General features: G+C 49.0%; 3 protein-coding genes and 6 long non-coding RNA genes across 22 annotated transcripts; 3 read left to right on the forward strand and 6 right to left on the reverse strand.

Annotated features, from left to right (window-relative positions):
- Positions 1 to 28052: 28052 nt before the first annotated feature.
- LOC136569843 (uncharacterized) lies at positions 28053 to 32244 on the reverse strand. Of its 2 annotated transcripts, XR_010785468.1 has the most exons (4): positions 32213 to 32244; positions 30135 to 31903; positions 29021 to 29217; positions 28053 to 28685 (listed from the first exon to the last, which is right to left on the reverse strand). It is a non-coding gene; the product is annotated as an uncharacterized lncRNA (long non-coding RNA). The 2 variants fall into 2 exon arrangements; XR_010785467.1 differs by lacking the exon at positions 29021 to 29217.
- Positions 32245 to 32283: 39 nt separating this feature from the next.
- Positions 32284 to 34360, reverse strand: LOC136569848 (uncharacterized). The gene is made up of 3 exons (XR_010785469.1): positions 33953 to 34360; positions 33678 to 33744; positions 32284 to 32627 (listed from the first exon to the last, which is right to left on the reverse strand). It is a non-coding gene; the product is annotated as an uncharacterized lncRNA (long non-coding RNA).
- Positions 34361 to 42081: 7721 nt separating this feature from the next.
- LOC136569849 (uncharacterized) lies at positions 42082 to 46029 on the forward strand. Of its 2 annotated transcripts, XR_010785471.1 has the most exons (3): positions 42082 to 42113; positions 42201 to 42244; positions 43985 to 46029. It is a non-coding gene; the product is annotated as an uncharacterized lncRNA (long non-coding RNA). The 2 variants fall into 2 exon arrangements; XR_010785470.1 differs by lacking the exon at positions 42082 to 42113 and having other exon boundaries at positions 42159 to 42244.
- An 8363-nt stretch (positions 46030 to 54392) lies between these two features.
- Positions 54393 to 57584, reverse strand: LOC136569844 (toll-like receptor 13). Its single transcript, XM_066570207.1, has one exon. It carries the CDS (start codon positions 57582 to 57584, stop codon positions 54393 to 54395), a length of 3192 nt encoding a protein of 1063 aa, XP_066426304.1.
- A 7484-nt stretch (positions 57585 to 65068) lies between these two features.
- LOC136569845 (histone H3-like centromeric protein A) lies at positions 65069 to 68368 on the reverse strand. The gene is made up of 4 exons (XM_066570208.1): positions 68299 to 68368; positions 67583 to 67674; positions 65929 to 66006; positions 65069 to 65284 (listed from the first exon to the last, which is right to left on the reverse strand). Exons 1-4 carry the CDS (start codon positions 68366 to 68368, stop codon positions 65069 to 65071), a joined length of 456 nt encoding a protein of 151 aa, XP_066426305.1.
- Positions 68369 to 70239: 1871 nt separating this feature from the next.
- Positions 70240 to 77023, reverse strand: LOC136569850 (uncharacterized). 7 transcript variants are annotated; one of them, XR_010785475.1, is made up of 7 exons: positions 76655 to 77023; positions 75076 to 75227; positions 73664 to 74265; positions 73229 to 73401; positions 72238 to 72317; positions 71260 to 71394; positions 70240 to 70709 (listed from the first exon to the last, which is right to left on the reverse strand). It is a non-coding gene; the product is annotated as an uncharacterized lncRNA (long non-coding RNA). The 7 variants fall into 7 exon arrangements; XR_010785474.1 differs by having other exon boundaries at positions 73229 to 73715; positions 74131 to 74265; positions 76655 to 77017; XR_010785473.1 differs by having other exon boundaries at positions 73229 to 74265; positions 76634 to 77021.
- LOC136569851 (uncharacterized) lies at positions 76826 to 93342 on the forward strand. 6 transcript variants are annotated; one of them, XR_010785484.1, is made up of 7 exons: positions 78235 to 78586; positions 82118 to 82162; positions 85353 to 87441; positions 87651 to 89182; positions 89492 to 91260; positions 92178 to 92374; positions 92710 to 93342. It is a non-coding gene; the product is annotated as an uncharacterized lncRNA (long non-coding RNA). The 6 variants fall into 6 exon arrangements; XR_010785482.1 differs by lacking the exon at positions 92178 to 92374 and having other exon boundaries at positions 87651 to 87717; positions 88768 to 89182; XR_010785481.1 differs by lacking the exon at positions 92178 to 92374 and having other exon boundaries at positions 85353 to 86155; positions 87110 to 87441.
- Positions 77535 to 79209, reverse strand: LOC136569852 (uncharacterized). The gene is made up of 3 exons (XR_010785485.1): positions 78068 to 79209; positions 77705 to 77771; positions 77535 to 77612 (listed from the first exon to the last, which is right to left on the reverse strand). It is a non-coding gene; the product is annotated as an uncharacterized lncRNA (long non-coding RNA).
- A 585-nt stretch (positions 93343 to 93927) lies between the features above and the next one.
- LOC136569846 (sushi, nidogen and EGF-like domain-containing protein 1) lies at positions 93928 to 102255 on the forward strand. Its single transcript, XM_066570209.1, has 8 exons — positions 93928 to 93942; positions 96743 to 96847; positions 97342 to 97460; positions 99935 to 100038; positions 100319 to 100509; positions 100979 to 101266; positions 101414 to 101551; positions 101974 to 102255. Exons 1-8 carry the CDS (start codon positions 93928 to 93930, stop codon positions 102253 to 102255), a joined length of 1242 nt encoding a protein of 413 aa, XP_066426306.1.
- Positions 102256 to 131000: the final 28745 nt, after the last annotated feature.

Raw genomic sequence — 131000 nt, forward strand, 5'->3', positions numbered from 1 at the left:
TGTGCTCAGCCTGCACAGGAGGAGCCCAAGGGATGGGCCTGGCCCTGCAGCTGGAACTGCTATTCCAGAGAGCCCCTCAGCAATGCCAGCAGCACCTAGGCAAGGCAAGGGGAGAGAGAGCCGGGCCTGAGGAAAAGCCTTTCCCTGCCCAGCCCTGCCCAGCCCCTGCCAGGCAGCAGCAGGGCAGGACAGTGGCCCTCAGGCCCTGGTCAGCAGGGAATGGGCACATGGCCGGAGAGATGCCCTTCATCTCTGGGGCTGCTCTGCCGGCCCAGGAGGGACTGAGGGCCCCGAGCCCCCAGGCTGAGGGCTGTGCTGGCTGCGAGGGGACACAAGAGCTCTGCTGCTCAGGGCAGTGTCTGCCCTGCAGGGCAGGCCCGGCAGGTGCCACATCTGCCCTGCAGCAGGGTTGCCCTCAGCACTGCCTCCCTCCCTCCCTGCCCACGGCTCTGCTACTGGAGCTGTCCCAGCCCGAGCTGCTCCTGTGGCCCCGGGCTCCTTCCCTGCCAGAGCTGCCAGAGCCCAGCCCAGCCCCTGGGCCAGCCCTGCCCTGCAGCTGCTCGGCCCTGCAGGGATTAAACAGCTCCCCCAGCCTGGGCACCATGGAAAGGTGATGCTGCATGGATCTGGAGGCTGGGCAGGTGCAGGCACTTGCTGAGGTGCCCAGGAATCCTCAGGGTGATGGTTTAAGAGTCCCAGCCCCTGCTCTCCTGTGCACAGCTGAGGTTGCATTGCCACCCAGCTGAGCCAGGGAAAAGTGGGAGCACAGATTCAGGAAAGCAGAGACCCAAGCAGGAAACTCCTGCCCTGAATGAGCTCATGACAAGTCCCTTCAGAAATGAGCTGGGCATGAGCTGGAGCTCTGAGCAGCCCTGGCTGCAGCCCCAGCTTCAGCCCCTGCAGCCACCGTCCTTCTGACGGTGCCCAGGGCAGCCCCGCTCTGCAGCACATCCTCCTCCTCCTCCTCCTCCTCCTTCTCCCCCCCCTTCCCCGCCCCCCCCCCCCCTCCCTTCCAGCACAGAGAAACTGGGAGAGTTCTCCTGAGACATCCCCCAGGCTCTGAGGTGTGCTGGCTTCAGGAGATCCCTCCAGGAGCACAGGGGACATTGCCCTGCACCCACACACTCACCATGCACAGGGCTGTGAAGATCTTTCCCCAAGTGAAGTCTCAGCTCAATGCCTTCCCAATCCTGATTGCCTTCAGCCTCTCTCTGCCTGGCAACACAGACACAGCACAAGGACTTTAATGAGCCTCTTGGGGCTTTGGTGTTGTTTATATCTGACTCAGTCCCTGAGAGTGTCTTCAAAAAACTTCTCGAGAACCCAAAATTAAATTGAAACTCTGAAGTTTCTTGGAAGTTTTAATGGGTCCCGCTGAGGGAAAAGACTGAGAAAGTGTCCCCAGGTTCCAGTTAGAGCAGAACACTGCAGGCAGTGATGACAGCTGGGGACAAAGAAGGCCAAGGTGTCTCTGGTACTGAGCAAAGCTGGATGTGTTTGAGGAATGCAAAGGGCCAAGGCCTGAGCCCCAGGGCCTGGCCAGGCAGATCCTGTCCCTCCCTCCTTGCTCAGGGCTCTTGCCGGGATGGGCACTGGCACGTGGGGATGGGCAATGCCAAGGGCAGGAGCATGGGGCGGCCCCTGCCAGGCTGCTGAGCAGGGACAAGGAGGCCATGAGGCCCCAGGCCTGCAAGGGTCACTTGTCTCCTGCTCCTGCCTCAGGCCCAGGCCCAGCAGCCATGGCCAAAATGCTGCCCAAGTTGGCTCTGCCAGGGCCTTGCAGCTGCTGCACAGCCCTGGTGCTTCTGAGGCAGATGAGATGTGACCACCAGAGGCCAAGGCCAGGCAGAGCTGGCAGGTTTTTCTTCTGGGAGATACCCTTGCATACAGGATATTTTTAGGGGGGAGTACCAATTTTCTCCATGGGTGTCTGAAAAGAGAGACAGTTCTTTCAAGATGAAGGAAAGTATGGAGCCCCAGTGGTTCCTGGGCAGATGAGAAGCAGTGTAGCATGCTCTGGGCCTTCTAGGCCTCTGTGGAGGGAAGAGGCTTAAAGATAGGAAATGCCATGTCACAGTGAAATAGCAAAAGCCCCTCTCTTCCACCTTTCAGACCTGTACTTATCTCTCTGAAACCCCATCGGTCTCTTTCCCTTAACCCCTGCTATTGGACAATTTTGGATCTCCCTATACCCTATATAAAAGGCTGGTTTAGCCCATTCTGGTTAGAAGAGCCGTGGCTGGAACCCTTCACAGACCCCAAATAAAGCCATTGCTGTGGAACTCCAGAGCAGCCTTCTGTCTCTCTCTGTGTCTGCTGGCTGGCCAGCAGTGCCTTGGCAAGCAAAAGAGCTGAACTCACAAAGAGCTGATAATCACTAAAGAGCTGACAATCACTGAAGAGCTAATATCCCTTATGCTTGCTAAAGGTTGCCAGCAGCTGAGAGCTGATTGGGTTTTCGGACACTCTGTCCCCGTAAAGGACTGAGCTATCCATCCCGTGCTCCCTGCTTGGGGGCAAACCTGCACTCGGCAGGAGGCCGGGACATGTGGAGCACCAAACAGAAGGAGACAACTCAAGAGCAGCATTTTCTTTGGAAATTGTAACTGCCTTTTGGAACGCAGTGGCCCTTGTGCAGAGAGAATTTGTTCTAGCAGGACTTCTCTGCAGGAGGGTGTCAGATTGACCCTCAGAAATTTACATCTGAATGAAATTGTTTGAGGAGACTGACAAGGCAGATCACCTTCCGCAGACCTTGACCCACAGCTGAAGAACTGTAAGTTTTAAAACAGCCTCTATTGCGCACGGGTTTTTTTGAGCCCAAATTACCTTTTTGGTTTTTTTCTTTTCTTTTTTTTTTTTTTTTTTTTTTTTTTTTTTTTTTTTTTTTGTTTTTGACTGCTGGAAGGGACAGGATAAAATGGGGTCAAAACTTAGTACTTTGGAACAAGCCCAGAACGAGAGAGATTTATATTTACTAATCCTAGAAATCTTATCTTCTAACAACTTTTCTTTCTCTAAAGGTAAACTTTCAAAACCCATCCAAAAAAAATTTATAAAATGGATTCTTTCTCAGTTTCCTGATACTAACACAGACATTATCACTAAAGACTTCTTTTGGGACAAAGTTGGGACTACAATACATAATTTGCAAACTAACCAAGACTTCTCTGTGTTATAAATGATCAAATCGTGAGCCAAAATTATCAAAAATTTAGCAAAGATTTATTAATTTGTCTGCGAGACCGAAGTTCGGTCTTCGAAACCACCACAGCCAAAGAGACAGCATCGAGCCCGGGGTTGACGCTGGGTAAACCTGGATCTGACCTCCAGAGTGTCAGAGTCTCCCCCTCAGTTCACGAATACTGCTTCTTGCAGTGGGGTTTTATACAGTTTATTCTGCCCAAGTCAAAGATGGCCAAATTTCCTTTGTAACTCTTCACACTCATCGCCGTTTCTTTCCATGTGCAGAGCTTGATAAAAGCCCAGTCCAGGTGTGCCATTGGTGTCAATCGGCTCCGGAGAAGCCGTGTATTCAGATGTGTCAGGTTGGCACCACTGACTATCTTGAGAGATGCAATCAGCAAGGCGATAATCGCACTCGGGTGGCTCTCTGCAACTTGGGAAACCCCGTGATCATTGTCCTGGAAGCTTCTATTCTTATGTTAAGGTGTCAATCATTATCTTAATGTGTGTCCCTGTGTCCGGGAATTTGTTGAATCTAAGTAGACAGCTGCTCCCGACCAGGATGGTCAAAAGACATGGTTTGGATTTCACAATATTTTATACCATACATTAATAGCATGAATTATCCTTACCATATATTACAATCCCTCCCCATTTATATCACTAATTTAATTCATGCTTCTTTTATAACCCAAATTGCTAAATTCTTTTATTTCTACTTCTACCCACCACCATTAAGGGTCTTTCACAAAGAGAGCAACTTTTATCAAACTATCCTGTACTCTCCTTGTGGAACACCCTGATACTCAGTATTATTTACATTTGTTTTCACTCGTTTCTCAAATTTTGTCAATACTTTGGCAGTGTTTCTGGCATACTTCTTTTCTCCCAGACTCATGATCTTAGGTGTGTTGCCTCTGGAAGCCAACTCTGGGTCCACGGGCACTATTGCTATCTGCATCCCCTGTACCACAGAGTGAATCACTCTAATAAAACAAGGAATTAGACATGGCAGGAATAGGATTCTGGCTACTGAACACAGCACAAAAAACATAATTTGGTTCCACCAGGCCCCATCAAACAATCTGTCCCACCATGAAGATTGCAAAATCGAATTCCATTTTTGAACAGGGACATGGGCCACTTTCTTGATCTCGGCTGCCAATCCTCTTATGGTCTCCCCATAATTGTCAATCTCAATACAGCATTCTGATTCATTGAACTTTCCACACACTCCCCCTTCTTCGGCCAGCAAATAGTCTAAAGCTATTCGATTTTGGTACACAAATGCCCATACCTGCGTGTGCTGCTGACTAAGTAAATCCAGGGCCTCAGAGGTGTGATTTGATACAATTTCCACCACTGCCTGCAGCCTAATCAGTATGTTCAGCAGATAAATCAGAGTCCTGTACCCGTAGCTTTCATCCTGAGCCCATGTGGCGGTCCATAATAATTAATTATTCTTGCCGCCGGCCACTCTTCCTCCCCCCAGGTTTATTTGCCACTTATCACAGGTATCATCTTTTTCAAACTTCTCCTCTTCCTCCTCAGGGTCTCATACAGAAGAGCCCCTAACAGGTTACTTTTTGTTCAAGGGAGAGTAAAGAAAACTGGCCAGATCATGCCCAAAGTGCATGATCCTTTCCACCTTGGGGGTAACTTGCTGTATGCCTTTTCCCACAAATCCAATAAATTCCATCCGGGGCTTTCCATCTGATATTTATGCTCCCTGGGTCTCCCCAGTATTCTCTCAGGCCCTCCAAGGATTGGAAAGGGTTGGCTCAAGGATTTTTGAACCAGCACAGTCCTATCCTTTTGTTCCATTCACAATTGGTCCCATTCTTCCAGCTCCAGTATCCCGTAGGGGGTTCTGGTTGCGAGACCTTGCCCTTGTTGTTTGAATTTACCGTCAGGGTAGTTACACACGGAGTGTATCCCACCATCTCGGTATATTCCTTTCCTTCCCGACTCATGCAAATGATTCAAATCACCGTCTGGTCCAAAATCTACTCCTCAGGCCTCTGTGCCAACTTTGAGACTCTTGGATTGTCCCATTTCAGAAGCTGTTCTGGAGTCAAACCTTCCCCTTTCCATGGCCATTTCTCTGCTGACTTCAGCCCCCCACAAAGCCAGCAATTTGACAATCCCAGTTCAGTTGCAATTTCTTGCATCAAATCAATAAATATATTTCTGTCCAGGGAAGGTAATTCCCCATCAGCGTATTGGTTCTCCAGTAATTCATACTGTTCTCCCAGACTTTTTAATCTCTCCTGTTCAACTCACTTTCTCCTCAGTTCTGACTCCCTTCTCTTTAATTCCTGAGTTATCTCCCTCATTCTTCCCTCAGGATCCTCACCGTCTTTATTTTTCGCAAAGCAGACAACTCTGTAATATTGCAGGCACACCCTATCATCTCATTTGCCTGTGCCAAATCCAGTATGATTGGTTCCCTGCTTAGGGTAAATTTGATATCAAATTTAACAATTCTTCCCATCCAATACATTTTCCCGTTCATCGTGCATATCCCCAGCCTCGCATTGTCATAACACAATGGGTTCACCTGGTGATACGCGACAAAAATCAATTCCGTTTTTCCCCCAACCCACATTGTTCGATTACATTGGTTACAAATGGGGATTGATGTTATTTCTGCATTCCTCCTCCGTATCTGATGCTGGTGCTTGCCTGACTGCCCGTTCCTTGACCCTGCCTCAGGATTGATACACCAAATCCCTTTGTCCAATTTACATAATTTGACCCTTGTGCCATTTCTCCAACAGTACCTGCCAGGCTCCTTGATGCACTCCTCCAGGGCTTGGTATGCTGAGGGTTTCCCATCCCCTTGCACAACTGGGACCACCTGAGTGCAACTTCCGCACTCATCTGCAGAGCTCTCGTTTCCGCCTCTCATCGGGACCTCAATGTGCAGACTGTGTCCCGCACATGGCTAGGCTCAGGCCAATCAGGATTCCTACCAGGCGTACTCCTCTGCCTTTGCCTCCACCCCCTGGGGTGCTACCAGCAGCGAGGAAGACCATCTTCACAGCAGCAGGAGTATTCTTCAGGGAACACATTTTCTGACCTAGCCACATACCTCCTTTTAAAGGCGCCCCACCATGAAATTCTGACGGCATCTGAGCTGCACGGTACCTTGATTGACTTCCGGCACTCCACATCCAGAATCTCTGCCTTTGATCTAAGCTTTCCACGCACCCCATTCTGAAAAATGTGAATTAGATTCACTCCTGTGAATCTAATTCAGTGATTCCTAGATTTGTGGCTAGGGTTAGGATTCGGTCAGTCAGCTCAAGCTCCTCCTCCAGACACTGAGTGCACAGCCCCTTCGGCCTCTTCCCCTTCTAAAGTGTACAACAAACAACCCCTGTCAATATTCACACTTGAAATGTATAAACGGATAGCATACACAGTCAGACAGTATACAACTTATCCGCTCGCTGTCGGTCATTTACAAGGATGTTGGAGTTTGATTTTCAAGTTGCCTGGGGAAGAAGTGACCCTCCACTCAGGCACTTCCTCCTGATGTTTGACTTTCTTCACCCTAGATGCATGTGTCCAGCCTTTCTCCACTGTCCGAATGGCCGTGTCTGTTGTCAGGAGCACAAAAAAGAGACCTTCCCAGTGAGGAGAGAGGGGTACATCTTTCCACACTTTCACAAACACTCTGTCACCTGGTTGAATTTTGTGGATAGTGAGTCCCAGAGAGCACTCTGAGATACTATCCCTTGTTTCCTAAGTTCCTGTAAATTTTTGTTGATCGCAACCAGATATGGTTGAATCTGACTGTCCTCAAGCCTGGGGTGTCCCACCGGCATCCCATGCCTATATGGCATCCCATATAGCATTTCAAATGGTGAGAGCCCCGTCTCTGAATGAGGCATCGTCCTGATATTAACCAAGGCTAAGGGTAGGCATTTCAGCCAAGACATCTGAGTTTCTAAAATTAATTTAGATAACTGTGCTTTCAAAGTCTGATTCATCCTTTCCACTTGTCCTGAACTCTGGGGATGCCACGGAGTGTGGTATTCCCACCGAATGCCCAGTGCCTCAGCCATCTGCTTAACAATTTTTGACATAAAATGAGTTCCTTGGTCTGAATCGATGTAATTCCCACCCCGTATCGGGGCACAATTTCCTCCAGTAATTTTCTGGACGCTGTCTGAGCCATTGCCCGTGGACTGGGGAAAGCCTGCACCCAATGGGTCAATTTGTCCACGATCACAAGCACAAATCTCCCCACTTTGGGCAGCTTTGGTTGGTATGCAATGGAGCAATCGCTTTGGTCGGTATGCAATGGAGTGACTCCCCAGAATGGCCTTAGTCTTGTTAATTTTCTGACAAATCAGGCATCCTTGTACCTCTTGTTTGGCCAATTTGTAAATTTCCCTGCACCCAAAAAATTTCAAAAATTCTTCTGCCAGGGCCTGTGCCCCCCAATGTGTTTGCTGGTGCAGTTTCCTCAAAATCCTCCTGGTAAAACCTTTAGAGACTAGTTCTCTCCCATCTGGCAATTTCCACTTACCTTCTTCCAGTTTCCCCCCAGTCTTCTCATAACTTTCATTCTCCTTTTGGGAGGGTTGAGGAGGGTCATCTGGGACCTCGATCCCTTCAATCTCTGGGGTACTTACCGTCATCAGTGCCATGGTCTTGGCTTCCTGGTCTGCCAAATTGTTCCCCCAGGTTCGGAACTGAATCCCTGCCTGGTGTCCCTTCACATGGACCACCGCAATTTCCTCTGGCCCCCTTAGAGCTTCTAAGATTTGCCAGATCAATTCCCCATGCATCAGTCCCTTTCCCCTGGTGTTGATCCCCAGAGTTCAGGACAAGTGGAAAGGATGAATCAGACTTTGAAAGCACAGTTATCTAAATTAATTTTAGAAACTCAGATGTCTTGGCTGAAATGCCTACCCTTAGCCTTGGTTAATATCAGGACGATGCCTCATTCAGGACGGTTTCTGGTTTGGCCACCTTTCATCCCCGCTTTCCCCATTGGGGTTTCTCTTTTCCCAATCTTTGATCGTGGCTTGTCTGATCATGTCCCTCTCCTCATTATTGAACAGCAATCTCAGGATCGCTTGGAGATCCTCATAGGTGTAGGTGCTGGTCCCTAGAAATTCGTCTTGCCTTTCCGCCACTCCCAAAGGATCATCCATTAATTTTCCCATCTCTTTCTTGTATGCCCTCACATCATTGGTGTCGATCAGCGTGTGTACAAAGCCGATAACTCCAGGAGCCTTCAGCACCTCCTGTCAAGGGAAGGAGCCGGGCTTCTCTTCCCCATCCCCACTGTCTCCTGTGGTTGCCCTCCTTGTTTGCCGCCTTGTTCAATGGGCCAGGTAGAGCTGTCTTTGGGGAGAGTTACCTGTTTTTCTTCAGTTTTGGGAAGGGTCAGCAGCAGCGGCTGCTCACATGGGAGCAGAGTTGCCGCCGCTTGTTCACGTGGAGGGGAAGGCGCCACAGCCAGCTCCGGTGGGAGTGGCGGTGCTGAGACCTGACCCAGAGGGTTCACCGCCTCGAGAGGCAATGCGGGCACCGGTGGTGCCTGAGCCAGTCTGGGCTGGGGCGGAGGAACAAGGTAGGGAGGTGGAAGATTGTCCAAGGGTTCCCATTCCTTTCCCCTGTTTGCCACATGTCAGAGGGCTCGTACCGGGTATAAACTTGTACCTCCACATTTTGGCGTACCCAATTTCCTCAAAATCCTATGGGCGGCAGTCAAATATGTGATCATACAAGAACTTGCAAGTCCATGCCTCGAAAGTGCCAAACACCGGCCAGACCACGTATTTTGCGATCTCCTTCCCTCCCCATTTCTCCATACAAAAATGGAGCATTTTCTCCTTGGACCTGCCCGCTCTCCTGGGGTTTTCGTCCCAATGTTCTAGCATCCACCCCAAGAGACTATCTCTTGGGATTTCTGACAGAACTTTCCCAGGACCCTGGGGAGATTTTTCCTGGAGTTTTCTCTGGAACCTACTCTTTCCCAACCCCATTTTTCCAAAAATCCCTCCTGCAAATTTCCTCACCTTGTCTCCTCCGTCTGGGATGCTTGTCGTGAGTCCCAACTCTTTGTCCGATGTCGATTTCCTGAGCTTGCGAAACACTGCCAGTCTTACTCAGTCAAACGGAGAACCATTCCACTGACTTTTCGACTGATCTCCGGTTTTCTTACCTGTTTTCTCTGGATCAGAAGGCAGACGGACTCCTAGAATTTTCCAGGACCATCTTTTTCCCCTTCCTGACCCAACCGTGACCAATTTTCCCCCTCGAACTCCCTGCGAGTCTCGGGTCCCATGTGTGTTAAGCAAAAGTGTCCGCTTCCCCCTTGACCGACCACATCCCTCGCAGGATGCTGGAACTGCGATTGTGGGGTCCACACTCACTTCATGACAGAGTCACATCTCACACACACGTTCGGTCACACCCCACTCAACCATGCGATACTCACGGTTCCTTTTCCCGCATGGATTCTTCATGCACGTCGATTTTTGAGTGGAAAAACAAAAGCACCTTGGACTCAGAGATCGCTTGGATCTTGACGAGTCTCTGAGAGCTGGGCCCGTTTTATCCCTCTTTGGCTGTGGCTCCGGTTTTGGTTTGGTGATTTTTGATTGGTCTCGCGGACTCCAATCCCGCTCAGACCGCTGAAATCAGTGGGGCACCTTCCAGGAGGGAAGGAGTCCCGAACTCCAAATTCAAATCACGTTGGGTTGTCACCAGATTGTTATAAATGATCAAATCGTAAGCCAAAATTATCAAAAAATTAGCAAAGATTTATTAATTTGTCTGCGAGACCGAAGTTCAGTCTTCAAAACCACCACAGCCAAAGAGACAGCAGCAAGCCTGGGTTCGGCACCAGGTGAACACAGATCTGACCTCCCGAGTGTCAGAGTCCCCCCATTCACGCTCGCAGCTTTGTGTGGTGGGTTTTTATACAGTTTATTCTGCCCAAGTCAAAGATGGCCAAATTTCCTTTGTAACTCTTCACACTCATCGCCGTTTCTTTCCATGCACAGAGCTTGACAAAAGCCCAGTTCAGGTGTGTCATCCACTCTGGGGAAGCCGTGTATTCAGATGTATCAGGTTGGCACCACCGACTATCTTGATAGATGCAATCGGCAAGGTGAGAATTGCACTTGGCAAGGTGAGAATTGCACTCGGGTGGCCCCTGACAACTCGGGAAACCGACGATCATCATCCGGGAAGCTTCTATTCTTACATTAAGGCATCGATTGTTATCTTAACTTGCATCTGGGAACAGGTTGAATCTGAATAAGACAGCTGCTCCCGGCTGGGATGGTCAAAAGACATGGTTTGGTTTTCACAATATTTTATACCATACATCAATAGCATGAATTATCCCTACCATATATTACACTAAGTTTTGAACTCATTTTATCCTGTCCCTTCCAGCAGACAAAAATGAGGAAAAAAAAAACCAAACAAAACCAAAAAGATAATTAGGACCCAAAGAGAAAAGCGCGCAATAGAGGCTGTTTTAAAACTTAGACTTCTTCAGTTGTTGGTCAAGGTCTGCGGAAGGTGGTCTGCCTTGTCAGTCTCTTTGAACAATTTCGTTCAGATGTAAATTTCTGAGGGTCAATCTGACACCCTCCTGCAGAGAAGTCCTGCTAGAACAAATTCTCTCTGCACAAGGGCCACTGCGTTCCAAAAGGCAGTTACAATTTCCAAAGAAAATGCTGCTCTTGAGTTGTCTCCTTCTGTTTGGTGCTCCACATGTCCCGGCCTCCTGCCGAGTGCAGGTTTGCCCCCAAGCAGGGAGCACGGGATGGATAGCTCAGTCCTTTACGGGGACAGAGTGTCCGAAAACCCAATCAGCTCTCAGCTGCTGGCAACCTTTAGCAAGCATAAGGGATATTAGCTCTTCAGTGATTGTCAGCTCTTTAGTGATTATCAGCTCTTTGTGAGTTCAGCTCTTTTGCTTGCCAAGGCACTGCTGGCCAGCCAGCAGACACAGAGAGAGACAGAAGGCTGCTCTGGAGTTCCACAGCAATGGCTTTATTTGGGGTCTGTGAAGGGTTCCAGCCACGGCTCTTCTAACCAGAATGGGCTAAACCAGCCTTTTATATAGGGTATAGGGAGATCCAAAATTGTCCAATAGCAGGGGTTAAGGGAAAGAGACCGATGGGGTTTCAGAGAGATAAGTACAGGTCTGAAAGGTGGAAGAGAGGGGCTTTTGCTATTTCACTGTGACATGGCATTTCCTATCTTTAAGCCTCTTCCCTCCACAGAGGCCTAGAAGGCCCAGAGCATGCTACACTGCTTCTCATCTGCCCAGGAACCACTGGGGCTCCATACTTTCCTTCATCTTGAAAGAACTGTCTCTCTTTTCAGACACCCATGGAGAAAATTGGTACTCCCCCCTAAAAATATCCTGTATGCAAGGGTATCTCCCAGAAGAAAAACCTGCCAGCTCTGCCTGGCCTTGGCCTCTGGTGGTCACATCTCATCTGCCTCAGAAGCACCAGGGCTGTGCAGCAGCTGCAAGGCCCTGGCAGAGCCAACTTGGGCAGCATTTTGGCCATGGCTGCTGGGCCTGGGCCTGAGGCAGGAGCAGGAGACAAGTGACCCTTGCAGGCCTGGGGCCTCATGGCCTCCTTGTCCCTGCTCAGCAGCCTGGCAGGGGCCGCCCCATGCTCCTGCCCTTGGCATTGCCCATCCCCACGTGCCAGTGCCCATCCCGGCAAGAGCCCTGAGCAAGGAGGGAGGGACAGGATCTGCCTGGCCAGGCCCTGGGGCTCAGGCCTTGGCCCTTTGCATTCCTCAAACACATCCAGCTTTGCTCAGCACCAGAGACACCTTGGCCTTCTTTGTCCCCAGCTGTCATCACTGCCTCCAGGGTTCTGCTCTAACTGGAACCTGGGGACACTTTCTCAGTCTTTTCCCTCAGCGGGACCCATTAAAACTTCCAAGAAACTTCAGAGTTTCAATTTACCTTTGAGTTCTTGAGAAGTTTTTTGAATACTCTCTCAGGGACTGAGTCAGATATAAACAACACCAAAGCCCCAAGAGGCTCATCAAAGTCCTTGTGCTGTGACTGTGCTGCTGAGATTTAAAGGAACAGCTCTTCCCAGGGCCAGCTCCTCTCCCAGCCCAGCAGGGCTGAGGGCTCTGCCTGCAGGCACTGAGGGGACAGGAGCCAGGCAGAGACAGGCTGAAGGCAATCAGGATTGGGAAGGCATTGAGCTGAGACTTCACTTGGGGAAAGATCTTCACAGCCCTGTGCATGGTGAGTGTGTGGGTGCAGGGCAATGTCCCCTGTGCTCCTGGAGGGATCTCCTGAAGCCAGCACACCCCAGAGAGGAGGAAGAGGAGGAGGAGGAGCAGGAGGAAGAGCAGGAGGAGCAGGAGGAGGAGGAGGAGCAGGAGCAGGAGCAGGGGGAAGAGGATGTGGTGTAGAGCGGGGCTGCCCTGGGCACCGTCGGAGGGACAGGACAGGGCAGGACGGCCCCTGCTGCCAGGGACGGCTGCAGGGGCTGAAGCTGGGGCTGCAGCCAGGGCTGCCCAGGGCTGTCCTGCAGAGCAGCTCCTGAAGCCCTCAGGGCTCTTGGCCAGCCCAGGGCATGTGCCACCTGCCAGGGGCAGCTCTCAGCCTGCCTGGCAGCTCCCCATGGACGCTGCAGGGGAGAAGTTCCAGGTGCAAGGAGCCGCCCCCATCAGGGCAGATTCCTCCTGCTCTGGAGATGGTGCTGCATGGCCAGGGCTGCTCTCAGCTTTCTCCTAAAGGGAAGGGAAAGGGGCTGTCAGCTTTGGCTGTGTCACTGAGCCTCCTGCATTGTCAGCCTGGGCATCAGCAGATGGGCCCCAGATCTCCCTCAGAAAGTGCCTCCTCAGCCTCCTCTCCCTACAGACAGCAGCAGCAGCACCTTGGCTTGCAGCATCTCTGTTTGTATGGCCTGCCCTTAAGGCCCTGCTGCCAGGGAGATGCCCCTGGGCAGTGCCCTGTGCTGGGAGGGGTCTGCAGGGCAGAGCTGAGCCCCCAGGGCTGGGCTGGGCTCTGGCAGCACTGGCAGGGATAATGCTTGGATAGAGAGAAACAGCTCCCAGCAGGCACAACTCCAGGCAGCAAAGAGCCAGACCAACCCTCAATATCCCTTCCTGTTGACCTGCACAGGGAAAGAGAAAAGGGCTTAGAGAAACTGACTTTGAAACTGGAGTCTTTAAAAAGGCCACTCTATTTTTCAAGTACAGTTTTAAGTAACAGTTACAGTTTTAAGCGATCACCCTGAACTAGAGGGAGGTGAAATGAGCAAAGGGCCCTGCTGTGGGACCAGCAGGTCTGACTGCACTGGGGCACAGGGAGCAATGTTTTCCCTCTGGGCTCCCCAGTATTCAGGCTGAGAGCAATGCTGAAGATGAGGCAGTAATTCAGCAGCACAAAGTCGAACTCAAAAATAAAAATGTTTAGTGAAGTTTCCCCACAGAAAGATAAGAAGTTTTGAGGGAATTCCTAAAAAATCCCCATAGGATTGACTCAAAGAAGTTGTGCCCAGCTTGTCAATGTCTTGTTTCAACAGTCCACCATGGCCAGAGTGAAGGAATGTCCAACAGCAGCTCCATCAGGCACTTCCTCCTGCTGGCATTGGCAGACACGCGGCAGCTGCAGCTCCTGCACTTCTGCCTCTTGCTGGGCATCTCCCTGGCTGCCCTCCTGGGCAACGGCCTCATCATCAGCGCCGTAGCCTGCGGCCACCACCTGCACACGCCCATGTTCTTCTTCCTGCTCAACCTGGCCCTCAGCGACCTGGGCTCCATCTGCACCACTGTCCCCAAAGCCATGCACAATTCCCTCTGGGACACCAGCACCATCTCCTACTCAGGATGTGCTGCTCAGCTCTTTTTTTGTGTGTTATTCGTGTCATTAGAGGTTTCTCTCCTGACCATCATGTGCTACAACCACTTTGTGTCCATCTGCAAACCCCTGCACTACGGGACCCTCCTGGGCAGCAGAGCTTGTGCCCACATGGCAGCAGCTGCCTGGGCCAGTGCCTTTCTCAATGCTCTGCTGCACACAGCCAATGCATTTTCCCTGCCCCTGTGCCATGGCAATGCCCTGGGCCAGTTCTTCTGGGAAATCCCACACAACCTCAAGCTCTCCTGCTCACACTCCAAACTCAGAGAACTTGGGCTTATTGTGCTTGGTGCCTGTTTAAGTTTTGGCTGTTTTGTGTTCATTGTTTTCTCCTATGTGCAGATCTTCAGGGCTGTGCTGAGGATCCCCTCTGAGCAGGGACGGCACAAAGCCTTTTCCACCTACCTCCCTCACCTGGCCGTGGTCTTCCTGTTTGTCAGTACCTCATTTTTTGCCTGCCTGAAACTCCTCTCCATCTCCTCCCCATCCCTTGATCTGGTGGTATCAGTTCTATACTCAGTGGTGCCTCCAGCCCTGAACCCCTTCATCTACAGTCTTTTTCCTTCTTACCATCCAATATTCTGACACTTCAGTGGACAAGGATGGATCCAGTATATTACTAGTGTGAAGATTACTTTCATATACCGGAATTATGGAGTCACAATCTGGCCAGAAATAGGTATGAGGATGGTACTCATCCCCTTTCCCCTCTTTTATTTATCCAGTCTCCTGTCATCTTTGGGCTTTCAACCTGTGACCACTGGTGGTCCTGGGAGAGTCTGATAGACTCTGCCAAATTTGTGGTGAGGGGCACCCCTTTTGAAAACTCTTAGTGCCACTGGGGCGGGGTATAAATCCTGGACACATCCCCACTATGAGAAATGATGCTCATTTCTAAAAAATTTTAGAAATGAGGCACCAGGAACAAAGGATTTTTTCCCACCACATGCTCATCCACACATTGGATATTTTGCCTTTTATCCCTTTATCTCCTCCCAAAGTTCATCCTCCCAAATGTCCTGACTGCCCAGGTCACCCGGTGATAACAATGTGGGGGGGGGGGATGTCGGTAGGTATAAAACATAATTATAAATCTATAAAACTTCTCTTAACATATACATAATATTTGCCTTTTAATTGTGAGAGTCAACCATCACATTACTCATCTATCACAAGGGGGAATGAGGGACACAGGGAACAGGGGACACCAGTATTACCAAAAATATACAACAAAATAAAAAACCTCCTTAACACCAATGTAGCATTAAGAAACAGCATTCTTTATTTGTCCAGATGCATGAAGAGATAGCTCCTCCATGCATGCCTTCTTCTCTCCGTGGTATTATTTTGCAAAACAAATTGTCTGTTTTTCAACAATTGATTTATTATTTTTTGTCATTTTTGCACTTACTATATTCCTTTGTAAACGAATCACCATATTCTCTCATTCCTAATGTGTTTCCTGATGTTTTAGTTCCATTATCTTATACATTAATTGTGGAGGTACAATTACCAGCCCACAAGATTCTATCAATCACCTGCTGGGATTTTCCTAATGGTAGGACTAACTGCCTGTCCTGATTACAATAATTTGGGGTTTTTTCCAGGACATTAAACTTTTTCCTAGGCATTAGCACAAGGATACCTTTTTTAGCACCCTCTTTAGCTGTTTTGTCAGCTAATTGATTCCCTGTATGAACTGGGGAGTGTCCAAACTGGTGGGCTTTACAAGAGTATCATGGCCACTTCTTTTGGCTTTTGCACACACTATAGTAGTTGACTGATTTCTTCTTTGTACTTAATAGGAGACCTCTGCCAATAACATCCCCTTTCCTTCCATATGGCTCCATGGGCATGTATTATTTTAAAAGCATATTTTAAATCAGTCAATATGTTTACCCTTTTTCCCTCACAGATTCCTAGATAAAGTCATTAATTCTGCTTTTAATGCTGGTGTGTTAAAAGATAAAGTCTGGTCTTCTATTCCCTGGGTCAAGATTCCTGCTGCACACCCAGCTGCCTGTTTTCTGTTTCTTATCATGCTGCTCCCACCATTGCACAGGTCCTGTTCTGGGTCCTGGATAAAATCACTCTCAAGATCCCATCTGCCAGAACAAACTTGTTCAGTGGTTACCAGGTAGTCGTTGCACAAAGGGCTCCGGGCTTCTTTTGAAGACCAGAGAAACATGGCCAGGGTATAAAACACGGGTTACCTTAAGCACTGTCATTACCTTACCTTTTACCTTACCTTACCTTTTACCTTACCTTACCTTGCCTTGCCTTGCCTTGCCTTGCCTTGCCTTGCCTTGCCTTAACCTTACCTTACCTTACCTTAACCTTACCTTACCTTACCTTACCCTTACCTTACCTTACCTTACGTTACCTGTCCTGCTCCTGTAGGGCAACCTGCTACTTCAGCATCCTGCTGGCAATATCCAATGTCCTCCTTTTTGTTCCAAACCAGCTGTTCCCATGTGGGGTACACATATTTTAATCTTTTGTCACAATATCCACTTTTGTGCTTCCTGCATTAAGAGCTCTGCAGTGACTGCTGCTCTCAAAAATTGAGGTCATCCTGTTCTGTCATTGTCCAGTTGTTTGGAAAAGTACCTCACAGGCTGCTTCCATGACCCCAAATGCTGTGCCAACATCCTTAAGGCCAGGAACACCTTTCGTGCACAAATATCTCCAATGGTTTAGTTAAGATTGGGAGTCCCAATGGAGGGGTTGGCATTAAGTCTCTTTCTAGGGCTTTAAAGGCCCTCTGACTCTCAAGGAGGTCCTGTGATCCCTCTGATCCATTGAATTTCAGGATTGTGTTCCACCTGGGCCACCACAACTTTTGCCAATAATTGGTAAAAATAAAAAGCTCCTTAACACCAAGGTAGCATTAAGAGGTAGCATTCTTTGTTCAGTCAGATGCATGAGGGCTTAGCTCCTCCAAAATATCATGTACAGGAGTGCTGACTACAGGAAAGTTCCTGTTTTTAGACTGTATTTTGCATACATATTCATTATCCCAGAATAAACATACTGATGATAATCATTTCCCCAAAATCATTAACATATTTCCCCTCCCCTTTATGTATGTGTTCTTTTGTCCTGGGCATCTCTGGTGGTCCTTGGTGTTTGGAGACGCCAATATTCCAGTTGACCTGGCTGAGTTGGCAGGACACTAGGGCTGGTGAACTTCCAGTTGTCCTTCTTACACAAGGGGCATTGTGCAGTTCATGGGCCAGTCTGTTTTGAAGAATGAGCATGTGTGTGAGCTCACCAAGTGTGAACAATTTATCATCTGGAACGGGCAATGGCCTTGAAGTGGGAAGGGCTGGGGGGTGAACTCAGGGACCATTGTCCCAAAAGACACCACACCACTGTTTTCACCGGCAGGCAAAGGTCACCTGGGGGCCACCTACCATGGTGGCACCAACCACAGTTACCCCCCACAGTGGTCCCAGGTACAGTATCTCCAGTCATGGGGGTCCCAGCTATGGTGACCCCTGTCATGGTGGCCTTAACCATGATGGCACCAACCACCATGACCCCCAATCTCCAGTCTGTCACCCCAGAACCTCCCAGTGTGGGCCTGGGAATTCCAATATAGGTCAGGGACCCTCAGTGTCACCCTAAAACCTCCCACTGTGCACCTAGGGCCTGCTGGTAGTGGACTGTGGTAGAGTCCCTGTTGTTATGAACTGGTGTCTTAGGTTGGAAGATTTAACTGGGGGTGTGTGTATTCTATCACCATCTATTAAAAGTAGAGCAGTTATCTTCTGTTAATTGAGCAGTTTTCTTGATCTCTTCCACAACCAATCTTCCCTCCAGACAGACATCTTCTCTTAATGGGCCAGTGAGCCTCACTGCATGACTGATAAAATTACATCATCCCATTGTGAGATGCTCCACCCAGAAGAGCCAAGCATTCCTACATGGATATAATCTGAGATTTAGAACACCACAGTTGAGCTTTTCCCACTAAATTTCCAAAAGAGCAGCTTTCTTCTCCACTGGATTCCCAGAGGAAGACCAGGCCCATCTACACCACCCCTGGGCCTTCAGAAGAAAACTCCACCCTTCTACAGGATCACTGCTCCAACAGAACCACACCAGTCACTACAGGAGGACTGCAGCCACCATTTAATGGGACTGCTACCAGCACTCTGACCCACAGGATGTTGGGTCGTATTCTGACTCTCTCAGTGCTGTTTTATATTATTATTACATTTTTTATTTTATTTTTATTTTCTTTCCTAATAAAGAACTGTTATTCCTACTCCCAGATTTTTGCCTGAGAGCCCCTTAATTTCAAAATTATAATAATTCAGAGAGAGGGGGTTTACATTTTCCACTTCAAAAGCGGCTCCTGCCTTCCTTAACAGACAGCTGTCTTTTAAACCAAGACAACTGGTTTAAACACAGAAGACCCAAGAAAATGAAGTCTCTAAATGTTGCCTTCTTGTGAAGGCCGCGATGACCTGGTATCGGAGTCCAGCACGGCGATCTCTTCCTTGGGATCCTTCGGGGCCAATAACGGACGCTAACACCAATGTGGTGGACGGTTAAAGGCATTTATTGAGGGGTCTCAAGGGTATTTATGGACTAAGGGGTTTCTCTACGTCAGAAAGGGGTTTGGCTATACTTTCTAGGGTTAGTATGGAGTGGAAAGTTACTGGCATCCATAGGTTAGGGGGGCTACACGTTTGGCTACATTCCAAGGGTGATCCTTATCTATGGGGAGGGGGGCAGAAGGATTCCTGTAATTTTCCGTCACAGCCCGAAATCTTCCAAACGCCTGTCCCTTTCCTATCACATCTAAATAAAATAGATCAAACCCAGAAATGTTCAAAATACCTAAAAAACATGATTAAAACCAAATGAGGTTAGGTGTTTGTCCCAAAAATGTGATATATTTTATTTAATAGTAAAAGAGGCAAAGATAAAGAGAGAAAGAAAGAGAGAAAAGGAGAGAAAGAGAGAGAGAAAAAGAGAGAGAGAGAGAGAGAGAAAGAAAGAAAGAAAGAAAGAGAGAAAGAGAGAAAGAGAGAAAGAGAGAGAGAAAGAGAGAAAGAAAGAAAGAAAGAAAGAAAGAAAGAAAGAAAGAAAGAAAGAAAGAAAGAAAGAAAGAAAGAAAGAAAGAAAGAAAGAAAGAAAGAAAGAAAGAAAGAAAGAAAGAAAGAAAGAAAGAAAGAAAGAGAGAAAGAGAGAAAGAGAGAAAGAGAGAAAGAGAGAGAGAGAGAGAGAGAGAGAGAGAGAGAGAGAGAGAGAAAGAGAGAAAGAGAGAAAGAGAGAAAGAGAGAAAGAGAGAAAGAAAGAAAGAAAGAAAGAAAGAAAGAAAGAAAGAAAGAAAGAAAGAAAGAAAGAAAGAAAGAAAGAAAGAAAGAAAGAAAGAAAGAAAGAAAGAAAGAAAGAAAGAAAGAAAGAAAGAAAGAAAGAAAGAAAGAAAGAAAAAGAAAGAAAGAAAGGAGGGTGGAGGCACAGGAGAGAGCGAGAGTGGTTAGGTAGAAATATATCACCCTTCCAGGGGTCCCAATGACATCTTGTTGTTCCCCTTCATCTGGTCTTCTTGGTGGTAAGAGTCCCCCACCACTAGCACTGAAAAGTACAGAGTCCAATGATTAATTGTAAGATATATTAATTATGAGAATATTATATGTTTTATGAGATTAATATACATTTTGGGCAGGTGGGAATGCCCATGTGCCTCCCTTGCAGGGGGCCAGTTTGACACTGTCCATTGCAATACTGTGGATCTGTTGCATCATGCTGCAGTGCTCTGGTGCAGGGACTGGGGCCTTTTAGGGGGCACCTTTGATGGGCCATGACACCCCTCTGCTGTCCTACAAGAGGATCAGCTTTTCCCTGTGTAATATATGTTATAAAGTAATTCATGCTTAAGGGGAGAATGTATAAAATAAAAATTGTAAAAAAAATCTAACATCCAATGAGCGTCTGACTACAAGCAATCTGGAGACAGATTACCACATTGGAATTAGGAAACTCCTGGTGGCAGCAGGAGAACAATGCCTCGTTTACTAATGAAAGAACGTGGCCAGCGTGGAGATGGGCTTCCTCTGGAGCCCAAGGGTGATCATCACTTTATAGATATCATCAATCAAGATAACCGAAGTCGGGCCAAGGAACATACCTCTGAATACGCAACTTCCCCTGACATGATCCGCGCCTGCCACTACTCAGGAAACAGTGATTGTCCAGCCCTGCACAGTGAAAGAAACCTTCATACATATGTGGGGTTACAAAAGAAATCGGGGTACCTCTGCCTCAGGCATAAAAAACTGTATAAAACAGCCCTGCTGGAAATGGCATGCGTAAACACAGGGAGATCTGATGCAATAGAGGTCAGATCTAGGTTTACTCAGTGCTGATCCCGGGCTCGATGCTGCCTCTTTGACTGTGGTTTTTGAGGACCATATTTTGGTCGCAAAAATAAAATCTTTCACATTTCTTAATTTGGATTTCTGGCTGATCATTTATAACACATGGGTGAAGGGGCCTCTCAGTTGGGCTGGTCTGCACAGTGGGGGGTGGGTGGTCACTGTGTGAGATGCAAAGCTGTGTTTCGTGTCAGGTACAAACAGGCGAAGTGTGTACTTGCAAATGCGAAATGTGTGGACATCGACAATGGGATAGTTGCGAATTCTAATAATAACTGATGAAAATAAAGCATGGAAAAAGGCCTTTGAACCTATCTTTTGTTTGCAATTAACCCTGGTTGATTTAGGAGCATTGGAATTAAGGTGTTAAGCATGTTGCTTTTTGCTTGCATTTAATCCATAAAAAAGCTCTGCAATAATAACCTTTTGAAGTATAATTTTAGAGTATTACTTGTATCCTTGAAACTATAGCTTTAGAATATATATATATAGGAAATATGCTTATCTCACGCCTTATTGAAGCAGAGAAAAACAGTTTGAGAAAGGAAGATGAACATCACCTCAAGGATTTATGGTTTCGACCAAAGGGAAGCTAGACATCACTGTTATGATGTCTCTGCAATTAAAAGGCGGACACATCTGGGGAGCTGGACTCCACCAGATGGGATTCGTCTTTCTTCTTTTGGAAACTGGACCATCACCATCTGAGGATACTCCTTTGAAAATACATCCTGAAAAATTAAAATCACAATAGTGTATAGAATTGTGATGTAATAATTTGGAATAAAAATTGCTGATGAGTAAAAATTGGAAATAGAAACTGTTGAAAAAAACTGATGAGTACCCCTATAAATACCTGTAACCCTCAATTATCGGTGTGCAGTTGGAGGGAAAACTTCCCCCACTGTACCCAGCGCTGTATTGCTCATACTTTACCATATTAAATAATAAATTGATTGCTGCTTGAATATTGGCCTAGTCAAGCTTCTTATTCACAACAACTGTACTTCTGATCAGAGGTTTTTCCACTACACACCCAAAACCGCTTTCCATCCCACCCTTTGGTTCGAGGGTGTGTTCGAGCCTGGCAGCTAATAGCTCTGGGGCTGTGATCTCCACCCACAGAAGGTACTAAGCTTGATCCCTCTGTGAATGTATTGTTCTCCATCAGCCCAGACCTGAGTTACTTTTATCTTATCTCCAGGGCCTTAGACAGGAGGCCTATTCAGGGTGTAGTAGTCTTCTGAGCAGCTTTTATACAGATTTCCTATAATAGAAAAAAGTCCTTGATGAAGGAGTTTAAACTGTAACTTAAAACATTTCAATCTCCAACACCAGTATGGAGCTGGGACATCCCAGTATGCTGTCACTGGAGCCACTTTATGCCCAGGGAGGGGACAGGCTGGGGGTGGGGGATGACATGGGACACCCCCAGGTGGCACCACCCAGGGCCCCAGGCAGTTCCGTCTCTGCCCAGACTGCAACTGGGGGGGACTGGAATGGACTGGGATGGACTGGGGAGGACACTGAGGTGGGGGCTGGGATGTGCTGGGGGACACTGGGAAGGCTGGAGGGGACACTGGCGGGGGGCATTGAGTGTGACAAGGATTCATTGGGAGGCACTGGGGGCTACAGGAACATACTGGAAGACACTGAGAATGTTGGAGGGGCACTGGGGAGGGAAACTGGGAGGGACTGAGATGCACTGGGAGGCACTGGGGGATGCTGGGACACACTGGGGGGGGAACTGCAAGGCTTAAGAGGGCACTGGGGGGACACTGAGTGACACTGGGATGCAGGAGGAGTGACCAGGAGGGACTGGGACAAACTGGAAGGGACAGTCAACCCAGGACAGGGGAGTAGGGGGCTTTTATACTGGGAGCGACTGGGGATACCGGGTGGCACATGGGGGGACTGCGGGGTGGGTATTGGCATGTACTGGGAGGAACTGGGGATACTGGTGAGGGGTCGCCTCCAGGTGTGCCGCAGCACACACCTCCCCTGTGGACTCGGATGTCCGGGAACCCCCTCCCCTCCCCCTCCCCGGCACCAAACATCCGGGTGCCCCGCCGCCCTTCCCTCCCCGTGGGACTCCGGCGTTGGGAAATATTGACCGACGGGGGGCGGGGGAAGGGGGGACACGGAACCGCCCGCGGCAGAACAGGGTGGGACCAGCCCCCCCCCTCCCCCCACTGCCCCCCAGCATATTCCCACACTCCTGTTTTCCCAGAATTCCCAAGATTTTATCCCGCATCACCCAAACGCAAACGGCGTTTTCTGTCAGGTTTTATTTTGAGGGCGAAAGCATAGATCTGGGACTTCTAAAATTCCGGGTTTTCCGGCTCTGAGGCTGTTTGAGGCTGACGTCAGTGATAGGGCGCAGCTACCCAGGTGAAATGTCAATTTTCCACATCACTGGATGGGAAGAAAGGCAAAATCCAGGGGGACTTTTTGGCAGTCTCCCCCAATTTAGGGGTATTTCCCCCCATTTCTGGACTTGTTATGCCCATTTTTGAACTCTTTCCCCCTGTTGTTGGTCTCTTTCCCCAGTTTGAGAGGCTCTTCCCCCTTTTTTAGTCACTTTTCCCCTGTTTTGGACTCTTTTCCCCCCACCTTGTCTTGTGCTTCTCTGCCAGTCCTCTTTCCCCCTTTGTGGGGGGCTCTTTCCCCCGTTTCTGGTGTCTCTCTTTTTTGTCTTTTTCCCTGTTTTTTGTGCTCTTGCTCACTTTTTAATATTCCTTTCCCCCATTTTGGGGTCCTTCACCCATTTTTGGTTTCTGTTCCCATCCCTTTGAGTTTTTATTCTAATTTGGGGGGTTCTTTTCCTCTATTGGCTCCTTTCCTCATTTACAGGTCTCTTTTCCCATCTTTTGGGGTTATTTCCTGCCCCCCCCCCCCGCTCTTGCTCCATTTTTTGGTCTCTTTTCCTGAATTTTGGGGTCCTTTCCCCAGTTTTGCCTCTTTCCCTTCTTTTTGGTCTCCTTTCCCATCTTTTTGGGGCTTTTTTCTCCCTTTTGGGGAACTCCTTTCCCCCTTTTTGTTCTCTTTTCCATCTTTTGAGCCTTCTTTCCCTTTTTTAGGGGAGATTCTTTCCCTCTTTTTTAGGCTATTTTCTCCCCTTTTTTGGCACTGTTCCCCTAGTGCCACCCCAAGACACCCAAATCCCCCCAGTCCCGGTTCCCCAGCGTCCCTCTGGTGTCACCTACCTGGGTGATTGTGGATGTGACAGCCTGGTCACATCCAGATAGAGAGAAAACTAGATAAGTTTTCCCAGAACTGGTCTGTGGAGCTGTAGGGAGCTGGAGACAAACAATGATAGCCAAATATTAAAACAGCCTGCAGGTGGGTTTTTTCTGTTTTTCTCATAAGATTGTTTACAAATGGATGTCTTGTTAATTATCCAATTAGGTGAAATGTATTGATTAAGTGACCAATCAGGTGCCCACGTCACCCCTGCGGCGCCCAGTTCCACCAGAAATCCCGGGGTTCGGCTGATCCGGAGGGTTGTGTGCATCTCCGTGATGGTCAACAGTCCCGGGAACTCCGTGGGCAGGGGCTGGGGACCCTGTTGAGCTGGAGAACACCGAATTAAGGGAAAAAAGGGGATTTGGGGTGATACAGGGGTGAAGGGTAGTTGGAGGAATCTGGGTGGAAAAGAGGGAGTTTGTGGAAAAATTATGGGATGCATCAAGGCATGGTGGGGGTAGGATGAGGGACAATCCATGGTGGTGCTTCTCTGACATGAAATTGGGAGAATAAAAAGCTATTTTGGTCAAAATTATGGGGTGGGTCAATCTATGGATCTTTCTTAGCAAAGCACACAGGCTTCACTGGCAGGAAACTGGGAGCAGAATAGAACAATCTGGGGCAAAATTAAGGTAAGAACATCCTGTGGTGCTGGTGGGATGGGACAACCCATGTGGACTCTTACCTGGTCTGAAATTAGGGAAAAAATATTGGGTTTTTTTAAATTAAAATGAAGGTCAGAAGGACATTTAGGGTGACAACATGCAGTGGTGACAACATCTTTGGGTGCCAGCCAGGATGGTGACAACTTACCCAGACCTTCCTGTTCTTCCGCATGGTGATGAGGCCGTGGGGGGTGAAGAGGTGAAGTGCCACCACTGCCAGCTGGTCCCCAGCATCCCTGATCTCCCTCAGCAACTGGAACCACACAGGGTCCCAGGGGTCACACGCTGGCCACCACATAGATGCCGGTGGCTAGGGTGGCCCTGATGATGCTGTCAAAGGTGATGAAGCGAGTGGCAGGGACAGGGTGCAGTGCCCCAGGTGTGCGATGCAGGTGTGGGTGCTGTCATGGAGGCTGCAGGTGTGGCTGAAGGGACAAGTGAAGGGGTGGCAGTGGAAGCCCCCAGGCCCCCAGCAGGTGGAGGACTGGGAGCAGTCAGAGGTCAGGATGGTCTCAGTGATCTGTTTTCCATGGATAAAATGTGGAAAGTGAGGAAAAGTGGCCTAAAATGACCAAAAAATGGGGATGAGGTCTCATGGGAGGGAGGGAGGGAGGGAGGGAGGGAGGGAGGGATGGGGCCCATGGCTCCCATATCCCCTATGTGTCTTCATATCCTCAATGGGTGCCCATGGGGATCACTAACATGTCCCCAGCATGTGGCCATATCCCCACACACCCCCATGTCCCCCATGGGGGAACTGGGACCTGCCGGGTGACACTGGGAACACTGGTGAAGACAGAGGGAGACACTGGGAAGGACACTAATTCCCCCACTAAGAAGCATTGGGAGGCACTGTGGGGGGAACAGAGACAAATTTGGAGGGATTGGGAATGCTGTGGGGGAAATTTGGGGAGGACTCGAATACCTTGGGAGGGACTGTGGACAATACAGGGAATACTGGGGGAGACTGGAGGGGAGGACAGACCCGGAGCTCTCTCACCCCTGGGCTAAAGCAGGATCCACTGGGGGATGTGTTTGGGGAAAGTGGGACGCACGGGGAGAAATGGTGATGTGGGGGATGCTGTACTGTACTGGGAGGGACTGGGGACACTATGGGAGGCTCACTGAAGGCACAGGAACAGACTGTCCCTGTGTGCCGAAAGATGAGTCGACGAGGCAAACAGCCAGTCTGGATGAGCAACAAGGTTTTGAAGGAACTTAGAAATAAAAAAAAGATGTATCATCTTTTAAAGGAGGGACTGATTTCCCAGGAAGTATTTAAGGGAGCTGCTGGGGCATGTAGAAAAAAAATCAGGGAGGCCAAAGCTCAGTTTGAACTTAACTTGGCAACTTCTGTTAAAAATAATAAAAAAAGTTTTTACAAATATATTAATAGTAAAAGGAAGGGTACAACTGACCTCTGTTCCTTATTGGATGAGGCAGGCAGCCTAGTAACTAAAGATGAGGAAAAGGCAGAAATGCTTAATCCCTTCTTCGCCTCAGTCTTTAGTGGTAAGACAGCTTGTCCTCAAGACAAGTGTCCTCAGGGCTTGGTAGGTGGTACCAGGGAGCAAAATGGTCCTCTTGTTATCCAAGAAGAGGCAGTCAGAGAACTGCTGGGACACTTGGATATATATAAATCAATGGTACCAGATGGGATCCATCCTAGGGTGATGAGGGAGCTGGCAGATGAGCTTGCAAAGCTGCGCTCCATCATTTATCAAGACTTGTGGTTTGCTGATGAGGTTCTAGATGATTGGAAACTGGCCAATGTGACACCTATTTACAAAAAAAGGTAGGAAGGATTGATCCTTGTAATTACAGGCCAGTTAGCCTGACCTCAGTACCAGGTGAGATAATGGAGCAGTTCATACTGAGTACTATCACACAGCACTTACAGGATGGCCAGGTGTCACGTTTTGAGGCTGGTGCAATGCCAGTGCCCCCCTGAAAATACATTCTCCCTGGTGTCTGCTGTGAGATGTGACCAGGAATAGAGCAAAGCGGGCTCCAACTTAGGAATAAAGAAGAGAAAACTTTATTAACCTACAACTATATGTAAAAAGAAACACACAGAAAGAATGAAAACCTTCCAAAAACATTCCTCCTACCCCCACCAAATTTCCAATACATCCATACCTCAGATCACCAACTCTCAGTCCATCACCACCCTTTAGATAATCAATTCTCAGTTCATCAAGGAGTGAAGAGTCCCTCTTGTGCCATAGGCTTCCCCTGGAAACACAGTGGAGACCTCTTGTGTTTCCTGTCACACGTGGCACCGCCCGGAGATCATTTGCCATCGTGACCTCTTCCATGTACAGTGCTCTCAGAGCTGCTTCTAGGGTTTTTCCTTTTAAGGGTGCTTTGTCCAGTTCGAAAAAAAGTGCACAGTCTCTCACTTTCGGGACACCAGTCCCCTCCAAATTTCACCCCCTGTGGCCGAGGGGTCTCAAGAACAGAGATCTTCTCCTCCACTGAAGATCGAGGGCATCACTACCCTCCTCACCCGTTGCCTCTGTTCACACACTCCTTCACATAACAACACTGAGCTCTCTTGGCTCCGAGCCATTGCCTCCCCCTAGATGCAGTCTCTGTGTCACAGGAAAAATGGTTCTGTCCATGGCTATACAAGAAAAGTCCAGCCAAAGACCACTCCAGCATCTCCTCCCACCTAAGATTCTTCTCCACTTGTCTCACGGCCCATTTCCTCTTTTCTCATCTCTATCCCTCTTCTCATTCAGCTCCAGGAGGATTGGCATTTGTAAGGTTTCCATCATCCAAGAAAAGGGTTAAAAATCTCAGGCTCTGCCTGTCCAGAACTCCCACACTGCCCTGCCAAGCGCACCCCCCCCCCCGCTCCCCCCCCCCCCCCCCCCCCCCCCCCGCTTCTCCTTCTCAGCCGGCCTGCTATCAAATTTCAAGGTGGTACAAACACAGAGACCGACTCTCCCCCTCTCTCTCCCTCTCCTGGGGGGGGGGGGGGGGGGTGGCTGCCCGATGACTCTCCAGTGTTCCTCCTTCCATCCTCAAGGGCCTCTTCACCTCCCTTCTCTGTCCAAGGCCCTGGCCTACCTCACCCGGCCGCATAGCTTCCCCTCCCCCGCCCAGCCACAGCAGCTGGGCAAGGGAGGTATGAACCTTTCCCTGACCGGAACCAAGAGAAGGTTTTCCTGGGAGTTCTCTGCTTTTAAGCCCCTGTGTTCTCAGAGGCGTATCCATGTCCTCCCTGGCCACACCAGGTGTCAATATTCAAATCTGAGCACCTATTGGTTTGACCACAGCATCCCAAAAAACCCACTTCTTCTCAAACCATGACACCAGGGTATCAGACCCAGTCAGCATGGGTTTACAAAGGGTAGGTCATGTCTGATCAACCTGGTGTCCTTCTGTGACCAGGTGACCCGCCTGGTGGATGCAGAAAGGCTGTGGATGTTGTGTATCTGGACTCCAGCAAAGCCTTTGACACTGTCTCCCACAGCACACTCCTGGAGAAGCTGGCAGCCCATGGCTTGGACAGGAGCACTCTTTGATGGGCTAGGAACTGGCTGGATGGCTGGCCTAGAGAGGGGTGGTGAACGGTGCTGCATCCAGCTGAGAGCCAATCACCAGTGGTGTCCCTCAGGGGTTTGTACTGGGATCAGTTCTATTTAATATTGTTATAGACGACATGGATGAGGGGATTTAATCTTTAATTAGTAAATTTGTAGACGACACTAAGCTGGGAGCTTGTGTTGATCTATTGGAAGGAAGGATGGCTCTGCAGAGAGACTAAGATCGGTTGGATGGATGGGCAGAGTCCAACAGCATGAAGTTTAATAAGTCTAAGTGCCGAGTTCTACATTTTGGCCACAAAAATACCCTACAACGTTACAAGCTGGGGACGGTGTGGCTGGACAGTGTTCAGGCGGAAAGGGACCTGGGAGTGCTGGTTGACAGCCGGTTGAATATGAGCCAGCAGTGTGCCTTGGTGGCTAGGAAGGCCAATGGCATCCTGGCCTGCATTAGGAATGGTGTGGTCTGAAGGAGCAGGAAGGTCATTCTTCCCCTGTACTTGGCACTGGTGAGACCAGGCATCCTGAGTACCGTGTCCAGTTCTGGGCCCCCAATTTAGGAAGGATGTTGAGATGCTTGAGTGTGTCCAGAGGAGGGCAACAAGGCTGGTGAGGGGCTTGGAACACAAGCCCTATGAGGAATGTTTGAAGGAGCCGGAGAAGAAGAGGCTTAGAGGTGACCTTATTGCTCTCTGCAACTTCCTGAAGGGAGCTTGTAGACAGGTGAGGATCGGTCTCTTCCACTGGGCAGCAACTGACAGAACAAGAGGACACAGTCTCAAGCTACGTCAGGAAAAGTATAGGCTGGATATTAGGAAGAAATTTTTCACCGAAAGAATAATAAAGTACTGGAATGCTCTTCCCAGGGAGGTGGTAGAATCACCATCTCTGGATGTGTTTAACAAAAGACCGGACGTGGCACTTGGTGCTATAGTTGAGGTGTTAGGGCATAGGTTGGACTTGATGATCTTAGAGATCTCTTCCAACCTCATTATTCTGTGACTCTGTGACCTGGGATCACCATGAGGAGCCTGGAAGGAGCTAGGGCTGGAACTGGGCTGTACTGGGAGGCACTGGGACCACACCCACCTGGAAGTAGCGCCCCTGGTGGAGGCAGCCACAGGTCCGGGAGGATGCAGCGGCCCTGTGGAACAGCAGCCCCTCGGCGCACTGACACCCCTCACAGCAGCGCTCACTGCAGGGGGCTGGGGCCAACACACCTGCACAGGTGTGCTCACAGGTGCGGGCACACAGCTGGTAGTGGCTCTTGGTGGGGCAGGTGAGAGCTGGGAAAGGGAGGGAAGAAACAAAGGGGGTCAATGGGGAGCAGTGGGGCTACTGGGGGGTCATCTGGGGTCAATGGGTGTCTCCTGGGATCAATGCCATCCCATCTTTGGGGTGGGTGGTCCCAAGGGAAATCCATGAAAATACGAGATAAAAGAAAAAATGCAGAAAAAAGGGCAAAAGTGCAGAAGAATAGGGAAAATAGTGAACAAATTGCAAGGCAAAGGGACATACATGCATACCTTCCCTATAAATAAGGAAAAAAAGGAGAAATGCAGGAAAAAAATACATAAATGTAAAAAAATTGGGGGGAAATGCTGGGGAAAAGCATAAATATAAGAAAACTGAGAGAAAATGCAGAAAAAGAAATACAAATGCATAATACAGAGAAAAATACAGGCAAGAAAAATATGTACTGCCTAAAAATAGGGGGAAGAAAGGAAATGCAGGGGAAATATGACATAAAAATAGGAGGATGGAAAGGGGAAAAATGCTAGGAAAAGGAGAAAGAAAAATAGGGAAAAATGCAAGAAGTAAAGGTGTAAATGCATAGGAAATAGGGAAAATATGGGGAAATTAATTTTTAAAATGTAAATACATTTAGCCAGGAAAAAAAAAACACTATGAAAAAAGAGGTAAATGCAGAGAAATACGAGAGAAAGGAAAACAGATGCATGAAAAAATATAGGTAACGATATAAAAATAAAAGAAGGAAGGAGAACAAGCAAAAAGGAAGCAAATCCATAAAAATAGGGGGAAAATGAAGGGAAAACAACTTCCAACCAAGGTTTTAATGCATTTAACAGATCTTGCTTAGGAAAAAAGTTGGACTGCATAGGAGGTGGGCTGAGGAGTCCCTTCCATCAAAGAAACCCAGTTTGGGGGGATCCCATGAGATTTGGAACATAAAGTGCCTTACCATGACGTCAGCCCATTTTCTGTGTTTCAATGACAAGGTGACTCCATAGACTTCCACAGACAATGCTTGGATCCTAGGGACCTTCCACTTCTGCTGCTCCTCCTTCTAGATTGTGACAATAAATGATGTCACGTTGTCACCTGTGCCAGTCTGGGTAAGGACATATGAGTAAGTACCAGCGATGTTGAAGGCCATCCCATCAAAGGTGACATAGGCGTGGTCCCTTGTGGCCACACAGGTGCTGGACACCTGCGAGGTACACTGGAAGACATCACTGACAACCTTCCCATGGCCAACATGACAGGAAGTATTTTGGCACTCCACAGTGCCACCAGAGAGGCACTGGCACATCTCCTGCTCTGTGGGGTAGAATGTCTCCCCCTCTTTGTAGTAGACTCCATGGCGGCTGCAGCTGCAGTGGGACATGGGCACACACTTGTCGACGCCATCCTGACACATGCAGCCCTCGTGGCACTGCCCTTGGCATGTGGCAGAGTCAGCGCCGCAGGTGTGCTGGCAGGTGTGCGAGCAGAGCTCATTGGAGCTGTTGGAAGGACAGGGAATATCTGCCAGGAGACAATGGGATTCATGAGGAACCAGGAAATTCCAAGCCAAATCCTGGAAGTTTCCTGGAATTCAAGTGCAAACTTCACCTAATACAGAGCTTTTTAGCCCATGGCAAACTTGATTTTCATCCCTGTGCACATGACAAGGGGCATCATCAAATGACAATCCAACGATTATCTGATGATGATCCAATGATCATCCATAAGGAATATGCCATCCCATTACAATAGGAATTCTTCCTCTAAACCACACGATTTCTCACATTTTTATGGCGAAAAATGAAATATTCACTCAAAGAATGGGATTGCTCCACACTGGGTCCTCAACTGACCTCCAGGCTGGATCCCTTTAACCCAATTCCACTATTTTTAGTACATTTTTTGGTGGTTCTCCCTCTAAATTATCCACTTTGTAGCCAACACCAGGAAACTGGAGATTTTGAGGGGGTAAGGTATTCCAGATGAGACAACTTCTTCCTTAGGAAGGGTTTATTTTGGGTGAATTATGGGATCAACCAAGACTTTGGGTGGGATTCCCATGCGCCTCTGGGTTGTTCATACATAGATTTGGAGCAGACTTGAGGATCCTTTGTATACTGCTGAAGGAAAAACCCTCCCATTGTCCCAATTTACAGTAGAAATTATCTGTCCTCCACCTCTCAATGGACACACCAGCAGCCTGGCATGTGGTGGCGTAGAGGGCAATGATTGGACACATCCCTTCTTCCTGATCAGGGAACAGGCAGGAGTCATGGATGCAGCTCTAGAAGTACTGGTGGCCATCAACATGACCATGACATCCTCTAAAGAGTCCATCCACTTCCAAAATAATTTCACACCCCATCCCAGAGACTTCCTGCTGCAGCCAGGAAGGTGCAAGGGTGCTGGAACATTCCACTGTTGACCTCTCACCACATCCTGGGACATCTGTGACCTTCCAGCTGCTCCTGAAGGCATCTGGGTCTGACGTCACACGGTTGTTCCTCATCATCATGTCATTGCTTGCAGTGCCATTGTAGTTCCCACAGAGCCCACATAGGGCATTGGTGAAGCCACTGGCACCATGGTGGTGATATGGCTGTACCAGTCATAGGTGACAACAAGGCCAAAATTGGTCACTTCCACCACGTCCTGCCCGTGACAATAGACAACAATCTTTCTTTCACTGTAGTGCTACGGGAGATTGACCAACTGCTCATCAGTCTGGGGAGAAAACCATAGAAATTGATCAAATTGGCAGACTGAGGGTAAACTATTTTCAACAGCCAGAGCAACCAAAAAGTGTTGATTTAATTAAATTTTGAATTGAATTAAATTTTTGATTGAATTAAATTTTGGATTTAAGAGAATGAGAAGGACCAAGTCCCAAAAGGAGGTTGATCAACCACTCATTGATCTGGAACAAATTATGTTGATTTAATGACATTTTACTTGATTTAATGACATTTTAGATGCTCATGGGATGAGGTGGAGAATGTGATGAAAAGATAAGGGATCATTTCCTAAACTCACCATGATTTTTCCAGCATGTTCCCTGCTGATGCTGATGATTTTCTTGTAGACTTTGACTGTCACCACGGCAATGGACGACACGAGGTTGTCACTAAGGTGGCCATTCTGCACCAACACCTGGCATCCCACCAAATTTTGGGTGTCCTCACACAACCCTACCAACACGTAAGACACGCATCCCCTGGAAGATGAATGCCTTGCCATCAAAGGTCTCATAATGGGTGGCTCCAACAGCAGTGCAGACCCCAAAAATTTTGGGATAACAATCCTGGATATCCTCCTCCATCTGGCATCCTTCCTCAGTACCACAACCAGAATCCCAGCACACTGTCTGCCGCTGCTCTGCGTCACACACACAGTGTTGGATGCAAGTGAGGTCACTCCAAAATTCCTTGCCAAGGTCACAGAAGAAACCCTGAAAGACACAACCACATTCAGAAGGGGCGATTCAGGTGTCGGCATCAAGGACAAGGCCCTCGTGGCACATGGAGGTGTCCACGCAGGTGCTGACAGCGGCACAGCTGGATGACACAGCAGGGATGTTGCAGGTAGGGAGGCAGGCAAGGCCTCAGGTGCTGTAGGGCGGGCAAATGAGAGCTGGACAGGGAGGGAGACAGCGGTCAAGGTGGGGCGGTACATAGTGGGACAGACTACTTTGACTATCTGCACAGATACCCTGCAGACTCCATGGATTTTATGGAGTCTCCATGGACTTTCTAGGCCTTCTACCTGGACTTTCTGGAGTCTCGGCAGACTTCCTGCTCAGACTTTCTAGAGACTCCACCAACTTTGTGGAATTTCTACATGGACTTTCTGGAATCTCCTTGGAGTTCCATGGATTTCCTGCTTGGATCTTCTGCCATGGTCTTTCTCAACCCATGATCCCATGGGTCTTTAGTCCCACATCAATTAGCCTCCACCCACCCCAAGGAGTATTTTCACTCAACCATCCTCTATTCACAACATTCCAACTCTTTCCTCCAATGGGAAACATTGATCCTCTTCTCCTGGCAGTCATCAGCATAGTTCTTGAAGGCATAGCACAGCACATTGCGATACCCCTCATTGGCACACAGGTCATAGATACAGTTCTTCACATAGATATTGGGACTGATAGTGTCATGACACGACTGGAATGGCCCAGAATGTTGGGACAACTTCCCACACCAGGTCTCTGCCTTGTATGTCACCACCTGGTCCCATCTGCACCGCCCACAGTCACCATCACAGGTGTCCTGGCAGTGGCCACTCTCACTGGTCGCCTTCCAGCTCCACCCAAACTCCACAGTATCTCACATTTGTTTTCCATCAGGAGAGAGAGTGTCATCTTGGGGATCCCCATTGTTTTTCCCACACATTTCGCAGACTTTTCTAGAAAGAGCAGCCGGAAGTTTGATCACTACATGATCATCCCAGCTGTAGAGGACCTTCAGCTTGAAATTTGATTGAATCAACATGGATTTACCCTTCTGGTGGATGCAGACCTTCCTGTGGCAGAGGAAAATGGGGAGGCACAAGCGGTGGTTGCTCACCTGTAGGACAACAACAACCATCAAAACAACCAAAATCCATCAAAACTGGGCATGGAGTTCAAGAAGACTAGAAGTGTTTTCATACAAGGGTTACCTGCATACCAGCAAATCTGGGAATTATTTAGGAAAAGACCCTCAAGATCATTGCTAAATATGTAATTTCAGCAAAATTTTAAAAAAATGGGAAATTATGATGGTTTTTGCTTACCCTCACCATACCATTCTCTGACTGGACAGCAGTGACAGTGACGTTGTCGACTTGGATGGTGATGGAGCCGATGGAGGAAACTTTGGAGTTCTCCTTTTTCCTCCTTTTTGACCTCAACAGAGAAAGTAGGAAGGGTGGGATCAGGATTGCAGATGGTGGTCATGGTGTAGGCCCGCGCTCCCGTGAAATCAAAGGTTTTTCATCAAAACTGCAGTAGTGTGGCCCACCAGTGAGCCAACAGGTGGAGAAAGTCTCCTGGATGCACTCTGGTTGTCCATCCACCATCTCACACCTCTCGCATACCAAATCCTCACAGGAGACTGCTGTGGGGACTGAAAAAAAGGGGAAAACCCATGAATGGTCAACTGCACAACACTCAACCATTGGGGTGATACAACAATTGACTCACTTTACTCACTGGCAGCACAGAGCCCCAGGAAACCATATCCAGTGTGAGTCTGGAACCCAGACACCAGGAGCCCAATGGGCACCTACGAGTTCTCAGCACTCTGCATCATTGCACTCATGGTGATGCTGGCCCAGGAGAAATCTGTGCCAGGAATGGCCTGCCATGCCACTGTGTTGTCTGGCCAATGGTTGAGGGTGGTGGTGGCAGTGGTAGTGGTGGGTGCAATGAGGATGGCATGGCTATACTGGCTGGGCACACTGCTAAAGCGGAATGCAGTGCAATGGGCGGTGACAGGTGGGACAAGAAGGAGGAAGGGATCTTGCCAAGATGACCCACTGAAGAAAAACACCAACTGCACTGCCACCACTGCACTGATGTACAGGTGGGAGTTATGGTTCACTGTTGACGATTTTTGCAGGTTGAGGAGTTTTTGCAAGACAATGGCCACGTTCAGCCAATGCACAATCGAGCCTGCTTGTAATAATGGACAACGGACATGTTCACAAACAATGGATAATGGACATATTCAGAAATGGGGTCGGTATGTCCTTGAAAAAGATACAAGAAGAAGAGTCATCAGGACTCAGCAAGTTTGTCAGCAAGCTTGAGAAAGGGAGAAAAAAGAGAAGCCATGGGTGGGCCAGACAACCACAGCAAGACGTGTGAAAAATTAGATGACCCAATCAGCATTCCATTTTAGATACGTGAACAGCTAGGATTAACCAATCATGTATTAGCTATAGACACGTGAACAGTAGAAACTTATTATAAATATAGTCCTTTTAGGGATAATAAATTTGGCTTCACTGGATCATATTGGTTATGGCGTGATGTCCCTGAACCTCTGCACCCCACAGTTCACCACGAATGTCTGCACCTCCCTTGTTGCCATGGCCACAGTGGCATTCCTGCTCCCAGTATTGTAGTTGTTGGTGTTGTCTTCATCCGTCACCACATAAACGAAATCAACCTCTGTCTGCAGTGGGTTGGGTGGCACCACGTAGCTCCTCCCCCACACTGTCATTGGGAGGAACTGCTCCACCACAAAGTCAAATCCAGCAGATACCTTGACACAGGTGTGGCCACTGAGGACGACCGCAGGGGTGTCGGCCACCACAACTGTGCCAGTGAAGTCCTGGCTGCTCTGGAGCTGCAGGCTGTGGTAGGGCTGCAGGAATAGGCGGAGCACGGCAACGGGGATGTATGTGGCCCCAGCAAAGTGGAAAGTGGTGCTGGTGCTGATGCTAAGAGTGATGGTGGTGGGGTCAGTGGCCACCATAAACTCAGTCAGGCCGCAAGTTTAGTTCCCAACCGGTGTCACCACATAGTACCTGATGCCCAGGCTCTCCATAGGTAGGAAGGCAATGGCATCCACAGTGTAGCCATTGGTACTGACAGACGTCACAGAGATGTCAGCACTGGCCTCAGTCACCACGGTTTTATGGGAAGTGTGGCTTCCAGTGAGTTCCAGGGTAGCAGGAAAGGACAAGGGCACAGTGACATCTGGTCTCAGGGTGGTGTTCTGGGTGATGGAGCTGCCACAGAGCATCCCCGACACCTGGGTGTCAGCAGGGCCATAGAAGGCAAGCAGCAGCTGCAGGTACGTGCTGGGGGACTCGTTGTCGTTCTGTGGGATCACAGCACGGAACTCCCAGCCCCGGTAGCTGGCACTGGAGAGTGCTGGGAAAACAGGGGCAAAAGAGGGCCTTGGTTAATTTTTATATTAACCAAGGGGGTTATATAAAGGGGGCTTTTATATTTTTATATCAATATTTTTATGTCAATTCTATATGTGTTTATACATCAATTTTCCTATTTTACAGTAGGAATTGTACTGAAATTACATTAAAGATATGACTGCACTATCCAATTTATAGAGTCTATTTTTATATATTATCAAAATAGAAATTCTATTTGCAGTTTGTTATTTTAATAAACAATATTTGTATTCTATTAACAAATTATTAAAATATATCAATGTGTTAATAATATGAAATAATGTATTATTAACTAATACTAATTATATAAAATACTATTCCTTAATAAAACAATATTACTAGATATTTATATTATTATACCCTGTGTTCATTATATATTAATGGTATCATGTAATATAATTTAGTATATTACTACTTACTAGCACATTGATAAAATATTAATAATATAGGGCTAATATATCAGTAAAAATATCTCAATCACATTTTAGCCTGTTATTGTAGTATTATACTTGTTATCCATCATATAACTTAGTTACATAGTTTTCTATGTTATTATTATAGAGATCTATTAATTATAACACTGTGATATACAATACCTACATTTAAATACATAGAAGTATTTTTTCTATTATTTTGTACTTAATTTTGATAGAAATATCAGCAAAGATTTATTCCAAAACCATAAATATTAAAAATAATTAAAGTAATATAATAATAAATGCTGTAGCTATTGAACTTATTTCCGTATTAATCAAAGTAGAAAATAAATTAACATATTTTTATAAATCTATACATCAGTAGATGATTTCTATTTTCTCTACAAAATTATACAGATAATGATTTAAAATAATTTTATTGATTGTTTTCATAGAAACGGTTTGGGGAGAAATGGTAAAAATCAAGCAAAAATAAGCAGTAAGGAGCACAATTACAAAGTTAGAGAGTATACTAGAGACTAGAATAGAATTAATATGCCATTATATTATACTATATTGCAATATAATCTATCATTATATGTAATTAATATAATAATTATGATAGTGGATAGGAAATTCTAACACAAAATATTATATATATATATACATAAATTGCATAGTTATAATACATTATAATATATAATAACATAATATAATTAATATAATATTATGCAACTTCATGCCATATTACATTGTAAATTATTCTTTAATTGCATTATGTAATTACATTTATAGTAATTTATATATATTCTATAGTTTATAATTATCTCTTAATAACTAGATATAGTTATATATAATAGGAATATAGTGTGCTATATTAATAAATGCACTATTATATGAATAGAAAATATATTACATGTTTTTATAGTTCACATCTTTTGTATGTCCATATAACTTTTAATAATAATAATAATAATAATAATAATAATAATAATAATAATAATAATAATAATAATAATAATAATTATTATTATTATTATTATTATTATTATTATTATTATTATTATTATTATTATTATTATTATTATTATTATTATTATATTTTATACTGAATTTTCACAGAAATTTTTATTAAAAAATGCAAATCAAGAATAATGATAATACCAACATAATTACAGCAGAGTAGATCATATGTTGAATTTTCTATATAATTACAGTGGAGACTATATTATACATTCATATGGAACAATTGTAGTGGATGTATATTATTAATTTAACCACAACATATAAAAATATAAAAATGTATTAATAAGCAATTATTGTCCTATTAATCAATATTATGCTATTAAGTTACACTATTAAATATTATTATTAGGCAATTAAAATTGTACATATTTGGTATAAGATAAAATGTATATAGAAAAATATATAAAATATCCAGAAATATCTAAAAGGAAAACTAAACAAAAAATATTGTAAAAAGATCAAAAATATTTTCAGAGTTTTTTTTAATGCTACAAAAAAACCAAAATGGCTGGGTTTTGCCTCAAAAGAGGTTAAAAAGAATGGGTATCTTCTCCTAATAAAAAGAAAAAAAAAAAAAAAAAAGAAAAAAAGTATTTTTGAGATTGTCAGGGAAAAAAACCCAGGAAAATGAGATAAAAATTTATTAAAACTCGGTGTATATATAAAAGCCCATCATAAGAGGTTTTTTAATTTAAAAAATAGGGAATTGAGGATGGTAGATTAAAAAAAATTCTGGTGATTTTTTCTGAAAAAAATTGAAATCAAGTGTTTTGGGGGGAAAATAGGGAATAATGAGGTTTGACTATCAATAAAAATAGGATTAAAGGGGCCTTTCTGAAATAATACATGAAAACTATTTGCTTTTCTTAAAAAAGGGGATTTTGAAGAAAAATCAAGAGGGACGTGAGCAATTGGGATTTTAAGAATTACAACAGAGTGAGTTTTTTTTTCTTTAAAAATAGCTGAAACTTAAAACAGAATTCAAGAGGGCTTTTTTCCTTAATGAATAAATTTTTAAAATAAAACTAAATTAAAAAAAAGAAGAAACAAGAATATATTAAGGGAATAAAAAGGTTTTTTTTAAATTAAAAACACTATCTAAAAAATTGGGCTGATAATTTTCTCAATGAAAATTAGAAAAAAGCCAGGAAAATAAGGAATAAAAGGGTTTTTTTATTTTTCCTTAAGAATCAACTGCTTTTATTAAAAAAGAGCAAATAAAAGGACTTTGTTTTTTCATTTATAAAAACCTTTTAAAAATAGATCTTTTTTCCCTGGGAAAAAAATACAATTCCAGCATATAGATCTTGCGGTTTTGTCCTGGTAAAACACTAAAACTGAACATTAGAATTTTAGCTAAAAACAAAAAAACACCAAAGAAAAACCCCACCAAAAAACAAACCAAAAAGTAAACAAAAATACCCAGGACAAAGTGCACTTTTTTTTTTTCCATGAAAATTAATCAGGCATTAATTTTCTTTTCAAAAAGAAGAAGAATATAAAGGCTTTTGGATTAAAAAAATATTTCAAAATGGGAGTTTTGGTTAAACATAATAAATCTGTTGCTGAGAGGTTGTTGGAAAAATGCAGAATGGGGGAAGAACAGAATTTTCAGGCAAAAACAAGCCCAGGGGTTCAGGATTTCATCTTCTGTGCTAAAAAGTCTGGAAATGAGTAAAAAATCCAAGAAATCTGGGGATTTTTCATGGAAAACAGGAATTTTATTTACCACAGAAGGGAAGGAGGAGCCATCAGATCCCGTCTTGTGCCACCCCTGTAAAAAAACACCAAAAACCACTAAAACCTGTTCTTTTGTGGGAAAAATCCATGTGAGCCCTGAGGCTCCAGAAGCCTCAAGTCACCCCCCAAATCACCCCAAAATGTCTTTTAATACCCTAAAATACCTTTTTTCACCCCACAGAAACCTCCTGGGACTTACTTTGGCCCCCACTGCCCCCAAGTCCACACCAAACATGCCAAACTCTAAAAAGTTTGTACAAAATTCCCCAAGTTTGGATCAAAATTGTTTTTCTTCCCAAATTCTCCCACTTTGGGTCAAAGTAATTTTTCTCCCAATCCCCCCCTTTTGGCCAAAATGGAATTAAACAGGGATTAAATATCCCTCCCCCCATTCTGCTCCCCACCTTGAGGCCACATCAGATTCTCCATCTATATCAGATTCACTCCAAAACCAGATGAATTTTAACTAAAATCACCTGGATTCATGTCAAAATGCTGACACAGCCCTCCCACCAACCCCTGATGCCCACTCCGTACCCCATTTCCACCAAATCCACACTAAAACTTCATGGAAAGGATGAATTTTTCCCCAATTCTCCCCACCCAGTTTTGGTATATGGATATTTTTTTGCCCAACATCCTCCAAATTTGGATCAAAATGGGGCTCAACATCCAGGAAAACTCTTCACTCACCTTGTCCCACACAAACCCTCCCAAATGCTCAATTTGGCCTCAAAAAGGGGAAGAGAAAACCCACCAAATTTTGGACATGATGAGGGAAAAAAAAATCTGAAATTTGGAAGAAAAGTGCACAAAAAGGGCAAACCCCTGAGATTTGGGGGGAAATGGGCAATTTTTTTTTTTTTTAATGTGGAAAAAAGTGTTTGAAACCCAACGTTTTAGAAGAAAAATGATGGAACTTTTGGGGAAAAGAGGGAAAATGGTCCTAAAATTGGGGAAGAGAAAGGGTAAAAAAATCTGAAATTTGGGCAGAAAAAATCCTCAATTTCTGCCTGTCACTAAACAATAAGGAAAACCAGGAATAAACAGGGAATGAAGCCTCCCCACTCTTCCCTACTCACTGGCCCCTTGGCTCTTGAATTCCTGGGTTCCTGCAGACACACAGTGTTTGTTCCAAAGCCACTCCTTTTATACCCAAATAAAAAATACTCAAGTCACAGCCAAACCATGCAGATTTGGGCAGATTCAGCAGAATTTCAGGATGGGGGCAGGGGGCATGACCCACAGTTCCAGAGAATTTGGGAGCTGGCAGCTGGATCCTGTCACAGATGGGAAATGATGGGAGTGGAACCCTCAGGACATTTGATACATGTGAGTGACAGGGATGTCGTGACAGGTGTGGGACCCACAGCAATTATCCCAAATTCCCTGAACTCCCAGAATCGCTGTCCCCATGGTAGCCTCTGCCCCACAACACCAGGGAAAGGACAGACCAAATCCAGACGTTTTTTACCCAAAATTAATGACCCAAGTCCCAGCAAGGAATTCCAGGGTATGGGAAATTCTGGCCCAAATGACTGAAAAAGCTGAAGAAAACCACCTGGAGCCAGGAGAGATGATGGCAAACAGGGAATTAAAGGGCTTTTGCCTTAAAATGAAGACATAAAAATGGGGAAAACCTGAACCCCACAGAGACGCTCAAAACTGTCCAGAGACAGAGACTCCACCCTCAAAGCCACCCAGGGACCCCCAAAACTACATGGGGATCCCCCAAAACTAAGCAGGGATCCCCTCAGCCCTCTGAACCTCCCAAACCACAAGGTCCCTGGGGGGCCGTGGGGGTCCCTGGAAGGGTTTTGGGGCTCCTGACAAGTGACATGGAGAAGAGAAATTTTCAGCTGCCCTGAAGGTGCTGGATGGAGCTTAAAGACTAACAGGCAAGGATGTAAAGGTATGTACAGAGCATCACAAGCACTGGAGCCAGTGGACAAATAGGTAATGAGGAATATAGTGGGGCTTTTATCAAGTTACGTAACTGGACATGCCCAAGGAAAACGTTCAAGGAAAGGTCACGTGTAATATGGAAGCATTCTGTGAATATGACCACCAGAGACCTGTTCGTGGTCCCTCCAGGACCATACCCTGTGGCAAAGTTTCACCGCACACATCAGATTAAAGGAGAAATCCTTCATTGTGTTCTGTACAGATAAAGAACGCCTGCTTTCTAATGCTTCAAATTGTGTTAGAAAGTTTATTTGCCAGCCAGTTTTGGTATCATTCCCTTGCACGGGCCTACGGATCTAAGGTGAGCTGAGAGAGTCCTGCCGGGCTTTGGGAGGGTTTGGAGTTCCTAGGGGAGATTTGGGGGGTCCATGGGGAGACTGGGGGTCTCTTGTCAGCGGGATCCCAGGTCTCTGCCACTTTAAGCAACCCGAGGGCCTCCCAAACCACACTGGGACCCCCTCGACCCTCCTGCACCGCCAAGTCCTTTCTAGGACACCCAGAACCACACCAGCCTCCCTCCACCCCAAACCTTTCCCTGGGAATCCCAAACAACCTCTCTGAGACCCTCAAAACCACCCCACTGACCCCCAGAACTCCCTGGGCATCTCTCAGCGTCCTCAGACCCGGAAACCCCTCCAGGAACCCCCATTTATACTCCAAGGCCTCCCTCGGCGCCGCCAGAGCCCCCCAAACCCCTCCGCGCATGCCCAAAGCCTCCCACGGACCCCTTCCCTGCCCCGCCGCGCTCGGCGGCGCCGCCGCTTCCCGCCTTCCCCCTCCCCCGCCTCCCATTGGCCGCAGCGCCCGCCCGTCCCTGCCCTGAACCAATCAGCGCCCGAGCTTGGAGCGCTGGGGGAAACCAAACGAGAGCGCGGGCGATGGAGCGGGTGAGGCCTGAGGGCTCCAGAGGGGACCGAGGGGGGGATTTGGGGGCTCAGGAGGGCTCCGCGTCACTTCCCGCATTCCTCCCGCAGAAGCTCAGCCTGGAGCAGCGAACGGAGCGTCTGGTGCAAAGGAGGTGGGAAAGCAGCCCGGCCTCAAGTGCCCCTCGGGATCCCCAAGTGCCCCCTGGAGGCCCCAGTCTGCTTCCCCGTTCCCTCAGTGTTGTCCCGGAATCCAACAGACCCCCAAATGCCGCCCCAGACCTCTAAGCGCCTGCTAATTCCCTCCCTTGCCCCGGTGATCCCCCAGGAACGCCTCGGGGACCCCCAGTTACCCCACCCGAGCCCAGGTGATGCCCCAGACCCCCCATTATGCCCATAAGTGCAGCCCGTCAAAGTCCGCCCGAGACCATCAGTCCCGCCGGGTCAGTGCAGAGTGAGCATTTCGGGGGTCCTCGCCCCTCCCCAACCTTCTCCTCCCTTCCCAGCCAGGCCCTGCTAAAGCCCCGCCCCTGCGGGCCGGAAGGGGCGAAGCCTCTGCTTGGCTGCCCTGCCTGCAGCTCCAGCTGCCTCTACCTGAGGGGCTCACACCCCCCCCAACCCATCTCCCCCAGGAGCTTTCTCATCATGTTTTATCTTGCTGTCTCTCCCTGAAGCCTGAGTGACAGAGCATCCCGGGGGAGCACCTGGGGTCAGTCAAGGTCGCCCATCCCAAACCTCCCCCACTTTCAGAATCCCAGGCTGGTTTGGGTTGGAAGGGACTTCAAAGGTCATCTCGATCCACCCCCTGCCATGGGCAGGGGCATCTTCCACAATCCCAGGTTGCTCCAAGCCCTGTCCAACCTTGCCGTGGTCACTTCCAGGGATGGAGCAGCTGCAGCTTCTCTGGACAATCTGTGCCAGGGTCTCACCACCCTCACAGGGAGGAATTTTGTCCCAATATCTCATATAACCCTGCCCTCTGGCAGGTGAAAACCCTCACCCTCCATCCTGTCCCCTGAAAAAGACCCTCCACAGCTCTCCTGGAGGCCCCTTTTTATATTATATTTTATATCTCTATTAGATTTATACCTACATACATATCAGCCCAAAAAGTGGCTCAGGCAGTCTGTGACTAGTTGAGGCCACCTGGGGTAGCCCCTTTTAGGGGGTGTGGGGGAGTGGGCAGATCTATGGGTTATTTTAGAGAGCCTCCGGAAGTTTGGGAGGGTTCTGAGGGTTCATAGGGTGTTTGGGGAGGGAGAGCTATGGAGCATTTTGAGGGGATTCTGAGGGTATTTGGGATCTACCGGGGAGTCTGTAGGGGATGGAGGAGGTCTCTGGGGTTTTGGGACGGGCTACAGAAGTGTATACGCCAGGTCCCCAAAGTCCTCTCAACCTATTCTTCATCTGACAGGATTTATCTGCTCCTGTCAGGGAAGCTCACCACACAGACCCTGTTCCCGATTACCATGAAATTTTGATGCACGCAACATGCAGGAATGTTTTTCCTGCAATTTCCCTGGCTCCAAGAGGGACCACGGGAGTGGCACGAAAAAGTTGGGGGGCCTGTCCATCCCCCACATAGGCAATTGCAGTTTTGATTCAAATTTTAATTAAAGGCTGAACTGGTGCTGATACTGCAACAGGGTCAGGGTCTTTCTCTACATTGTCGTCATCACACCAATTCCCAGGAGACACTCGAGGGGCGCATGGAGGCCAGCTGGGGGTGCTTGCAGGATCATTAAAGGGTCTGGAGGGGCGCTTAGGGGTCGGAGAGGCAGCTGGAGAGCACCTGGGGGTCCGAGGGAACACACAAGGGGCATTTTGGTAGCCGATGAACGACCCAGAAGTTCCCATAGGTAATCCATCAATGATGATTGGTCCCTTTATTCCAGTCTGAACCTTTTCCGGTTTGGGTGGTCATCAAGGTTACTGCTGCTGCAGCTGCCACGTCCAATCCGAGGCTTCCGGCGGTGGCTGGTTGAAGGGAAGCTGGGCTGCGGTGTTGACAGCAGCTACTTGTGTCTGGGCGCGGCGGCTGGTGGACGCGCTGGCTTTCCCGTTTCCCGAGCGGCGTCGGCAGGCTCCAGTGTTGTGGGTATCCAAGGGACAATTTTGGCACCAGACCCTGGCTGCTTGACAAGCCCATCGCGTATGTCCTGTACCTCCACACCGGTAACATTTGAATCGGCCAGTAGATGGAGCCCGTGGAGTAATTGTTGCCGCTGCTTGTAGGGGGGCAAGAGCAGCTAACACCTGACTCTGTGAGGCTTCTGCCTGTTTTTGTAATCCTGCTCCTAACTCCTTAATAGCATCTACTAACATTGCTTGATTCCCTACGGGCACATTCACCAATTGTTCTAAAGCTTCTTCTATAGACCAATTAGCTCCTAGGGTATTTAATACGTTCTTTGTAGCCTGATTACTGTTCTGGAGTGCACATTGTTTTAACAAAGTACCCTTCATGAAATCAGGGACTCCTGCCCGCTCAATAGCATTGGCTTCCTTATCTATAAAAGATCCAAATGACTCATCTCTTCTTTGCTTTATTCCCATATAAGAAGGAATCCCCCCTGGCTCTTTTATCCTATCTATAGCCAACCGCACCAGACGCATTGCCTCCCGACACTTATCAGGACCCAGTAACGCTTGTGCTTCTGTCCGAAGAAAAGGCCCGAGACCCATTAACTCCTCTAGGGTTATCCCGTGTAACGGGTCGCCTGGCTGCTGTATTACTGCTACACATTCCTGACAGAGTGACTGCCAGTGTGCATTAAACAAGAGCTGCTGATGCTGAGTGAAGATAAGCTTTGCTATTCCTCTGCAATCAGCCAGCAGAAAAACCTGAGTCCCCCAGATATAATCAAGCATTTGTTTTGTGGGCTCACCAGTTACCCCAAATTGACTAACTGTGGACCATAATTGCGACAACAACTTCCAGTCTAGAGCAGTTATTTTTGCTTGAAACCCACCCCCTGCCACAGGAGAATATATCACTGGACAAGCAACATCCATAGCTGCTTTTATAGCCTCCTCATCCCCTGTATCCATGATATCTTTTGCTACCGCTGCCCATGCCTCCCTTCACCCCTGTGCAATGGCCCCTGCTAGGTCACTCTCTGACCCAGGGATCGGCTCATTACTAGGAGGAGGAGATGGAGGGTTTGACACAGGCGGTGCGGATGGTGCTGTTGTAGCACACGTGGGGGGTGAGCTCCTGCCTGAAGCAGGAGCTGATGTTGGTGGCAAAATGACTGTGGATGTGGCAGGGGGTAACGGACAATTAAACCAGTCCCCATAACCCTTATTCTTTTCATGTGCCACGTTAGCTTGCTGAGCAGCCTTCTTTTCCGCCTGATATTGTAATAACTCATCATGCACAACTCGCCATAGCTTTCCCAACTTTTTTGCAGTTTTATCATCATCTATGACTGCCTCCCACAGCTTGTCCCCAAATTTGCACCACTCTGTTAACTCATGAACTGTATGAGGATTTTGAAAACCTCCCTGTTCATACCCATAAGCTAACAACCCAGGAAGCTCCTTCTGCAAATCTATGCCCTTAACCTGATGCTTTTGTAAAAAGCTAGTAAATAAATCATATGCTGCTTGCCTTTATCCATTTTAAAAACGTCAGCGCTGTTGCAGCCCTACAAGGTCTCGGCAGCACGTACCGGCCGGGCTCTCCGTTGAGGTCATCCAGGGCGCAGCACCTTCCCTTTTTCAGCGGTGCTTGTTCGCCGTCATTGCTGCGACAGGACCCGAACTCCTACACCGATCCACCGTGGTTGCCGTTGCCAGTATCTCATCGTGGGGTCGCCATTTGTTGGATCGGTGGAAGAAATGCGGCACTCAATATGAGTGATCAGCAAGTCTCGAACTTTATTGATAGTTCACACATATTTATATTGGTATTAATGAAGCCTATACATATAGCAAAGCTGAGCTCATTATTGGTTAATTACTTATCAGTCAACCATGCCTACTTCTATATTCTTATGGTTATTTTGTTACTACTTCTACATTCTTGTGATTATTCTGCTGAAATTATCCTCATATTTTTGGCAAAAGATCCTCTCCTCTATCCTGGTGTTGCGCCAAGGGCACAATGTCCTTGTCAGTGGTTGGACACTGACTGCTGACTCCTAGACTTGCCTCCTTCTAACTTAACCAACGGTATTATGTCGATGTGACCTTTCTCAGCTAGCCAACTGTCCACAAAGCTCTCCACAGTCCTGCAAGAGACAACTTTCTAGGGGTCTCAGGCAGCCCTTCAGCCACAGGGAAATCTCAGCAAGGGGCAGATAGCTCAGCTCATAGCAGTGATTTCAGCTCTGCGTGATTTCAGCTCTGCCTTGCGAGGTGTACCCTGGCCAACACTGTCCATTCTAGATGTATCTCAGGGCAGGAGGGCTGTGGTGCTGTTGGCTGGTTGCAGCATCAGGAGCTCATGATTGGTGTATCTGAAGCAATCCATCCTCATTGGCTATGGGAGTTACAGCACACAGTGGCAGTGTCATTCAGCACCCAATGTTATACAATTCAACATCACAGACTATTCTCACCCAAAGTCAAATCCTCCTGCATTACTCACAAAATGCCCCAGGGTCCTTGAGCAAAGACAATGCCATGGATAGGTTTGCCTCTGCTTAAGGCAGGACTGATCCAAACAGTTTTCCCTAACCCACTTCTCATATGTGCCACAGGTATTTTATCCCCTTCTCCAGTATGTGGATGTTTTGTTTGGGCAGGGCCAGCTCAATTGGGTAGAGCCTGGTAGGTGCTCACTGATCAGGCAGCCTTTGCTAAATGAAGATCCTAATGTTTGAAGGTCCCACCACCCATTGCTTTCAAGGTGGTTTTTAACAGTTCATTGTACCATTTGGCTTTCCCAGGGCCCAGGTGTTCATGAGGCTGTTTTTGAAATAAGTCCCATTGTTTGAGTCAGTTCTTTCAGTGCTGCTACTTTGCCACAGGGCTTGTTTTTCAAGGGTTTTTCAAGGGTCAACATGATGCTCCAGGAAGTGGCATAATGCATGAGGATGGGTCTCCAGCCATCCAGTCATACCTTCTACCACTGTCAGCATGTAGCTCTTGCCTTGGAGAGGTTGCAGCAGTGTGATGCAATTGATCTGCCAGGCTTCCCCAGATTTATGTTTCAACCATCGTCCCCCACACCACAGGAGCTTTACTTGCCTGGCCCTGCTTGATCTCAGCACACATTTCACAGTCATGGATTACTCAGGATATAGTGTCCATTATTAAGTCTACCCCTCAGTCATGATGCATCTGTGTGATACATCTCTTCCCTGATGACCTTAGATGCCTAAGGGGCCCACTGAACCAGAAATAACTCACCCTTGTGTGGCCAGTCCAGACCCACTTGAGACACTTTAATCCTGGCAGCCCAATCCCCTGCCCATTGTTGTGATGCTCTTCGTTGGCCAACTCTTGGATACGTGAGCATCCACAGGATGGACTTTCACAGCCAACTTCTCTACCCAGGCATCAATGTGTCACAGCAACGGGCCCCCGCCAGGTAATAATTAGCATTGACTCCATCGTTCACAAAAGGCTGATCAATCTCTTTATTCCATTATTATTATAAAGAAATCCATTGCTTTTATAGACAGTTACAATACACCCAGACCTAATTGGTCCTCCAATCCAAACACCATCACTATTGGCTAATTAAGAAACCACCCTTTGGTAAACAAATCTCCATAACACATTCCACATTTTCACAACAACAGGTGCAGCAAGTTAAGATAAGAATTGTTTCTCATTCTTTTCTCTAATCTTCTCACAAACTTTTCCCAGAAAGGCCTGGGAAAGTTGTCTGTTGCTCTCTGTGACCAGAGAGCTGCTGCCACAGCAATGTCTTGCCACAATTCAATAACCCAGGTGGGTTTCCCTCTGCGCTGCCAATTGGTCTTTTTCCATTGTCCAGCCACCTTCGCAGAGCATTTGCTGTTGTGCATGAGTCAGTGGTCATTTCTCTCATTCAGCGATATTCAGCAATAGCCAAAGTCAGCTGGACAGCTTTCAGCTCTGCAACCTGACTTGATTCACGTTGTCCCTCAGTAACTTCTGCAACTCATCACATAGGACTTCACAGGGCTGCCTTGTCTTTCCTGATATATCCCTACAATATCCTCTCCTGAGGTAAGGTCTGCAAAGGATACATGGGGCCACTGGGCCAGTTACAATGAGGGCCACTGGGCCAGTTACAATGAGGTTTTGCCCCTCATTCCCAGTCAGGATCACTTCAGCTTCCAATACAGTCAGCTGTTAGGATTCCTCTGTCATCCCAGAAATAGAGATGGATTCTACCCCTACAGATATTGATGGCATCTGGGTGCATCAGGTGCTGATGTCAAATAAAGCCTTGTACTCTTGTGGTCCTGCTGTATATCCAATGGTACTTTTCCTCCACCTTGATGAAGCCAGGGCCCCTCTAGCTCTGATCATGGTACTTATTGCTCACTTGTAAATATGACCTGGAGGTCCTTTCAAGAGGATCAGAAGTAACATCAGCCCTTCTATTCTGTCTGAGGACTTGCCCAGTGGTAACTGGAGAAGATTTATCCTTGATGAGTTTTCTGTGATGGTGTTCTTCCTCTTAACTCACCTGTGAGAAACAGCTGCTCACTTTGAAAATTTAAAAAGGTTTATTAAACCTTAACAAAAATACAACAAAGGACTACATAAGAAAAAAAGTTGCAGCGCTGGGAATTGCCCGCGTGCATACCACATGGCTGGTTCCTCTGGAATGCTCAGTCTTTTATACCCCTGGAGCTTGCATCAGTCAGCCCTGGCCCCTCCCAAAGTCTGTCAGTCAGCTCTTCTTTGCCATTTACTGGTGGAGACTGCTTTCTTGTAACTGGTGTTGCCATGTTGCACCCCCTAAGCACCAAGCTTTTCCATTCCCAACTGCCCCAGGTAAGGGACACCTGTGCGCACCTTCTTTTTACCTGGCCTAGACAACCCAGGCTGTCTGATGGTCACAACACGGGGTTGGGGGGAGGGAACTATGGGGAGAATAGAGGACATCTAAACTACAATAACATAACTATACATCACTAAAGCTTTTCTTAATATTCACACAATAGTTATCTTTTAATTGCGAGAGCCAATCATCTCATTATCCATCTATAACATCACCCATGCTGCTGGGGCAGAGATGGATTTTCAATCCCACTTCCTCATGTCCTCTCCATGGTCACACAGTTAAAACCACAGGTTACTGCACAGTCTGTCTCCCCTCTCCTGAGCAGGATTCTGCTCCCAATAGCAGAGACTCCGGTCCATACCGGCAGGGCCTGGACATTTCCTCTTTAGTTTGCTCGAGTCTTTCAAATCTGTCTTCAGTGTTGGACATTCTTTCCACAGACAATGCATAGGTCGGTAGGGAGAAGAAAAGATGATCTTCATATTGCCAAAGCTGGGTGGAAGCTGTTGTCTCATTAGTCAAAGGGACAGGACCACGATCAGACTAAGAACGATTTATTGCTTAGATAACATCAGTCTCAAAGGCCATGAGATTTATAAGACAGCAAGCAGTCGCCAAAATCTAAGATGGTCACAAGTTCTTTTTTGCAAGACAGTATATAACTTTCTAATCCGATGGACAGTCGCCACAGAGTATGTTTTGTTTTTCTAACCTATCCCCTTTACTTCTTTCTACTGCAATGTGAATACTTTTGTCCAATAAGGTCTTATTACATATACACACATATGTCTCTATTATAATATCTAAACTTTTAGCTTATTCTATACAATCACATTACTACATTATTGCACTATAAAACCCTTCATCATCTTATCTAATACACTTTCTTACTTAAAGCATATTCTTGCTTATAACTATAGAAGCATAAGTTTATGATTTTTCTATTCAATGTCTGTGTACCTTGCTTTCACATCAATCTAGACTTCTTCTTAGGCTGTAAATCAAACCCTCTTGAGTCTGTGAAGATTTCTATCTTTCCAATTCCCACACTAGGTAGTCACCTGAAGCACTGTTTGCTTTCCTTCTTTCATCAACATCACTGCCAATGGTGGTATACAATGATGGTAGGCTTCATACAAACTTCTGCCACGTGGATTATGTGCCCTGGACCTCATCGGGATCTTCCTCCTGTTGTGAGAACCCCACTTCGTCTTCATCCCTCACTGAGCAAACTGATTTGGTCTTGGATTTCTTGTGTATAGGGACAACTGCTCCCATCATATGTTGTGCCTGTGGTTCAGCTGCAACTGGAGTGCCCACAGTGCCTGTTGCTCTACCTTCCTCCTCCTCCTCGTGAGGGTGCTGTCTAATGATGTACAGTGGCTGGTAAATAACCAGGGCCCAGCACATTGCATAACTTTGTGCCTCTCTGGAGTCACTACAGCATTTTTCTTTCATAAATTTTATCACTTTACCATGGTCCTGTAGTTACCAGGGGTGAACTTCCAAACCACTGGAGCAGAGAAATCCTCCAAACACTGGCCCTTGTCCTCCCATATTTCATACCACTCCTGACTATTCTCCCTCAGGGAAGATCTCTGAATGGTCTTTATGAAAATTTCTTTTATAATTTTAAACATGGTATAGACCACACTGAGGAGGCCTGGCAGACACAGCAACAGGAACAAGCTGGGAACTATTATTAATGGACTATTAATAGACTCCACTCTAGGCAAGGGCAGGAGAGAAGCACTGAATACATATCCCAAATGACCCTCACTGCCTTTGATGTTACCATGTCATAAATTGATATCCCAGAGTACAGCAACAAAGCAATCCTGATCCCTCTCCTTGCTCTGAAAAAGAACATATGGCAATACATACAGGGCATACAGGGTTAGGTACCACACCCACATGAACAGACCAAGAAACATTGTGACCACTGGTTCTGCACATAATACAACAAAGGCTTAGATCACATTTGTTTTCAAACAGCTCTAGATAGGTCTGTTGTTATCTCAACCCTTTGTGCCTCACATTGGGCAGCAATTAAGGATGTCATGTTTTAAGAACAGTATTCCATACTTTAATGCTTATACTGAAACACACTGGCTCTTGCTTCCCCGACCCCTCCAGCTGGAAGCACAAAAGGCAAAGATCACAGTTTAACACAAGAACAATTTACTGGAAACAGCAATGAAATAAGAAAACAGTGACAGAAACAATATTAATGACAACAGCTCATTAATAGATCATAATAAGACAAAGAATCTACACAGAAAGTCTGTGACAATACTGACTGTTTCCCCTCAAAGAAGGAACCCCTTCCTCTCAGAAGTGAGGAAAAGAGTCCTTTTCCCTTACCCCTGGCAAATAAGATGGTATTGAATAACCTCCTAGAAATGCTCACAGCAACACCCCTCAGCTACTGAAAAAAAAAAAAAAAAAAAAAAAAAACAACCAAAAAACCACTCTATTTTAGCAACTCTGTCCTGGCTGAAACTAGAATGGCCATGCCGGTGGGGAGATTTCAAAGGGGTATGGGAAGATGGATGCAAACAAGAGGAATGAGAAGCTCTGAAAGCAGAAATACCTCATGGGGAGTGACGTGAGAATGGGGCTATAAGCTTGTTTGGGGAAGGTTCAAGGGTAAACTCCACATCATAGCAGTGCTGGTTTGGCAACTCCTTTGTCTCTGCTGCATTGAAGAGGCTGAAACAGGGAGAAAAACTGCCCTAAAGGGGAGCAGGGAGGGTGATAATCTTTGCCTCATCCCAGCCCAGCCTGGGAGTGACTCCTGGCACAGGGGCTGCTGCAAGAAGCTCCCCTTCCCTCCTCTTCCCCTCCACTCCTCTCTCTCCTGTCCTGGGGACACAGGGGGTGTGAAGATCCCAGGGTGCCACCTGCACAACTCCTGACTGGCAGCAGATGTGACCCCAAGTTGTCACAAAGCCTGCAGAGCTGCAGGATGCCTCAGCCCGAGTGCCTGGGGCTGCTGATATTGGGGTGTCTAGGTGCATTGGGGGTGCTGATCTCTGTGTCTGTTCTCTCCCAGCCCACATCACCAGAGCAGATCCTAGAGATATTGGCCAAGGGCAATAGAAACCAGTGCAGCATCACACCAAGGCCAACACCACCTCCTCCCACTCCCATGCCATCCTCCAGGTGAGTGCTGCTGGCTGTGGTATTGCTACAATCAGTGCTGGAAATGAAGCTAGGAAGCTGCTGAGATAATATCCCAGGGCTGTCCCACTCAGCACCGAGTTGGGAATTACATACCCCAGGACTCTGAGTGTCAAAGTGCTCCCCAGTTTCTTGATGCAAAATTGCCAAGTAGATTTAAACTCCAGCCATGTACTTTCCTGAATTTGCAGGGCTGTTACATTTGCCTGGGCAGATGGAGTCTCTGGCTATCACTTCAGCCTGTTCCTAGTGCCTCATCCATTGCTACTTGTAGGGGAGCAATGGATGAGGCATTCAATCAGGTGTCTGGATGCTTTTCCAGAGCCTTGGAAACCCAAACAGCTGTACCATCCTCCACCACTAAACATGGGAGTTGCTGATTCTTTTCCATAACTCTGTCCCTTCCTTCCAGATCCTTTCCCTGGCTTTGCTCCTAGTGTCATGTCCAAGTGTTTGACTCATCCTCACAGCATGCCAGGTTCCTCTCCTACTCCTGCTCCATCTTCCAGTGTGATCCACTGACCCATTCCATGGGAAACACTGAGCCCTGGTCCCGCTAGTGCTACTTGCTCCAACCAACCTCCCCAGGGGTGTGTGGAGCCATGGCTTCAGCCATCTCTGTCCTCGCAGATCCAGGTGAAGCAGTGGGACCAACCCCACTCTTGGCTTTGCTGGGAATCTGTGTGTGTGGCCAAGGTGAGCCTGACTGACCCAGCGGACTTGGAGTGAGCCTAGGTCACCAAGGACTGCAGAGAGGGGCTGTGGGAGGGACCAGCATCAACTGCTCACTGCTGGCCCTTGACAGCATCATGCGCCCACTGGCCAGATTTAAGGGAAGGCTGTTCCCAGCCTGGAACTGCTGAGCTCTGGCTGTTGGGGGTTGGGCCTGGGAGGCACCTACCCGAGCACCCCAGGGCCGATAAGCTGAGCAGAGCTTCGGTCTCTCAGGACAGAGCAGGCAGAGCCACATCCTGCTCTGGAAGAGCAGCTGATGCTCTTGTGAAAGGGCTTCCCTGGGCGGCACAACCCAGTGATCGTGGCCATGAGCCCTTGGCGCCGGCGGCCTGGACACCTGCAGCATGCTCTGGTTTGCCAGCCAAGCCAGGTACATCCTGCTGCTGGTGAGGATCAGGTGGGAGCGACGCAGGGACCTGCCTGGGGCTTGGGAGCTGCTGAGTTGGGGGTCAGGACAGTGTGTGGGAGGATGGATTGGTGGGTGCCTCCTGTAGGCTGCTGGAATTTCCCAGCTGTGGGGGTGTCGCTAGGGGCAGAAGCAGCTGCAGCAGCGTGTGCCCAGGATGACCCGGATGTGCAAGAGCTGAAGCTCCCACGTGCTGGGAAAAGGAACTGAATGATGAAGCATTTGCTGCATTTGAACATCAAGGTCCATCTTGCTTCCCTCTTTTCCTCCTCCTCCATCCCCTTTTCCTCATTACTGTCATCCCAACTGCACATTTCTCAGACGATAACTGTCGGAACTCAGTACATCCCTCTGGGTGTCCAGAGTTGCTGAGGACCCCGCCGGGGGGCTCAGAGACCCTGGCATGCAGCCCAGAACACCTGGGGATTTGATTATGATCCCTGGAGCAAGTTACCAGCTTTGCATGAGGACCTGAAAGTCACAGAGGTTTGAATAGTATAATAATAATAATATTATCACAGGGTGAAAATGTAGATTTTAGGATTTATGGCATGGGGGTTATGGGGACAAGATGGACGAACTTGGGCGTGTCTAGCCTTTCTTTTTCTTCTTCTTGTTCTCCATTTTCTGCTGTGATGCTGGCACTTTGGGATTGGTTTAGAGTAGAAGTGCACTGTCTAACACAGGTGATGGGTATTGGGAATTAAGTGTAAATATCTTATACGTAGTTCGTAGTATAAAAAGACAACACCGCCTTGGGGGCGGTCAGAGTGCCTTTGGCTGCCTTGCTGAGCAGACCTTGGCTGGGCAGAAAGAAAATTTTATAGACAAGAATTAATAAACAACTTGAAGACTGAAAACTGAAGAGTTCAGACTCATTCTTCAGCCGCGCGGGCTGAAACAGAGACATCCCGCACATCTTGGGGTAGCAATTAACAACCATCTATCCGAGAGATAACCAGGGATTTTGGGATTTTTTTGATTGGGAATGTCCCTGGGGATCCCCCTTACACCAGGGTAAGTTGCTCTACAGCAGCTTCTCTCTCTCCCAGCAACCTTTCTCCTCCTCCCCCGCCTCCTCCTCCTCTTCCTCTTCCTCCTTCTTGTTACCTTCATCCCCACTGTGCAGAACATATTCCCAAGGGAAAAGCCAGTGATTTTGGGGCAGAAAACTGCTTTTCTGAGGGGGAACCTCCACAGTGGTCCCAGTCTTGTCAGGGCAGCCTCCCTCCCTGTCCCCCATCTTCCTCTCCTCGTTCTCCTCTTCCTCCTTGCTGCCATCAGCCCCACTCCACAGGACACCTTCCCCAGATAAAAAGCAGTGATTCTGGGGCAGAAGGTTTCTTTCCTGAGGGAGAACTTTCCTGGGGGTTCCAGATGTGCCAGGGCCTTCCTCCCTGCCCCCTCTCTCCCTCTCCTCCTCCTCTTCCCCCCCACTCAGGGCACACCTGAGCTTTGCCCAGAAGAGGGGCTGTGCAGGGGGCTCAGAGGGCCAGCGCAGGTGTGTGCGCCGCAGCAGCACACGGCGCATGCGATGGAAGGCCGAGAGCTCAGCCTCAGGGATGTCCTCAAGAAAGATGAGGACAAGGACATCACGCAGCTCATCGAAGAGGCGATAGCTGGCCATCTGAATCTCCAGTGAGCACCACTCACTGCGCAGGTACCCGCGGCTCACCACACACACTGTGTGCCGGCTGTTGTACACAGCGTCCACAATGTTGTCCACTATGGCACGGCCGGGGCGAAAGTCACGGTGGTGCAGACAGAGACGCAGGGCTCCGCGCTCAAGCTCAGGCACCAACTCCTCCAGCACCCACTGCTCATCCCCGGAGTTGTAGGACACGAAGGTGTCATAGGTGTAGCGCCGCTGCTCCCGCCGCCAGTGCCCACGTGCCCAGGCACGCAGCAGGAACAGCTGGTAGCGCAATCGCCAGTACCCACGGTGGTGCAGCAGCGGCAGCACCAGCAGCAGCAGCACAGCCGGTGCTGTCCCTGCAAACAGGTACCGCCCCATGTCCAGGTAGCACACACACGTGTCAAAGCAGTGCAGGTATGCGGAGGCCCCACCCATCTCACCACATGTGTAGTTATACAGATAGACCACCTGCACAGGCCCATGTGCCAGCCAGGCAGGCAGCCAGGCATTGGCACAGCTGCAACTCAGTGGGCACTTGCGCAGGTCCAGATAGCGCAGGGCAGGGAGGTGGGTGGCCAGAGTCACATCCAATGTACGCAGCCCGTTCTTGGCCAGGCGTAGCTCCTTCAGTCGTGTCAGATTTCCGAAGACCTCAGGGCCAAGGCTGCGCAGTCCTGCGCTCTCCAGGTTCAGGCTGCGCAGTTGGCTCAGGTTCTTGAAGATGCCGGCAGGCAGGTGGCCCATCCCACCGCTGCTGTCAGCCAGCGTCAGGTACTGCAGCTGTGCCAGGTCATCGAAGGCATCAGCAGGGATGGCCGAGAGCGAGTTCTGTGACAGGTAGAGTGAGCGCAAGGCACTGAGGCCCTGGAAGAAGCGTTGTGGGACCACACGCATCCCATATGGCTGCTGCGCCTGCAGCTTCAGGTCATAGAGGTTATGCAGGTAGCGGAAAGGTGGCAGCTGCCGCAGGTGTCGGCTCAGGTAGCGCAGCGCATTGGCACGCAGGTCCAGCACGCCCAGTGTCACCTGCACTGGCTGGAATGCGGCCACCCTCACCTCCAGCAGCCGGTTGCGGTCCAGGTAAAGCCGGCAAAGCTGCGGGAGGCCCTGGAATGCCTTGGCTGCCAAGTGCCGCAAGTTGTTCCCACCCAGGTCAAGGGTCTGCAGGCGGTCAAGCCCCTTGAAAGCACCAGGGAAGAGCACGGCCACACGGTTGTTGCGCAGGTTGAGGTCTTTCAGCTGGTGCAGGTCAGCAAAGGAGCCGGGCAGGATGTCAGTGAGCAGGTTGTTGTCAAGGCGCAGGTGCCTCAGGTTGCGGAGTCCACGCAGCGCTGCGCGGTGCAGCCGTGCCAGCCCGTTCACATCCAGCCGCAGCTGCCGCAGTGCTGGTGCATTGTCAAAAGCACCCGCACCGGCCACTAGGATGCGGTTGAAGCGCAGGGACACATTATGTAGCTGCTTCAGAACCGGGGTCCCATTGCACGATGGCAGCCGCTGCAGCAAGTTGTGCTCAGCCACCAGCTCACGCAGTGTTGCATGCTGCTTTGGGTTCAGCAGCTGCCCTATGCAGCCCAAATGCCGCAGCCGGTTGCCAGACACATCTAGGGCACCCAGCACCGGACACTTGGCCAGAGCCCCATTGGGCATTGATGTAAGGTTCATGCGCTGCAGCTGCAGCCTCTGCAGCCTCTGTCCTCTCAGCTGCTTGCACAGGTATTCCAGGCCGCTTGTGTTCACCTGTAGCCCTGACACATCCACCTGACGTGGGGAGATTCCAGCCACGCGCAGCAGCTGCACTACGTCCAGTGGGTTCCCAGCCAGGTGCAGGTGTGTCAGGTTGTTCAGGCACAGGTGAGAGAGCAGTGCAGGGTCTGAGATGTTGTTGTAGGACAGGTCGAGCACACGCAGCCCTGGGGGTATCACCTCAGGGGTGGCCCCTGAAAGAGCTCCCAGGGAGTTGTTGCAGAGGTACAGGGTCCCCAGTGTGGGCGGCAGCCCCGGGCCCAGTGTTGACAGCATGTTGCCACAAAGGTCGAGCAGGTCTAGGTGTGTCAGATTCCCCACAGCCATGGCCACAGGCTCCAGTGCGCTGAGCCGGCCACCCCGCAGCCAGAGCGTGCTGAGTGCAGCCAGTGGCTGGAAAGCCCTGGGGGCCACCTTCTGTAGCGGATTGTGGTCCAGCCGCAGTGTGCTCAGGTTGCCCAGCCCGGTGAACACACCTGCGGGCAGCTCTGAGATGTTGTTGTGGGCCAGGTTTAGGTGAGCCAGTGCTGACAGCCCCGAGAAAGCCCCTGGGGCCAAGAGTTCCAGCTGGTTGTGGGTCAGATCAAGGATGTAGAGCCGCGGCAGGTGGGCAAAGGCACTGGGGGGCACCTGGCGCAAGATGTTGACAGAGAGGTTGAGGGATGTGGCAGTGGAGGGGAGGTCATCCACTGCAGCCCCCACGGTGCTCAGGAAGCGCTGGATGCAGCGGAACAGCCCAGGGTCCCATGGTGCCTGGATGCAGTTGTGGAAGCCATAGGGAAAGACCCCTGCTGGCACCATCACCAGTGTCACCAATGTCACCAGCAGTGGAGTGCACATCCTGACTCACCCTGGGGAGATCCTAGATGCAGTAGGGGAGAGAGAGAGTAGGATGAGGCTTGGTACCATAGAGGCCCCCTTCGAGGCCCAGGGACTGCACTTGGGGCTCAGGGATCCCCACCACCCTAGGGACCTCCCTCGCAACCCAGGGACCTCACCACCATCCCAAAGACCCTACTCACAGCCCAGAGAACCCTCATCCACACCCCACCAGAACACCAGGATCCCCACTCTGCATGCAAGGACTCCTTGTCCACACCCCAGGGACTCACACGCACACTCTAGGGATTCCCTTCAGGGCCCAGAGACCCCCTCCATCCACAGCCCAGGCAGACACACCCCAGGGACCCCCATCACGGCCCAGGGGCCTCCCCCAGGACCAAAGAACCTCCACACACCCCAAGGACCCCTTGCCCCCACTCCCGAGGGATTTTGGGGACCCCCTGCTCCCCATCAAGTTCCCACCGTGCCACTGCCTCTGCTTTGGGTGATTTTGGGGTTAGAAACGGGAAGTTTGGGGTATCACTTTTTGTCACCACTGCCCCACCCACCTCCCTGTGACGTGGGTGGGGGAGGCCCCTGCCTGGACGGATTTAAGGGTCCCCGGGGGGCTGGCAGGTGTACCAGGCCACACAGCTGGGTCACCCACCTGGTGCAGATTCCCGGAGTCTGGGGGGGATCCCTGGGACATCCAAGCCTCTTCCCCTCCCTACCCCCCACCCCCACCCCGTGCCATCCCCCTGCTGCCACATGCTGCTCTTTGTTCCTCTTCCCCTTCCTCAGACTGAACCACATGGTTTTGGTTCCTTCGGGGGAAATACTGGGCTGTACTGGGTTATGCTCTCTTATACTGGGCTGTACTGGACTATATTGGTCTATACTGAGCTGTGATGGGTTGTGCTGAGTTACACTCTAGTGTACGGGGTGCTGCTGGGCCGTACGACGCTGTACTGGCTTGTACTGCCCAGTACCACCAGGGACAGAGGCGCTGTCCAGGTGCTGCGCAGGGGGCGTGGCCTGACTTGGGGGCGTGGTCCGTGCAGCATCAGGGCGGGCCCTGTCGGGAGTGTGAGGGGCTGGAGAGTGGGGGTCCATCAGGATGAGGGGGAATATTTGGGTCTGGGGGATTATAAACAGGCTCGGGGGATTAGGGGGCTGCAGGGACTGGGGTGCATGGGGGAACCATGGGGGTGTGGTGGGGGGGCTGCAGGGACTGTGCTGTGCAGTGGCCGCAGTTGGTGATGCGTAGCCCGTGGCAAATGTAGGGAGAGTACCCCCATCTTCCCCCCAGGGCGATGGGCTGGAGCTGGAGTACGAGATGGTGCCGAGCAAAGGGGATTCCTTCTGGATGCGGCACCTCTCGGCTGATGAGTTCAGTGCTGCCGCAGCCAGGGGAAAGACATTGCAAGGAGGACTGGCGTGCATCGAGATCGGGGGGTATATTGGGGGCTATGGGGGTCTGAGGAGGCTTATTGGGGTCTAGAAGGTCTGGAGGGGCTGAAGGGATTGGTGTATATCAGGGTCTGCGGCTGTATAGGGAGTTATGGTGGTCTGGGGGGCTGCAGGGATTTGGGACGGGGACATATATGAGGGTCTGGAGGATTGTTTAGGGGTTTGGGGGGTTGGAAGGATTGGAGTGCATCAGTATGGGGAATTATATTGGAGGTTATTGAGATCTGAGGAAGCTGAAGGGGTTGTGGTACAACGGGGAATGATGCTGGGGCTGCAATGCAGGGGGCGTCTGTGGATAGTCTGGTGGGTATTGGGGAGCTTCATGGGGTGAACCCCTTCTCACCCCTCCCCCCACCTTCCCCAGGCGTCCTGGAAACAGACATCACCTTCCCCCTCATCTTCATCGTCACCCTCATGTTATTCATCAGTGAGCAGCTGGAGGGAAATCTGAACTTCAAGGGGGCCTGGGGGAGGCAGTGTTTTGAGAGATCTGGTGCTCACCCCCCCAGTCCCCCCAGACCTGGTCTAGGGATGGCAGCTGCTCCACACTACCTGCAAGATGCTCATGGTGGCTGCCAGCATGGAGTGTGAAGGGGGAGCTTGTGGGGCTATGGGCAGGTTTGTGGGAACCAGCAGCAGCTGTGGGGACTGGAGAGCACTGGGGTCTGGGGAAGTTATATTGGGATTTGAGGGATCTTCAGAGACTGGGAGGTGTCGAGGTCCAAGGGGCATATTGAGATTTGATAGGGCTGGGGGTTGTGGGTGCGTTTGGGGAGGGCTTTCACAGCAAAGTATAGGGGATATGGGGGAGCACAAGGGCACTTTGAAGTCATGGGAGGTAATGAGGGGCTTGGGGAGGTACAGGAGGTGGGGGGGTGCACAGCCCCTCATGTGGGGGGTGTGATGAAGGGGGGTACCCAGCCCTCCCCATATCCCCATGCCAGCTGCTCCCCCCACCCCATCAGCTTCCTCATTTTCCTCATGCTCATCCTGCTGGGCAAGTGCTTTTCCATCACAGGTACTATGGAGGGTATGGGGAGGTGGCTGGGGGGCACAGGGGCAGCTATGGGTCACTATGGGACAGTCAGGGGTCCCTATAGAGCATTTGGGGGGGGAGGTGTGGAGTAGTTTTGGGGTTCTCTATGGGGCACCCACAGGGTTGGTGCTTTCAGGGGCCACATCAGACTGGGGAGCTCCATCCAGCTCTCCGTGTACAGCATCACCCACATCACCCTGCTTGCCTACGAGGCCCAGGTGAGACCCCTACACCCACTTATATTTGTGCAGTTTAGGGAGGGTTTGTGGGTATTTTGGGATGCAGGGGCAGTTCTTGACCACCATAAGGTGCTTTCTAATTGTGAGGTTCAGGTGAGACCCATGTGCCCAGCTTTATTTGGGGAATATAGGAGGCGTTTGGAGGGGTATGGGGTATTTGGATGGTGTTTGGCTTTGTGGGGTTTATCTTTGGAGGGAGAGGCAGTTTTTTGACCCTGGTTGAGTGATGTACCCCTACAAGTCACCTGCTGGGCACAGGCTCATTGTGCTGCACTTCAGGGCCTTCAGCTGGTTATGCAATGCCATCGCCATCACTGTCACCATTGTCCTTGAGTACCGCAACTTCTACCTGCCCTTCCTGGGAGCTTATGCCCTCTGATGAGTCCTCGGGCTACCTGGAGGACACCTGAGGTCTCTCACACAAGAGTCTCTCAAGGAGGTCTCATAAGGGATGTCACAAGGGTCACTCTTATAGAAGTCTCAAAGTGGTCTCACAGGCAGAAAACTCTTCAAGGAAAAATGCCACTCAGGTTCCACTGGGCAAGTCCTCAGGCAGAATTGAAGGGCTGATGTTACTTCTGACCCTCTGGAAGGGATCTCCAGGTCATATTTACAAGAAGTGAGCAACGAGTACCATGATCAGAGCTAGAGGGGCTCTGGCTCCAGCCAGCTGTGGGAAAAGGACAGTGGGGTCAGTTAGACTGTGGATCCATGGCCTGGCACAGCAGAGCCACAGGAGCACAAGGCTTTAGCTGACATGGGTGCACAATGCACCCTGATGCCATCATGCAGGGGCAGAATCCACCTCTGTTTTTGGGATGATGGAGGATCCCAACAGGGACTATACTGGAAGCTGAAGTGCTCCTGACTGGGCATGAGTGGCAGAAAAATGCCATTGTCGCTGGTCTAGAGGGTCCGTGTATCCTTGGCACAGATCACCTCAGGAGAGGTATTTCAAGGACCCAAAAGGACACCATTGAGCTTTGGGAGAGCTGCTGTGGAGACAGAAGAAATTCAGACAGCTGAATTCCTTGCTTGGTCTTTCAGAGGACCCTTCTGCTGTGGGACTGCTGAGGGATGAAGAACAGCAGGTACTGATGGCCAGCACAACAGTGTCCCATTGGCAACATGGCACCGACTGGGACTTCAGGACCCCATCCATGAGCTGATGATCTGTGAACTGGAGAGCTGGGCGTGCTCAGCAAGACTCGCTCACGCCTCAGTAGCCCCACATGACCCCTGCCTGAGTCCTGTGGAGAGTGGACACTGACAGTGGACTGTCATGGCCTGAATGAAGTTACACCATCACTGAGTACTGCCATGCTGGACATGTTGGAACTTCAGTATGAGCTGGAGTCCAAGGCAGCAAAAGGGTGCCACAGCAGAGGAAGCTTTTGAGAAGGGGGAGAAGATAATCCAGATCCTCCTGATGGTTCATTTTGCCATAAAACAGAGTAAAGTCAAGGGACCTTGAAATTCATAGCAATATGGACATTGTCAGATTCCAGTGTATGTGGTCAACAAAATAGCAGCAACGTGCTTTTGAACAAATTAAAGAGATGATTGTTCCTACAGTAGCCGTTGGACCAGTCAGGACAGGACAAGGTGTGGAAAACATGCTCCACACTCCAGCCAGGGTGAATGGTCCACCCTGGAGCCTCTAGCAGAAGGAACCTGGGGAAGTTTGAGGACCACCCTATGGTTCTTGAGTCTGGGATACAAAGGATCTGAAGCCAGCTATACCCTTACACCACACTGCAGGTACTGGCAGCTTATGAGGAGGTTCCATCTGTTTCAGAAGTGATTGGCACCAAAGCACAGCTGCCACTGGCACCCGACTGCCAGTGCTGGGCTGGATGTTCCAAGGGAAAGGCATCTTGGAAGTCATTACGAACTGGACCTGAGGCAAAAATTTCAGATTATCAGCAGAAGGGAAGAGGTGAAGGTGGCACGTGCTAAGGAGGCCTTGACTACCAGAAAATGAAAAGCGTCACTCTCTCTTTACTGATGGTTCCTGCCATATTGTAGGGATGCATCAAAAAGGGAAAGCTGCTGTATTGAGTCCTACATTAGAACTTGTGGAAGTCACTGAAGGACAAAGTGGATCCAGTCAGGTTACAGAGCATAAAGCTTAAAGCCATCCAGCTGGCTTTGGATATAGCTGAATGAGAGAAGCGGCCAACACTCTGCCTCTGCACTGACTCATGGATCATGGCAAATGCTCAGTAGGGTGGCTGGAATGATGGAAAAAGGGCAATTGGCAACACAAGGGAAACCCATCTGGGCTCCTGGACTGGGGCAAGACGTCACTGCCCAATGGATAAACTGAATGTGAAAGTCCCTCCTGTGGATGCTCACGTGCCCAAGAGAGTCAGGCACTGAAGAGCATCACAACAATGGACAGGGGGATGGGGCTGCCAGGATTAAAGTGTCTCAGGGGAGTCTGGACTGGCCACACAAGGGTGAGTTATTTCTGGCTCAGTGGGCCCATGATGCCTCAGGTAGCCAGTGTTTCAGGGGCAGATGAGAGGTTGCCCAGGCAAGGTAAAGACCTTTCTGTCCTGGAACATTTTGTGTGGGAGCAATCCTTGGATGGATCCAAATTTTGAGCTTGGCACCAAATTTAGGAAGTTGGGCTCAGAAAGTGAATGAAAGCACATTTCCTTGGGAGGAGAAACACCTAGTCCTACTGTTGGTGCTGCAGATGATTGTCAGCCCAAGAAAGGAAAAGGCAAGCAAGACCTATCTCTCCAGGCACCTATTTTGTTGGAGAAATCCTTGGACATACTTATTAGTAGAGGTGGTTTCCAAATTCCTTAAATGTGTTCCTGAAAGGGAATGACACTGTTTTTTCTTGGAAAATAAATCACTAGTCACAGTGTTTTAGGATGAAAACATTTTGCTGGCCTTCACCTCCACCTGGCAGATGATCATCTGCACACCATCAGTCGGACAAGGTGTTTCCCTTCACAAGAATAGGTACTGCCATTCACATTGAAGAACCTAGTTGCAGCATTTTGAGCTGAGTTCCAGTAGTGAATACATCTCAGCTCTAGACATTGCTCTCACACCAAACAGACTAGGGCAGAAAAGTTATGCTGGAATTTTTCTCCCCTCTTCAGTTTATAATCTGTGGTTAGTTGCTTTCTTTCCCATGTAAAAGCACTCTCATTCCATTTCAGGAATCAAACACACAATTTTGTAAATCACCTGCAATGTTGACTATGTCCAAGGATTGCTCCCAAACAAAGGCTCCAGAACAGCAAGGTCTTGCTGGCATGTCTCTCTACCAGGGAGATGATTATCTGTAGCACCAGCATTAGGACTGGGAATTTCACTTTTCTAGGAAAAGTATTGTCATTCACTTTCAGGGCCTGGGTTCTGACATTTGGATTCAAGCTCTGATATTGAATGTCTAAGGATTCCTCCCACACAAAAAATGTAAGGACGGAAAACTCTTGCTGTCTTTTACCTTCACTTTGCAAAAGGATGAAGGTAAAAGACTTTGCAGTCATCTGAACACCACCAGCAGGATTATGTATTTGCCTTCCCAAGGAAAGGTATTGTCATTCATGTTCAGGAGCACAGTTGCAGCATTTGGAGCCACATTCCAATATTGAATACTTCCACTGATTATCTAACACAAAATGATCCAGGGCAGAAACATCTTTGTGGCCTTGACCTCCCCTGGGAAGCATATCTGCACAAGAACAGTGGATTATGTCCTTTCCTCCCCATGGAAAGTCACTTTATTCCTCTTCAAGAGTCCACCACCTTACTTTGGAGACAACTTTCCAATATTAAATATATCCAAGAATTGCTCCCACACAATATGTGTCAGGTTAGAAAATTGTTGCTGGATTCTACCTCCCCTGGGGCATCATGTAATCTGCTCTTTGAACTCTGGGTGTAGGTGTTTTCCTTCCCCTATAAAAGTGCTTCAATCATCTTTAAGGAGCTCACCACTGAAATTTGGATACCACCTCCAGTACTGAAAACATCCCAGGATTGCTCCCACACAAAATGTGGACTAACAGGTCTTGCTGGCCTTTACCTCTAATGGACAGAGCTCCTGAAATAAAATGAATGTGCTTTACCATGGGAAGGAAAGCACATAGCCCCAGTGGTTTAGGTGCTGATTACAGGCTGCCCTAGGGGGGTAAAGATCAGCAACAGCTTTCTGATCTGGCAGCTTTTGTTATGACAGTCATCTTTGGGCATATATAATATCGGAGGTGGTATCCACTTTTGAATGATGGGCTTCTGGATGAGAATGAGAGTTCTTTTCTGTAGGAAGGAAAGCATGTTGCCCCAGTGTTTGCGGTGCTGATGAGAGGCTGCACAGGGGAGGTAAAGACCAGCCAAGACCTCTCTATCATGGCACCTTTTTGGTGGGAGCAATCCTTGGACATAATATTGGAAGTGTTATCTAATTTGGGTAATGGGTAAAATCCCTGGTCATATTCAATTAATTGCACTTACAACTGAAAAGCATGTGTGATGTAGAATGCATGTACTAAGTTACCATATTTACTAGCTTAAATAAAAGACGTAACTCTACCCTGTGGGTTAAACTTGTCAATGTGTGAACCAAGTTTGCTTCCTGCTGGCAGTGATTGCTCCTGCAATAAGGATAAGCTGTCCTTCAATGGTTAACTTGATCCTCAGTGGGGGTGTGCTGGAATCATTATGATATCATTCCTGGGTAGAAAAAACAGTATGAGTCTCAGCAGCATTAGCCTGAAGATGTGAGATTGTCAAGAGAGAGCCCCAGGGTGGGGGTCTTGGTACAGGAGCCTGGGTGGTTGAGTCTGTGCAGGGGCTCTGGGGGGGTCCCCATTCAGATGCCCCCCCTCGGGTCCCCGCAGGTGCCGGGCTAGCTGCAGATCCTTGGGGATCAGGGTGACTCGGCGGGCATGCAGCGAGCACAGGTACGCATCTTCCAGCAGCCATACCATGAAGGCCTCTGCTGCCTGTGTACCAAAACCTGAGCTGAGGTGGGGGGGTCCCCAAAACCCCCCAGCATGCCCCAACCCCCACAGCTCCCCCGGGGGCAGAGAACCCCCCAAAACACACACCCAGGGGGCAAGGTTTCTCCAAACCTACCCACGGGCAACTGGGAGGGACCAAAACACCCTGTGCCTGTAAATGTGTGAGGAGGCACCAACACCCAGTGACCCATCCCAAATCCCTGACAGACCCCGGGAATAAGAGACACCCCCCGCACCACCCAGAGGTCTCCCACAGGCCCTCTCAACATCCATGGAACCCTGTCCCAGAACTCATAGACCCACCCCAGCCAGTAGAACTCTGCTAGACTCCCCCTCAGCTCCCATCACACACACCCAACAAACCTCTCAGCCTCATCCAAGTACCCAAAGAGAGCTTCCTGGACCTCCCCAGCCCCCAGAGACACCCCCTGCACCCACAGACCCTTCCTGCAGCATCCACAGAACCCCCTCTTCCAACTCCCATGGAAACCTTCTCAGCACCCATGAGATCCCCCTCAGCCCCCTCCCCACCCCCTAAGTCCCCTGGATACCCCTGCAGGACCCATAGGACCCCTCCAGCCCCTCTGTGACCTCCCTCCACCACGCCTGGGCCCCACGAGCCCCACCTCCTGCAGCGCCAGCAGGGCCATGCTCTGCCAGCAGTGATCGACCCCACGGGTGAAGAGGAGGCAGATCTCCTGCACCTGTGGCAGGGAGGGCACAGGGAGGGGGGCACATAGGGGCAGTGGGATCACAGGGAGTGCAGGGACATTGGGACAACATGGAGGGGATATGGGGGCATTGGGGACATCCAGGGCTGGGGCCACCACCATGGCGACACCCTGGAGACATGGAGACACTGCCCTGGGGACATCCCAGGGACCTGGGGACACCCTTGTTGTCACCCTGGAGACACTTTGGGGACACCCCAGGGAGAGGAACACTGGGGACAGGAACACCTGGGTGTCACCATGATATTTTCTGAAAAATCCCTTTGCCAGGATTTTTCTCCTGAGAAGCTGAGAAGCCTCAGAAAATAAATGTAAACAATAATTATCTAATTGCTTGGAATGTGGTCTGGAGGTTGCTTACCAACAGGTGCATCTTTGATTGGTTTCATGTGAATTGTTTTTAATTAATGACCAATCCCAGTCCAGCTGTATGGGGACTCTGGTCAGTCACGGGTTTTTATTATTCATTTTTTTCCAGCCTTCTGTCTATATCCTTTCTCTATAGTTTAATATAGTTTTAGTATATCATTTTCTTTTAATATAATATCATAAAATGATAAATCAGCCTTCTGAGAACTTGGAGTCAAATTCTCATCTCTCACCTTGTCCTGGGGACCCTCACAACACCACCACAGCTGGGGATACACTGGGGAGCGGGGATGTGGGAACACCATGATGGGGACACCCTGGGATCTGCCAGGTGGGAGGCAGGGGGGGAAGCACCATTCTGGTAACATCCTGGGAACACCCTCAGCCATGGGAACATGGGGACACTCCCCTGGGGACACCCCAATGGGACAGGGGAACAGTGCCAGCACAGCAGGAACACCAGCATGGCATAGGGAACACCCAATCCATGCAGCCTCTGAAGCTGGCAGCACACAAGGATGTCTGGAACCACAGAAGGACTTTGGGGGATATGCAAGGATGTTGGGGGAGGACAGGCCCACCATGTCACAAGGACGGGTGGTCCTAAGGAGTCCCAGGGGTTGATCTGGGGTTCTGGGGGGTAACTTGGTGGGTCTGTAGGGGGTTGGAGGGTCCCAATGGTTTTTGGGATGGGGTCTAACGGGAGGTTAGAGGGTTCCAGGTTGGATTTCAGGGGGCCCAGGGTGGATATGAGGTTGGATTTTAAGGGGTCCTAGGGATTGTTTGAAGGGTTCCAGTGGGTATTTGGGAGAGTCCTATGGGGAGCTGAAGGGTCCCAGGGTGGATTTGAAGGCTCTGGGGGAGGTTGCAGGGTCTGAGAGGGTTGATCTGGGGTGTCCTGGGATGGATTTGGGGATCCCAGGAAAGGGAACAGAAAGGGGATCCAGAGTGGTTTGGAAGATCCCAGACAATGTTGGAGGTTCTGGGATGAAACTGGGGGGATCCTGGAGAGGTTTGGGGGTCACAAAGTAGATTTTATGGGTATCTGAGATGATCTGTGTGGTTGCAGGGGAGTTTGGGAGTCCATCAGGGGTGCTGGGGAGGTTCCATGGGGGAACTTGGGGTGTCTGGGGATTTTAGGGTGCAGGAGTGTTCATTTTGGAATGTGGGGGGTTCTCACCATGCGGGCAAAGGGGCTGGGGCACAGCAGCATGCGGGTGCTGCTCTGGTACTTGCAGATCTCCTGCAATGCCCGCTGACCTGGGCGGTGCCCTGGGGAGGCAATGGATGGGGAACTGTGGGGGCTTTAGCGGATCGATTTAGCCTGGGGGGGCACAGATGGGGGGTTCTGAAGGAACATGGGGGGCATAGGCGATCTATAGGGCCTGGCAGAACACAGGGGGCTATAGGGGATCTATGGGGGGCTATAGGGGCCAGGGATAAACTGTGGAGGTTATAAGGGATCTGTAATGTCTGGGGGGACATTGCGGATATGAGGGATTTATAGGGAGCTATAGTGATGGCCGATATAGGGGAGTTATAGGGGACAGGAAGTAGGGGGCGTTACGAGGAACAAGGTGTAGGGGGCTGTAGCAATGTCTCTGAACAACTTAGGCCTCAGTGTGCTCCAGCCATACTGCTTGTAACTGTTCTTATCAGAATTTTCTCAGGGCACTATGGAATTCATCAAGGTTACTAAGACATAAACTGTGCTGAAATAAGAACAAAGAAGCTGAGTGATGGAAGCATATAGGAGTATTTGGGGCACAGGCTGGGGGCAGAGGACAACAATGGGGAGGGTCCATAGGAGTGCTCTGGAGGGGGGCCTGAAAGGGGGCTCGATGTGGGAGGCCCACAGGGGGTGTCTGTAAGGGGAGTCCCCCGCCCCTCACTCACTGCGTGCCCTCGGCCGGGGCGGGCGCTGGGGAGCCCCCGCGCCCTCGGAGGTGGGTTTGGGGCGGGGCATGGTGCGGCCGAGTCCAGGCATCCAGCAGGGCTGGAGGGGACCCGGCGGCCGGGGGAGGGGCTGTAAGGGCGGACGCAGGCGTCCGCCCCCCCCCCCCTCCCCCCGCCACTCCCGGGTATCGCCAAGCCCCGCTCCCCGCCAGTGACGTCACGCCCGGATCCGCCGCCGCCGCTGCACTGCTCGTGACGTCACTTCCCTCCACGCGCCAATTGGGGCATGCGACCCCTCTGCGCCGCCGCACTCTGCTACTCAATGGTACCGCGCCTGCTGAGGGCTCATTAGCATAAAACTGCATGAACGCGCGCCTTGGTGGTTCCAGGGTAGTCTCAGTTATCGTCCCAGTGCGGTCCCAGTACAGGCTCTGTAATCGTTCCAGCGTGATCCCAGTCACTCCCAGTGTGGTTCCCGCTGCTCCTGGTCATCTGCATGATTCCAGTTATTCCCAGAATGATCCCAGTATGAGTCCAGTCCCCTGCAATATGATTCTAGTGCTTCCCAGTCACTCCCAGTGTGAGTCCAGTATGATCACGACTTCCAGTATAATGCCTGTCACACCCCCAATGTGGAACCATGTAAATTCCTGTCCTTACTAGAATGATCCCACTATGATCCCAGTCACTCCCAGTATGATACCAGTTGCCCCCAGTGTGGTTCCAGACACTCCCAGTATGAACCCAGCATGGTTCCAGTTGTCCCCTCCTGTATGATCCTAGTTGCCCCAGTTGTGGTCCCAGTACCCCCAACATGGTTCCAGCATCTTCCATTTGCTCCTAGTGTGTCTTTAGTTGGCTCCCAACATGGTCCCAGTAGCTCCCTGTGCCTCCTAGTACCCAGTGGGGGTCAGTGAAGGATTACGATTGTCCATGAAATCCACTGGGAGAAGCAGATTGGGGCATTATGAACCCATGGTGGCCCAGGTGGGCTTTGGGGGTCTCTTGAGGGCATTGCTTCGCAGACCTCCCAGTTAACCCCCAGTTTTCCCAGTGGGCCATCACACTCCTCATTTGACCCCATCAAGCCTCACAGTTGCCCCTTCTTGTCCAGCCAGGCCAGATGCTGAACAGGACCAGCGCCAACACGGAGCCCTGGGGAACCCAGCAGTGCCCAGCCCCAGCTGGCTGTGGCCCCATTCCTACTCCTCCTTGGCCTGGCCACCAGCCAGGTGTTCCCAGGGAGAGGCACCTGTCCCAGCTGTGAGCGGCAGGTGCTCCAGGAGAAGCAGGGAGATGGAGGCAGTGCCAAAGGCTTTGCTGAACTGCAGGCAGACACACCCACATATGTCCAACACCCACCCAGGCCACCTGGGCACAGCAGAAGATCAGGTGAGTCAGGCAGTACCTGCCTTTCCCAAGCCCTGGCTGTTCCCAATGCCCTGGTTTTCCTGTCCGTGCCATGGGTTCCCCGCAAGGAATCTGTTCCAGGGCTGTCCCAGCACCAAGGCTTGGAGTTTGCTGGATCCTTCTGGCCCTGGTCTCAGTGGCTCCTAGTCACCTCCAGCATGGTTCCAGTCATTCCCTATATGATCCTAGTCACTCCTACTATGATAACAGCATGATCCCAGCATGGTCCCAGTTGCTCCCATTTACCCCCAGTATGATTCCCCTTTCTCCCTGTCATTCTCCAGAATGGTTCCAGTTGTTCCCTCTATGATCCTAGTTACCCCAGTTGTGATCCCAGTTGCTCCCAGCATGGTCCCAGTAGCTCCTAGTGCCTCCCTGTAATCAGTGGGGGTCAGTTGAGGGTTGCAGCTGTCCATAAAATCCATCTGGGGGAAAAGGACACACAGGTGATGTGGGGGGATATGGAGGGACATGGAGGCATTATCCTGCTGTCACCGAAATGGCAAGAAAAATAAAAACTCTCCAACAACGTTTCTACTTTAAGAGAATTAAGGCATTTCTTTATTCTCACCAGGATGTTGTTCTGGCCAGAATGTGCAACAGAGATAATTTAATCCACACATTGCCTGTGTTGTGCAGAGGAAACCATTCCATCACACATGGTTATTTACTAGATTTTTCACATACTTACACAGTCAAAACCCAGAAAAATGCATTGGTTCAATGTTCATTGGCCACAAGTTACACAGTTCTTTGTACCTGGTTTCCTATTGGTTATTGATCCCTTTGCCTCCAATGCTAATTAGGTCCTCGTTCTTCATTCTTTTATTGATCTTTTCTCAGACCAAGTGTCTCTGACACACCAGGAAAGAAGTTCAGGTGTTGACGGTCACTTCTCTCTTGAGCATGCTCTGGCAACTCCCGGTCCACTGAGATGTCGAGCTCGTCAGGCCTTGCCAGGGAACAGAGTCTCTTGAACAGAAACTTCCATTCCTTTTTCTCTAAGCAAAGATGAACAAAACCCCTGACTAAAGTTAGTTAAAAATTCTAGGAGTTGCACCATTTCTAACACTGCCCCTCCCCATGGACACAGTACCCTTATTGCTACCCTGTGTCCCCATGTCCCCCCCTCATGTACACAGATGCTCCCAGGGTCCCTCATGTGTCCCTCATGTCCCACCTGTCCCCCCACGTATCTGTGGTGGTTTGACAGGAAATGTGTTTTCTGGGATGCTGTGGTCAGGCCAATGGATGTTCAGATTTTAATATTGGCATCTAATATGGCCATTAGGACATGGATCCGCCTCTGAGAACATGGGGTTAAAAGCAGAGCTCTCCCCTGGGAGGCTCTCTTGGGTTCCCGGCAGGAAAGAGTTCGGGTCTCTCCCTCAGCCCAGCTGCTGGCTGGGTGGGGGGAGGGGAAGAGCTGACCCCGGGGGTGGAAGGGTGGAAGAGAGAGAGAGAGAGGACACCGGGAGCCATCGGGCAGCCCCCCCCCCCCCCCCCCCCCCCCGGAGACAGAGAGAGAGAGACAGTGCCCGAGACTGTTACCTTGAAACTTGATAAACATGTGCCTGTGCCGGCAGCACGGCTGAGAAGGAAATGAAGGGGGGGTGCAGCCGGCCGCTTGTAGGAGCTTTTAACCCCTTTTCGGACAATGAAAACTTTACAGAACATTAACCTTTCCTAGAAGAGAGATAGAGTGGAAGATGAAGAAGGAAATGGGCAAGTGTGAGAGAGGTCTGGGCAAGTGAGAGATGTTGGGAGAATAGAGAAGAATCCTAGTGGGAAGAGATGATGGAGTGGCTTTTGCTGGATTCTTTTTGTACAGCCATGGACAGAACCATGTTCCTTGCGATACAGAGACTGCATCTAGGGGGAGGCAATGCCTCAGAACCAAGAGGGTTCAGTGTTGGTACCCCTTGGCCCCAGGGAGTGAAATATGGGGGGGACAGGTGTCCCAAAGGAGAGACTGTGCCCTTTTGGATCAGGACAAAGCATCCTTAAAAAAGACAACCCTAGAAGCAGCTCTGGTCCGTGTTCAGTGGTGAGAGCACTGGACATGAAAGGAAGAGGTCACGACGGCAGATGTACTCCGGGCAGTGCCACGAGTGACACAGAAACACACGAGGCTTCAGCTGTGTTTCCAGGGGAAGCCCATGGTACAAGGACTCCTCTCCTCTTGATGAACTGAGGATTGATTGTCTGAAGGGTGGTGCTGGACCAAGAGTTGGTGATTTGGGGAATAGATGTATTGGAAATTTGGTGGGGGGAGGAGGAAGTGTATTTGTAAGGTTTTTATTTTCCTGTGTGTGTTCCTTTTATACATAGTTGTAGTTAATAAAGGTTTTCTTTATTTCTAAGTGGGAGCCTGCTTTGGTTATTCCTGGTCACATCTCACAGCAGAAACCAGGGAGAAGGTATCTTCATGGGGGCACTGGCATTGTGCCAGTGTCAAACCATGACAGTATCCCACAATGTCCTCATGTCTCCCTTGTGTCCCCCATGTTCCCACCCTATCCCCCATACCCCAATGTCCGTGCCCTGTGGCAGGAGGTGCCTGGACTCTTCCTGGCCAGCTGGGACATCACTCTAGTGGCACCGTGTTCCTGTGGGAGAGAAAAAATAGAGAGGGGAAAGACCCTGAATACAGGGATGGACCCCAAAAGTGTGGCAAACAGGATGGGGCAAGAGCATCTTTCCTCCACTTAATTTTTGGGACCCTGCCAATGAGATAGGGGACACTATATCCCTTCATGGAATGAGTCCCCACCCAGGGATTTGGGCCCCTCTGTATGGGATTGGGACTCCCCCCTCCCCCATTAATGGCCTTGAGACACTCACATGTAACTGATTTACCATCCTGGAACTGAGACCTTCCCCATGGGATTGGGATACACAATCCCCCCTCCCATGGGACTGGGGGACCCATCATTGGACTGGACATCCCCCTCCCCATAAGACTGAGACCCCCCCTTGTAAGTGGGACAACCCCCCATGTGATTGGGCACAGAGCTGCATCATCAGCCCCTGCTCCCCCCTCACCAGGGCCCCTCTGGAGCTGATGGTGGCACTAAGCAAGGTGGTGACAAAGCCCGCCTGTGAGGGCAGGGGGCCACAGGGGGGCTAAGGCCCTATTTGGGGCAGCTTCAGGGCTGGGGGCACAAAGAGGGACCCCAGCTCTGGGAATCCGCTGACAGAGGAATGGAGAAGAATGCATTGGCAATGTCTATGGTGGCACCCTTTTGCTGCCTTGGACTCCAGCTCATACTGAAGTTCCAACATGTCCAGCATGGCAGCACTCAGTGATGTAACTTCATTCAGGCCATGACAGTCCACTGTCAGTGTCCACTCTCCACAGGACTCAGGCAGGGGTCATGTGGGGCTACTGAGGGGTGAGCAAGTCTTGCTGAGCACGCTCAGCTCTCCAGTTCACAGATCATCAGCTCATGGATGGGGTCCTGAAGTCCCAGTTGGTGCCATGTTGCCAATGGGACACTGTTGTGCTGGCCATCAGTACCTGCTGTTCTTCATCCCTCAGCAGTCCCACAGCAGAAGGGTCCTCTGAAAGACCAAGCAAGGAATTCAGCTGTCTGAATTTCTTCTGTCTCCACAGCAGCTCTCCCAAAGCTCAATGGTGTAGACTGTAGGTCTGGACACAATCCAGTGCCATGTGCCCCAGGATGATACTGCCTAAGCAGGAAGATTGAACCAGATGACCCACTGCTCCCTTCCAACCAAACTGATTTTGTGATTCTGGGAAAGCAGGAGCCACACACAAGTAATGATGGCATATGGTGATTTGGGGGAAAGAAGGTTCTGCCAGTTACAGGGAGGGATGATAGGACAGAGGGATACATAGAGGAGAGATGGCACAGGAAGAATGATGGCACAGTTTTACCCTATATTAGCTGGTTTGTGATAGACAAACCAACCAGCTCCTGGTTTGACTTACAGGGTCCTTGCCCAGTCTCTCCCAAGGCTGCAAGCATTTCCTTGGCCAGGACCTGAAGGGGCATAGAGTTCTGACCTATAAAAGTATCCAGACTGGGTTTTTCAAATGCCCTATATAAGCAAGGGCTTGGGAAATAAAAGCTCTCTGTTGCCAAATGAACATCGGAGTGAGTGGTCTTTGTCTCCTGCCAACTTCCCCCCCTGCCTGACACTCACAGCACAGGGAGCAGGACGGAGCAACAGAGAATAAAGCAGGAAGAGGCACATGCGATAAACTCATAAAATGAGGAAGACAGGGAGAAGGTTCTCCACCGGACTCCATAAAATCACATCACAGAACTGATCTAACTGCCTTTCATGACAAGACTTTTCCTGGATGGATGAGGGGAGTGAAGTGGGTCTGGGCTCCCTTGGCAGCTCTTCAGAAGGACTCAGCAGGTGGGAGAGATGGGAAGGGAGGAACCTCACCTGTCCTGCTACATCCCACAGGGCTGAGACAAAAAAACAGCTGAGAGCAATGCAACAGTCACAGTTCTGTTTCCTTCAAACTCAAACCTGGGGAAAACTCCATCCATCCCTTCAGGGACACCAATTAGGCTCCACCTGCCAAACCCCAAACATTCTGAAGTGAGGAGATTATGCCAGACCAGTCAATCTCCAGAGGCCCTTCCACACCCAACTATTATTTCACTGCCCTAAACACAGGCAAGAGCCTCAGCAACCACATTTTGGGTAGTTTTCCTCAGCTTCTAAAGTTTCCTGATCCTTTTCCTTTGCCTTTTAAGAATCCTCACTTAAAGAAAAATGAGGTGCCAGGACCTGCTGGATGTCCCCAGATTCCCTCCCCAAACCCTGCAGCAGCAGGGAGAACCTGTCATGTCTGAGTGAAAATATTTTATTTTTCATAAAAAACATATGAAAAATGCTGATTTTATCTCTAAACCCTTTAGGTCTTGCCTGCCACACCTCATATCACTCCAGAACATGGGATTTATAAATCTTAAAATCCTTGAGAAAAATAACATTCACAGTTTAATTTTATTTTGGTGCAGTCAAGACTCTGGTCTTGTGGGATTTGGTGATGTTCACTGGGAGTAGCCCAGCAAAGGAAAATTATGAGCAAGGGAAGGGTAAATTCTGCACAAGTTAAAGTCTTGCGAGCAAAGTATCTGCCTTGCAGATGGGTTGCAAAGGAGATTAATAAGCAGCATCATCATAATCTCTTGAATTATACAAGGTGGAACAATGACCTCTTGCGTAACACAGCCCAGACAAATTATGCAAAGTAAAACATTTTGAAGAAGGAAATCCATGTTCCAGAGAATCCCCTGACAGAGGAGTAAATCCACTATTTATTCTTAAATTCACTTTCTGGTTCAAATCAAATGCACCTAATCTCCCATTTGAGTTCACCTGAAACCAGCTAGAGCTTGGGAAATGTTTCTTGCTCTGCTGATGCCTCCTTTGATCCCAAGTCCCTTTCACTGCTGTTGTCCTTCCTCCTTGAGCAGCTCTCCAGGTGAGGAGGTGCTGCAGGTGCCAGAGCAGACACACCCCCTGTAGCCCTGGAGAAGAACAGAGTGAGGTAGGTGTTGCCTCCATGTCCAAAATGCCTCCATCTGAGGGACTCAGTCCATGGAAAGGGACCTGAAACACTTCCTGAGGGGCTCACACCCCCCCAACCCATCTCCCCCAGGAGCTTTCTCATCATGTTTTATCTTGCTGTCTCTCCCTGAAGCCTGAGTGACAGAGCATCCCGGGGGAGCACCTGGGGTCAGTCAAGGTTGCCCATCCCAAACCTCCCCCACTTTCAGAATCCCAGGCTGGTTTGGGTTGGAAGGGACTTCAAAGGTCATCTCGATCCACCCCCTGCCATGGGCAGGGGCATCTTCCACAATCCCAGGTTGCTCCAAGCCCTGTCCAACCTTGCCGTGGTCACTTCCAGGGATGGAGCAGCTGCAGCTTCTCTGGACAATCTGTGCCAGGGTCTCACCACCCTCACAGGCAGGAATTTTGTCCCAATATCTCATATAACCCTGCCCTCTGGCAGGTGAAAACCCTCACCCTCCATCCTGTCCTCTGAAAAAGACCCTCCACAGCTCTCCTGGAGGCCCCTTTTTATATTATATTTTATATCTCTATTAGATTTATACCTACATACATATCAGCCCAAAAAGTGGCTCAGGCAGTCTGTGACTAGTTGAGGCCACCTGGGGTAGCCCCTTTTAGGGGGTGTGGGGGAGTGGGCAGATCTATGGGTTATTTTAGAGAGCCTCCGGAAGTTTGGGAGGGTTCTGAGGGTTCATAGGGTGTTTGGGGAGGGAGAGCTATGGAGCATTTTGAGGGGATTCTGAGGGTATTTGGGATCTACCGGGGAGTCTGTAGGGGATGGAGGAGGTCTCTGGGGTTTTGGGACGGGCTACAGAAGTGTATACGCCAGGTCCCCAAAGTCCTCTCAACCTATTCTTCATCTGACAGGATTTATCTGCTCCTGTCAGGGAAGCTCACCACACAGACCCTGTTCCCGATTACCATGAAATTTTGATGCACGCAACATGCAGGAATGTTTTTCCTGCAATTTCCCTGGCTCCAAGAGGGACCACGGGAGTGGCACGAAGAAGTTGGGGGGCCTGTCCATCCCCCACATAGGCAATTGCAGTTTTGATTCAAATTTTAATTAAAGGCTGAACTGGTGCTGATACTGCAACAGGGTCAGGGTCTTTCTCTACATTGTCGTCATCACACCAATTCCCAGGAGACACTCGAGGGGCGCATGGAGGCCAGCTGGGGGTGCTTGCGGGATCATTAAAGGGTCTGGAGGGGCGCTTAGGGGTCGGAGAGGCAGCTGGAGAGCACCTGGGGGTCCGAGGGAACACACAGGGGGCATTTTGGGGGCAAGTAGGGGACGGGCGGACTTCGGGACCCGGAGGGGCACTTGGGGGTCAGGAGAGGGAAACTTAGGGGTACTTACGGGGCCCCGGGGCGCACTTACGGTTCAGGAAAGCACCTGGGGAGCAGCTGGGACGGTACTTAGGGGACAGTCCCGGCGCTAACAGGCCTCTCACGGGCCGCGGGGCATGACGGGAACCACAGTCCCACCTCTATCGGCGTCCTACGGAGCCCCGTGGTCTTTCGGGAGTTGTAGTCCAGGAAGTGAGTAAACTGGCGCGGAACCAGCGGCCAATAGGAGGTGGGGGGCACGAGGGAATTTTGGGGGCTCAGAGGGAGCTTGTGACCCCCGTGACCCCCTCAGCGCCCTCAGGGGCGGAGGGACACCAGAACAGCCCGGCGCCACGTCGGCCGTGTGAAGGTGAAGAAGACAGGTGAGCCGCACTCCCACGGGTTTGGGGGTTCCCCGCCCCGATGCGCCAAATAAACTCCCAGGCGCCCCTATAGACTTCCTAGTCCCCACTGACCCCCCAACGCTGTCCCGGGAACCCCAAAACATCCCACAGACCCCGGACCGTTAAAGATGCCCCAAAGCCCAAGCATCCCCCCAAACCCCTTCCTGGACCCCCAATACCTTTCACAGATTTTTCCCCAGCACTCCTAGAGTCTCCCCCAAAAATCCCATAGACCGCTTCTAGACGCCCTAAAGACACCCAGTGCCCTCCCAACCCCTCCTGATTCCCAGTGCTCCTGATAAACCCCCCAAATCCCTTCCTCAGCCTCAGAGCCCCTCCAAACACCCCACAGACCCTCGTGTACACCCTAGAGACACCCAGCACCCCACCAACAGCCGCTTTGGAGCCCCCAGAACCCTCCAAATGCTCTTGGGGACATTTGGGGGGAGAGGGGATTTGGGGCAGTCCCAAAGGTGGGGGAGGTAAGGGAGGGAGTTTTGGGAGTCTCCCCAGCTCCCTGGTTCAATCTTGAGGTGTCATTGTTTTATTGGCCCCACCATGGGTTGGGAGTGCCCAGGTGGGCATTCCAGGAGGGTCTCAATGGCCCTGGGGGGAGAAGGAGAGCAAATGGGGAGTTAGGAGGACCTGAGGGAGGCACAGGAGCAGAGCCCTGAAATTTGGGGGCAGGGATGTCCTACCGAAGGTGTCTCCTTACGGCCCGGCGGTGGCATCGCAGCATCCAGAGGAGGGGGTCGCCAAGAGGGCCTGGGGGGGGGGCTGCGTGTCAGAGGGGTTGGCAGTCCCACAAGTGTTCCCCCAGCCCCACAAGGGACTTCCTGAGCCAGAAGTGTCTCCCCAACCCTCAAGTGTCCCCTGACCCACAATTGCAACCCCTGCCCCACGAGTGACTGCCCCTGGCCCCAAAGGGCGCATCCAGGCCCACCAGTGACCCCTCTGACCCACAAATGCCCCCCAGCCCCACAAAGGTGCCTCATGACCCTCAAAAGCTCCCAGCCTTTAAGTGACCCCCATGAGCCTCAGAGGCTCCTCTGGTGCCTCACCCAGTGGCTGCTGCCATGGCGCCCCCTTTAGGTCATCACATGCACTGCTCCGGATTGGCTGTGGGGCCTCACGGGGGTCACGTGACCTCAAGCCGGGCCATCCCTGGCGTGGGGGCTGAGGAAGCGCCTCCCTTGCAGGCCACAGGGCATCCTGGGAGCCGCGTGACTTCCAACATGGGGCACACCACAGAGCGCCGAGGCAGTCATGTGCCCCCCCAAATTGCTCCTGCAGCAAAGGCTCATGGGAGTCTCGCTTCCCACCGGGTGGTGCCCCCTGGTGCAGAGGTGCACAGCAGCTGCTGCTGATTTGCCGCGGGGCATGGTGGGAGCCACGTGACTGTGAGTATAGTGCCCCCTGCAGGGTATCCAGAGAGCTGCTCCTCATTGGCCAGACCGTCTTGCAGGAGTCAGGTGGCCTCCAACATGGATCCTGCCCCAAGGGTTCCTGGGAGAGAGCCTGGGGTGAAGACGCCCCCTGGTGCTTGCAGAAGTGTCTCCCGATTGGCCATGGCGCCTCAGGTGGGTCACGTGACCTCCCGGGTGGCTCTCCCTGCAGGGACCCCCGGGCAGCAGCAGAGCCCAGCAGGGCCCTGCCCACCAGGGGCGTGTCCAGGGCTGGCTCCTCCCCTCGGCACCGCCTCAAGCGCCATTCGACAAGGGGGTCATCGAGGCTGGAGCTGCAGGCAGGGCAGCCAAGCAGAGGCTTCGCCCCTTCCGGCCCGCAGGGGCGGGGCTTTAGCAGGGCCTGGCTGGGAAGGGAGGAGAAGGTTGGGGAGGGGCGAGGACCCCCGAAATGCTCACTCTGCACTGACCCGGCGGGACTGATGGTCTCGGGCGGACTTTGACGGGCTGCACTTATGGGCATAATGGGGGGTCTGGGGCATCACCTGGGCTCGGGTGGGGTAACTGGGGGTCCCCGAGGCGTTCCTGGGGGATCACCGGGGCAAGGGAGGGAATTAGCAGGCGCTTAGAGGTCTGGGGCGGCATTTGGGGGTCTGTTGGATTCCGGGACAACACTGAGGGAACGGGGAAGCAGACTGGGGCCTCCAGGGGGCACTTGGGGATCCCGAGGGGCACTTGAGGCCGGGCTGCTTTCCCACCTCCTTTGCACCAGACGCTCCGTTCGCTGCTCCAGGCTGAGCTTCTGCGGGAGGAATGCGGGAAGTGACGCGGAGCCCTCCTGAGCCCCCAAATCCCCCCCTCGGTCCCCCCTGGAGCCCTCAGGCCTCACCCGCTCCATCGCCCGCGCTCTCGTTTGGTTTCCCCCAGCGCTCCAAGCTCGGGCGCTGATTGGTTCAGGGCAGGGACGGGCGGGCGCTGCGGCCAATGGGAGGCGGGGGAGGGGGAAGGCGGGAAGCGGCGGCGCCGCCGAGCGCGGCGGGGCAGGGGAGGGGTCCGTGGGAGGCTTTGGGCATGCGCGGAGGGGTTTGGGGGGCTCTGGCGGCGCCGAGGGAGGCCTTGGAGTATAAATGGGGGTTCCTGGAGGGGTTTCCGGGTCTGGGGACGCTGAGAGATGCCCAGGGAGTTCTGGGGGTCAGTGGGGTGGTTTTGAGGGTCTCAGAGAGGTTGTTTGGGATTCCCAGGGAAAGGTTTGGGGTGGAGGGAGGCTGGTGTGGTTCTGGGTGTCCTAGAAAGGACTTGGCGGTGCAGGAGGGTCGAGGGGGTCCCAGTGTGGTTTGGGAGGCCCTCGGGTTGCTTAAAGTGGCAGAGACCTGGGATCCCGCTGACAAGAGACCCCCAGTCTCCCCATGGACCCCCCAAATCTCCCCTAGGAACTCCAAACCCTCCCAAAGCCCGGCAGGACTCTCTCAGCTCACCTTAGATCCGTAGGCCCGTGCAAGGGAATGATACCAAAACTGGCTGGCAAATAAACTTTCTAACACAATTTGAAGCATTAGAAAGCAGGCGTTCTTTATCTGTACAGAACACAATGAAGGATTTCTCCTTTAATCTGATGTGTGCGGTGAAACTTTGCCACAGGGTATGGTCCTGGAGGGACCACGAACAGGTCTCTGGTGGTCATATTCACAGAATGCTTCCATATTACACGTGACCTTTCCTTGAACGTTTTCCTTGGGCATGTCCAGTTACGTAACTTGATAAAAGCCCCACTATATTCCTCATTACCTATTTGTCCACTGGCTCCAGTGCTTGTGATGCTCTGTACATACCTTTACATCCTTGCCTGTTAGTCTTTAAGCTCCATCCAGCACCTTCAGGGCAGCTGAAAATTTCTCTTCTCCATGTCACTTGTCAGGAGCCCCAAAACCCTTCCAGGGACCCCCACGGCCCCCCAGGGACCTTGTGGTTTGGGAGGTTCAGAGGGCTGAGGGGATCCCTGCTTAGTTTTGGGGGATCCCCATGTAGTTTTGGGGGTCCCTGGGTGGCTTTGAGGGTGGAGTCTCTGTCTCTGGACAGTTTTGAGCGTCTCTGTGGGGTTCAGGTTTTCCCCATTTTTATGTCTTCATTTTAAGGCAAAAGCCCTTTAATTCCCTGTTTGCCATCATCTCTCCTGGCTCCAGGTGGTTTTCTTCAGCTTTTTCAGTCATTTGGGCCAGAATTTCCCATACCCTGGAATTCCTTGCTGGGACTTGGGTCATTAATTTTGGGTAAAAAACGTCTGGATTTGGTCTGTCCTTTCCCTGGTGTTGTGGGGCAGAGGCTACCATGGGGACAGCGATTCTGGGAGTTCAGGGAATTTGGGATAATTGCTGTGGGTCCCACACCTGTCACGACATCCCTGTCACTCACATGTATCAAATGTCCTGAGGGTTCCACTCCCATCATTTCCCATCTGTGACAGGATCCAGCTGCCAGCTCCCAAATTCTCTGGAACTGTGGGTCATGCCCCCTGCCCCCATCCTGAAATTCTGCTGAATCTGCCCAAATCTGCATGGTTTGGCTGTGACTTGAGTATTTTTTATTTGGGTATAAAAGGAGTGGCTTTGGAACAAACACTGTGTGTCAGCAGGAACCCAGGAATTCAAGAGCCAAGGGGCCAGTGAGTAGGGAAGAGTGGGGAGGCTTCATTCCCTGTTTATTCCTGGTTTTCCTTATTGTTTAGTGACAGGCAGAAATTGAGGATTTTTTCTGCCCAAATTTCAGATTTTTTTACCCTTTCCCTTCCCCAATTTTAGGACCATTTTCCCTCTTTTCCCCAAAAGTTCCATCATTTTTCTTCTAAAACGTTGGGTTTCAAACACTTTTTTCCACATTAAAAAAAAAAAAAAATTGCCCATTTCCCCCCAAATCTCAGGGGTTTGCCCTTTTTGTGCACTTTTCTTCCAAATTTCAGATTTTTTTTTCCCTCATCATGTCCAAAATTTGGTGGGTTTTCTCTTCCCCTTTTTGAGGCCAAATTGAGCATTTGGGAGGGTTTGTGTGGGACAAGGTGAGTGAAGAGTTTTCCTGGATGTTGAGCCCCATTTTGATCCAAATTTGGAGGATGTTGGGCAAAAAAATATCCATATACCAAAACTGGGTGGGGAGAATTGGGGAAAAATTCATCCTTTCCATGAAGTTTTAGTGTGGATTTGGTGGAAATGGGGTACGGAGTGGGCATCAGGGGTTGGTGGAAGGGCTGTGTCAGCATTTTGACATGAATCCAGGTGATTTTAGTTAAAATTCATCTGGTTTTGGAGTGAATCTGATATAGATGGAGAATCTGATGTGGCCTCAAGGTGGGGAGCAGAATGGGGGGAGGGATATTTAATCCCTGTTTAATTCCATTTTGGCCAAAAGGGGGGGATTGGGAGAAAAATTACTTTGACCCAAAGTGGGAGAATTTGGGAAGAAAAACAATTTTGATCCAAACTTGGAGAATTTTGTACAAACTTTTTAGAGTTTGGCATGTTTGGTGTGGACTTGGGGGCAGTGGGGGCCAAAGTAAGTCCCAGGAGGTTTCTGTGGGGTGAAAAAAGGTATTTTAGGGTATTAAAAGACATTTTGGAGTGATTTGGGGGGTGACTTGAGGCTTCTGGAGCCTCAGGGCTCACATGGATTTTTCCCACAAAAGAACAGGTTTTAGTGGTTTTTGGTGTTTTTTTACAGGGGTGGCACAAGACGGGATCTGATGGCTCCTCCTTCCCTTCTGTGGTAAATAAAATTCCTGTTTTCCATGAAAAATCCCCAGATTTCTTGGATTTTTTACTCATTTCCAGACTTTTTAGCACAGAAGATGAAATCCTGAACCCCTGGGCTTGTTTTTGCCTGAAAATTCTGTTCTTCCCCCATTCTGCATTTTTCCAACAACCTCTCAGCAACAGATTTATTATGTTTAACCAAAACTCCCATTTTGAAATATTTTTTTAATCCAAAAGCCTTTATATTCTTCTTCTTTTTGAAAAGAAAATTAATGCCTGATTAATTTTCATGGAAAAAAAAAGTGCACTTTGTCCTGGGTATTTTTGTTTACTTTTTGGTTTGTTTTTTGGTGGGGTTTTTCTTTGGTGTTTTTTTGTTTTTAGCTAAAATTCTAATGTTCAGTTTTAGTGTTTTACCAGGACAAAACCGCAAGATCTATATGCTGGAATTGTATTTTTTTCCCAGGGAAAAAAGATCTATTTTTAAAAGGTTTTTATAAATGAAAAAACAAAGTCCTTTTATTTGCTCTTTTTTAATAAAAACAGTTGATTCTTAAGGAAAAATAAAAAAACCCTTTTATTCCTTATTTTCCTGGCTTTTTTCTAATTTTCATTGAGAAAATTATCAGCCCAATTTTTTAGATAGTGTTTTTAATTTAAAGAAAACCTTTTTATGCCCTTAATATATTCTTGTTTCTTCTTTTTTTTTAATTTAGTTTTATTTTAAAAATTTATTCATTAAGGAAAAAAGCCCTCTTGAATTCTGTTTTAAGTTTCAGCTATTTTTAAAGAAAAAAAAACTCACTCTGTTGTAATTCTTAAAATCCCAATTGCTCACGTCCCTCTTGATTTTTCTTCAAAATCCCCTTTTTTAAGAAAAGCAAATAGTTTTCATGTATTATTTCAGAAAGGCCCCTTTAATCCTATTTTTATTGATAGTCAAACCTCATTATTCCCTATTTTCCCCCCAAAACACTTGATTTCAATTTTTTTCAGAAAAAATCACCAGAATTTTTTTTAATCTACCATCCTCAATTCCCTATTTTTTAAATTAAAAAACCTCTTATGATGGGCTTTTATATATACACCGAGTTTTAATAAATTTTTATCTCATTTTCCTGTTTTTTTTCCCCTGACAATCTCAAAAATACTTTTTTTCTTTTTTTTTTTTTTTCTTTTTATTAGGAGAAGATACCCATTCTTTTTAACCTCTTTTGAGGCAAAACCCAGCCATTTTGGTTTTTTTGTAGCATTAAAAAAAACTCTGAAAATATTTTTGATCTTTTTACAATATTTTTTGTTTAGTTTTCCTTTTAGATATTTCTGGATATTTTATATATTTTTTCTATATACATTTTATCTTATACCAAATATGTACAATTTTAATTGCCTAATAATAATATTTAATAGTGTAACTTAATAGCATAATATTGATTAATAGGACAATAATTGCTTATTAATACATTTTTATATTTTTATATGTTGTGGTTAAATTAATAATATACATCCACTACAATTGTTCCATATGAATGTATAATATAGTCTCCACTGTAATTATATAGAAAATTCAACATATGATCTACTCTGCTGTAATTATGTTGGTATTATCATTATTCTTGATTTGCATTTTTTAATAAAAATTTCTGTGAAAATTCAGTATAAAATAATAATAATAATAATAATAATAATAATAATAATAATAATAATAATAATAATAATAATAATAATAATAATAATAATAATAATAATAATAATAATTATTATTATTATTATTATTATTATTATTATTATTATAAGTTATATGGACCTACAAAAGATGTGAACTATAAAAACATGTAATATATTTTCTATTCATATAATAGTGCATTTATTAATATAGCACACTATATTCCTATTATATATAACTATATCTAGTTATTAAGAGATAATTATAAACTATAGAATATATATAAATTACTATAAATGTAATTACATAATGCAATTAAAGAATAATTTACAATGTAATATGGCATGAAGTTGCATAATATTATATGAATTATATTATGTTATTATATATTATAATGTATTATAACTATGCAATTTATGTATATATATATAATATTTTGTGTTAGAATGTCCTATCCACTATCATAATTGTTATATTAATTACATATAATGATAGATTATATTGCAATATAGTATAATATAATGGTATATTAATTCTATTCTAGTCTCTAGTATACTCTCTAACTTTGTAATTGTGCTCCTTACTGCTTATTTTTGCTTGATTTTTACCATTTCTCCCCAAACCGTTTCTATGAAAACAATCAATAAAATTATTTTAAATCATTATCTGTATAATTTTGTAGAGAAAATAGAAATCATCTACTGATGTATAGATTTATAAAAATATGTTAATTTATTTTCTACTTTGATTAATACGGAAATAAGTTCAATAGCTACAGCATTTATTATTATATTACTTTAATTATTTTTAATATTTATGGTTTTGGAATAAATCTTTGCTGATATTTCTATCAAAATTAAGTACAAAATAATAGAAAAAATACTTCTATGTATTTAAATGTAAGTATTGTATATCACAGTGTTATAATTAATAGATCTCTATAATAATAACATAGAAAAATATGTAACTAAGTTATATGATGGATAACAAGTATAATACTACAATAACAGGCTAAAATGTGATTGAGATATTTTTACTGATATATTAGCCCTGTATTATTAATATTTTATCAATGTGCTAGTAAGTAGTAATATACTAAATTATATTACATGATACCATTAATATATAATGAACACAGGGTATAATAATATAAATATCTAGTAATATTGTTTTATTAAGGAATAGTATTTTATATAATTAGTATTAGTTAATAATACATTATTTCATATTATTAACACATTGATATATTTTAATAATTTGTTAATAGAATACAAATATTGTTTATTAAAATAACAAACTGCAAATAGAATTTCTATTTTGATAATATATAAAAATAGACTCTATAAATTGGATAGTGCAGTCATATCTTTAATGTAATTTCAGTACAATTCCTACTGTAAAATAGGAAAATTGATGTATAAACACATATAGAATTGACATAAAAATATTGATATAAAAATATAAAAGCCCCCTTTATATAACCCCCTTGGTTAATATAAAAATTAACCAAGGCCCTCTTTTGCCCCTGTTTTCCCAGCACTCTCCAGTGCCAGCTACCGGGGCTGGGAGTTCCGTGCTGTGATCCCACAGAACGACAACGAGTCCCCCAGCACGTACCTGCAGCTGCTGCTTGCCTTCTATGGCCCTGCTGACACCCAGGTGTCGGGGATGCTCTGTGGCAGCTCCATCACCCAGAACACCACCCTGAGACCAGATGTCACTGTGCCCTTGTCCTTTCCTGCTACCCTGGAACTCACTGGAAGCCACACTTCCCATAAAACCGTGGTGACTGAGGCCAGTGCTGACATCTCTGTGACGTCTGTCAGTACCAATGGCTACACTGTGGATGCCATTGCCTTCCTACCTATGGAGAGCCTGGGCATCAGGTACTATGTGGTGACACCGGTTGGGAACTAAACTTGCGGCCTGACTGAGTTTATGGTGGCCACTGACCCCACCACCATCACTCTTAGCATCAGCACCAGCACCACTTTCCACTTTGCTGGGGCCACATACATCCCCGTTGCCGTGCTCCGCCTATTCCTGCAGCCCTACCACAGCCTGCAGCTCCAGAGCAGCCAGGACTTCACTGGCACAGTTGTGGTGGCCGACACCCCTGTGGTCGTCCTCAGTGGCCACACCTGTGTCAAGGTATCTGCTGGATTTGACTTTGTGGTGGAGCAGTTCCTCCCAATGACAGTGTGGGGGAGGAGCTACGTGGTGCCACCCAACCCACTGCAGACAGAGGTTGATTTCGTTTATGTGGTGACGGATGAAGACAACACCAACAACTACAATACTGGGAGCAGGAATGCCACTGTGGCCATGGCAACAAGGGAGGTGCAGACATTCGTGGTGAACTGTGGGGTGCAGAGGTTCAGGGACATCACACCATAACCAATATGATCCAGTGAAGCCAAATTTATTATCCCTAAAAGGACTATATTTATAATAAGTTTCTACTGTTCACGTGTCTATAGCTAATACATGATTGGTTAATCCTAGCTGTTCACGTATCTAAAATGGAATGCTGATTGGGTCATCTAATTTTTCACACGTCTTGCTGTGGTTGTCTGGCCCACCCATGGCTTCTCTTTTTTCTCCCTTTCTCAAGCTTGCTGACAAACTTGCTGAGTCCTGATGACTCTTCTTCTTGTATCTTTTTCAAGGACATACCGACCCCATTTCTGAATATGTCCATTATCCATTGTTTGTGAACGTGTCCATTGTCCATTATTACAAGCAGGCTCGATTGTGCATTGGCTGAACGTGGCCATTGTCTTGCAAAAACTCCTCAACCTGCAAAAATCGTCAACAGTGAACCATAACTCCCACCTGTACATCAGTGCAGTGGTGGCAGTGCAGTTGGTGTTTTTCTTCAGTGGGTCATCTTGACAAGATCCCTTCCTCCTTCTTGTCCCACCTGTCACCGCCCATTGCACTGCATTCCGCTTTAGCAGTGTGCCCAGCCAGTATAGCCATGCCATCCTCATTGCACCCACCACTACCACTGCCACCACCACCCTCAACCATTGGCCAGACAACACAGTGGCATGGCAGGCCATTCCTGGCACAGATTTCTCCTGGGCCAGCATCACCATGAGTGCAATGATGCAGAGTGCTGAGAACTCGTAGGTGCCCATTGGGCTCCTGGTGTCTGGGTTCCAGACTCACACTGGATATGGTTTCCTGGGGCTCTGTGCTGCCAGTGAGTAAAGTGAGTCAATTGTTGTGTCACCCCAATGGTTGAGTGTTGTGCAGTTGACCATTCATGGGTTTTCCCCTTTTTTTCAGTCCCCACAGCAGTCTCCTGTGAGGATTTGGTATGCGAGAGGTGTGAGATGGTGGATGGACAACCAGAGTGCATCCAGGAGACTTTCTCCACCTGTTGGCTCACTGGTGGGCCACACTACTGCAGTTTTGATGAAAAACCTTTGATTTCACGGGAGCGCGGGCCTACACCATGACCACCATCTGCAATCCTGATCCCACCCTTCCTACTTTCTCTGCTGAGGTCAAAAAGGAGGAAAAAGGAGAACTCCAAAGTTTCCTCCATCGGCTCCATCACCATCCAAGTCGACAACGTCACTGTCACTGCTGTCCAGTCAGAGAATGGTATGGTGAGGGTAAGCAAAAACCATCATAATTTCCCATTTTTTTTTAAATTTTGCTGAAATTACATATTTAGCAATGATCTTGAGGGTCTTTTCCTAAATAATTCCCAGATTTGCTGGTATGCAGGTAACCCTTGTATGAAAACACTTCTAGTCTTCTTGAACTCCATGCCCAGTTTTGATGGATTTTGGTTGTTTTGATGGTTGTTGTTGTCCTACAGGTGAGCAACCACCGCTTGTGCCTCCCCATTTTCCTCTGCCACAGGAAGGTCTGCATCCACCAGAAGGGTAAATCCATGTTGATTCAATCAAATTTCAAGCTGAAGGTCCTCTACAGCTGGGATGATCATGTAGTGATCAAACTTCCGGCTGCTCTTTCTAGAAAAGTCTGCGAAATGTGTGGGAAAAACAATGGGGATCCCCAAGATGACACTCTCTCTCCTGATGGAAAACAAATGTGAGATACTGTGGAGTTTGGGTGGAGCTGGAAGGCGACCAGTGAGAGTGGCCACTGCCAGGACACCTGTGATGGTGACTGTGGGCGGTGCAGATGGGACCAGGTGGTGACATACAAGGCAGAGACCTGGTGTGGGAAGTTGTCCCAACATTCTGGGCCATTCCAGTCGTGTCATGACACTATCAGTCCCAATATCTATGTGAAGAACTGTATCTATGACCTGTGTGCCAATGAGGGGTATCGCAATGTGCTGTGCTATGCCTTCAAGAACTATGCTGATGACTGCCAGGAGAAGAGGATCAATGTTTCCCATTGGAGGAAAGAGTTGGAATGTTGTGAATAGAGGATGGTTGAGTGAAAATACTCCTTGGGGTGGGTGGAGGCTAATTGATGTGGGACTAAAGACCCATGGGATCATGGGTTGAGAAAGACCATGGCAGAAGATCCAAGCAGGAAATCCATGGAACTCCAAGGAGATTCCAGAAAGTCCATGTAGAAATTCCACAAAGTTGGTGGAGTCTCTAGAAAGTCTGAGCAGGAAGTCTGCCGAGACTCCAGAAAGTCCAGGTAGAAGGCCTAGAAAGTCCATGGAGACTCCATAAAATCCATGGGGTCTGCAGGGTATCTGTGCAGATAGTCAAAGTAGTCTGTCCCACTATGTACCGCCCCACCTTGACCGCTGTCTCCCTCCCTGTCCAGCTCTCATTTGCCCGCCCTACAGCACCTGAGGCCTTGCCTGCCTCCCTACCTGCAACATCCCTGCTGTGTCATCCAGCTGTGCCGCTGTCAGCACCTGCGAGGACACCTCCATGTGCCACAAGGGCCTTGTCCTTGATGCCGACACCTGAATCGCCCCTTCTGAATGTGGTTGTGTCTTTCAGGGTTTCTTCTGTGACCTTGGCAAGGAATTTTGGAGTGACCTCACTTGCATCCAACACTGTGTGTGTGACGCAGAGCAGCGGCAGACAGTGTGCTGGGATTCTGGTTGTGGTACTGAGGAAGGATGCCAGATGGAGGAGGATATCCAGGATTGTTATCCCAAAATTTTTGGGGTCTGCACTGCTGTTGGAGCCACCCATTATGAGACCTTTGATGGCAAGGCATTCATCTTCCAGGGGATGCGTGTCTTACGTGTTGGTAGGGTTGTGTGAGGACACCCAAAATTTGGTGGGATGCCAGGTGTTGGTGCAGAATGGCCACCTTAGTGACAACCTCGTGTCGTCCATTGCCGTGGTGACAGTCAAAGTCTACAAGAAAACCATCAGCATCAGCAGGGAACATGCTGGAAAAATCATGGTGAGTTTAGGAAATGATCCCTTATCTTTTCATCACATTCTCCACCTCATCCCATGAACATCTAAAATGTCATTAAATCAAGTAAAATGTCATTAAATCAACATAATTTGTTCCAGATCAATGAGTGGTTGATCAACCTCCTTTTGGGACTTGGTCCTTCTCATTCTCTTAAATCCAAAATTTAATTCAATCAAAAATTTAATTCAATTCAAAATTTAATTAAATCAACACTTTTTGGTTGCTCTGGCTGTTGAAAATAGTTTACCCTCAGTCTGCCAATTTGATCAATTTCTATGGTTTTCTCCCCAGACTGATGAGCAGTTGGTCAATCTCCCGTAGCACTACAGTGAAAGAAAGATTGTTGTCTATTGTCACGGGCAGGACGTGGTGGAAGTGACCAATTTTGGCCTTGTTGTCACCTATGACTGGTACAGCCATATCACCACCATGGTGCCAGTGGCTTCACCAATGCCCTATGTGGGCTCTGTGGGAACTACAATGGCACTGCAAGCAATGACATGATGATGAGGAACAACCGTGTGACGTCAGACCCAGATGCCTTCAGGAGCAGCTGGAAGGTCACAGATGTCCCAGGATGTGGTGAGAGGTCAACAGTGGAATGTTCCAGCACCCTTGCACCTTCCTGGCTGCAGCAGGAAGTCTCTGGGATGGGGTGTGAAATTATTTTGGAAGTGGATGGACTCTTTAGAGGATGTCATGGTCATGTTGATGGCCACCAGTACTTCTAGAGCTGCATCCATGACTCCTGCCTGTTCCCTGATCAGGAAGAAGGGATGTGTCCAATCATTGCCCTCTACGCCACCACATGCCAGGCTGCTGGTGTGTCCATTGAGAGGTGGAGGACAGACAATTTCTACTGTAAATTGGGACAATGGGAGGGTTTTTCCTTCAGCAGTATACAAAGGATCCTCAAGTCTGCTCCAAATCTATGTATGAACAACCCAGAGGCGCATGGGAATCCCACCCAAAGTCTTGGTTGATCCCATAATTCACCCAAAATAAACCCTTCCTAAGGAAGAAGTTGTCTCATCTGGAATACCTTACCCCCTCAAAATCTCCAGTTTCCTGGTGTTGGCTACAAAGTGGATAATTTAGAGGGAGAACCACCAAAAAATGTACTAAAAATAGTGGAATTGGGTTAAAGGGATCCAGCCTGGAGGTCAGTTGAGGACCCAGTGTGGAGCAATCCCATTCTTTGAGTGAATATTTCATTTTTCGCCATAAAAATGTGAGAAATCGTGTGGTTTAGAGGAAGAATTCCTATTGTAATGGGATGGCATATTCCTTATGGATGATCATTGGATCATCATCAGATAATCGTTGGATTGTCATTTGATGATGCCCCTTGTCATGTGCACAGGGATGAAAATCAAGTTTGCCATGGGCTAAAAAGCTCTGTATTAGGTGAAGTTTGCACTTGAATTCCAGGAAACTTCCAGGATTTGGCTTGGAATTTCCTGGTTCCTCATGAATCCCATTGTCTCCTGGCAGATATTCCCTGTCCTTCCAACAGCTCCAATGAGCTCTGCTCGCACACCTGCCAGCACACCTGCGGCGCTGACTCTGCCACATGCCAAGGGCAGTGCCACGAGGGCTGCATGTGTCAGGATGGCGTCGACAAGTGTGTGCCCATGTCCCACTGCAGCTGCAGCCGCCATGGAGTCTACTACAAAGAGGGGGAGACATTCTACCCCACAGAGCAGGAGATGTGCCAGTGCCTCTCTGGTGGCACTGTGGAGTGCCAAAATACTTCCTGTCATGTTGGCCATGGGAAGGTTGTCAGTGATGTCTTCCAGTGTACCTCGCAGGTGTCCAGCACCTGTGTGGCCACAAGGGACCACGCCTATGTCACCTTTGATGGGATGGCCTTCAACATCGCTGGTACTTACTCATATGTCCTTACCCAGACTGGCACAGGTGACAACGTGACATCATTTATTGTCACAATCTAGAAGGAGGAGCAGCAGAAGTGGAAGGTCCCTAGGATCCAAGCATTGTCTGTGGAAGTCTATGGAGTCACCTTGTCATTGAAACACAGAAAATGGGCTGACGTCATGGTAAGGCACTTTATGTTCCAAATCTCATGGGATCCCCCCAAACTGGGTTTCTTTGATGGAAGGGACTCCTCAGCCCACCTCCTATGCAGTCCAACTTTTTTCCTAAGCAAGATCTGTTAAATGCATTAAAACCTTGGTTGGAAGTTGTTTTCCCTTCATTTTCCCCCTATTTTTATGGATTTGCTTCCTTTTTGCTTGTTCTCCTTCCTTCTTTTATTTTTATATCGTTACCTATATTTTTTCATGCATCTGTTTTCCTTTCTCTCGTATTTCTCTGCATTTACCTCTTTTTTCATAGTGTTTTTTTTTTCCTGGCTAAATGTATTTACATTTTAAAAATTAATTTCCCCATATTTTCCCTATTTCCTATGCATTTACACCTTTACTTCTTGCATTTTTCCCTATTTTTCTTTCTCCTTTTCCTAGCATTTTTCCCCTTTCCATCCTCCTATTTTTATGTCATATTTCCCCTGCATTTCCTTTCTTCCCCCTATTTTTAGGCAGTACATATTTTTCTTGCCTGTATTTTTCTCTGTATTATGCATTTGTATTTCTTTTTCTGCATTTTCTCTCAGTTTTCTTATATTTATGCTTTTTCCCAGCATTTCCCCCCAATTTTTTTACATTTATGTATTTTTTTCCTGCATTTCTCCTTTTTTTCCTTATTTATAGGGAAGGTATGCATGTATGTCCCTTTGCCTTGCAATTTGTTCACTATTTTCCCTATTCTTCTGCACTTTTGCCCTTTTTTCTGCATTTTTTCTTTTATCTCGTATTTTCATGGATTTCCCTTGGGACCACCCACCCCAAAGATGGGATGGCATTGATCCCAGGAGACACCCATTGACCCCAGATGACCCCCCAGTAGCCCCACTGCTCCCCATTGACCCCCTTTGTTTCTTCCCTCCCTTTCCCAGCTCTCACCTGCCCCACCAAGAGCCACTACCAGCTGTGTGCCCGCACCTGTGAGCACACCTGTGCAGGTGTGTTGGCCCCACCCCCCTGCAGTGAGCGCTGCTGTGAGGGGTGTCAGTGCGCCAAGGGGCTGCTGTTCCACAGGGCCGCTGCATCCTCCCGGACCTGTGGCTGCCTCCACCAGGGGCGCTACTTCCAGGTGGGTGTGGTCCCAGTGCCTCCCAGTACAGCCCAGTTCCAGCCCTAGCTCCTTCCAGGCTCCTCATGGTGATCCCAGGTCACAGAGTCACAGAATAATGAGGTTGGAAGAGATCTCTAAGATCATCAAGTCCAACCTATGCCCTAACACCTCAACTATAGCACCAAGTGCCACGTCCGGTCTTTTGTTAAACACATCCAGAGATGGTGATTCTACCACCTCCCTGGGAAGAGCATTCCAGTACTTTATTATTCTTTCGGTGAAAAATTTCTTCCTAATATCCAGCCTATACTTTTCCTGACGTAGCTTGAGACTGTGTCCTCTTGTTCTGTCAGTTGCTGCCCAGTGGAAGAGACCGATCCTCACCTGTCTACAAGCTCCCTTCAGGAAGTTGCAGAGAGCAATAAGGTCACCTCTAAGCCTCTTCTTCTCCAGCTCCTTCAAACATTCCTCATAGGGCTTGTGTTCCAAGCCCCTCACCAGCCTTGTTGCCCTCCTCTGGACACACTCAAGCATCTCAACATCCTTCCTAAATTGGGGGCCCAGAACTGGACACGGTACTCAGGATGCCTGGTCTCACCAGTGCCAAGTACAGGGGAAGAATGACCTTCCTGCTCCTTCAGACCACACCATTCCTAATGCAGGCCAGGATGCCATTGGCCTTCCTAGCCACCAAGGCACACTGCTGGCTCATATTCAACCGGCTGTCAACCAGCACTCCCAGGTCCCTTTCCGCCTGAACACTGTCCAGCCACACCGTCCCCAGCTTGTAACGTTGTAGGGTATTTTTGTGGCCAAAATGTAGAACTCGGCACTTAGACTTATTAAACTTCATGCTGTTGGACTCTGCCCATCCATCCAACCGATCTTAGTCTCTCTGCAGAGCCATCCTTCCTTCCAATAGATCAACACAAGCTCCCAGCTTAGTGTCGTCTACAAATTTACTAATTAAAGATTAAATCCCCTCATCCATGTCGTCTATAACAATATTAAATAGAACTGATCCCAGTACAAACCCCTGAGGGACACCACTGGTGATTGGCTCTCAGCTGGATGCAGCACCGTTCACCACCCCTCTCTAGGCCAGCCATCCAGCCAGTTCCTAGCCCATCAAAGAGTGCTCCTGTCCAAGCCATGGGCTGCCAGCTTCTCCAGGAGTGTGCTGTGGGAGACAGTGTCAAAGGCTTTGCTGGAGTCCAGATACACAACATCCACAGCCTTTCTGCATCCACCAGGCGGGTCACCTGGTCACAGAAGGACACCAGGTTGATCAGACATGACCTACCCTTTGTAAACCCATGCTGACTGGGTCTGATACCCTGGTGTCATGGTTTGAGAAGAAGTGGGTTTTTTGGGATGCTGTGGTCAAACCAATAGGTGCTCAGATTTGAATATTGACACCTGGTGTGGCCAGGGAGGACATGGATACGCCTCTGAGAACACAGGGGCTTAAAAGCAGAGAACTCCCAGGAAAACCTTCTCTTGGTTCCGGTCAGGGAAAGGTTCATACCTCCCTTGCCCAGCTGCTGTGGCTGGGCGGGGGAGGGGAAGCCATGCGGCCGGGTGAGGTAGGCCAGGGGGCCTTGGACAGAGAAGGGAGGTGAAGAGGCCCTTGAGGATGGAAGGAGGAACACTGGAGAGTCATCGGGCAGCCACCCCCACCCCCCCCCCCCCCCCAGGAGAGGGAGAGAGAGGGGGAGAGTCGGTCTCTGTGTTTGTACCACCTTGAAATTTGATAGCAGGCCGGCTGAGAAGGAGAAGCGGGGGGGGGGGGGGGGGGGGGGGGGCAAGCGGGGGGGGGGGGGGGGGGGGGGGGTGCTCTGGACAGGCAGAGCCTGAGATTTTTAACCCTTTTCTTGGATGATGGAAATCCTCCTGGAGCTGAATGAGAAGAGGGATAGAGATGAGAAAAGAGGAAATGGGCCATGAGACAAGTGGAGAAGAATCTTAGGTGGGAGGAGATGCTGGAGTGGTCTTTGGCTGGACTTTTCTTGTATAGCCATGGACAGAACCATTTTTCCTGTGACACAGAGACTGCATCTAGGGGGAGGCAATGGCTCGGAGCCAAGAGAGCTCAGTGTTGTTATGTGAAGGAGTGTGTGAACAGAGGCAACGGGTGAGGAGGGTAGTGGTGCCCTCGATCTTCAGTGGAGGAGAAGATCTCTGTTCTTGAGACCCCTCGGCCACAGGGGGTGAAATTTGGAGGGGACTGGTGTCCCGAAAGTGAGAGACTGTGCACTTTTTTTCGAACTGGACAAAGCACCCTTAAAAGGAAAAACCCTAGAAGCAGCTCTGAGAGCACTGTACATGGAAGAGGTCACGATGGCAAATGATCTCCGGGCGGTGCCACGTGTGACAGGAAACACAAGAGGTCTCCACTGTGTTTCCAGGGGAAGCCTATGGCACAAGAGGGACTCTTCACTCCTTGATGAACTGAGAATTGATTATCTAAAGGGTGGTGATGGACTGAGAGTTGGTGATCTGAGGTATGGATGTATTGGAAATTTGGTGGGGGTAGGAGGAATGTTTTTGGAAGGTTTTCATTCTTTCTGTGTGTTTCTTTTTACATATAGTTGTAGGTTAATAAAGTTTTCTCTTCTTTATTCCTAAGTTGGAGCCCGCTTTGCTCTATTCCTGGTCACATCTCACAGCAGACACCAGGGAGAATGTATTTTCAGGGGGGCACTGGCATTGCACCAGCCTCAAAACGTGACACCTGGCCATCCTGTAAGTGCTGTGTGATAGTACTCAGTATGAACTGCTCCATTATCTCACCTGGTACTGAGGTCAGGCTAACTGGCCTGTAATTACAAGGATCAATCCTTCCTACCTTTTTTTGTAAATAGGTGTCACATTGGCCAGTTTCCAATCATCTAGAACCTCATCAGCAAACCACAAGTCTTGATAAATGATGGAGCGCAGCTTTGCAAGCTCATCTGCCAGCTCCCTCATCACCCTAGGATGGATCCCATCTGGTACCATTGATTTATATATATCCAAGTGTCCCAGCAGTTCTCTGACTGCCTCTTCTTGGATAACAAGAGGACCATTTTGCTCCCTGGTACCACCTACCAACCCCTGAGGACACTTGTCTTGAGGACAAGCTGTCTTACCACTAAAGACTGAGGCGAAGAAGGGATTAAGCATTTCTGCCTTTTCCTCATCTTTAGTTACTAGGCTGCCTGCCTCATCCAATAAGGAACAGAGGTCAGTTGTACCCTTCCTTTTACCATTAATATATTTGTAAAAACTTTTTTTATTATTTTTAACAGAAGTTGCCAAGTTAAGTTCAAACTGAGCTTTGGCCTCCCTGATTTTTTTTCTACATGCCCCAGCAGCTCCCTTAAATACTTCCTGGGAAATCAGTCCCTCCTTTAAAAGATGATACATCTTTTTTTTATTTCTAAGTTCCTTCAAAACCTTGTTGCTCATCCAGACTGGCTGTTTGCCTCGTCGACTCATCTTTCGGCACACAGGGACAGTCTGTTCCTGTGCCTTCAGTGAGCCTCCCATAGTGTCCCCAGTCCCTCCCAGTACAGTACAGCATCCCCCACATCACCATTTCTCCCCGTGCGTCCCACTTTCCCCAAACACATCCCCCAGTGGATCCTGCTTTAGCCCAGGGGTGAGAGAGCTCCGGGTCTGTCCTCCCCTCCAGTCTCCCCCAGTATTCCCTGTATTGTCCACAGTCCCTCCCAAGGTATTCGAGTCCTCCCCAAATTTCCCCCACAGCATTCCCAATCCCTCCAAATTTGTCTCTGTTCCCCCCACAGTGCCTCCCAATGCTTCTTAGTGGGGGAATTAGTGTCCTTCCCAGTGTCTCCCTCTGTCTTCACCAGTGTTCCCAGTGTCACCCGGCAGGTCCCAGTTCCCCCATGGGGGACATGGGGGTGTGTGGGGATATGGCCACATGCTGGGGACATGTTAGTGATCCCCATGGGCACCCATTGAGGATATGAAGACACATAGGGGATATGGGAGCCATGGGCCCCATCCCTCCCTCCCTCCCTCCCTCCCTCCCTCCCATGAGACCTCATCCCCATTTTTTGGTCATTTTAGGCCACTTTTCCTCACTTTCCACATTTTATCCATGGAAAACAGATCACTGAGACCATCCTGACCTCTGACTGCTCCCAGTCCTCCACCTGCTGGGGGCCTGGGGGCTTCCACTGCCACCCCTTCACTTGTCCCTTCAGCCACACCTGCAGCCTCCATGACAGCACCCACACCTGCATCGCACACCTGGGGCACTGCACCCTGTCCCTGCCACTCGCTTCATCACCTTTGACAGCATCATCAGGGCCACCCTAGCCACCGGCATCTATGTGGTGGCCAGCGTGTGACCCCTGGGACCCTGTGTGGTTCCAGTTGCTGAGGGAGATCAGGGATGCTGGGGACCAGCTGGCAGTGGTGGCACTTCACCTCTTCACCCCCCACGGCCTCATCACCATGCGGAAGAACAGGAAGGTCTGGGTAAGTTGTCACCATCCTGGCTGGCACCCAAAGATGTTGTCACCACTGCATGTTGTCACCCTAAATGTCCTTCTGACCTTCATTTTAATTTAAAAAAACCCAATATTTTTTCCCTAATTTCAGACCAGGTAAGAGTCCACATGGGTTGTCCCATCCCACCAGCACCACAGGATGTTCTTACCTTAATTTTGCCCCAGATTGTTCTATTCTGCTCCCAGTTTCCTGCCAGTGAAGCCTGTGTGCTTTGCTAAGAAAGATCCATAGATTGACCCACCCCATAATTTTGACCAAAATAGCTTTTTATTCTCCCAATTTCATGTCAGAGAAGCACCACCATGGATTGTCCCTCATCCTACCCCCACCATGCCTTGATGCATCCCATAATTTTTCCACAAACTCCCTCTTTTCCACCCAGATTCCTCCAACTACCCTTCACCCCTGTATCACCCCAAATCCCCTTTTTTCCCTTAATTCGGTGTTCTCCAGCTCAACAGGGTCCCCAGCCCCTGCCCACGGAGTTCCCGGGACTGTTGACCATCACGGAGATGCACACAACCCTCCGGATCAGCCGAACCCCGGGATTTCTGGTGGAACTGGGCGCCGCAGGGGTGACGTGGGCACCTGATTGGTCACTTAATCAATACATTTCACCTAATTGGATAATTAACAAGACATCCATTTGTAAACAATCTTATGAGAAAAACAGAAAAAACCCACCTGCAGGCTGTTTTAATATTTGGCTATCATTGTTTGTCTCCAGCTCCCTACAGCTCCACAGACCAGTTCTGGGAAAACTTATCTAGTTTTCTCTCTATCTGGATGTGACCAGGCTGTCACATCCACAATCACCCAGGTAGGTGACACCAGAGGGACGCTGGGGAACCGGGACTGGGGGGATTTGGGTGTCTTGGGGTGGCACTAGGGGAACAGTGCCAAAAAAGGGGAGAAAATAGCCTAAAAAAGAGGGAAAGAATCTCCCCTAAAAAAGGGAAAGAAGGCTCAAAAGATGGAAAAGAGAACAAAAAGGGGGAAAGGAGTTCCCCAAAAGGGAGAAAAAAGCCCCAAAAAGATGGGAAAGGAGACCAAAAAGAAGGGAAAGAGGCAAAACTGGGGAAAGGACCCCAAAATTCAGGAAAAGAGACCAAAAAATGGAGCAAGAGCGGGGGGGGGGGGCAGGAAATAACCCCAAAAGATGGGAAAAGAGACCTGTAAATGAGGAAAGGAGCCAATAGAGGAAAAGAACCCCCCAAATTAGAATAAAAACTCAAAGGGATGGGAACAGAAACCAAAAATGGGTGAAGGACCCCAAAATGGGGGAAAGGAATATTAAAAAGTGAGCAAGAGCACAAAAAACAGGGAAAAAGACAAAAAAGAGAGACACCAGAAACGGGGGAAAGAGCCCCCCACAAAGGGGGAAAGAGGACTGGCAGAGAAGCACAAGACAAGGTGGGGGGAAAAGAGTCCAAAACAGGGGAAAAGTGACTAAAAAAGGGGGAAGAGCCTCTCAAACTGGGGAAAGAGACCAACAACAGGGGGAAAGAGTTCAAAAATGGGCATAACAAGTCCAGAAATGGGGGGAAATACCCCTAAATTGGGGGAGACTGCCAAAAAGTCCCCCTGGATTTTGCCTTTCTTCCCATCCAGTGATGTGGAAAATTGACATTTCACCTGGGTAGCTGCGCCCTATCACTGACGTCAGCCTCAAACAGCCTCAGAGCCGGAAAACCCGGAATTTTAGAAGTCCCAGATCTATGCTTTCGCCCTCAAAATAAAACCTGACAGAAAACGCCGTTTGCGTTTGGGTGATGCGGGATAAAATCTTGGGAATTCTGGGAAAACAGGAGTGTGGGAATATGCTGGGGGGCAGTGGGGGGAGGGGGGGGGCTGGTCCCACCCTGTTCTGCCGCGGGCGGTTCCGTGTCCCCCCTTCCCCCGCCCCCCGTCGGTCAATATTTCCCAACGCCGGAGTCCCACGGGGAGGGAAGGGCGGCGGGGCACCCGGATGTTTGGTGCCGGGGAGGGGGAGGGGAGGGGGTTCCCGGACATCCGAGTCCACAGGGGAGGTGTGTGCTGCGGCACACCTGGAGGCGACCCCTCACCAGTATCCCCAGTTCCTCCCAGTACATGCCAATACCCACCCCGCAGTCCCCCCATGTGCCACCCGGTATCCCCAGTCGCTCCCAGTATAAAAGCCCCCTACTCCCCTGTCCTGGGTTGACTGTCCCTTCCAGTTTGTCCCAGTCCCTCCTGGTCACTCCTCCTGCATCCCAGTGTCACTCAGTGTCCCCCCAGTGCCCTCTTAAGCCTTGCAGTTCCCCCCCCAGTGTGTCCCAGCATCCCCCAGTGCCTCCCAGTGCATCTCAGTCCCTCCCAGTTTCCCTCCCCAGTGCCCCTCCAACATTCTCAGTGTCTTCCAGTATGTTCCTGTAGCCCCCAGTGCCTCCCAATGAATCCTTGTCACACTCAATGCCCCCCGCCAGTGTCCCCTCCAGCCTTCCCAGTGTCCCCCAGCACATCCCAGCCCCCACCTCAGTGTCCTCCCCAGTCCATCCCAGTCCATTCCAGTCCCCCCCAGTTGCAGTCTGGGCAGAGACGGAACTGCCTGGGGCCCTGGGTGGTGCCACCTGGGGGTGTCCCATGTCATCCCCCACCCCCAGCCTGTCCCCTCCCTGGGCATAAAGTGGCTCCAGTGACAGCACTGGGACAGACTGGGACCATGGGAGTGCAGTGAGTGGGGACACTGGTGGGCATGGGGGATATGGGGCCATATGGGACATGGGGGCACATGTGGGACATGGTGGACACAGGGGAATTCGGGAGGCCAGTGAGGACATGTGAGACATGGGGCACATGAGGGGACACGGGGATATGGAGGGGGGACATGGAGGGGGGACATGGAGGGGGGGCATGAGGGGCATAGGATGGACAAAGGGACATGGAGGGGGGGTCACTGGGGACACTGAGGACATTGGAGGAGACATGGAGGGGCATGGGGGGATATGGAGACTCTGGGGACATGGGGAAGATGGAGAGGTCACAGGGGATCTGAGGACATGGTTGATAGGGGATCCCCTCACACTCCCCCAGGCCTGGACACATGAAGGTCTCCCCTGTCATCATCCTCCTCCTCCTCAGCCACGCAGAGGAGTGGGGACCCCTGGAGACATTGGGGACCCCTGTGGGGCCCCTGGGTGAGTTTGGGGTCCCAGGCTTATACTGGGGAGGTGCCAGCCCCATACTGGTAGGCTCTGAAGGTCCCAGTCCCACACCAGGAGGTCTCAGCCCCATACTGGGATATCCCAGCTCCATACTGGGACATCCCAGTCTCCTACCAGCAGGCCCCATGCCCACACTGGGAGGTTGTGGGGTGACACTGGGGGTCCCTGACCTAAATGGGGAACCCCAGGCCCATACTGGAAGGTCCCAACTCCACACTGGGAGGTCCAAGGCGCCATTGGGTGTGTTCCCCAGGTGGCATCCTGTGTGCCACTGGGTGTGTGTCCCAGGTGTGTGACAGGTGTGTGTCCCCAGATACGGTCCTGTACCCCTTCGGACCAGAGGTGGGGGATGAGGCCACCCACCATGAGGACGATGGGACAAGCCCTGAGATCTTCCTGGAGGAAAACTTCTCCTTCTTTGGACGTGCCCACCGCTCACTCTATGTGGGTCATGTGACCAGGGGAACATGGGGGCGGTGGCATTTGGTGGGTAACACAGATGGAGGGTGACACCAAGGGGAGGGTGACAAGTTGGATGCAGCCACCAGAGTTGATGTCACCTCTTCTTCCTCTTCCTTGACTACATTGGTGAGTGGGGACCCCTGGGGACATCAGGGATACTCATGGGGGTCCCTGAAGACATTGGGGACACCTATGGAACCCTCAGGTGGTTTTGGGGTTCCAGCCCTATAATGGTAGATTCTGGGGTGACACTGGGGCTCCCAGGCTCATACTGGGAGCTTCTGCATTGACTGACTGGAGGTTGGGGGTCATCACAGTTGAGGCCACCATGACAGGGACCACCATAGTTGAGATCCCCATGACTGGGGTGACACTGTACCTGGGACCACCATGCAGGGTCACTGTGGTTGGTGCCACCCAGGTGTGTGCCATGGGTGACCTTTGCCTGCAGGTGAACAACAATGGTGTGGTGTCCTTTGGGACAATGGTCCCGGAGTTCACCCCCCAGCCCTTCCCACTGCCAGGCCACCGCCCCTTTGTGGCACCTTACTGGGCTGATGTGGACACCCGTCTGGGAGGAGATGTCTTCTACCGCCAGAGCCGGGACCCCCAGCTGCTGGCACGCCTGGCCCAGGACCTGGCACCTGCTGTGCCACCTGGAGACCAGCCCCCACAGCCAACCTGGGCATTTGTGGCCACCTGGGACCGTGTGGCCTATTTTGGGGCTGCCTCAGACAAGGTGGGATATGGGGCAAGGTGGGGGGGCTCAAATATCTTGACCTTCAACCATGATGTCCCTAACCATGGTGGCACCAATGGTTTGGGGACACAGGGATGGAGACATAGCTGGGGGTGATGGTAACATGGTGACAATGTCCCTCTGCAGGTGAACACCTTCCAGGCTGTGCTGGCCTCAGATGGTGTCACGTGCTTTGTCCTGCTCAACTACGGAGACTTGCAGTGGACAACCGGCATTGCTAACCAGGGGGATCCCCACACTGGCCTGGGGGGCATCCCTGCACAGGTGGAGACACAGAAAGGCAGAGGAGACACTGGGCATGGGGACATCCCTGTGCAGATGAGGACAGTCCAAGGGATGGGGGACACTCAGCTAGGAGGGATTCTGGGCTTGAGGGGGGTAAAGCATTTTGGGGTGGAATGAAGGAGATTTGGGTGGAATTAAAGGGATTTGGGGTGAAATTAGGGTGGTTTTAAGTAGGATTGAAGGGAATTTGGGGTAGAATTAACGAATTTGTAGTGAAATCAGGGAGATTTGGTCTGAAATCAGAGGTATTTAAGTGGAATGAAGTGTATTTGGGGTGAAATGAATCTCATTTTTGGTAAAATTCAACGGGAATTTGGGCAAAATTTACCCCCCACCTTCTCCCATCCCCCTGTTCCCCTCCCTTCATGTTCCCCCCTCTTCCCTCATCTTCCCTCCTGCAGGCTGGGTTCAACAGTGGAGATGATGTCCACTACTACAATGTGCCAGGATCACGCACACCTGCAGTGCAGAGCCTCAGCCACCGCAGCAACCTGGGGGTTCCGGGGCGCTGGGCTTTCCGTGTTGACCACTTCAAGGCCACTGAGGGACCCCCTGAGACTCCTGGCACCCTGTCAAAGACCCCTGAGGCCCCCTGGAGTCCATTGCCACCCCACAAGATCCTCTCAGTATCCCCCAACCCCCCCAGGACCACAGAGGAGCAGGTGTATGTCTGTGGGTCATGAGCAGGTGACACCTGGGACATTCGGGGTAGGGGGGTTGCCTAACTGCCCTCACCTCACCCCCCACTGAAGGACGTGGTCCCATGAAGGCTGCATTATGATGGAAACAGCAATAAATACCCAATGAGCAATACCTGTATCAGCTGTGTGTACACAGATGCATGTAGGCAGCAACACAGATGTCATGTCTGAAATGTGTATGCATCCCCACTTGTTCCCATGAAGGTGATGGAATTAGCTGGGGAGGGAAATTGTCAGTGAGAGGCAACAACATCTGGGTTGGACATGGATGTGACAGACATACACCTGAGTCACAAAGATGTGTGGCATAGATACATCTGGATAACATCTGATGCAAAATGCACTACACCTGGACAGCACCTAGCTCACACACTCCTACATGGTGTTACACCTGGATAACACCTGAGTTCCACACAGGTGTGGATCCACCTGGATAACACCTGCTACAATACAGCACTCCAACTGGACAACACCTGGGTTGCACAGAGGTGTAGCATGACCTGGACATCACCAGCCCAGCCAAGGGCCCCAACACTGAAACCGAGGGCAGAGTAAAGGAAAGGGTTTGTGTTACAGTTAGGGTTAGAGGTTACAGTTAGGGGTTAGGGGTTAGTGGTTAGGGTTAAGGCTGTGGTTTGGTTAGGCATAGGTCTAGGTCTTACAGTTTGAGTAGGTTAGAGTTAGATTAGGGGTTATTGTTAGAGTCAGAGGTTCAGGATGCTTTTATTAAATCGCTGTAAGCTTTAATTTAATATTGGAGTGGACTAACTTTTCAGTATTAGTATCTGTAGTTATCCTTTTGGGGGCAGGATGTCACTGATACTAATGCAGTGCTAGATTTTTAGTGAGAAATATTTTTCAGTCCAGGGTGCAGGGATGGTGCAGAGGAACTTCTAAAGTGATTCAATATTAAGCCCTATTTTGCTTTACACCAGCCCTGTCCTTTTTTACAGATCTTTGGTGAAGACAAAGGGGTAAGGTTTACTTTCTAAATTAGTTACACTTTCAAAGATCTGTTTATTAACTGACACCAAGATCACTTTGGAGCAGCTTATCATTGGTATGGGGAGGAGCCCAGAAGAGAGGGGGCTGATGGAGATGTCTCAAACACGGAGAGCCATCCAAGGACTGTTAGTGAAGAAGCAAGAACCTGATGTGACTGTGGAAGGGGCCATGTGAGGCTAGGGCACCACTTTTCTGGCACTAACATCCTTTTTCTAGTCCCTGGAGACACAACAAACTAAAGACAGCATCAGCACAGGAAAGGGCAGGATCTGTCCACCAAAGATTGATCTAGTGGGTTAGGAGAAGTGACCACTCAAGACCCCCAAAGCCTCCAACCCACTTCAAGAAGATCTGAAAGAATAGACTGAGCATGAGAATTAATGTCCAGAGACAGTCACAGCTGTCTATAAAATAGTATCAACACCAAGTCCAGGCACTGCCTTCAGGACCGTGATTATCCCATGGCTTCCCTCCCTCCCTCCCCTGGCAGCTCTGGACAGAGATCTGTATCTGAAACTTGTCTGTGGCCTTATGGCTCAGGAGGTGGCGAGGGTGACCTTCACTGAGATGTCTGCAGAGGAATCCTCATGAACCGGTCTCTTTTCCATCCCTGTTGGAGGCACCCGGGCCTCACAGCGGAACCCCCGGTGCCCGCCTCGGGGCAGCTGCGGTGGGAGCTGCAGGTTGTGCCAGGGTGGGGAATGGCCAGGGTCTTCGGCAAGGGGTCGGGAATGGACACTGATCCTTTTCTGACCATGAGCTCGGGGCCCTGCGGCGACGGGCGGGGGGAACCCGGTCACCGGGGACTGTGCGGGAGTCGGGAACAGCGAGAGACTCCGGGCTAAACATTAGCACCGGGGCCCGGGGGAGCCTCCCTGTCCCAAACCCCCATCTGCGGCACCGGGGCAGCTCCCGGGATCTTTAGGGCAGGGAGCAGCCGTAGGTGGGAGTTCAAAGTCCCTCCCCTGGGGCAGCATTTTGTCCCGATCCGAGGGAATACCTCAGGGTTGGAGTCCCTCGGGGGCCCGTAAGGAGGGCCGGAAGGGTCTCTTGAGGTTTTTCAACCTAAGCAAAGCGGTTTCAAGCCCCTCTCGGTGCTTGGAGCGCTGGCACAGCTCCGGCATGGGAAGAGCGGCCCTAGGCGAGCTGTGGGAGCTGGAAGCGGCTGCCCGAGGCCGCAGCGGTGCCGGCAGAAGCCGCAGGAGGAGCGGCCGCGCTGCCCTGGAGCGGAGCTGGACACTGCGGCCGCAGGGCGCTGCTGAGAGAGCGCAGTGATTCCCGGTGCCGCGGCAGCGCTGCCGGGTGCCTCCCTGGAGCCTTCCTGGGGAGTGCCGGGCTGTGAGAAGAGAGCAGGTGCCTTGGGGACCGGGAGCGGCTGCGAGGGCTGTGCTGGGCTGCCCGGGCTGCGCTCGGCCCCCGGCGCAGGCGGGTCCGTGTGGCCGGGCCGGCACCGTCTCTGCAGCGGGCTCCGGGGGGAACGGCCCGGCCCGGTTGTGGCCAGGAGGAGCCTGGCCGGGCTTGGGGGTCTGGGCTGAACTGGGCTGGGAGGAAAAAGGCTGATGGAGAGTTGTTGAAACATTTTCAAACACTCAGTGGGAAACTATTTTAAAACCATGTGCAGTGTAATATATGTTATAAAGTAATTCATGCTCAAGGAGAGAATGTATGTTATAAAATTATAAAATCCAACGAGTCTCTGACCACAAGCAGCCCAGGGACAGATAACCACTCCGGAATTTCGAAATTCCTGAAGGCAGCAGAATAGCTCCTAGTTTACCCAAGAATAGACGTGGCCAGCGTGATGAACGGCCGCCTCCGAGGCCATCCAAGGGTGATCATCACTTGATAGATACCATCAATCAAGATAACCAAAGTCGTCAAGAGAGAGACGTCTGAACACGCCACTTCCCCTGACATGATCAGTGCTTGCTACTGCTCAGGAAATAGCGACTGTCCAGCCCTGCACAGTGAAAGAAACTTTCATGCATATGCAGGGTTACAAAAGAAATCGGGGCACCTCTGCCTCAGGCATAAAAAACAGCCTCACTGGAAGCGGCATGCGTGAACAGAGGGAGATCCGATGCGATAGAGGTCGGATCTGTGTTCACCCAGCGCCGTTCCCGGGCTCAATGCTGTCTCTTTGGCTGTCGGATTTTGATGACCATATTTTGGTCGCGAAAATAAAATCTTTTGCATTTATTAATTTGGATTTCTGGCTGATCATTTATAACATGCTGTGTGGTGTGTTACAGATGGTGTTTTCCTTCAAGATACTTTAAGAGTTGATTTTTTTTTTTTTTTTTTGTGGGCTTGTAAAAAGCTTCTGTTGCTGTGCAGGTTCTAGGCAGCCTCTGGTGCCTGGCTGGGAAATGTCTCTGGGGCACACACCTGCAGAGGGAGCTGGGCCCTCAGGACTGCTGGTCCTGCTCACGGAGCCTCCTCGCAAAGGGGATATAGGGAGATCCACAGTCAGAGGCATCGCAGCTTCACACTTTTGTGTGCACTTTGCAGCTTTTTGTCCTGGAAAAAAATTGCCTTTTTGGAACCCAGATTTCACTGTAACTGTTGGAAAGGCTTAACTATTGCGGCTTAACTATTGCAGCATTCTAAGGCAGTTTGGTTAAGATGAAGAGTATTTGTTTAAGAGCCTCCTGGTTGTCCAGCATGGGTGTTGTGACTTTGTGAAAAACATGTTCACTCTCCTGTGAAAATTTAAAAAAATTTAATAAAGGACAAGAGGAGACAAGGACCATAGAGAAAAGGTTATTATGGCCACGTGCATATTGGCACTCAGCCAAGACCACACTGTGAGAAACGACTGGTCACTTAAAAATTTAAAGGGTTTATTAAACCTTAACAAAAATACAAGAAAAGGACTAAATAAGGAAAAGCAGGCCTTGGAACCGCCCTCATCACTGCCCACCACGTGGCTGGCTCCTCTTCAAGATGAATGTTTCACCTTTTATATCTCTAGCCCCTCCTGGAGCCTTGTCAGTCAACTCCTTCCTTGCTGTCCAGTGGTAGAAGTCACCTACATTCTGATTGGAAGTCAGGTGCTGCCACAGTAACAAGCCAACCTTCCCAAATCTGTGGATTAGCAAAACCATCGCATGATAAAACATACTGGGGAGAGGACATTGCAGTAATGCAACTATACATTTATAGAACTTCTTGTACCATACAGATAATGTTTACCCCTTAATTGTGAGAGCCAACCATTTACGCATCTATAACAACACCATCACCTTTGGGGATACCCCTTCTGCTGTGAAAACCAACAATGGTCTTGCTTACTCATTGCAGAAGGTGCAGCAGTTCCTGCAGTTGTGGCCTGTGTCACACAAATTTGGTATCCCTCTTTCTCCAACTGCTCAAGCTATTGTAGAACGTGCTCATGGTACTCTGAAGCGGGTTCTTCAAAAACAAAAACGGGGAATGCAGGGTGAAACCCTGCACAGTCAGTTGGCAAAAGCTTTGTATACCATAAATAATCTTACTGTGCAGCAGAATTCAAATAACCCTGTCATTTTGAATCATCATCTCTTGTTGCAGGCTGCGGACGAGGCACATCAGCCTCGAGCAAAGGTTCGGGTGTAGAATTTAGTCACCAAACAGTGGGAAGGTCCCTATGACTTTATCGCTTTGGGGTGTGGGTATGCATGTGTATCCACAGATACTGGGGTATGCTGGGTACCTTTGAAGTGTGTTTGTCCTAACCTGTGACCACAGAGACAGAATCCAGCTGACAGGCAAAATGGAAACTGTGACCAAACTGAAAGTCATCTGGTGGCTGAATCATTGAGTGATGACTCAGATGCAGACAACGCGAGTGATCACTCCAATGATTCCTCCATGAGTGGACACTGAACATTGTTCAATTTTTCTTTTAACATTGTTCATTTTTCTTTTTCTTTTTTTTTTAACCAAAAATGGGTGAGATGTCGCCCTGTTCTTCTAAGCCTTCTGATGTTTGCGTTTTTCTAATAGAGCTTGTCATGAACTTTCATGTGAATAATCATTGTTTTGCATTCTTTTCTGGAGGAGGAGAAAATTGATTGTTGGTTTGCCCAGTATCACTGGAGAGGTGGAATTTTAATCCTGCAATCCACTGGCATTTTTTGAATTCTATATAAACGGAGTCAGAAAATAAATATTTCTTCTTTTTGCTTTGGACATTGCTCTGTGTGTGTGTTCATTTTGTGTTGTTGTTGTAAGTAAGATTCAGTTTGTATTGAGTACAGGTTGAGTTGATTATTGTAACCTTTGGAAGGGGAGTTATTGTTTTAAGGGGGTTAGTCAATGTTCTTTGCAAGTTCTAAAATGTCCAGGATATAGCAGGGGAATGGTCCAAAGGGGCAGAATAACATCCAGAAACAGACTCAGTACAATAAAAGCAGTGCGGTGGAAGGAGATTGGATGGAAGACCTAACCAATCATTCGAGGCTCCAAGGAAATGATTGGTCAGGAATGAAAAACAATAAAGACCAATAGGAACACCAGAAACAAGCCAATCACCGTGTGGATCCAAAACACACCGATCCTGCACCTGAAGGGGGGTTATAAAAATGAGAGTTCAGATGAGTTCAGGGTTCTTTTGAGGAACTCGATTCTTGGAGAGGCCAGTGTGTATGTGAAGGAGACACAATTATTTTTTTGATTAGTTGCATGCAGCTCTAAGCCTATTAGGCCTTCTGTCTCCTGTAGCTATCTCTAAATAAATTAGAGCCTTTTCTCTGAAGAAAATCTGGCTGCATTCGTCCATAACATCATGGTGCAAAACAGGAAAAAATTTGCTGGCACTTTCAGTTTTGGAGAAATACAGAAACGTTTGCCAATATATCACTTGGAACCGCCGTACAAAGCAGGGCAAGTGGCCGCAAATGGATACCATATACATAGGAAAAAGAAGTCGATTCACCAGGGTCTGAGTATCAGCCAAGAGGTGGCTTTTGGTGCTCAAAGGACATATGGGGTCCTAGTTGCGGGCAGGGCAGCGTAATTGTGGAGAAATACAGCAAAATTTGCAAATTGTTGCCTGGCACAATACTGTCAGCCAGGATGAGTGGCCGCAAACGAAGGCATTTTACCATAGGGAAAATGAAGTCATTGGCCCAGGGTCTGGGTATCAGATGAAAGGTGGCATCTGGGGCTCTAAGGACTTTCAGGGTCCTAGTTGCTGGCAGCTTTAGTTTTGGAAGAATCCAGCACAGTTTGCAAATTTCTCGCTTGGCACTGCCCTGCCTGCTGGCCAAGTGGCCACAAATGAAGGCCATTTTCCATGGGAAAAAGAAGTCATGTCCCCAGGGTCTGGGTATCAAATGAAAGGTGGCATCTGGGGCTCTAAGGACTTGCAGGGTCCGAGTTGCTGCCAGCTTTAATTTAGGGAAATCCAGCATAGTTTGCAAATTTCTCGCATGGCACTACCCTGGCTGCCAGGCAGGGTGGCCACAAATGAAGGCCATTTTCCATGGGAAAAAAGTCCTTTACCCAGGGTCTCAGTAATATGTTCAAGGTGGCCTTTCAGGCTCGAAGTACTTAGAGGGTCGTAGTTGCTGCCGGCTTTAGGTTTGGAAAAATCCAGCAAAGGTTGCATCACTCTAGCTTGGCTCCCCACTTTCTGCCAACGTGAGTGGCTGCAAACGGAGGCCATTTCCCATAGGAAAAAGAAGTCCTTTCCGCACGGTCTGCAAATCAAATGAAAGGTGGCCTTTGGGGCTCTAAGGACATGCAGGGTACTTCTTACTGGCAGCTTTAGATTTGGAGAAATCCAGCAAAGATTGCAAATTTCGTAGTGGGCACCACCCTATTGGCCAGGACGAGAGGCCAAAAATGGAGGCCATTTTCCATGGGGAAAATGAAGGCATTGGCCCAGGGTCTGGGTATCAGATGAAAGGTGGCATCTGAGGCTCTAAGGACTTGCAGGGTCTGAGTTGCTGGCAGCTTTACTTTTAGGGAAATCCAGCACAGTTTGCAAATTTCCTGCTTGGCTCCCCACTTTCTGCCAGGGCAAGTGTCCGCAGAGGGATACCACATTGTGGGAAAAAGAAGTAATTTCCCCATGATCTGGATATCAGCAGAGAGGTGTTGTTTAGGGCCCTAAGGAGTGGCAGGGTCCTCATTGCCAGCAGCTTTAGTTTTGGAGAAAATCAGCCCCGTTTGCAAATTTGAGACAGGGAACGAAGCAGATGGCCAGGGCGAGTGGCCTCAAACTGACCCCATTTTCCATGGGGAAAAGAAGTCATGTCCCCAGGGTCGGAGTGTCAAATGAAAGGTGGCGTCTGGGGCTCTAAGGACTTGCAGGGTACTTCTTACTGGCAGCTTTAGATTTGGAGAAATCCAGCAAAGATTGCAAATTTCTTGCTGGGCACCACCCTATTGGCCAGGGAGAGAGGCCACAATTGGAGGCCATTTTCCATGGGGAAAAGAAATCATGTCCCCAGGGTCTGAGTGTCAAATGAAAGGTGGCCTTTGGGGCTCTAAGGACTTGCAGGGTACTTCTTACTGGCAGCTTTAGATTTGGAGAAATCCAGCACAGTTTACAAATTTCTTGCTTGGCAATGCCCTGCCTGCCAGGGCGAGAGGCCACAAAGGAAGGCCTTTTTCCATGGGAAAAATGTCGTTTACCCAGGGTGTGAGTTATATATTCAAGGTGGCCTTTCAGGCTCTAAGTACTTAGAGGGTCCTGGTTGCCGCCAGCTTTAGCTTTGGAAAAATCCAGCAAAGATTGCATCACTCTAGCTTGGCTCACCACTTTCTGCCAGGGTGAGTGGCTGCAAACGGAGGCCATTTCCCATGGGAAAAAGAAGTCCTTTCCCCACGGTCTGCAAATCAAATGAAAGGTGGCTTTTGGAGCTCTAAGGACTTGCAGGGTACTTCTTACTGGCAGGTTTAGATTTGGAGAAATCCAGCAAAGATTGCAAATTTCGTAGTGGGCACCACCCTATTGGCCAGGACGAGAGGCCAAAAATGGAGGCCATTTTCCATGGGGAAAATGAAGGCATTGGCCCAGGGTCTGGGTATCAGATGAAAGGTGGCATCTGGGGCTCTAAAGACTTGCAGGGTCTGAGTTGTTGGCAGCTTTACTTTTAGGGAAATCCAGCACAGTTTGCAAATTTCCTGCTTGGCTCCCCACTTTCTGCCAGGGCAAGTGTCCGCAGAGGGATACCACATTGTGGGAAAAAGAAGTAATTTCCCCATGATCTGGATATCAGCAGAGAGGTGTTGTTTAGGGCCCTAAGGAGTGGCAGGGTCCTCATTGCCAGCAGCTTTAGTTTTGGAGAAAATCAGCCCCGTTTGCAAATTTGAGACAGGGAACGAAGCAGATGGCCAGGGCGAGTGGCCTCAAACTGACCCCATTTTCCATGGGGAAAAGAAGTCATGTCCCCAGGGTCGGAGTGTCAAATGAAAGGTGGCGTCTGGGGCTCTAAGGACTTGCAGGGTACTTCTTACTGGCAGCTTTAGATTTGGAGAAATACAGCAAAGATTGCAAATTTCGTGCTGGGCACCACCCTATTTGCGAGGGAGAGAGGCCACAAATGGAGGCCATTTTCCATGGGGAAAATGAAGTCATTGGCCCAGGGTCTGGGTATCAGATGAAAGGTGGCATCTGGGGCTCTAGGGACTTGCAGGGTCCGAGTTGCTGCCAGCTTTACTTTTAGGGAAATCCAGCAGAATTTTCAAATTTCCTGCTTGGCACCCCACTATATGCCAGGGCAAGTGGCCGCACAGGGATACCATTTCTATGGGAAAAAGAAGTAATTTCCCCATGATCTGGATATCAGAAGAGAGGTGATGTTTGGGGCCCTAAGGAGTGGCAGGCTCCTCATTGCCAGCAGCTTTAGTTTTGGAGAAAATCAGCCCCGTTTGCAAATTTGAGACAGGGAACGAAGCAGATGGCCAGGGCGAGTGGCCTCAAACTGACACCATTTTCCATGGGGAAAAGAAGTCATGTCCCCAGGGTCTGAGTGTCAAATGAAAGGTGGCATCTGGGGCTCTAAGGACTTGCAGGGTACTTCTTACTGGCAGCTTTAGATTTGGAGAAATCCAGCAAAGATTGCAAATTTCTTGCTGGGCAGCACCTTATTGGCCAGGGCGAGAGGCCACAAATGGAGGCGATTTTCCATGGGGAAATGAAGTCATGTCCCTAGGGTCCGGGTGTCAGATTAAAGGTGGCCTTTGGGGCTCTAAGGACTTGCAGGGTACTGCTTACTGGCAGCTTTAGATTTGGAGAAATCCAGCAAAGATTGCAAATTTCTTGCTGGGCACTACCCTATTGGCCAGGGCGAGAGGCCACAAATGGAGGCCATTTTCCATGGGAAAAATAAGTCATGTCCCCAGGGTCTGGGTATCAAATGAAAGGTGGCATCTGGAACCCTAAGGCCTTGCAGGGTCTAAGTTGCTGCCACCTTTAATTTAGGGAAATCCAGCACAGTTTGCAAATTTCTCGCATGGCACTGCCCTGGCTGCCAGGCCAAGTGGCCACAAATGAAGGCCATTTTCCATGGGAAAAATGTCGTTTACCCGGGGTCTTAGTAATATGTTCAAGGTGGCCTTTCAGGCTCGAAGTACTTAGAGGGTCCTAGTTGCTGCCGGCTTTAGGTTTGGAAAAATCCAGCAAAGATTGCATCACTCTAGCTTGGCTCCCCAATTTCTGCAAGGGTGAGTGGCTGCAAACAGAGGCCATTTCCCATGGGAAAAACAAGTTCTTTCCCCACGGTCTGCAAATCAAATGAAAGGTGGCCTTTGGGGCTCTAAGGACTTGCAGGGCACTACCTACTGGCAGCTTTAGATTTGGAGAAATCCAGCAAAGATTGCAAATTTCGTGGTGGGCACCACCCTATTGGCCAGGACGAGAGGCCACAAATGGAGGCCATTTTCCATGGGGAAAATGAAGGCATTGGCTCAGGGTCTGGGTATCAGATGAAAGGTGGCATCTGGGGCTCTAGGGACTTGCAGGGTCCGAGTTGCTGCCAGCTTTACTTTTAGGGAAATCCAGCAGAATTTTCAAATTGCCTGCTTGGCACCCCACTTTCTGCCAGGGCAAGTGTCCGCACAGGGATACCATTTTCATGGGAAAAAGAAGTAATTTCCCCATGATCTGGATATCAGCAGAGAGGTGATGTTTGGGGCCCTAAGGAGTGGCAGGCTCCTCATTGCCAGCAGCTTTAGTTTTGGTGAAAATCTGCCCCGTTTGCAAATTTCAGACAGGAAACGAAGCAGATGGCCAGGGCGAGTGGCCTCAAACTGACCCCATTTTCCATGGGGAAAAGAAGTCATGTCCCCAGGGTCGGAGTGTCAAATGAAAGGTGGCATCTGGGGCTCTAAGGACTTGCAGGGTACTTCTTACTGGCAGCTTTAGATTTGGAGAAATCCAGCAAAGATTGCAAATTTCTTGCTGGGCACCACCCTATTGGCCAGGGAGAGAGGCCACAATTGGAGGCCATTTTCCATGGGGAAAAGAAATCATGTCCCCAGGGTCTGAGTGTCAAATGAAAGGTGGCCTTTGGGGCTCTAAGGACTTGCAGGGTACTGCTTACTGGCAGCTTTAGATTTGGAGAAATCCAGCACAGTTTACAAATTTCTTGCTTGGCAATGCCCTGCCTGCCAGGGCGAGAGGCCACAAAGGAAGGCCTTTTTCCATGGGAAAAATGTCCTTTACCCAGGGTGTGAGTTATATATTCAAGGTGGCCTTTCAGGCTCTAAGTACTTAGAGGGTCCTGGTTGCCGCCAGCTTTAGCTTTGGAAAAATCCAGCAAAGATTGCATCACTCTAGCTTGGCTCACCACTTTCTGCCAGGGTGAGTGGCTGCAAACGGAGGCCATTTCCCATGGGAAAAAGAAGTCCTTTCCCCACGGTCTGCAAATCAAATGAAAGGTGGCTTTTGGAGCTCTAAGGACTTGCAGGGTACTTCTTACTGGCAGGTTTAGATTTGGCGAAATACAGCAAAGATTGCAAATTTCGTGCTGGGCACCACCCTATTTGCGAGGGAGAGAGGCCACAAATGGAGGCCATTTTCCATGGGGAAAATGAAGTCATTGGCCCAGGGTCTGGGTATCAGATGAAAGGTGGCATCTGGGGCTCTAGGGACTTGCAGGGTCCGAGTTGCTGCCAGCTTTACTTTTAGGGAAATCCAGCAGAATTTTCAAATTTCCTGCTTGGCACCCCACTATATGCCAGGGCAAGTGGCCGCACAGGGATACCATTTCTATGGGAAAAAGAAGTAATTTCCCCATGATCTGGATATCAGAAGAGAGGTGATGTTTGGGGCCCTAAGGAGTGGCAGGCTCCTCATTGCCAGCAGCTTTAGTTTTGGAGAAAATCAGCCCCGTTTGCAAATTTGAGACAGGGAACGAAGCAGATGGCCAGGGCGAGTGGCCTCAAACTGACACCATTTTCCATGGGGAAAAGAAGTCATGTCCCCAGGGTCTGAGTGTCAAATGAAAGGTGGCATCTGGGGCTCTAAGGACTTGCAGGGTACTTCTTACTGGCAGCTTTAGATTTGGAGAAATCCAGCAAAGATTGCAAATTTCTTGCTGGGCAGCACCTTATTGGCCAGGGCGAGAGGCCACAAATGGAGGCGATTTTCCATGGGGAAATGAAGTCATGTCCCTAGGGTCCGGGTGTCAGATTAAAGGTGGCCTTTGGGGCTCTAAGGACTTGCAGGGTACTGCTTACTGGCAGCTTTAGATTTGGAGAAATCCAGCAAAGATTGCAAATTTCTTGCTGGGCACTACCCTATTGGCCAGGGCGAGAGGCCACAAATGGAGGCCATTTTCCATGGGAAAAATAAGTCATGTCCCCAGGGTCTGGGTATCAAATGAAAGGTGGCATCTGGAACCCTAAGGCCTTGCAGGGTCTAAGTTGCTGCCACCTTTAATTTAGGGAAATCCAGCACAGTTTGCAAATTTCTCGCATGGCACTGCCCTGGCTGCCAGGCCAAGTGGCCACAAATGAAGGCCATTTTCCATGGGAAAAATGTCGTTTACCCGGGGTCTTAGTAATATGTTCAAGGTGGCCTTTCAGGCTCGAAGTACTTAGAGGGTCCTAGTTGCTGCCGGCTTTAGGTTTGGAAAAATCCAGCAAAGATTGCATCACTCTAGCTTGGCTCCCCAATTTCTGCAAGGGTGAGTGGCTGCAAACAGAGGCCATTTCCCATGGGAAAAACAAGTTCTTTCCCCACGGTCTGCAAATCAAATGAAAGGTGGCCTTTGGGGCTCTAAGGACTTGCAGGGCACTACCTACTGGCAGCTTTAGATTTGGAGAAATCCAGCAAAGATTGCAAATTTCGTGGTGGGCACCACCCTATTGGCCAGGGCGAGAGGCCACAAATGGAGGCCATTTTCCATGGGGAAAATGAAGGCATTGGCTCAGGGTCTGGGTATCAGATGAAAGGTGGCATCTGGGGCTCTAGGGACTTGCAGGGTCCGAGTTGCTGCCAGCTTTACTTTTAGGGAAATCCAGCAGAATTTTCAAATTGCCTGCTTGGCACCCCACTTTCTGCCAGGGCAAGTGTCCGCACAGGGATACCATTTTCATGGGAAAAAGAAGTAATTTCCCCATGATCTGGATATCAGCAGAGAGGTGATGTTTGGGGCCCTAAGGAGTGGCAGGCTCCTCATTGCCAGCAGCTTTAGTTTTGGTGAAAATCTGCCCCGTTTGCAAATTTCAGACAGGAAACGAAGCAAATGGCCAGGGCGAGTGGCCTCAAACTGACCCCATTTTCCATGGGGAAAAGAAGTCATGTCCCCAGGGTCGGAGTGTCAAATGAAAGGTGGCGTCTGGGGCTCTAAGGACTTCCAGGGAACTTCTTACTGGCAGCTTTAGATTTGGAGAAATCCAGCAAAGATTGCAAATTTCTTGCTGGGCACCACCCTATTGGCCAGGGCGAGAGGCCACAAATGGAGGCCATTTTCCATGGGGAAATGAAGTCATATCCCCAAGGTCTGGATGTCAGATGAAAGGTGGCCTTTGGGGCTCTAAGGACTTGCAGGGTACTTCTTACTGGCAGCTTTAGATTTGGAGAAATCTAGCAAAGATTGCAAATTTCTTGCTGGGCACCACCCTATTGGCCAGGGAGAGAGGCCACAAATGGAGGCCATTTTCCATGGGGAAAATGAAGTCTCTGGTCCAGGGTCTGGGTATCAGATGAAAGGTGGCATCTGGGGCTCTATGGACTTGCAGGGTCCTAGTTGCTGGCAGCTTTAATTTAGGGAAATCCAGCACAGTTTGCAAATTTCTTGCATGGCACTGCCCTGCCTGCCAGGTCGAGTGGCCACAAATGCAGGCCATTTTCCATGGGAAAAATGTCGTTTACCCGGGGTCTTAGTAATATGTTCAAGGTGACCTTTCAGGCTCGAAGTACTTAGAGGGTCCTAGTTGCTGCCGGCTTTCGGTTTGGAAAAATCCAGCAAAGATTGCATCACTCTAGCTTGGCTCTCCACTTTCTGCCAGGCTGAGTGACTGCAAACGGAGGCCATTTCCCATAGGAAAAAGAAGTCCTTTCCGCACGGTCTGCAAATCAAATGAAAGGTGGCCTTTGGGGCTCTAAGGACATGCAGGGTACTTCTTACTGGCACGTTTAGATTTGGAGAAATCCAGCAAAGATTGCAAATTTCGTGGTGGGCACCACCCTATTGGCCAGGGCGAGAGGCCACAAATGGAGGCCATTTTCCATGGGGAAAATGAAGGCATTGGCCCAGGGTCTGGGTATCTGTTGAAAGGTGGCATCTGGGACCCTAAGGCCTTGCAGGGTCCGAGTTGCTGGCAGCTTTACTTTTAGGGAAATCCAGCAGAGTTGCAAATTTCTCGCATGGCACTGCCCTGCCTGCCAGTCCAAGTGGCCAGAAATGAAGGCCATTTTCAATGGGAAAAATGAAGGCATTGGCCCAGGGTCTGGGTATCAGATGAAAGGTGGCATCTGGGGCTCTAAAGACTTGCAGGGTCTGAGTTGCTGCCAGCTTTACTTTTAGGGAAATCCAGCACAGTTTGCAAATTTCCTGCTTGGCACCCCACTTTCTGCCAGGGCAAGTGGCCCAACAGGGATACCATTTTGATGGGAAAAAGAAGTAATTTCCCCATGATCTGGATATCAGCAGAGAGGTGATGTTTGGGGCCCTAAGGAGTGACAGGCTCCTCATTGCCAGCAGCTTTAGTTTTGGAGAAAATCAGCCAGGCTTTCAAATTTCAGACAGGGAAAGAAGCAGATGGCCAGGTCGAGTGGCCTGCAAATCAAATGAAAGGTGACCTTTGGGGCTCTAAGGACTTGCAGGGTACTTTTTAATGGCAGCTTTAGATTTGGAGAAATCCAGCAAAGATAGCAAATTTCTCGCTGAGCACTGCCCTGCCTGCCAGGCCAAGTGGCCACAAATGAAGGCCATTTTCCATGGGAAAAATGTCCTTTACCCAGGGTCTCAGTAATATGTTCAAGGTAGCCTTTCAGCCTCTAAGTACTTAGAGGTTCCTAGTTGGTGCCAGCTTAGGTTTGAAAAAATCCAGCAAAGATTGCATCACTCTAGCTTGGTTCCCCACTTTCTGTCAGGGTGAGTGGCTGCAAACAGAGGCCATTTCCCATGGGAAAAACAAGTTCTTTCCCCACGGTCTGCAAATCAAATGAAAGGTGGCCTTTGGGGCTCTAAGGACTTGCAGGGCACTACCTACTGGCAGCTTTAGATTTGGAGAAATCCAGCAAAGATTGCAAATTTCGTGGTGGGCACCACCCTATTGGCCAGGGAGAGAGGCCACAAATGGAGGCCATTTTCCATGGGGAAAATGAAGGCATTGGCTCAGGGTCTGGGTATCAGATGAAAGGTGGCATCTGGGGCTCTAAAGACTTGCAGGGTCTGAGTTGCTGCCAGCTTTACTTTTAGGGAAATCCAGCAGAATTTTCAAATTGCCTGCTTGGCACCCCACTTTCTGCCAGGGCAAGTGTCCGCACAGGGATACCATTTTCATGGGAAAAAGAAGTAATTTCCCCATGATCTGGATATCAGCAGAGAGGTGATGTTTGGGGCCCTAAGGAGTGGCAGGCTCCTCATTGCCAGCAGCTTTAGTTTTGGTGAAAATCTGCCCCGTTTGCAAATTTCAGACAGGAAACGAAGCAAATGGCCAGGGCGAGTGGCCTCAAACTGACACCATTTTCCATGGGGAAAAGAAGTCATGTCCCCAGGGTCGGAGTGTCAAATGAAAGGTGGCGTCTGGGGCTCTAAGGACTTGCAGGGTACTTCTTACTGGCAGCTTTAGATTTGGAGAAATCCAGCAAAGATTGCAAATTTCTTGCTGGGCACCCCTCTATTGGCCAGGGCGAGAGGCCACAAATGGATGCCATTTTCCATGGGGAAAATGAAGTCACTGGCCCAGGGACTGGGTATCAGATGAAAGGTGGCATCTGGAGTCTAAGGGCTTGCAGGGTCCGAGTTGCTGCAAGGTTTTATTAAGGGAAATCCAGCACCGTTTGCAAATTTCTCGCATGGCAGTGCCCTGCCTGCCAGGCCAAGTGGCAACAAATGAAGGCCGTTTTCCATGGGAAAAATGTCGTTTACCCAGGGTCTCAGTAATATGTTCAGGATGGCCTTTCAGGCTCGAAGTACTTAGAGGGTCGTAATTGCTGCCGGCTTTAGGTTTGGAAAAATCCAGCAAAGATTGCATCACTCTAGCTTGGCTCCCCACTTTCTGCCAGCGTGAGTGGCTTCAAACGGAGGCCATTTCCCATGGGAAAAAGAAGTCCTTTCCTCATGGTCTGCAAATCGAATGAAAGGTGGCCTTTGAGGCTCGAAGGACTTGCAGGGTACTTCTTACTTTCAGCTTTCGATTTGGAGAAATCCAGCAAAGATTGCAAATTTCTTGCTGGGCACCACCCTATTGGCCAGGGAGAGAGGCCACAAATGGAGGCCATTTTCCATGGGGAAAATGAAGGCATTGGCCTAGGGTCTGGGTATCAGATGAAAGATCGCATCTGGGGCTCCATGGACTTGCAGGGTCCGAGTTGCTGCCAGCTTTAGTTTTGGAGGAATCCAGCACAGTTGGCAAATTTCTCGCTTGGCACTGCCCTGCCTGCCTGGCCAAGTGGCCACAAATGAAGGCCATTTCCCATGGGAAAAATGTCCTTTACCCAGGGTCTCAGTAATATGTTCAAGGTGGCCTTTCAGGCTCTAAGGACTTAGAGGGTCCTAGTTGCTGCCAGGTTTACGTTTGGAAAAATCCAGCAAATATTGCATCACTCTAGCTTGGCTCCCCACTTTCTGCCAGCGTGAGTGGCTGCAAACGGAGGCCATTTCCCATGGGAAAAAGAAGTCCTTTCCTCACGGTCTGCAAAGCGAATGAAAGGTGGCCTTTGGGGCTCTAAGGACTTGCATGGTACTACTTACTGACAGCTTTAGTTTTGGAGAAATCTAGCAAAGATTGCAAATTTCCTGCTGGGCACCACCCTATTTGCCGGGGAGAGTGGCCACAAATGGAGGCCATTTTCCATGGGGAAAATGAAGTCACTGGCCCAGGGTCTGGGTATCAGATGCAAGGTGGCATCTGGGGCTCTAAGGACTTGTAGGGTCCTAGTTGCTGCCAGCTTTAGGTTTGGAAAGATCCAGCAAAGCTTGCATCACTCTAGCTTGGCTCCCCACTTTCTGCCAGCGTGAGTGGCTGCAAACGGAGGCCATTTCCCATGGGAAAAAGATGTCCTTTCCCCGCGGTCTGCAAATCAAATGAAAGGTGGCCTTTGGGGCTCTAAGGACATGCAGGGTACTGCTTACTGGCATCTTTAGATTTGGAGAAATCCAGCAAAGATGGCAAATTTCTTGCTGGGCGACACCCTATTGGCCAGGGAGAGAGGCCACAAATGGAGGCCATTTTCCATGGGGGAAATGAAGGCATTGGCCCAGGGTCTGGGTATCAGATGAAAGGTGGCATCTGGGGCTCTAAGGACTGCAGGGTCCGAGTTGCTGCCAGCTTTTATTAAGCAAAAACCAGCACAGTTTGTACATTTCTGGCATGGCACTGCCCTGCCTGCCAGGCCAAGTGGCCACAAATGAAGGCCATTTTCCATGGGAAAAAAGTCCTTGACCCAGGGTCTCAGTAATATGTTCAAGGTGGCCTTTCAGACTCTAAGGACTCACAGGATCCTATTTCCTGCCAGGTTTAGGTTTGGAAAGATCCAGCAAAGATTGCATCACTCTAGCTTGGCTCCCCACTTTCTGCCAGCGTGAGTGGCTGCAAACGGAGGCCATTTCCCATGGGACAAGGAAGTCCTTTCCCTACAGTCTGCAAATCAAATGAAAGGTGGCCTTTGGGGCTCTAAGGACATGCAGGTTACTTCTTACTGGCAGCTTTAGATTTGGAGAAATCCAGCAAAGATTGCAAATTTCGTGGTGGGCACCACCCTATTGGCCAGGGCGAGAGGCCGCAAATGGATGCCATTTTCCATGGGGAAAATGAAGTCCTTTCCCCACGGTCTGCAAATCAAATGAAAGGTGGCCTTTGGGGCTCTAAGAACATGCAGGGTACTTCTTAAAGGGCAGCTTAAGATTTGGAGAAATCCATCACAGTTTGTAAATTTCTTGCTGGGCACCACCCTATTGGCCAGGACGAGAGGCCACAAATGGAGGCCATTTTCCATGGGGAAAAAGAAATCATTGGCCCAGGGTCTGGGTATCAGTTGGAAGGAGGCCTTTCAGGCTCTAAGGACTTAGAGGGTCCTAGTTGCTGACAGCTTTAGCTTTGGAAAAATCCTGCAAAGATTGCATCACTCTAGCTTGGCTCCCCACTTTCTGCCAGCGTGAGTGACTGCAAACGGAGGCCATTTCCTATTGGAAAAAGAAGTCCTTTCCCCACGGTCTGCAAATCAAATGAAAGGTGGCCTTTGCGGCTCTAAGGACATGCAGGGTACTTCTTACTGGCAGCTTTGGATTTGGAGAAATCCAGCAAAGATTGCATAACTCTTGCTTGGCTCACCACTTCCTGGCAGTGCGCGTGGCCGTGAAACGGAGGGCATTTCCCATAGGAAAAAGAAGTCCTTTTCCCATGGTCTGCAAAACAAATGAAAGGTGGCCTTTGAGGCTCTAAGGACATGCAGGGTACTTCTTATTTGCAGTTTTATATTTGGAGAAATCCAGCAAAGATTGCAAATTTCTTGCTGGGCACCACCCTATTGGCCAGGGCGAGAGGCCACAAATGGAGGCCATTTTCCATGGGGAAAATGAAGTCCTTTCCCCACGGTCTGCAAATCAAATGAAAGGTGGCCTTTGGGGCTCTAAGGACATGCAGGGTACTTCTTAAAGGGCAGCTTAAGATTTGGAGAAATCCATCAAAGTTTGTAAATTTCTTGCTGGGTACCAACCTATTGGCTAGGACAAGAGGCCACAAATGGAGGCCATTTTCCATGGGGAAAAAGAAGTCATTGGCCCAGGGTCTGGGTATCAGATGCAAGGAGGCCTTTCAAGCTCTAAAGACTTAGAGGGTCCTAGTTGCTGACAGCTTTAGGTTTGGAAAAATCCAGCAAAGATTGCATCACTCTAGCTTGGCTTCCCGCTTTCTGCCAGCGTGAGTGGCTGCAAACAGAGGCCATTTCCCATGGGAAAAAGAAGTCCTTTCCCCACGGTCTGCAAATCAAATGAAAGGTGGCCTTTGCGGCTATAAGGACATGCAGGGTACTTCTTACTGGCAGCTTTAGACTTGGAGAAATCCAGCAAATATTGCATTTCTCTTTCTTGGCTCCCCACTTCCTGCCAGCGTGTGTGGCCGCGAAACGGAGGGCATTTCCCATGGGAAAAAGAAGTCCTTTTCCCATGGCCTGCAAAACAAATGAAAGGTGGCCTTTGGGGCTCTAATGACATGCAGGGTACTGCTTACTGGCAGATTAAGATTTGGAGAAATCGAGCAAAGATTGCAAATTTCGTAGTGGGCACCACCCTATTGGCCAGGACGAGAGGCCACAAATGGATGCTATTTTCCATGCGGAAAATGAAGTCATTGGCCCAGGTATCAGATGAAACGTGGCCTTTGGGGCTCTAAGGACTTGCAGGGTCCAAGTTGCTGCCAGCTTTTATTAAGCGAAATCCAGCAAAGTTTGCAAATTTCTCGCTTGGCACTGCCCTGCCTTCCTGGCCAAGTGGCCACAAATGAAGGCCATTTTCCATGGGAACAAAGTCCTTTATCCAGGCTCGCAGTAATATGTTCAAGGTGGCCTTTCAGGCTCTACGTACTTAGAGGGTCGTAGTTGCTGCCGGCTTTAGGTTTGGAAAAATCCAGCAACGATTGCATCACTCTAGCTTGGCTCCCCACATTCTGCCAGGGTGAGTGGCTGCAAACAGAGGCCATTTCCATGGGAAAAAGAAGTCCTTTCCCCACGGTCTGCAATTCCAATGAAAGGTGGCCTTTGGCGCTCTAATGACTTGCAGGGTACTTCTTACTGGCAGCTTTATATTTGGAGAAATCCAACAAAGATTGCAAATTTCGTGGTGGGCTCCACGCTATTGGCCAGGGTGAGAGGCCAGAAATGGAGGCCATTTTCCATGGGGAATATGAAGTCATTGGCCCAGGGTCTGGGTACCAGATGAAAGGTGGCATCTGGGGCTCTAAGGACTTAGAGGGTCCTAGTTGCTGCCAGCTTTAGGTTTGGAAAAATCCAGCAAAGATTGCATCACTCTACCTTGGCTCCCCACTTTCTGCCAGCGTGAGTGGCTGCGAATGGAGGCCATTTCCCATGGGAAAAAGAAGTCCTTTCCCCACGGTCTGCAAATCAAATGAAAGGTGGCCTTTGAAGCTCTAAGGACATGCAGGGTACTTCTTACTTGCAGCTTTCGATTTGGAGAAATCCAGCAAAGATTGCAAATTTCGTGGTAGGCACCACCCTATTGGCCAGGGAGAGAGGCCACCAATGGAGGCCATTTTCCATGGGGAAAATGAAGGCATTGGCCTAGGGTCTGGGTATCAGATGAAAGGTGGCATCTGGGGCTCTAAGGACTTAGAGGGTCCTAGTTGCTGCCAGCTTTCGGTTTGGAAAAATGCAGCAAAGATTGCATCACTCTAGCTTGGCTCCCCACTTTCTGCCAGCGTGAGTGGCGTCACAGCGATACAATTTCCCATGGGAAAAAGAAGTAATTTCCCCATGATCGGGATATCAGCCGAGAGGTGAGCTTTGGTGCTCTAAGGAGCTGCAGGCTCCTCGTTGCCAGCAGCCTTACTTTTGGAGAAAATCAGCCAAGTTTGCAAATTTCAGACAGGGAACGAAGCAGATGGGCCGGGCGAGGGGCCCCAAGCTCACCCCATATTCCATGGGGAAAAGTAGTCATGTCCCCAGGGTCTGGGAATCGGATGAAAGGTGGCATCTGGGGCTCTAAGGACTTGCAGGGTCCGAGCTGCTGCCAGCTTTAGTTTTGGAGGAATCCAGCACAGTTGGCAAATTTCTCGCTTGGCACTGCCCTGCCTGCCTGGCCAAGTGGCCACAAATGAAGGCCATTTCCCATGGGAAAAATGTCCTTTACCCAGGGTCTCAGTAATATATTCAAGGTGGCCTTTCAGGCTCTAAGGACTTCGAGGGTCCTAGTTGCTGCCAGCTTTAGGTTTGGAAAAATCCAGCAAATATTGCATCACTCTAGCTTGGCTCCCCACTTTCTGCCAGCGTGAGTGGCTGCAAACGGAGGCCATTTCCCATGGGAAAAAGAAGTCCTTTCCTCATGGTCTGCAAATCGAATGAAAGGTGGCCTTTGGGGCTCTAAGGACTTGCATGGTACTACTTACTGACAGCTTTAGATTTGGAGAAATCTAGCAAAGATTGCAAATTTCCTGCTGGGCACCACCCTATTGGCCAGGGAGAGTGGCCACAAATGGAGGCCATTTTCCATGGGGAAAATGAAGTCACTGGCCCAGGGTCTGGGTATCAGATGCAAGGTGGCATCTGGGGCTCTAAGGACTTGTAGGGTCCTAGTTGCTGCCAGCTTTAGGTTTGGAAAGATCCAGCAAAGATTGCATCACTCTAGCTTGGCTCCCCACTTTCTGCCAGCGTGAATGGCTGCAAACGGAGGCCATTTCCCATGGGAAAAAGATGTCCTTTCCCCACAGTCTGCAAATCAAATGAAAGGTGGCATTTGGCGCTCTAAGGACTTGCATGGTACTACTGACTGGCAGCTTTAGATTTGGAGAAATCTGGCAAAGATTGCAAATTTCCCTCTGGGCACCACCCTATTGGCCAGGGCAAGAGGCCACAAATGGAGGCCATTTTCCATGGGGAAAATGAAGGCATTGGCCCAGGGTCTGGGTATCTGATGAAAGGTGGCATCTGGGGTTCTAAGGACTTGCAGGGTCCTAGTTTCTGGAAGCTTTTATAAAGGGAAATCCAGCACCGTTTGCAAATTTCTCGCATGGCACTGCCCTTCCTGCCAGGCCAAGTGGCCACAAATGAAGGCCATTTTCCATGGGAAAAATGTCCTTTACCCGGGGTCTCAGTAATATGTTCAAGGTGGCCTTTCAGGCTCTAAGGACTTTGAGGGTCCTAGTTGCTGCCGGCTTTAAGTTTGGAAAAATCCACCAAAGATTGCATCACTCTACCTTGGCTCCCTACTTTCTGCCAGCGTGAGTGGCTGCACGGGATACTATTTCTATGGTAAAAAGAAGTAATTTCCCCATGATCGGGATATCAGCAGAGAGGTGATGTTTGGTGCTCTAAGGAGCTGCAGGCTCCTCGTTGCCAGCAGCTTTTGTTTTGGAGAAAAGCAGCCAAGTTTGCACATTTCAGACAAGGAACGAAGCAGACGGCCAGGGCGAGAGGCCCCACAGTGACCCCATTTTCCATGGGTAAAAAAAAGTCATGTCCCCAGGGTCTGGGTATCAGAGGAAAGGTGGCATCTGGGGCTCCAAGGACTTGCAGGGTCCTAGTTGCTGCCAGCTTTAGTTTTGGAAGAATCCAGCACAGTTTGCAAATTTCTCGCTTGGCACTGCCCTGCCTGCCTGGTCAAGTGGCCACAAATGAAGGCCATTTTCCATGGGAAAAATGTCCTTTACGCAGGGTCTCAGTAATATGTTCAAGGTGGCCTTTCAGCCTCTAAGTACTTAGAGGGTCCCAGTTGCTGCCAGCTTTAGGTTTGGAAAAATCCAGCAAAGATTGCATCACTCTAGCTTGGCTCCTCACTTTCATCCAGGGTGAGTGGCGGCACAGGGATACTATTTCCCATGGGAAAAAGAAGTAATTTCCACATCATCTGGGTATCAGCAGAGAGGTGATGCTTAGGGCTCTAAGGAGCTGCAGGCTCCTCGTTGCCCAGGGCTTTACTTTTGGAGAAAATCAGCCAAGGTTGCACATTTCAGACAGGGAACGAAGCAGATGGGCCGGGCGAGTGGCCCCAAACTGACCCCATATTCCATGGGGAAAAAAAGTTATGTCCCCAGGGTCTGGGTATCGGATGAAAGGTGGCATCTGGGGCTCTAAGGACTTGCAGGGTACTACTTACTGACAGCTTTAGATTTGGAGAAATGTAGCAAAGATTGCAAATTTCCTGCTGGGCACCAGCCTATTGGCCAGGGAGAGTGGCCACAAATGGAGGTCATTTTACATGGGGAAAATGAAGTCATTGGCCCAGGGTCTGGGTATCAGATGCAAAGTGGCATCTGGGGCTCTAAGGACTTAGAGGGTCCTAGTTGCTGCCAGCTTTAGGTTTGGAAAAATCCAGCAAAGATTGCATCACTCTACCTTGGCTCCCCACTTTCTGCCAGGGTGAGTGGCTTCACAGGGATACTATTTCTATGGGAAAAAGAAGTAATTTCCCCATGATCGGGGTATCAGCAGAGAGGTGATGTTTGGTGCTCTAAGGAGCTGCAGGCTCCTCGTTGCCAGCAGCTTTTGTTTTGGAGAAAAGCAGCCAAGTTTGCACATTTCAGACAAGGAACGAAGCAGACGGCCAGGGCGAGTGGCCCCACAGTGACCCCATTTTCCATGGGTAAAAAAAAGTCATGTCCCCAGGGTCTGGGTATCAGAGGAAAGGTGGCATCTGGGGCTCCAAGGACTTGCAGGGTCCTAGTTGCTGCCAGCTTTAGTTTTGGAAGAATCCAGCACAGTTTGCAAATTTCTCGCTTGGCACTGCCCTGCCTGCCTGGTCAAGTGGCCACAAATGAAGGCCATTTTCCATGGGAAAAATGTCCTTTACGCAGGGTCTCAGTAATATGTTCAAGGTGGCCTTTCAGCCTCTAAGTACTTAGAGGGTCCCAGTTGCTGCCAGCTTTAGGTTTGGAAAAATCCAGCAAAGATTGCATCACTCTAGCTTGGCTCCCCACTTTCATCCAGGGTGAGTGGCGGCACAGGGATGCTATTTCCCATGGGAAAAAGAAGTAATTTCCACATCATCTGGGTATCAGCAGAGAGGTGATGCTTAGGGCTCTAAGGAGCTGCAGGCTCCTCGTTGCCCGGGGCTTTACTTTTGGAGAAAATCAGCCAAGGTTGCACATTTCAGACAGGGAACGAAGCAGATGGGCCGGGCGAGTGGCCCCAAACTGACCCCATATTCCATGGGGAAAAAAAGTCATGTCCCCAGGGTCTGGGTATCGGATGAAAGGTGGCATCTGGGGCTCTAAGGACTTGCAGGGTACTACTTACTGACAGCTTTAGATTTGGAGAAATGTAGCAAAGATTGCAAATTTCCTGCTGGGCACCAGCCTATTGGCCAGGGAGAGTGGCCACAAATGGAGGTCATTTTACATGGGGAAAATGAAGTCATTGGCCCAGGGTCTGGGTATCAGATGCAAAGTGGCATCTGGGGCTCTAAGGACTTAGAGGGTCCTAGTTGCTGCCAGCTTTAGGTTTGGAAAAATCCAGCAAAGATTGCACCACTCTAACTTGGCTCCCCACTTTCTGCCAGGGTGAGTGGCTTCACAGGGATACTATTTCTATGGGAAAAAGAAGTAATTTCCCCATGATCGGGGTATCAGCAGAGAGGTGATGTTTGGTGCTCTAAGGAGCTGCAGGCTCCTCGTTGCCAGCAGCTTTTGTTTTGGAGAAAAGCAGCCAAGTTTGCACATTTCAGACAGGGAACGAAGCAGACGGCCAGGGCGAGTGGCCCCAAACTGACCCCATTTTCCATGGGGAAAAAAAGTCATGTCCCCAGGGTCTGGGTATCAGATGAAAGGTGGCATCTGGGGCTCCAAGGACTTTCAGGGTCCTAGTTGCTGCCAGCTTTAGTTTTGGAAGAATCCAGCACAGTTTGCAAATTTCTCGCTTGGCACTGCCCTGCCTGCCTGGTCAAGTGGCCACAAATGAAGGCCATTTTCCATGGGAAAAATGTCCTTTCCCAGGGTCTCAGTAATATGTTCAAGGTGGCCTTTCAGGCTCTAAGTATTTAGAGGGTCCCAGTTGCTGCCGGCTTTAGGTTTGGAAAAATCCAGCAAAGATTGCATCACTCTACCTTGGCTCCCCACTTTCTGCCAGGGTGAGTGGCTTCACAGGGATACTATTTCTATGGGAAAAAGAAGTAATTTCCCCATGATCTGCAAATCAAATGAAAGGTGACCTTTGGGGCTCTAAGGACATGCAGGGTACTTCTTACTGGCAGCTTTAGATATGGAGAAATCCAGCAAAGATTGCAAATTTCTTGCTGGACACCACCCTATGGGCCAGGGCAAGAGGCCACAAATGGAGGCCATTTTCCATGGGGAAAATGAAGGCATTGGCCCAGGGTCTGGGTATCAGATGCAAGGTGGCATCTGGGGCTCTAAGGACTTGTATGGTCTGAGTTGCTGGCAGCTTTACTTTTAGGGAAATCCAGCAGAACTTTCAAATTTCCTGCCTTGCTGCCCACTTTCTGCCAGGGCAAGTTGCCACACAGGGATACTATTTCTATGGGAAAATGAAGAAATTTCCCCATGATCGGGGTATCAGCAGAGAGGTGATGTTTGGGGCTCTAAGGAGCTGCAAGCTCCTCGTTGCGAGAAGGTTTGTTTTGGTGAAAATTAGCCATTTTTGCAAATTTCAGACAGGGAACGAAGCAGATGGCCAGGGCGAGTGGCCCCAAACTGACCCCATTTTCCATGGGGAAAAGAAGTCATTGGCCCAGGGCCTGGGTATCAGATGAAATGTGGCATTTCAGGTTCTAAGGACTTACACGGTCCAGTTGCTGCCAGCTTTAGGTTTGGAAAAATCCAGCAAAGATTGCATCACTCTACCTTGGCTCCCCACTTTCTGCCAGGGTGAGTGGCTGCAAACGGAGGCCATTTCCCATGGGAAAAAGAAGTCCTTTCCCCACGGTCTGCAAATCAGATGAAAGGTGGCCTTTGGGGCTCTAAGGACATGCAGGGTACTTCTTACTGGCAGCTTTAGATTTGGAGAAATCCAGCAAAGATTGCAAATTTCTTGGTGGGCACCACCCTATTGGCCAGGACGAGAGGCCACAAATGGAGGCCATTTTCCATGGGGAAAATGAAGGCATTGGCCCAGGGTCTGGGTATCAGATGAAAGATGGCATCTGGGGCTCCAAGGACTTGCAGGGTCCCAGTTGCTGCCAGCTTTAATTTAGGGAAATCCAGCACCGTTTGCAAATTTCTCGCATGGCACTGCCCTGCCTGCCAGGCCAAGTGGCCACAAATGAAGGCCATTTTCCATGGGAAAAATGTCCTTTACCCAGGGTCTCAGTAATATGTTCAAGGTGGCCTTTCAGGCTCTAAGGACTTACAGGGTCCTAGTTGCTGCCAGCTTTAAGTTTGGAAAAATCCACCAATGATTGCATCACTCTACCTTGGCTCACCACTTTCTGCCAGTGTGAGTGGCTGCAAATGGAGGCCATTTCCCATGGGAAAAAGAAGTCCTTTCCCCACGGTCTGCAAATCAAATGAAAGGTGGCCTTTGGGGCTCTAAGGACTTGCAGGGTACTTCTTACTGGCAGCTTTAGATTTGGAGAAATCCAGCAAAGATTGCAAATTTCTTGCTGGGCACCACCCTATATGCCAGGGTGAGAGGCCACAAATGGAGGCCATTTTCCATGGGGAAATGAAGTCATTGGCCCAGGGTCTGGGTATCAGATGAAAGGTGGCATCTGGGGCTCTAAGGGCTTGCAGGGTCCGAGTTGCTGGCAGCTTTACTTTTAGGGAAATTTAGCAGAATTTTCAAATTTCCTGCCTTGCTCCCCACTTTTTGCCAGGGCAAGGGGCCACATAGGGATACCATTTCTATGGGAAAAAGAAGTAATTTCCCCATGATCGGGATATCAGCAGAGAGGTGATGTTTGGCGCTCTAAGGAGCTGCAAGCTCCTCGTTGCCAGAAGGTTTGTTTTGGAGAAAATCAGCCATTTTTGCAAATTTCAGACAGGGAACAAAGCAGATGGCCAGGGCGAGTGGCCCCACACTGACCCCATTTTCCATGGGGAAAAAAAGTCATGTCCCCAGAGTCTGGGTATCAGATGAAAGATGGCATCTGGGGCTCTAAGGACTTTCAGGGTCCTAGTTGCTGCCAGCTTTAGTTTTGGAAGAATCCAGCACAGATTGCAAATTTCTCGCTTGGCACTGCCCTGCTTGCCAGGCCAAGTGGCCACAAATGAAGGCCATTTTCCATGGGAAAAATGTCCTTTCCCAGGGTCTCAGTAATATGTTCAAGGTGGCCTTTCAGGCTTCAAGGACTTACAGGGTCCTAGTTGCTGCCTGCTTTAGGTTTGGAAAAATCCAGCAAAAATTGCATCACTCTACCTTGGCTCCCCACTTTCTGCCAGCGTGAGTGGCTGCAAACGGAGGCCATTTCCCATGGGAAAAAGAAGTCCTTTCTCCACAGTCTGGATGTCAGATGAAAGGTGGCCTTTGGGGTCTAAGGACTTGCAGGGTACTTCTTACTGGCAGCTTTAGATTTAGCTGCGTTTAGTGGATTGGTTCAGGGTTGGAAATCAGTGAAATAAAGCTTTTCAAGAATAGCTGACATCCACGTCCCGCAGAAAATAATCTATTTTTAATGCCCCGATGCTTTGTATAATAATGGGTTATTACTTAGCTACCTAATAGCTTTAATCAGAAATACAAAGAAAATTTTAAACTCCCATCTTTTATAGATTTAATATTTTTCTTCGTTTTATTTCCTGGTTTCCAATTCAGGTCTACAAATCATATGATTAGGTAATGAGAACTCATGCTGTATAAAAATATTTCGTGGTATACTTCCAAGTCAAGGCCATGTTTTTCCCGGAACTGTTTAAAAAAATAAAATTCTATCTGGATTCTCTCTAGCCCACACTCATCATTATATAAAATCATTTAAATATTATATTTTGACTTTACATGGTGCAATTATATTCAGAAATCCAAGGCTCTATTGTTAGATTGTTTGTATGGTTTTCTGGCAATTCTAACTTCCCACAACCACTCTTGGCAGCTATATATTTTTGCAGCAAGGCATCACAGGGGTCTGTGAGAAGTTTGAATGTGAAGCAGAGCTAACATTAAAATACACGTGACATACTCGAAATATTTCACTTCCAAAAGTTACAGTTTGCTTAGATGGAAGGAAATATGAAATAAATAAACCTCACACAACATTTCTAAATCTTGGAAATCTATTACCTGAACTTTGAGTCAGTTTGCAGGACAGGACTCTGTAGAAATGCAAATGTGAAGTCCAAGGAATAGAGCAGAAGGTGTATTGGGCAGGGGTACAGAAGATTGCTCTGAAGGGTGATGTAAGCAAGATTGCATCCTATAAAGATAGCAGCTGCTTCTGCTGGTGCCAACATAGAGAATTTGCGCCACCAGCCTAGTTTTCTGGTGACATTTGACCTGTACACTCTTGAGGGCTTGTAGATGGGAATGAATGTGTCCTTTGATCTGTTTTTTTTCTTTTGAATGTCTATGACCTGACTTGCTATTGTGTACTGTACTGTATCGTTTTATAAACAGACATGTTTCATCTTTTTGAAAGCTGTAGTTGAAAGTGAGCTTGCAATTATGAGTTGGCTGTCAAAAGAATTAATTTTCTGCTTTAAGCAAAATATCAATAGAAACATTCCATCCACTCCTATGATACAGATTCCTTTTGAATTTACAGGGTAATTTGCATTAGTGAGTATACTGCATGTGCAATAAATACACCTTGCTTGGTTTCTAATGATGATAATAGTCCTCTTTGTATTACTCTAAGGATTGAACTCACCATCATTATTTTCCTGTTCTCATTGAACTGTAAAGGAAAAATAGTTTTGCATTAACCAAGGAGTAAAATGCATGGATTTAGCATCATTCTTGCAAGTAGTCCTCGATTCTGAAAATACCTCTCAGAAGCTGCATCAAATGGCAAAGCTAGACAGATGGCAGAATGCAGAACCTGCCATTTAGGATCAGGTACAAAATAACACCCAAGAAATTCTTCATGGATGCTGCATAAGTACAAAGACGCCGTTATTTAAAAGAGAAAAATAGTCAATGTGAAACGTGTTTGATGAATAAAAAGCTATGCTAATCAAGAGACTACAGTGCCAAGTGTGCTACAAGGCTTTTTTGTAATTAACATCATTCCCAGCATGAAAAAATACTATTTTTATTGTAGATTGCTTAAGAGTGCACAACAGTTTGGAAAAAAGTGCTTTGCTTCTTCTATTCATAGGAACTGTGTATCATGGTAAGAGATACTGTAAACAGGTTTTGGAAAACAATGTTATTTTGAAAATTCATTCTATTCAGAAATACTTCACATGAAAAAATTTGATCTGCTCTCCATCCTGAAGACTCTTAAAGGAAAATGTCTTTGTTGCATTGTCTTCACACTAGTTCAGGAGCTCAG

The sequence above is a fragment of the Molothrus aeneus genome, unplaced genomic scaffold (assembly GCF_037042795.1).
Source record: "Molothrus aeneus isolate 106 unplaced genomic scaffold, BPBGC_Maene_1.0 scaffold_285, whole genome shotgun sequence".
NCBI lineage: Eukaryota > Metazoa > Chordata > Aves > Passeriformes > Icteridae > Molothrus > Molothrus aeneus.

Excerpts from the sequence above, each read along its gene's own strand:
- LOC136569846 (XM_066570209.1), top strand. Across the intron at positions 100,039-100,318 it reads GACCCCTGTGGGGCCCCTGG|GTGGCATCCTGTGTGCCACT; the intron begins GTGAGTTTGGGG and ends TGTGTTCCCCAG. Across the intron at positions 100,510-100,978 it reads GTGCCCACCGCTCACTCTAT|GTGAACAACAATGGTGTGGT; the intron begins GTGGGTCATGTG and ends CTTTGCCTGCAG.
- LOC136569844 (XM_066570207.1), bottom strand. The coding sequence starts at position 57,584 with ATGTGCACTCCACTGCTGGTGACATTGGTGACACTGGTGATGGTGCCA.
- LOC136569845 (XM_066570208.1), bottom strand. The coding sequence starts at position 68,368 with ATGCCCCGCCCCAAACCCACCTCCGAGGGCGCGGGGGCTCCCCAGCGC. Across the intron at positions 67,675-68,298 it reads GCCCCGGCCGAGGGCACGCA|GGCACCGCCCAGGTCAGCGG; the intron begins GTGAGTGAGGGG and ends TTGCCTCCCCAG. Across the intron at positions 65,285-65,928 it reads CCCTGCTGGCGCTGCAGGAG|GCAGCAGAGGCCTTCATGGT; the intron begins GTGGGGCTCGTG and ends TTTGGTACACAG.